Genomic DNA, 144,179 nt, shown 5'->3' with positions numbered 1-144,179 from the left:
AGGTTCTTAGAACCGATCAAGCTTATAAGGTAATAGAGAACATTCTTATATCTCTTTACCCATATAGATATTTCTTTTAGTATGTCCTTGCCCTCCTTTATTTATTTATTATTTACTCACTCCACCTCACTGCCACCCTTTCCCATTTTTAATATTGGTACCTAATTATATATATCTAAAAAAGAAGTTTGTTTGTTTGTTTGTTTATTTGTTTGTAGGCAAATTTATTTGCCACTCCTGCACTGATTCGAATGAAACCAATGCAAAGTGGTCCAGTTAGATCCCAGCCAGATTTTAAGGGGTTTAGGGACACAGTCAGACCTTCCGTTGGTATGCACTGGCCATAACTTTGACCCATGGAGCCTGTTCTGAGCCTTTTATTGGATGGATTTGGATGAAAACTTCACAGACTGGTAATATTGGATCCCAGAAGACATACCAGTGGGTGAAGGTCCCAGTCAGGCCTCCCATTGGTGTACGCTGGCCAGAACCTTTGACCAGGGGATTTGGTTTGATTGTCTGCCCGGTTATACATTCAGACATCCCTGCACCGATTGGCATGAAACCAATGGGAGGTGGTCCAGTTGGATCCTGGCCAGGTTTTAGTAGGTTTTTGGGTCCCGATCGCACCTTCCGTTGGTGTACGCTGGGCAGAACTTTGTCCTGGGGAACCTGTTCTGAGCCTTTCACTGGATGGATTTGGTTTGTTCATCTGTCCAGTTATGCATTCAGACACCCTTACACCAATTGTGATGAAACCAACGCAACATAGTCCAGTTGGATCCTGGCCAGATTTTAGGGGGGTTAGAGTCCCGGTCGGACCTCCCATTAGTGTACACTGGGCAGAACTTTTACCTGGGGAGCCTGTACTAAGCCTTCCTCTGGATGGATTTGGATGATAACTTCACAGACTGGTAACATTGGATCCCAGAAGACATACTAGGTTGTTGAGGTCTCGGTCACACCTCCCGTTGGTGTACCCTGGCCAGAACTTTGACCCGGGGAGCCTGTTCTTCGCCTTCCACTGAATGGATTTGGAAAACATCTATATATATATATATATATATATATATATATATATAAAAGAAGAAGTCTGTTTGTTTCTTTGCTTGTTTGTTGGCGAATATCTTCGAGTCAATCCTCAAGAGTCGAGTGGGCACACAAAAACCCACAAATTCTGACAAACTCCCAGCATTGATTAGGCAAGAATGGGTGGCCATCAGTCAGTATATATATATATCAGAAGCTGATTGACAGCATGCCAGGGCGACTTACAGAGGTCTTCAACACTGCAAATATTGACTCTTAGCATAAACTTAATGTAATTGTCAATAAAAGCCTTTAACACTTATGAAATGCTTGTAATTTTACTTCAGTATAACATAGCAACGTCTGACAAAAAGGTCTAAAAACACTGAAGCAGCAAACTTTATGAAAACCAATACTTGTGTCATTCTCAAAACTTTTGGCCATGACTGTACAATAAACCTTCAAATTAAACCTTAAAAACATACCTTAAAAAAAAAAACGATTAAACCTCATGCTTTATGTAGCATATATTCCTAGTGGCTTATCTTTTCCCAAATAACTTTTCATATACATTTCTATAGTGTTTATACATTTTATTTTCCCTTTTTGGTTAACATAGACGGTCCTATCTGCCCCTATCTTGTAATACCCAATTCACAAGCGTTACTTTAGGAAGTTTTTTCTTTTTCCCTAAAAAAAGGAAGTACATAAGTTAGGTTGTCACACATTTCTTAATTTATCTCACTTAATTACAGCATCTGAAATAGTGCCGTTTGTCCCTTACTGGATTTCTTAATTTTCAAAACATGCATTTCAAACATTTCAAAAAAGAATCCTTAAGTCACATTATACCAGCAACTTGTAATAGTACGAATGCTCAATGTATACAGCATAGTATTATATGGTACAACACATAAAACAAAATGTAAATATTATTTATATTAATCATATTACCGGAATAAACCACATTTCAAGCGAAAAATTTCCTGCTCTCCCAGGACTTTCAGTAGTCTAATGAAGTAGTTGTTCTGAGACCAGAGAGGAGACATTTAGGACAATGTCTGAAGCAAAACCCATAGGGAAATCATCTATTTTATGAGCTCTGGATTTGTCTCAGAACGGTCCAAAAGTACTGATCCTCCTCCCCTCCAGGTGTTTGCATGCCACTTCTAACACCAATTTATTCTGGTGAAAAAACACCAGAACACAATTTTGTAAGTGATCAGGACAACTCTTTAATTGTATAAAAACATAATATAAAAACCCCCAAAATAAATATATTTATTTTGGAGCCATCAAATACAGTCATTTTGTCAGTAACAATAAACAGCAATTTATTTGCCTTTGAAAATATTTCTTTACGTACATGTTACACACATTTGTGGTACCTTATACACTTTATCATAGGGTAACAATATTTTGTTATGAGAACATTTAGAACTAAAAACATTGTTCTGTACATTTTATTAGAAATCATTTGTCTGGAAATTTTCCCATGATACTACTTGTGTCTTTGTTTTGATATTAATAGCAAGCACGTAGGTTAAAGAGATATTTTAAATATTGTATACTAATACTTTTAAAGAGACACCCTTTTTCAGTTCTACATAATGGGCCTGAGTCATTAAGGAGAGCAAAGCATAAAAAAGGAGTAACATTTGCACCTGGGCAAAACCATGTTGCATTGGAGAGGGAGGTAAATTTAAAATGTGGGGACAGATTTATAGTTGGGGTAGGACATGTCCTAGATCAACTTTACATTTCAGTCTACTAATAAAGCTATCAAGTATTTTGTGCTAGATTAGAAAACAGCCAGTATTTAATTAATGTGCAAAATAATAAACTAATTTGCACCCCTTGCATTGTAACATGGTTTGTCCCAGAGAACATTTACTCCTTTTTTGCCTTAATGACTCAGGCCCAGTGAGTTTAAGTGCAAACATATATCTTTTCAGTTAGATCTTAACAGTGTATCTCTGGAAGTCTGTTCAGGTCTTTCAAGTCCCTTCCATATACTTTTATTGTAATAACCTATTTCTTTAAATTGTTTTACAAAAACTCTAGCTTGTTGTTGAAATAAGTCTGTAGAGCCTTGTAAGGCAAACAAATGTATTTATGGCAAATATCAATTTTAAAACTTGTGTAAAAATTTGTGTCCACCTAAATTTTGGCCAAAAAGTCATTATCTGTATGACAACAGATGGCTGTCAATTGAAAATTGATATGCATTGATTTAACATCAAAATTAGCAATTAATCTATCTAATCCAAGATGCATATTAGCCAATTTTTGTAGAACCTCACCTACATCCTTGCAATATAAAGTATCCACACATGGTTTTACTCAATAAAGCTCAATAAGCCAAAACACACAATACCTGAGAGTAAAAATTGGTTGCATTTTTGTGAAATTTATGGAGCGAAAAAAGTTAGTATTTTCGCATAATCAATGACTAAACCTTAATTGCCTCTAGCAAATTGATAATGCATGATGTAGACAGTAAAAGTTAAAGAAAAGTACAATAGTTCTAATGTAACAATATATGTTGCCATTTCTAATATCATTTACACACAAATAAAAGATTTAAAAACAGCCAGAAGTCTCGAGTTCCGTACATACCATTTTCAAACTAAACACAACTTCATTTTCTCATCCTGTCACTTCTATATACAAACGTCTATACAAGGGCTCTGCTCAGTTCAGTCAAAAATCTTGAAGTTGGGTTCCAGACCTGGGCGTAAATGTATCATCCTCCAATTTCTGCAAGTTTACAAGCCATCGCCGTTTTAAATTTTCACTGCACGGTCGCCGATTTCCAACGACTTGCAGAAACCGGAGGATGATACATTTACCCTCTGATCTCCTTGAAATCATTCTATTACAAATGCATGATAATTTTAACAATTCCTTAACTATTATACAGCACAATTTTTACTTTATCTTAGTAAAGTAAAAATATGGCAGCTCCCAGATAATTATCTAGATGCACAGGAAGGATTAGGAGAATATTCTGTAACGGAACCAAGTAACATTTATCTAAGATGCCTCATGTTCCTGTGTTCAAAATTCACACATATTTATGTTGAATTAATTTTACAATTTTTAAAAAAACAATCGCTTTTGTGAGTTGTACAATTTGTGAGGCATATACTAAACATGTGTTTGTCAGACCTGTCAACACTTTTACTATTACTGTTAACAGAGTATTCCCAATAAACATTTTTCTGTGTGTGCATATAATTGTATTAAGCCTTTCACTGCTGAGGCTTTTTTCACCCTTGTGCTAAGTCAATTTGGCCACTTTAAAGGCCAGTCTAGTGGTTCCCAAACTGTGTGCCGTGGCTCCCTGGGGTGCCATGGCAATCTCACGGGGTGCCGCATCCAGTACCGGGGGTAAGCAAGGCGAGGGGACTGCTTTGTAATTATTTTGGCTTAGGGGTGCTTTGAAAAAATTATGGAGACCCTAAGAGTGCCTCGAACTGAGAAATTTCGAAGTTTAGTCACACACCAACATCAATGTTAGTTATTTTTATGTGGAGTACCCACATAAAACATGATTTTGTCCTGTAAATATAAATGTTTTCTTTATAAACCAAGACTGAAATACAAAGTAGATTCCAGAGGATAGTAAAATAGGAGAAAAATCATGTTTTTATACATCTGCAAAATAAAAGTGTAAAACTACTTACATAACATGGATTACCAATACTGGCTGAATAGCTCAAGGTCTTCTGAAAAAATGCATTTTTCTTTTTATGGAACTTTTCATGGAGACATATTTGCTGTAATGAGCTGGTTATATTGTCTGCTGATAACAATTTGTCACAAGTCAATATCTACTAAGGGGCTCCACTGTTTGAAAGTGAGGGCCACCTCTTTCTAATAAGGGTACTCATGTGCCAATAGCAGTCATAATCGGAGAGACGGAATGTTTTTTAGAGACACCCCATCCATGGACTCTAAAGTAGCGCACTAGGTATATTGCCTGGAAGTCAAAATATCTGCTAAGGCGCCAGGGCCATCTTAACAACATTACGGGCCCCCGGGCAAAGCAGTGCATCGGAGCCCCTATAATATATATGTATATATATATATATGTATATATATATATATATATATATATATATATATATATATATATAGGCCCCGATGCACTGCTTTTTTTAAATGTACTCGCTCAGTGACCCTTGTAGTTTTTCTTTTGCAGGATTTTTCTTTTGCAGGATTATTTATTCTTATTAATAGCATTGCCTATGGGGCCCCCTTGCCCGTGGGGCCCCCGGGCACCTGCCCATCGTGCCCAATGGAAAAGATGTGAAATGTATATCTGCAGGGCAAGTGGGACTGAAGGGATTTAGAATATTTTTAACACTTTTTTTAAACAATACCACTACCTTCAGGAATAGTGCTGGGAAATTTCGAGGTGTTTCTATTTTCTTTAAAATGTGAGTGTGTCTGGGTGGTATAAGGTCATGATTGGACAAATAAAGGGCATGGTAATATGAATCATTGACATGGTCAAATATTATCCTGATATTCTGCAATGTTGGGAGGTATTATAGTAGTAATTAACCGATAAATGTAATCCATCAAATCAAAGATAGTGTAGAGTCTGCACTATATATCTATGAGACATTATACTTTTAATAGCACATATACAAAGAAAGTATACTGATTTATTTTAGGGTGTAAAAGTAGCACACAAGTCACTGCTCACAGCAGATACAAATAAAATGGGGCTGCTCATGGTACACACATATCTTAAAGCAGGGGATGAACATTTTGAACCAGCTAAAATATCTCATGTGTCATATGGGAAGATAATATCTCATAATAGGGATCTATTCCAATGACTGTAATATCTACCTGGGTCCATTTTAGATAACAGTACCTCCAGTTCAACTACAACTATGACATGCAAATCTCTGTTACACAGAAGAAAAAGAAGAAATAATTATATTAGAGAAAATCTATAGTTTGAAAAAGTCAGGGAGGATTAGCAGCATTGTTGCAGCTAAGAAGCCCGGCAAACTATGACTATGTACGGATTCTAAGGCTTTGAATGCAGAATTATTAATGCTTACCATTAAATAAGACGTCACTTCACGCTTGGCAAAAGTGGTCTTAGTATTGGATGCCAAGACTGGGTTCTGGCAAGTTAATCTAGACAGAACTACCCAGTGGAAAGAGAATAAGTGTACCTCAACAAAACCACTTGCCCTGAAGTTGCCGTTGGGTGGTAATAGGCCGACTGGGCTAGGAGCAGGAGAGGGAGAGGAAATTTTCGGTGTGCATCAAAAGGGGGCAGAATTCCTATGACCAGTACCATATTTATTGTACATCTAGTGACCCCCAAGGCTTGCACTCAGTTCCAAACAACTTAAGATCCATTCTATATATGCTCAAGAAAGATATTCTACGGGCTGTTCAGAGACTATTAGGATTTACAAACTATTTAGCATTTTCTGACCACACTGGTCAGTTCTGTATTAAGAAAACTGGTAGACAGACATCATTTGGATATAGCAATGTATCCGTTACTAATGCAAATAAAAAGCAAACTTGTAACAGCACTTCCAGTCCTGAGAGACTACATGGTCAATGAGGAAGTTACATTCAGTTAAATCTGTATTGCAGTTTTTTAGCCAAGAGCTGCATATGACTCCACAGATATTTAATGGTTTCATTCAAGCAAAACAAAGCTTCCACAAAGAGCTAGAATTGATTATATTTTTGGAATATTTAGGAGACCAGCATTCACAGCAAATTCAATCACAAACCGATGAAGATTAAGGGCTAGATTTACTAAGCTGTGGGTTTGAAAAAGTGGGGATGTTGCCTATAGCAACCAATCAGATTCTAGCTTTCATTTATTTAGTACTTTCTACAAAATGACAGCTAGAATCTGATTGGTTGCTATAGGCAACATCCCCACTTTTTCAAACCCGCAGCTTAGTAAATCTAGCCCTAAGTCTTACAGACAATAACCATAACTGTGATATCAAGATCACTGGATCAGGGAGAAAGAAGCACACAAAGTATGTGTCAGGGGTTACTGGAATTTTGGAGATGAAACCCCCTTACATAATGGAATTTTGTACAAACAACACATAGAGACTGATGTAGAGTGGGCACCGTGCCAGTTTGCATAGAGGATCATGCGTAAACTCACTATGCGCATCCCCAGAAAGTTGGCTCACTTGTATGCGCCAATGAAGATTTGCTTGATTCTGTCACTTATAACTACTTGCGCCTGGAGAGACGTTAAGGAGCCTTCTAACGTAGACTGAGTACATTGTGCCATTGTGAACAGAGACAAGGCAAGAAAATGACGCATATACACTTGAGAAAGCCATACTATTTATGTGTGGCCAGGGAGAGGTGTAAATGACATATGATGTTGAATACTATCCCCAGCACTAGCGAACCAGGGAAGTGAAGAGAAGAGTTTCACAAAACACATAGGAAATGGTTAGCAACATGGAACTCTGCTGTTCTACATATAGGACATTATTCCACCATCCATTTAATGGATATATGCTTTTGAAACCTGAACGCATTGTGAGTGCAATGACTATTTTTATATAAATGTACTGATGATTTTACACTATATTAGCAATCAATGTTTTAGACAATAAAACTGTTGAACTGGTATATGACAATCACCACAACGTGATCTTAAAGTCTCTTTCTCATCTATTATAAGTGAGCAGAATATTTATATTTATTATGTGGCTGATACAATTATTGCTACACTCTGCACTATATATATTATTTTTTTCCATATAGTGAAAAACAGGAGAAAATTTTAAAGATTTTATAAAGGACAACATTTATTTATACTATTATATTGAAATGAGGTGAGCGGCATAACTGTAACTGTTGTTACGAATATTATTGGTTAAAGATGTTACACACTATGGGCCTGATTCATCAATGCACGTATCTGCCCAGTTTGACTGTATCATCCACAAAATCACTGCGCATGCCCACAACCAGCAGATATGGCTGTTAATGCAGCCCTGTTACATACGCCAGCGCATGAAAAGGACACTTACCTCAGTAAATGCAGCCCTGTTACATACGCCAGCGCATGAAAAGGACACTTACCTCAGTAAATGCAGCCCTGTTCCGTACGCCAGCTCATGCAAGGGACACTTACCACTGTGTCCAAGTTCAGGAAGTGGCCTAGGTGAGGAATGGGATTTTTGCCGTAGCCATTTTCCCGTAGGGAAATGTCAAACTTGAGCACATGCAGCCATGTCCAAATCAAGCTCTATGCAAATTCAAAGTTACTTGTTTTTCTGCCATATCTTGCACCAGCTATGGGGCTAGTCTAAGTTCAGCTGTAATTCAGACTATATACAGTGTTAAAAGATAGAATTAAAAAAACAACATTAACACTTGTGCCGTCCGCCTAGTACTGGCAGTCACAAAAGAAGGGGGAGGAGCGTGGAGTCCCCCCGATTGTATGATAGCCAGCACTAGGCAAGCCAGCTGGGTCTGGAGCAGGGCCGGACTGGCCATCTGGCACTTCTGGCAAATGCCAGAAGGGCCGATGGCCAGAAGGGCCGGTCCGCATGTCCACCGAGCAGCAGCACCCTGCGCGCTGCTCGGCGGATGGAGAGTCAGTGACTGCCGACTATGTGAGTAATCACATGGGACGGCACCACGTGACAGGCGCTGTCCCATGTGATTACTGCATAGTCGGCAGTCATTGATTCTCCGTTGGCTGACCAGCGCGCAGGGTGCTGCTGCTGCTGCTGGATGTAAAAAGGTAAGTGTCTGTGTGTGTTTGTAAGTAAGTAATAGTGTGGCAAACAGTGGGGCTGGCAAACTGGGGCAAAAAAACAAACAGTGGAGGAAAAACAGTGGGGCTAACAAACAAACAGTGGGGCTAACAAACAAACAGTGGGGCTAACAAATAAACAGTGGGGCTAACAAACAAACAGCGGGGCTAGCAAACAAACAGTGGAGGAAAGACAGTGGGGCTAACAAACAAACAGTGGGGCTAACAAACAAACAGTGGGGCTAACAAACAAACAAACAGTGGGGCTAACAAACAAACAAACAGTGGGGCTAACAAACAAACAGTGGGGCTAACAAACAAACAAACAGTGGGGCTAACAAACAAACAGTGGGGCTAACAAACAAACAGTGGGTCTAACAAACAAACAGTGGGGCTAACAAACAAACAGTGGGGCTAACAAACAAACAAACAGTGGGGCTAACAAACAAACAAACAGTGGGTCTAACAAACAAACAGTGGGTCTAACAAACAAACAGTGGGGCTAACAAACAAACAAACAAACAGTGGGGCTAACAAACAAACAAACAGTGGGGCTAACAAACAAACAAACAGTGGGGCTAACAAACAAACAAACAGTGGGCTAACAAACAAACAAACAGTGGGCTAACAAACAAACAAACAGTGGGCTAACAAACAAACAAACAAACAGTGGGGCTAACAAACAAACAAACAGTGGGGCTAACAAACAAACAGTGGGGCTAACAAACAAACAGTGGGGCTAACAAACAAACAGTGGGGCTAACAAACAGTGGTGCTAACAAACAGTGGAGGAAAAACAGTGGGGCTAACAACCAGACAGTGGGGCTAACAACCAGACAGTGGGGCTAACAACCAGACAGTGGGGCTAACAACCAGCGGGGCTAACAGTGTGGCTGTGGGGCTAATTTTGTGCATGTGTGGCCCCATGTTGCTATAGTGTACGTGCGTGATTGGCCATGTTCATATATTGTGCGCGAGCGCAGTATTTTAAATATAGCGTGTGTGTGCGTGCGCGCAGTATTTTAATATAATATGTGAGGGAAGGGAGGATCTTAATATAGTGTGGGAGGTAGGCTATTTAATGGTGGAGTGTAGGTGGGGGCTAATTATTTAAGGTGAGGTGAAAGAACCTTTGATTTAATGCTGGGGTGGTTTAGGGCTATCAATTGAATATGGGGCTGATTTTGGGGAGAAGGGCTATTTATTGAATGTGAATATGAATTATTTATTGTCGGGATTGGTTGTGGAAAATGGCTATATTTATTACATTTTAATGCTATTTAATTTATTGCTGGGACTGTTTGGAGGGAGGGAAATATGTCTTGAGTAAATGGGTATACTGTTAATTTAATGTTGGGGCTGGTTGGAGGGAAATAGGTCTACTTATTAAATGTGAATATTATTATTGTGGGGACTGGAGGGAGGCCTAATTATAAAACGTGAGTGCTATTGTTTTAACATTGGGGCTGGTTGGAGTTTTCTAAATCTCATGTACCCATTTTTTTTTTCAAAATAGGGCATCCAATATTCCAGGATCAAGACAAGAATGAACTGAGCTAAAGAAACCATCTGCTACAAGTGGTGAAAGTGACCAAGACAGGTAGGAGAGAGCAGGACAGTCTGCCAACTAACCTGAATCTGGTAGGGCAGTCCTGAATTTGGGTGACTGTCTCCCTTAGTCAGGATTTGGTCCGACTGCAAGGACAGTTGGGAGGTATGTCCCGCTTCACAACGTACTGCTTGTGAAGGCAAAGCTGTGTGCTTCTAACAGTAGGGCCTGTGTATTTGTCTAAAATGCTAAATGTAATGTATTATTATAATGTATGTATCAATGCCCCATGTTGGTCACACCCACAACACAATGAGGTCACGCCGTGTTCAGCGCCACCGCTACGCGGCGGCACATATTTTCATTCCTGCTGGAACTGAGGTGGGCCTGTGTACCTTAAATGCCAGGGCTGATTTTTAGTCCCAGTCCGGCCCTGGTCTGGAGGCACTATAGCAAGAACACCCAAAGCATGGGGTCCCCCTGCCATACTGACACAGAGCCCCAGGCTCTACAGCATGGAGCTGGATTCCATAGGGAGTGCAGTCCATAAAAATATTGTGCGGCCCTCCTCCCCCTCTAGCCCTGTGCTGAAAGCACAAAGGCTCTTCCTATAACCCTGTGTGGTGGCTGTGGGTGTAATTAAAGCGTTAATTACAAACCTTAGAGGTGCCATCTTAGGGTTGTTTGTGTGAAAATCAGGGGGACAAACAGCATGGGGTCCACCCAATTTTCCTCTAACCAGCACTAGGCAAGCCAGCCGGCTGCCATGATGCCTACCAGCCCCAGACTGTTCAGTACGGGGCTGGATCCCCTAGGAAGTTGGGATCTGCAAAAAATAAAGTGTGGGCCCTCCTCTATGGATGCCTAGCCCCATGCTGAAAGCATTAGGTCTTTTCCCACACCCCTGTGCGGTGGATGTGGGGTAATAAAAATGTAAAAAAAAAGTAAAAAATTATTTAAACACTATTTTAGTTTGTGGAATTGTGCCATTAGTAGCCTGGGTATGCTGGTGCTTGTAGAACTACAAGCACCAGCAAACCCACAGCATGCTGGCACTTGCCAGCATTCTCTGACACCCAGGGCCTGCTAAGCCATGTAGTACCACAAACTTAAATTTAAATAAAACACATCCCTCTTTTATACCACATCATTTAATAATAAAAAAATGTAACTAAATCACACATTTCTTTTATAACACATCATTTTATTAAAAATAATAAATCCCTAGATATACTTACCAACATCTGTTTTTTTTCATCAGCAATGTATCCAGTCGTATACAGAAGTGGAAGTTGTTTAATCAATTTATAGGCTCCTAGCAGGTGCTTGAAAGGGTGGGGTTATCCTGAAAGGAACAAACACACAGAAAATTCTCCCAGCACAGTGCTATAGCCAGCAAAGACCTGCCATTTCTACTGTAGATAAAAATGTAAAAGTCTTAGTTGCACACATTTGCAAATGTATGTTAAAGTCACCCACCACTCCATGGCGCTTTTGCTAATAGGGTGGTCCTAACTCTAAACAGTGATAGTGCCATACATTTGGGCCATACATATGTGTTTTAAAATTGAGAGCTAATTTCCCAAAGAGGTACCTCCTTGATGGTTTGACGCTGGTCAGATATACAATTTCTACATAGAGTATTAAGCACATTAACATTAGGGGAATTGGGGACTGTGAGGACACCGGGGTTAGAACCAAAGCTCACTAGATACCCTGTCCTCTAGGCTCACAGGTCACACAGGTAAGGAGACAGGAAAGAAATAATAATCCCTTTTATTAAACAAAGTGTACACACTTAGTAAAATACAACAGTGCTCCCCAAGGAGAAACTTGTTCCCCCACCAAATATATCAAGTGTCAGAAAATCACCAGTGCAAGTAAAAACTCCCCAACATAGTCCCCAGCAGGTTACCTCCAAGCACAGAGTCCTAGCAGGCCCAAACTCCTGGTAATAAAATCCACAGCTGACAATCCAAGTGGGCCACGGTTTCTGATCCTTAAGGTGGGTCTGTGTATCTTGCTGATCCCAGCCGCTCGGCCAACTCTCCACCAGCTTGGTGGGACCCTGGGTATAGTCTCCCTACCGATGTAGGCTCACCAATTCCCCAGAATCTGCGAGTGTCTCCCGATGGAGTGGTAACAGAATCAGTCCTAGAGGTACACTGTCCGATCTCTGTCAAGAAGCTCCTGCCTTAAGCATTCCTTTAAGGCCCTCCGAGAATACGGTTACTCTCCAACAGTCCAAGTCCTCACTGTCCCAAGATTCTCCAACAACTCCCCTTTTGTCCCTTCCACAACCCCCCACTCATTGTCCTCTTCTGATTGGTGGTGTGGAGAGTTTGGGTGGTAACAGGGGTGGAAATAGTGCATGACATCAGTGGTCTCCCCCCTGCGGTGATGGTGCCATTCGGACTGTGTTGCAGACTTGCTAGAACAATAGTTAGCAAACAGGGAGAGACCCCCTCCTGATTTTAGATAAGGTCCTGACCCTCCTCTTTTTAACCCGTTCCACTACTTTTTGATGTCACAGGGTCCACAGCTGATTCCCACTTCCTGTGAGCTGCCTCTCCCCTCCCTCTCTGGACACCACAGCAATAAGAGATCTGGTTGTTCAGTTGGCCCACTGAGGACAGACCGGGTTGGCAGGATATTCTCAATATAAGGCCCGGGTCTGTCACAGGGACAAATCCCACTCAAAGAGACCAGGCTCACCTGAAAAGCAACCATTTTGAATATACCTGATCAGGTCCAATGATACCATTAGGAAGTCGCCTAGAGAGCCATATTTTGGGGAGCCTAATTTTTACTTAATATACATGAGGGTCTGAAGCTGAGTTGGATACATGTTGGGCATAATTTGCTCTAATAAAGTCAACCTGTAAAATGAGTGAATTTACGTCCATATGCATCCAGATCTGCACCTGTAGCATATGCCAAGAATGTTGATTAAACTGCACTAGGTACTATTATATCACATCTCCTTTTGATTGTCCATTCGGATCCTTATGCTCCCGGGGACCTGAGTTATTAAGGAGAGCAAAGCATAAAAAAGGAGTAACTTTGCACCTGGGCAAAACCATGTTGCAATGGAGGGGGAGGTAAATTTAAAATGTGTGGTCAGATTTATAGTTGGGATAGGGCATGTCCTAGATCAACTTTCAGTGTAAAAATACAGCTATCAAGCATTTGTGTGCTACATGAAAAAAAAGTCAATATTTAACTTACGTGCAAAATAATAAACTAATCTGCACCCCTTACATTGTACCATGGTTTGTCCAGGAGCAAACTTACTCCTACTTTTTGCTTTACTCTCCTTAGTGACTAACAATTTAAAACCTGTGAGGTGCACCCATATACAGAATAATGTAGAGAGAAACAGAGAGGCAAATGAAGTGTACTAATTGGGGCACTCTGGGATGTTAGTTGGAAGTTTTAAAATTCAATTCTTTATTAATTAAATATTAAAACAACATATCCTGATCACTAAAACCTAGCAAAATAGGTTAAAAACTATAGTGATAACTTGTGGAGTGATAGAAACATACATGGAAAGGTGTGATTTAATAATTACAGTATCACCTGCAATAACCTTGTTACTCTATTTAATTATTTAATTACATAGAAACACTTATATTCGTGTATTAACTAATATTTTCATTGGTAATTTATTGCTGCTATAGAGAAATTACATTTCCCTAGGCTGAATCAGAAAATAGTACTTTCCTTTGTTTTATCAGTTGCGGTCAATTCTATTTGACCCTACAATAAAAGCAAATACAGAAAGACTGCCATAAAAATGCCCTATAGCAAAACAGGCTTTACTGAACATAACAACCTGGTAACTGGAACTGACCAACAAGTAGACATAAAAGGTTTCGATAGAACATACAAGAAAACATTAGGACTGAACTAAAGCTGTCTCCTATCAGAATATCAGAGATTCCTTCTCCTCTGAGTAGAATTTAATTTTGTAGACCTAGTATGCTGACCACACGCACAGTATTCTGTGACTTCTAAAGCCTTGTAGTGTTGGCAGACACACAGCAGGGAGCTGATTAAGTGGTAGATTAAGATGATGTGGGGCCCTGGGCTGTACGCAGACCATGGTCCTTACCCCACACTACATGTTAAACATACATCATGCTCACACAGCTTGCATTTGTCTCCAAATCTACTTTCCATTTTTATATATCCTAAAATATGACATGGGGAAAATATGTGACAAGGGGAAAAAAAATATGTGATAAGGGGTCCTATGTAGTAGAGGACCACCAGACATTGCTGAAGAGCAACAACAAAACCAAGAATAGGGCAGATGGCTGTCCGGATGCCCTGGCCCACAACGCATAGCACTTCAGTTCGTGGCCGTGGTGGGCCTCAGATGAGATGGCCCAGAGCAGCATGGGAACCAGTTACATATGGCCTAGTGGCTTAGGGACAAAATCAAGCTCATAAAGAACAATAGTCAGGAACAAAGAGATGGTAAATCCAAGAAAATAGCTCACAGGTAGCAAGCAAACAACTATAACAAGCAACTAAATGATGCCAAGCCTGGACTTATATAGAACCTAGTGCATGCACAGACCATGCAAAACTTTGTGCGGCCTTTAAGCAGTAAGGCATTTGCTGTGAGCTTGCCTAAAAAGAGGCAAGAAAAGTATATATCTCACATAATTACATCCCAGCAAATGAAATATCGTTATTGCATGTGGGTACATAACTAGGCACATTCACACACCTGGAAAGACCTGGAAACAAATGCTTCAATCTGCCCGGTTACCCTCATTAAAATCTGCAAAAATTCTGCACCCACGCTAACCTCTTATATGACCAGTTAATAAATATTTAGCAAGAAATTGCTCATACGGTGTTCCAGATGGCATACACTATGACCAATGTGATTATCTGAATATCTCACAGGCCTTGGGTTAATTGATGATTGTGCTTGCATGCCTCATGTTCAGCTGAGAAGCAAGCGGTCAGGACCAAGCATGTGAGCCCATAGTAAGAATCTGAATTCTAAACAGAACCAGTCTGAAAATGTGGGTCAGACCCAAACATATCTGCTGTTCAGAATAACAGCTACAGATCATCACCAAACATGGACAATATTCCGGCATTCCAGCTGACACAGGGCTTCTCCCAGTGTTCTTTTGAATTGCTGAGGCATACAGACACAAGGATCAATAACCCGAATGCCTGCACTTTATCTGTACATTGTTACATCTGGGACACCGTTTGGGCAAATCCTTACTAAATGATCATTAACCCCCCTTCTGAACCCCTTATAATATTGTCAGCGCTTATCCTTAACACTGCATATCTGTGTGTTTCTAGCAAAATGAAAACATGAGGTATTAGTTCATATATTGATCGAAACATTTAAGCCTGCATCCCGGTTTCAAAAGCACCTCATTATATGCAGGTCCTACACTGACCTATATGATTCAAATACCATTAAAGTGCAGTTAAAATCAGATGCACTCACCTCCCAGGTACAGGGGCTTAAATCTAGCAAGGGCTGGCCTATGGGCCATATCCAAATGAGCCTTAAATACGCCTGATAAACAGTTACTAAGACAACATAAAACAATATTTTGAGACAAAAACAGAGAAAATGTGCTCAGTTAATCCCATATTCTATATGGTACCAGCTGTATGGCAATATAAATGTCCTATATGTATACAAAACAAAAAGACAGTTGTTGTCAGCGCTTATCCTTAACACTGAATATTGTGTGTGTCTAGCAAAATGAAAACATGAAGTAATAGTTCATATTTTGATGAAAACATTTAAGCCTGCACCCCAGCATCAATAAACACCATTAAAATGCTGCTAAAATCAGATGCACTCACCTCCCAGGTATAGGGGCTTACATAATACATCATATTTTCATTTTGCTAGATACACAGAGATATGCTGACAAACATTGTCTTTTGGTTTTGTTTACATATAGGGTGTTTATATTGCCATGTAGCTGGTAGCATATATAAAATGGGATATACCGAGTATGGACTTATTTCTTCTCTGGTATGTCTCTTATAATATTTATTATTTATGAAGGATTTCCAATAGCAGGATATTTCCCTATTTTGTAGCAATCTGTACTTCTTACTAATTATATTATTAGTAGTACATTATTAGTATTATTATTATTGTTAAAATGTTGGCATTAATGACATTGACATATACAATTGCTAATAATATACTATATGATGTGTATAAATCACACAACTGTATATTCTATACTTTTTATTATTCTTCAACTTTTGCTGCTTGTAAAATTCCCTTTGTATGTTGAAAAGTATTGAAAAACTATCTGGTTCTATTTTTTTTTAATATAATGTTTTCTGAAGTGATACGATTACAAATACATGTTGCAACTGTGCACACACATAAATAATAAGTGTTTTTTTTCTTCTACATGTGCTTTGTGCTTTGGTTTAAAGGATCAGATACTATTCCAAAGACAAGGTCAAGTTGAATTTGTTTTCGCATAAAGACATTTTTATGCCCTGTAAATGCGAGGAAGGCTATTTGGGGGGAGGATTTGGGTTTCTATGGAGATTCCCATCCCCCTCATCCTTATTTTGTACAGCACAGATAAGGCACAAATGAGGCAAACAATGACAGCTCAGCATCAATTTCTGTTCATCTGGATCTCGTGTTCCACTAAATAATTACATTTGGAATGCATTCCCTATAGAGCTTGTATACCATAAATGTTTGGGAGTTAGTGTAGATAGCAGATATTTTTAATCTTTTTTTTCCATCTACTGTAATGCAGTGCAGATTCAGGAAGGTAAGCTGATTACTTTACAAAGTGTTTTACATGTATAAGATAATGGACTTGTAACTTATTCAGGCTGCAGTAGCAACAATAAAAACCATGTACATCATTTGTCCCACCTAACTTGCTCTTCATTCTTATCAGGTAAAGTATTAGGAAACATTCCTCCCTCTTTTTAAAATATAAATGTAAGCTATAATTAAGTGAATCTCTCTCTCTCTGTCTCTCGGGCAGAGTCAAGAAGAACATCGCGAAGGCGCTTTTTTACCGATATTACTGATATTATGGTAAAAAGTAACGCAGATTTTTGCAATCACCTCTATGGGGTGCGAGTAAAAATCATTGAGCCAATCGCCACACTCCCATAATAACATTGAGCCAATCGCCACACTCCCATAATAACATTGAGCCAATCGCCACACTCCCATAATAACATTGAGCCAATCGCCACACTCCCATAATAACATTGAGCCAATCGTCACACTCCCATAATAACATTGAGCCAATCGTCACACTCCCATAATAACATTGAGCCAATCGCCACACTCCCATAATAACATTGAGCCAATCGCCGCACTCTCATAATCACATTGAGCCAATCGCCACACTCTCATAATAACATTGAGCCAATCGCCGCACTTCCATAATAAAGTTGAGCCATTCGCCACACTCCCATAATAACAGTGAGCCAATCGCCACACTCCCACAATAACATTGATCCAATCACCACACTCACATAATAACATTGAGCCAATCGCCACACTCCCATGATAACATTGAGCCAATCGCCACACTCCAATAATAACATTGAGCCAATCGCCGCACTCCCATAATCACATTGAGCCAATCGCCACACTCTCATAATAACATTGAGCCAATCGCCGCACTTCCATAATAAAGTTGAGCCAATCGCCACACTCCCATAATAACAGTGAGCCAATCGCCACACTCCCACAATAACATTGATCCAATCACCACACTCACATAATAACATTGAGCCGATCGCCACACTCCCATGATAACATTGACATGGAGGAGCAGCAGGCAGCATTTTTACATATAGGAAGCTACTGTATGTCACACTCCATGTGGGGTTCCACAGGGGCATTAAAAACATTAAATCAGTGACATTATGTCACTCATTCAACGTTTTAGGTGTCCACTTGTCATTGGCACCCTAGGCAACCACCTAGGTTCGCCTAATGCTAGCTCCGCCCCAGCAGACCTCTCAGATTAAGCCATGCAACAGAGAATTTTGACATCTATTTAAAATGCGTATTATGTCTTCCCCATATATTGCTCTAGCTCAGTTATTCCTATTCAGTGTGTCAGGTTAGCAATCCTTCTCTTCAATGTGTTAATTCAGTACTGATATCTTTGATAGGAATAGAAGTGGGATGGTTAGAGGCAGAGGATTTTTAATTGCAATTTTAACAGTGATATATCATTAATTAAATCATCATATGGTATATGTTTTTCGGCAGAGGTGTCACAATGTTAAGGTCCTACCATTTCTATAATAACTCTAGTTATTACATATAGTTATTAATCATTTGGTAGTAAAGGTTACAGGTCAAAATAGCTTAAAAAGTGATATGGACCATTCACAAACAATATGATATTCTCAAATGTAGCTACTGGGATAAAGTTACACTAAAACAAGCATCATCAATATCAAAATCACTCAAAACAGCATATGCTTTCTCTTTGTATTTAAAATGTATATGTAGCAAGGGCTACACTGCAATGATAGTTACTTGGAACACATATGTTCAGTAATGCACAGGTGCAAACATCATTTTTCATTTCATTTTTTTTTTCGGGCAGCTGTGCCATAATTGGCTTGTCTGCCTGTATCATTTTGTAACATTGTCATCCATATACTTGACAGATATGTCCTTTGTATGCTCCAGATGCATTACTGTGATAACGACTTATTTTTTTGAACCCTGGCACTATTAAAGCATAGGTATCGTACAAATAATTGAACCAAATTCCCTTGTCACGACGTGATATACAGCAGAAGCTATGGACAAGAATCTTGCACTATTTCGATGTTCCATTGAAATTAAGAATATCTTTCTTTACTGGAAGAGCTTTCACACTGTCAAAGGTGATTGGCCTAAAGAATACTCTAAGCTGTGTGTTTCCATTTAAATCCAACTGAACTAGAATTCTGAATGATCTGCTGAGTGCTTTTCATCATTACGGCCTTCTTTGGTTTGGTATTAAACTGTATGCACCTGTGCGCACACACATATATCTCCTGCCTGGCAAGATGTCAGGCTCCTAAATTAATGATGTTTGAAAGATAGATTCTAGAAAGCATTAAATGAACTCTCAGGTCTCTGTGGATAATATGAATTCTGAAGACTGAAAAATTTGCACCATTTAAATAAAAATATACAAATTTAATTCTCTCCGTTGAACTATTTATACAAATATTTTAATACCTATTTTAAATAATTATATTTCCCTTATATACAAGTGTTACAATTTGTTTGCAGTGTATTTTTAAAAGGCACTCGCTCATGGTTCTGCAGGACTCATCTCTGAAATTGTGTCTTTTGTTTTAAATGTAATTTCCTTCAGGAAGCCAGAAGTACAATTCAGAAATTAAGTAAAACGTAGGTATAAAAAAAAAAAAACAAGTAGATCTGCATGTCCCTGATGACCTGCGGCCATCTGTTAACCTTGTGGCAAGGAAGAGGAAGGAAAATATTTGTTCTTTACATACAATTACCTTAGCAGTACTGGGTCCCAGGAGGGACTGGGTACTTTCATACAGAGAGCGTGAAACCCCAAAATAGCATTAATCTGAGAAACCAAACTGCACACGAGTGAGATAAATACATTTCAGGTATGTGTTTCCTCATTTATGCAAGCTGACATAGGGAACTTCAGTCAAGAAGTTTACAGGACAATGTATATATGAGAAACCGCCATCTTTATTCACTAAGCTCTTAAATCACTAAGTGAATTACCTTCTCAGTGATCTTGTTTTGCATAGGAAAACAGTGCTTCAAAACTGCAGGTGCGTAAAGCAGCGTGTGGCACTGTCCCCAAGCAATATGATGCAACACTTTCCTTTGCAACGTTCATTCCACCTGTACTCCAGCTCACTGCTTCCACTGTAAATCTTAATCTGTCATTGTTATTTTATATGTACCACCATGCTGAGCTCCATCAAGCACCCGTGAAGATTTGCTGAACGTGGTCTACACAAAGTAGAGGCATCCATATTGTGGGCTGTACCAGTGTGCAGCCTATCAATTTTCTAGGAACCAATGACATCACTGCGGCTCTCTCTGACTAAGGGACTTTACCTACTGGCGATGCATTTGCGTAAAAGAGCGCAAGTGCAAATTGCATGGGAAACCGCACATAAGTGCTATGCATTTCGCTAGCATTCAATAAGCTGATGTGCTTTTCACATGCGGTTGATATGATGGATCCATTTGGATAGATTTGTCTTTTCCCATCCCATTAGTTTTAACAGGGTTTCCAGGGTGTGCACTACATGTCAAACCCCCACTAAAATAAACATGAGAGCTCTGATTATAAATAAATATTTTTTTAAATCAAGCAGTATACTCCTCTCCAAATTCCTCAACCAGCCCTAGTGCCTGACAGCCTGGGCTGGTTCCCATTACGTCAGAGAGACAATGAGCCTGGGGTAACCACTGAGAAACACCCTCGAGCTGGACAGGGTGAAAACAACAGTAGGGGCCACCAGATATAGTGGACACCAGTTCCAGGATTTTTAGCACAGGCTGAAGCCTCTATAATGTTGGGGCCACAAAAAAGTGTCCCCTGCCAAAGAATACCAGTACTGTGCTGAAAAGCGATTGAGGTCGAGGTATGAGGATTATTGGGACCTCTGGAGTAACAACTTTTTCACCTGAGTGGTCCCAGTAAAATGAAAACAGGTTCTTAACATTAATGCCCACTATAGCAATATAGTATAGATACCTAAAAACACACATTTACAAAACACAATTAACTATATACCTCCTTGTTCACCAATATGTTCATTTAAAAATAGTATTATTATTTTTATTTATTAATATTATTAATATTTATTTGTAATCCAATGGGATTTTTCAAATCTTCTAGTTGTAATGCAATACCTTCTTAATTTGTTATCAATGGGAATATCTTCTAGTAAAATCCACAGGAAAATCTTAGCATACTACCCCACTGCAATGAATGGGCCATTGGAATGAATAGCTCATTAACATAGGAAAAATACAGCACAATGCCGGTGTAACTGCTGTTCCAAATGAGCCCAATATGCTCCAATACAGATAAATGGACTTTTTCAAGTGTGGTGACATGCTTTGAACACACTGAAATAGAGCATGCAGCATTAAAAAAATGCTTGCTGCAATGCAAACACACACAGGTGTAAATATGAATGCAAATGAGTATGGACACATGGCCCCTCCTGTAGAGTTGAATGTATCTTTTGCAAAATACACATTTCCGTCCCACACGTGCAAATCTTACGCTTCCATCCATATGCAGACTCGGTCACATCTTACATTCAGGACTCTTTACGCGTCGATGGTGGAAGGGAAAGGGCGTCTAAGCGTAGTCCAGGTGCAGTAGGGGCGTGTTCTCATAAATGCGAATAAGTCAGACCTGGACACAGATGCCTATATGTCTGACAGGAAACATATCGCTTGTAGCTGATAGAGAGCTGGTTCAAAATACGCTCTGATGAAGATGACATACAGCAACATTACATTAATGCTTCTTATTTTCTGGCTTCTGATTGGCTGGTTGCAGATTGATCTCTCCAGCTGTTGTGCTTAGTTAATTTATTTTGTATCTATATGATATGTCAAAAATACAACTGAATATAAATAGCGCATATAAAGAAAAATTTTAACAAATAAATAGCATAAGTCCAAACTGGATAAAAATCTCAAACAACAGATCTACTGATGAAACTTCTTGTCCCGCTCATATAATGTACTTACACCATTTTCTGGCTTGTGATTGGCTGATTGCCCTCTCCAGCTGTTGTGCTTAATTAAGTTGTTTTCTAGCTATATAATATGTGTCTGTTCGCATTTTAAACTTTTAAGCTGTCCAGTCACTGTGGCAAGCACGCAGTACAGAGTACAGGTGCACAAACTATTCAAATCTAGAGTACAGAAGAAATGAGTGCATAATTGTTTGTTTGATTGAAATAAGGTTTATATCATTAATTCATTGCAATTGCATCACACAAAGTACATAATCCTTGACCCGTGGAAAGTGGTCCTGCATGAAACAGTTAGCACACTATGTTAGCAGTGTGCTGGTGTAGCAATACCTTACTCATAAATGACAATAATGTATGAACTGTGGGCTAGTCTGTGTCTCCAAACAGTCGTATCTTGTGCTGGCCTCATATACAGAGTTGTATGTTTAATATACGTTTGACGACAACCTGGCGCACATGTGACCATTGAGATAGGTCAGACTCTACTGCATCTACAGTAACTGCGTTTTTTTCGGACGCATTTTACGTCTGCATTTTGCTACGTAAACTGCATCCAACTCTACAGACCCATAGAATATAATATATTTTAGTTTCATATGCAGTTGCATGCTTTGCACTTGCATTAAAAACATAATTCAGGTGTAAACTATAAATGTCAGTGGGCGAGGGCGCGAACATTCAAAAAACATGACTTAGATTCATGAGGTACCGGTTCCTAGTTGATTAATAAACTGCATGAATATTAGTTTAGCCCATAAACGGACTGTCTACACTGTGTATAGATGACCGGTCCATGTTAAAATCAAAACAAACATAGAATTTTCCAAATAACTCCATTGTCCTATGACCAGTAACCCTGCGATTAGAAATATATTCTTGTCAGTGCTGTAATGAACCATCTCCCAGATTGGTTGCTAGGGGTAACACCTCCAATTTTCCTTTTTAGAACGTTGGATAAATCTCCCCCAGGAACAGTGGATCTTTCGTATATGGGATTATCCTGTGCTCTGTTCACTCCCCATTGTGAACAATTTTAAACAGTACCATTGGGAACTTAGATTTATGAATTCAGTTTTGTGGTGAGTTGGAGGGGAAAGGTTCCTTTTTAGAGTATCAGCAGACACATTCCTGGAAGGTTAATACTGCCCACATCTCCAGCTAATGTTCCTGCTCTATCTAGATTGGTGAATAGGGGAGTTATGCATTATTAACCAGGCTCCATAGACTGTGTGCATTTTTAGCAAGGTCTGTTTGTGTTCATTATAGATGCATGAATGATCACAAAAACCGGTTATATGATATAAAATAATTTATGTTTGAAGCACTGTGAAAGTAAACCTGAAAATATTTCCTAAACGTCTAATTACAGTAGGGAATTAAAATGTTTTGCTGTATACAGTCTCTATTTCTCGTCATTGAGGAAAATGCCATAAGAGATTGCAGTGCTTGGAATGACTTCTTTTTTTTTCTTTTAGAATTGATTATATTTTAAATGATGCTGGTTCCTGCTGAGTTTCTTATCTGTGGGGTTTTTCATTGTGATTCTATAAGTAGGGATTTGTAAAACTGTACATAGCGTGTTGGGTGTCACTTCAGAAAAAATATAGTAGATTTTCTAGATAAAATAAGTATCAAGTGTCCAGTCTTCAATACATTAATTAATCAGAGTTCTGTATATGAAGTAAGCGGGCCTGATTCATTAGGGATCTTAAATGAAGAGGTATCTTATTTCAGTCTCCTGGACAAAACCATGTTACAATGCAAGGGGTGCAAACTACTTTTCTGTTTTGCACATAAGTTAAATACTGACTGTTTTTTCATGTAGCACACAAATATAAACTTTAAATTTCAGTGTACAAATAAGCTGTCAAGTATTTGTGTGCTACATGAAAAAATAGTCAGTATTTAACTTATGTGCAAAACAGAAAACTAGTTTGCACCCCTTGCATTGTAACATGGTTTTGTCCATGAGACAGAAATAAGGATCCTCTTCATTTAAGATCCTTAATGAATCAGGCCCAGCATTCTCCCGGTTTTCCCTGGAACCAGTTCTCAGTATTTCTTGTCTGCAGTAGTCCAAATGAAAGTTTGTTGGTGACAGAAGTACATTAATATGATTAATAATAGACATGCATCTACCTGGGCCTTTTTTTGCTAAGGAATCCCTGGTGAAATCATATTATGATGTCACATGACAGAACTTTAAACCTTGAGATGCACCCAGCATTTCTACATTCGGCACAATGGGTTGAGCAATAATCACAAAACTAAGAATTCACCAGCATCATCCCTGGCTCCACCACGAGACAAAAGTTTGTCACAGGAAAAGTTCACGGCCTCCATTTTTAATGCAGCGATTATAATTAACCTTAAAAGGTATTTATAAACATTACGCTGTTGGAAAAAGGTTGGGTCAGCATGGTGGCTAAGTGGTTAGCACTTCTGCCTTACAGCACTGGGGTCATGAGTTCAATTCCTGGCCATGGCCTTATCTGTGAGGAGTTTTTATGTTCTCCCCGTGTTTGCGTGGGTTTCCTCCGGGTGCTCCGGTTTCCCCCCACACTCCAAAAACATACTGGTAGGTTAATTGGCTGCTATCAAACTGACCCTAGTCTGTGTGTGTGTGTGTATATTAGGGAATTTAGACTGTAAGCCCCAATGGGGCAGGGACTGATGTGAGTGAGTTCTCTGTACAGCACTGCGGAATTAGTGGCGCTATATAAATAAGTGGTGATGATGATGAAGAAAGGTTAAGAGAAATGTACTAGGCCTCTGCAGGGACATACTTGGTTTATCTGGTACTATCCTTGTCAGATCAGGGGCTGGTTGGTAAATTTTAGCCAAGTCCCCCCCCCCCCCCCCCCCATTGCAGACAGCCCCTGTGTCAGCTATTATACTTTTTTCCTTTTTTTGTCATCAATCATATAAACAGATTGTGTCTTCTTCTTTTGCAATATGCTAAAACAGCTAAAATGCCTTCACTTTCATTATTACTATTATTGTGGGTAAGACTAACTCTAACATAAGGGAGCGGGGTGTAACCCTCGGGCTTTCAAATATATTTGTAGTATTATTTTCAAGACTCTTCCATGTCTTCTCAAGTCACTACTTAAAGACAGTATGCTATCACCTGTAGTAATAAATTGCCCATTAGCGGAAAAGGCATTTGATTTTACGCTCCTCCCATGCTTTAATAGATGCAAATATGCAGATAAATTATACATAATGACTTATGACAATACACTTATTTAATTTCCAGAAAAGTCATTCTTAGAAATATTATATATTTCTCTTTAAAGGCACCTGTTTCTACTTTTTTCAACTAATAACACATGTGTGTTTAAAGAGTATTATGACTTTTGGTGGTATAAATAAAATACAACCTAGTTTTTCCTTTGTAGTTTGGAATCTGTTAAATCTCTTGGACACTTGTGTTAAACAAAAGCGGCAGTCATATTGATTTTGCCACATTTTAGGCTCAGTTTATTAGTATCCAGTAAATCAGGGTTGTGAAATATAAGTAATAAAAATAAATTAGGGTTGCTTTGTTGGGTGGTAGAATACAAATGTTTTTTTTTTTCAATTAACAGGATCTGATGCACATACCTTGCTGAATATCGTACATATCGTTTTTATCGAGTGTCTATTTTATTTCCTGTGTTCTTTATTTGTGACAATGTCAAATCATCACATGATTAGTACACAGTAGAGAGACAAGACATGCACATAATAATTTGACATATATAGTGAAGGATATTAGTAATACAAATAATTGAATATAAAGGGGCAATTCAATTGGTCGAGTTACTGCCAAAAGTAACACAGCCTGCGCACTATTAACATTACTGGGGTAATAGTGCGCATTATTTAATGCTGATTTCTGCAAAATCCAGGTTAAAAATTACCGTATTAATGGTAATAGAGCAGAGGCAGTACTTTTGGCAGTAACGCAACCAATTGAGTTCTCTCCAAAGAGGTTTAAAATACATTTTAGGAAAAATGGAATAAAAGAAATTGTTTTTGTCTTGTAAAAGAAAGGAAACAGTCCTATGACAATCTATTGCATTATATATGGAATTATGCATATTCTACTGTTAATTATATGCATATTAGTCCTCAAGGAGTTGCCCATATAAAAGCAGACAGCCGAAGTTTTTTTTTATATAAGTAGCAGAAATGTAAGGTGACTTTTAATACCTGTGTCTAATTTAGAGTAGGGGGGGTGCATTATTCAAGAAAATAAATAAGTTTTCCTAATGAACAATGGATTGCATCAATATTTACTGTGTATATATATATATATATATATATATATATATATATATATATATATATTTATACGTATATATATATACTGTATTTATATGTAATTTTGGTATTATAACTGCATACCAGTTGGTTACTGGCCTTTCTGACCACTGTATTGTTAACGTTACATTCTCAGCAAACATTTTAAAGGTTCCCAGTACAAATGGGAAAAGGGCAGTACTCAATGTTCCAGTGTTGTTTGGAACATAATGGTTACTATGGACTTTTCTTGAAATTATGCAGCGATAAAGCCAAGTGTCTACAATGTCAAAGTATTTGATATGTGTTTTCGTATTGATCTGAATGTTTTTCTCTCATAATAATGCTGCTAATTTGCTGATCTCTGAACAGAAAACAGTAGCCTTTTCTCTTTAACCTTGGCCTATGGATCTTATGCCTATGGGCCACTGATGTTAAATGTGTCTTCTAATCACAGTGCTGTCCCTTGTGAAGTTATCAATTCAAGTAGAATAATTTAATATATAAACAAAACACTGGTCTCCTGATCATGTGATTAGGCTTTTAAAAAAAAACAGTTTTACAGCAGGAATTTTGTTTGAATTCAGCCATTCATGTAACATACAGGATATTGTCTGTTCTACCAAATAACGTTATTTTCTCTTTGCCATCTGTGGCAGCCGATCAATAAGAAGATTTTATTGCATCAAGGGAAATCGGTCTCTCACTGTTATAACATAACAGAACTGAAATACACTTTTTAAGAAGGAAGAGCTCAATCTATTGAAGCATACTTTAAAAATCAGATCATTATTTTACTTATGAGAGACTATATCTGAAAAGCAGTGCAGTGATCTGGGAATATATGACATATGGATAAATATACAACATGCTTATATTTGATCATTCCAAGTGCTCATGTTACACTACTGGTTGCCTCTTCTCCGTGGTTTTAACTACATAAATAGGTGCTTGCCGGCACAGAAAATTAGGTCCAATGTTGTTGCATGACAAAACACATCACATGACCCCACTAATTTCTTAATTTCTTATTTTACTTATAACCGTCCTACCCTCATATAGCAGAACTGTTGGGCTCCCATATCCAGCACACAAGAACAGGGTCTAGCTGGCATATGTTAGCCCCTAGGAATAATGACAGACGCCCCTTGACCCCCCCGCCCAGCCAGCCCCTACCGAAGAATTTCACCGACTTAATCAAACTCCAGGCTTTAGGCCCTGGAGCATTATGAAATGCAGATGCCAGCAAGGGAAAGTATCACCCAAACCACAAATGACACGCTAGTGTATGTGCCCTCTTGTCTATATGATCTCTTTCCTGGGAGAGTCCACAAGGGTGTGGGGAGAGGTTTTACCCAGAATATAACATGAAGCAGCAGTGCATCTACCTCAAGAGACTAAGTAGAATAAATACAGATAGGGAGAACAACAACGTAAAACAAATTAAAACTCTATAAATTATTATTATTATTATTATTATTATTATTATTATTATTAACAAATAATAACAATAATAAAAATAAAACATTATAGATGTCTAACAACAAGCATAAACACCATAAAACATGTTGCATACAATGATAACATCAAGGTCAATTTGCATTTTTGAAAAACCTCCAACTGTCACGCCCTTATATAGCCTGTGCCTTCACTACTAACTGTTCCTCTCTTGGAGTAGCACTGTGCTTTGCATAATTTACAAAATTGTGAAGACAAAACTTGCTATTGAACTTGTCATAAGTCTGGCACTTTATGTACCTCAACTATGTGGCAGGAACACCAAATATGTAGTGATTGTAGAGCAGCAAATTAACCAGATGCTTTCTCAGGTTCTGGTAGAGATGGACAGCACACAAGGGCCCTATAATACTGTGCACCAACTCTGTTATATATGGCCATTACTACTACTAGGGAGCCTTCATAAATGCAGGACTATTTCTTTGTATGTTCGTATCTCCAGGGCCACCAAGAAGAATTTTGAGCTCCTGTACAACTATATCTTGGGGCCCCTTTCATAGCTGTCAAAGGGGGTGTGGCCACAGCAGGTTGGTGGCTTCTCCCACTACACAGGCAGGACATGGCCCTCAGGTATTCCTGGGCCCCACTGCTTTGTACCTGCTTTCATCCTGGCACCCCTGCGTTCTCTAAATACAAACCCAGCCTGCACTATGACACACAGTTTGCCTTATATTAGGGCATCACCAATACACTAACCATACATCCAAGAGGTCAAATCATTACTTGATCATCTACAGCTGCCTCCATTCCCTAAGATAGCTGCCATGCTCATCTCTACTGACCCACATAGCTGTAAAAAAGTAGGCAGTTCTGCAGACCATATTACAGAAAGTAAACTACTTCAGCAAACTGGGAATGAGTGTGAAGGGCATGCAGAAAAGACAGAGCACGGCGCTGCTGACTGCCAGGAATAGTGTCTGCTCCAGAGTGATGCAAGCTAGAGAAGCGTTTTCCTTCTTTCACTTCTTTTCATCTATTACCAGATTCCTCTGAAAGTCATGTAGTGCGCTGCCTTATGCTCTCTGCTCCAGGCCTTCCCAAAGTGTGAGGGATTGATCGGAACAGCTTCAACAGAATTTTGTATATTGATGAGAGTGTTGGGGAGCAGTACACAGGACCTTGAATGGAGTCCGGTAATGCGCCAGCAAGTGGTAACTCAGTTTGAGACCAGTGTTTGAGGTGTGAGTGTGACCAGCCCAGTGGTAAGTCTGTGTTATACTGAGAAAGTGTGAGACAAGCTATTTATGTAGCTATTTTCCCGACTAGTCTACAATGCTTCCAGCAATGTAATGTAAGGAATTCATAGTCTTGAGCATGTGTGAGAGGTGTGGTCCTGGGAGCTATTCTTTTGGAAGGCCTAAAACAGGCCTGGCTAAACTGTGACTCTCCAGGTGTTGCAAAACTACAAGCCTCAGCATGCTTTGCCAGCAAATAGCCAGCTGATAGCTGGCATGGTATGCTAGGACTTGTAGTTTCATAAACATCTGGAGAGCCACAAGTTGACCAAACCTGGCCTAAAATGTCTACCCAAGGCTTCTACCCTATGCATTGAGTTCATTATAATACCTGTTGAGTAACACAGCTATATAGTAGTTAGTGACAGATGCAGTAAAGGTGTTGTCTTTAAATTGGGAGTTCCTGTCCCACACAATATCTCAGATTATCTTTTAAAAGTCAGTAAGGAATTTGGGTTGGGGGCACATGGATTGTGAGTTTTTGTAATAGATACAGGTTTCTTGGCTGTACATTAATATTTATTAAGATTGTCCAGGGAACCGGGGAAATCCCTGGTGGGCCCTACCCCCCGGGGAGACTGGGTGGCGGCAATCTGTATTGAGCAAAACCCTAATCAAGAAGACAGGTGCCTGTATTGGGACAATCCCGAGCGAGAAGACTGTGCCTGTATTGGGTCAATCCCCAGCGAGAAGACAGGAGCCTTTAGCCAATCAGCAATCGGTGCAGAGGTCTCTTAGATGGTGCTATGTTTAAACCCCGTTTCTACTGCTGTCGAGACTAGATAAGCTGGAGGATGCTGTTGAAAGTCCCTGGTGGAGAATTACAATGTAATGTACCGCGGTGGTGGTGGGGAGAACCGGAGGGGGTGGTTCTTCTATTTGATGATGGGTGTTTTATTGCAAAAATAAATGTATTTCACAGAATTCTTATTTGATCATTGTATTAGGCACTGGCATACCATCTCTCACATTTCTATTCACATACTGTGTTTCATGATTTTTTATACATACTTCTTGTCTCTCTTACATGTATTTGTCTCTCATATTTATGAAAGCATAGTGTCTCTTACATTTATGAATATATACTGCCTCTCACATTTCTAAATGTATACTGTTTCATATTTATGGAGGAATACTGGGTTTCCAGTGTTAAATCATATATAGGAGCCAGGTGTGTCACTGGACTAAAGTCATATTATGTTATTAGGTAAATAACACTTGGCGTATAATAATTTTATTCATCTAGTGTACTCTACAGCTACATAAAACTGCACTTAACATTTAAAATAATAATGGGCCAAATTCTGAGTAAGTTAAGTCTGACCAAAGACTCTGAGGCCATTTGTTCAGCAGACCAGCTATAAAAGGCCTAAAACTGACAGGAAGACTATGCTTTACATAGGTAATTATATTTTTATGAGCTGAAAAAAAAAACTTTTTTTAAAAAATGTAACTTGCAGTAAACCCCCACCAGAAATGTGTTACACATCTAATTAATAATTACGATGTATTGTGTCTGAAAAAAAGGTGCTGGTGTAAACAATGTACAGGTGGGGGCAGTTTAATAGATGGCGTGAGGGAATTTAATTTAATGGGGGGTCATGGTTGAGCATATTAATTAGGGTGGGGTGGTGTGGTGGCTATTAAATTAATGTGGGGCTGAGTTTTGATAGAAGGAAGACTATTTATTAAGTGTGAAAACTAATTATTTAATGTCAGGGCTGCTTTGGGTTGGGGGGATAGGTTTATCAAACGTGAATGCTATTAATTTAATGTCAGAGCATGTTGTGGGGAAATACTTCTATTTATTAAATGTGCATACTATTAATTTATTGCCGAGGCTGGTTTCAGGTATAGAGGCCAATTTATTAAGTATGGGTGTTATTGATTTAATGTCTGAGATGGTTTGGGGGGAGGGAGACCAAAGGATTCACTCATTGCTGGACTTTCCAAATTTTATGCACCTGTCCTTTTTCCAAACAGGACCCCAACATACCGGGATCCTGACAAGTAGCAACTGAGCTTTAGACAAGAACAGCAGCAGGTAGTTAAAGCTTCAAGAACAGATAGAAGACATCAGGGCAGTCTGCCAATTGTCCTGAACCTGGTGGGACAGTCCCAATTTCAGGACTTTGACCCCACTGCAAGAACAGTTGGGAGGTATGTACTACTTCACACTACTCTGCATGTGAAGGGAGAGCTGCGTGCACCTAACAGTACATGTAGAATTCCCCGTATATTTGACGTGGATCGGAATGGGAAGGAGAGTGATAATGCACTGGCTAAAATGATATGACCACATATACAACCCCCCCTCTAGAAATCCTGCATTTGTCCTATCCTACACTCACACTACCCACCATGCGTCCCATGAGCTATGTTGAAAGGAAAGAATAATCACTGCCCGAATCACCTGAATAGCTCTTCTTTCCTCTTGACAGAAGGAAAGACGAACTGTTCAGGTGAGATGACCAGGTCAATGATTCTGCTTTTATCCTGCCCTCTCTAGCAGCCATAAAGCTTCACGGCACAGCGCTGCTTCTGACACTGTCCAGGACGTTAGGTCTCTAAACAGAGTAGGGGTAGGAACTTTAGTGATATAGTGACAAATTATCTTCGGATAATATGGTTCCCAGATATTTCAGATAGGATGGGTGACAGGCAAAGGAGAAGGTTTTCTGGATAACCTGAGCTGACTCCTCTGGCAAGTTTAGATTGGGAACCACAGATTTAGAATAATTAATTTTGAAGTTATATAGGGAGCTGAATTCCTTAAATTTGACCAAATTAGGGAGTGAGATTACAGGGTTTGAGAGATAAGCAAGGAGAACAGCCACAAATAAGGAAACTTTGTGCCAGGGTTTATACAACCTGATACCCCTTATGTCTGGATTTCATTTTATAGCTAATGTTAGTGCTTCCAAACAGACTATAAAGAGGTGTGCAGACAGTGGGCTCCCTTGTCTAGAACCATTTGAGATGGACAATGATTCTGATAAGGAACCATGGCTTCTTGTATTATCGGAAGGGTTTTTGAACTGTCTGTAGAGGCACTGGAGGCCTAAACCTAATTGTCTCAGCATAGCTAACATTAAGTCCATTCTGCTAAACAATTTTTCTGAATCCAATGACAGTATATTGCTGGTGTCTTGGATTTTGAAATAAAATAGATCAGGCTGGCAGTTTTAGTAGTGTTGTCACTAGCATCTCAACCAGGGATAAAGCCTGCTTGGCCTGCATGCATTGGGCCTGGGAGCAGAAACCTCTGGTATTTTAAGAGATTCCATGCTCAGACTTTATTTTTAAGTAGCTCCTATTTTATTGTGTACATTCAAGTGATTTTTGTTGCATTAAAAAGGGTGAATTGGTGCAATATTAAGTTCTTTGGACTTAACAAATGTCTAGGGTCATGTTCTCGTACGTTAAGTAAATGATTTACTTCTGCCTATGCTCTGTTACTGCAGTGCCCCAGGGACTGATTAAGATTGTTTGGGGCCCCAGGCAAGTAATGTATATGGGCCTCTGCCACTAAAACTTAAATGTGTTTGTTTGACCTCGGAATGTTCTGGTATTCAGCCCATGGGGCAGGCAACTGCTGCGCTCACTACGACAGATAATGCCTTGCCAAAGCACTGGGCGGCGGGTACACATAGCCCTCTGTAAACCTGAGAAGCACAGAGCATGCCAGCAGGGGGATGTTACCACGCCCTTTTATATGTGGCCAAGCACCCTTCCAATTCACCAACTTAAAAATTTGGGGAGAAAACTTGGGGAGGCGTATGTCTTGCAGGTGCTTAAGGGCTGGTCATTCATATGCATTATTTCTGCTTCTGATTCATACTATATGAAGTTGTGGGTGTCTATTTGCAATACTTATTAACATTTACATTTAAAAAATGTTTTTGAAAGGGGAAAACAATATATATATATATATATATATATATATATATATATATATATATTGATTGGTATATCCTGTTTGGTGTTTATACTTAATCACATCTCACTATCAAAACATGCAACGTTTGCATTTACTAATAACATGTCAAGACAAAATTCTCTCTTGTGTATGTGACACTAAATTATTATATTGTGTACACATAGGGTAATGTGACTTTATGTTATTACTCTGTCAAGCCACGTTACTACGCTATGTTTATTCTCTCTCTATACCATCTCTACACTATCGTGGGACGTAAGTGTGCACATATGATTGTACGCCTGGTGCAACTGCTACTGGGTTTAAGCAGGTTACATCATCCACCTAAACCTATGCACATAAATACGCGTTTGTTTACGCGCGTCTCTTTCCCTACGTACATTCCGTGTGCAAAGGTATCCACCTCTAAATGAGCCCCTACATTTTCGCCACATTTGAAACCCTTCATACAATCTATTCCTATTCTCTGGGCTTTAGAAGTTAACATTTATTGAAAGAGTATTTAACATGCACCAAAAATGACATTCAATAAACAGATATAATGGTTATTGTAGAGCTACAAATCGTGTAACCAGGGCCATAACTAGGGCTGTGCGACAGGGGCGACCGCCCATTGCGCAATGCTGAAGGGGGGGCGCAATTTAGGAATATTTTAGGTTAATTTGGTTAAAATTGAGGGCTAGGGGGGCGGCATTTGTCCTTCTCGCCCCAGGCGCTAGAATTCTAAGTTATGGCTCTGCGTGTAACCTTCATACATGCATAGTAAGCAGCAGGGTCTCCCTAGAAACCTCTTTAAAATGTTTAAAATTATAGACTGTGTATAATAAATATTTTAACAGCTGTATGTATATCTTAACATTAAGTAATTTGCTGCCACATATTTTCCTGCATCTGCACACTTGAACGTGGGCAGTATTCTAACTGTAAAACAGCTATCATAAGCAACACTTAAATAAAAAATAACTATAATAATGACAATACTACGACTAACAACAGAGTTTCAGGCGGGGACTACCTGGTGGTCACTGACAGCTCGAGCTGCCAATCTGGCCTGTCCCCGCCCACTCAGCGATGCGTCCCTCAGAGCGCCTGTCAATCATCGCGGAGGCCCCGCCCCCTCCGTGAGCCTGAGTGAGTGAGTTGTAAGTGACGAGCAGTGACGTCAGACGCAGATGGAAAAAGGGAACCGAGAGAATGGCTGCCCAGTGCCGGAGCCCTCGGTGCACGGCGGAGAGGAAGGGATTCCGGCGGGAACTCGACTCCTGGCGGCACCGGCTCATCCACTGTGTAGGTGAGGGATACGTGCTGGCTGTCAGGGCAGCGGTGACAGGAGAGGGGGAGGAGTGGGTGCTCATTAGGGAGAGAGGAGCTGACACCAGGGGAGCAAAACAAACACAACAATGTCCTGTATTGTGGCCGGGCTCCCTGTGTGCCGGGGACACCGCCGGAGAGCGGCCATTGCTGTGTGACAGGGATGTGGCTGTCCGGTCAGGAGAGCGCCGCTATGATGGGGAGATAATCTCCTGTCCGGTATCCGGGTGTGGGGTGAGGAGTGCGGCGGCTCTGCCACCGGGGAGCCCGGACCTGGCGGACCGTTACCGGACTGAGGTTCAAACTTCCTCAGCTCGCGCTGCTTCCTGCTCTGTAACTTCTCTGTCTCTGCAAGTTGTGTAACACGAGGTCCTACCTAGTATTGTGTACATCTGTCATTGTTATGTACCTGGCCACAGCCTTGTGTACATCTGTGTCATTAGTATGTACCTGATCACAGCCTTGTGTACATCTGACATTATTAGTATGTACCTGGGCACAGCCTTGTGTACATCTGTGTCTTTAGTATGTACCTGATCACAGCCTTGTGTACATCTGTCATTGTTATGTACCTGGCCACAGCCTTGTGTACATCTGTGTCACTAGTATGTACCTGATCACAGCCTTGTGTACTTCTGTGACATTATTAGTATGTACCTGGGCACAGCCTTGTGTACATCTGTGTCTTTAGTATGTACCTGGGCACAGCCTTGTGTACATCTGTGTCATTAGTATGTACCTGATCACAGCCTTGTGTACATCTGTGTCATTATTAGTATGTACCCGGGCACAGCCTTGTGTACCATATGTGCTGTATATAGACTGCATTAATAAATTTCTGATCACAGTATCCTCTGTACTAGATATAAAGATTGTCATTATTTTTTACCTGGTAACTGTAACCTTGGTGTCATTATTTGAGGTGTACTGTGGCCATTTATATAATAATGACAGAGGGTACTGTGACCTCATATATGTGTCATCATATATCTGGTCACAGTATCCTCTGTACTACTGATAGAGCCTATCACTATATACCTGATCACTGTACCCGCTGTACTATAAAGTGTGTACTGTTGTACACCTGATCACTGTACACTTTGTACTGTATATACAGTGTGCCATTGTTATATATCAGAGCGATTATAGTACCCTGTGTACTGTGTGTAGACTGTCATTTATTGTATACCTGATCACAACCCTCATAAGGTGTCTATTGATTATCTGTTTATGACAATTTCCAGGGATGGCTCCAGGTTTTCAAGACTTGTGCCTGCAAGCTACCCTGTTTTTCAGGACTGATCAGTATAGCACTTATTTTTCCTCAATTTTTGTGGAATTCTTGCTATCTATTCATATTCACTGGGTTTCATATTTTAACATCTATTGAGTAAGAGGTATAGAAGAAACAAAGAATGTATATTACAATCAAATTCTCTAAACATGACATCATGGGAGTTGTAGTACTCCAAGGTCTGCTTAGACAGTATTCCATGTGATCTGCTCTGATATACAGGCTCAGCAATTAAATGTACCTGGAAATCATTTTAAAATGTTGGCAGCGATGATATATAAATGGAATCCCCATCTCTTTATTTGTATACAGTATATTTAATTATGCTATCTGATCATAGTAGTTACCCTCTGTATAAATAGGCTTATCCTATACCTGATGCATGGGCATAAGGATCTTTTATATAGGATTAATATACTTGATAAGCGTGAGCTTTAGGTGCACAGGTCCACTTTTGTGTGTGTATAATATATATATGTGTGTATGTGTATATATATGTGTGTGTATATATATATATGTGTGTGTGTATATATATATATATATATATATAATTTATTTCACACAGGTGTTCTGACAGACCATTGACCTCCGCTGTCAGCTGCCATTTCTCCTGCACACTCTAAGGGAATGGGGAGTGTGTGATTGTCTCGCAGTCAGTGTAAAGTGTGCAGTAGAAATGGTGGCATGCCGGCGTGTTGGGTAGTAGTGGAGATCATAGGATGGCACCAACTAACGGTCTATGGTAAGTGCATTTGGGAGTTAAATATTTTAAAAGTAAGACTGGTTGCTAGGTTTGGGATTAGTGCACAACAGGAAATAAGAAATATGCATGTTTATATGTACCTATATAATATAATTTATTAAAATGTGTATTCTAAAAATGATATACCCTCTCCAGTAAGTTATTATAAATATTGGTAGTCACTTTTGAACTCCATGACCTATAAAAAATAGTAATGGATGTCCTCACTCACATCTAATATTCTTATAATCTACAGTGGGATTATATTATTCCATATAAGGCTTATTGTATGTGACGTCAGAGTCCAGTGATTTTACTGTCCATGTGACATTAGAACTCCGCAACTATGCGTATAGAAATATTTTGTCTCATAAAAGAGCTCTTTTTATATAGTTAAATAGGCTTTTTTGACTACCCATTTTGCTGTGTATATGATGGTGTGCATATTACAGACCTGTACTTATTTGCAGTTATGTATGGTACATGTTTTGTTGAATGTGAGCATTATAGGCTGTACTTGGATACATTTGTGTACATCTACTGAGAACAATCCCAGCCACGTAGATTCTATTCATTTGGGTAGAGCACATTTATATGTACATAAGAGAATCTTAAACACACGCCCTTGTAACCTCACTCCCTTGACTTGTGATTTTTTTTTTTTGTCTTATCCAAGCCTGTCAGATGTGACCTGTGCCCCGGATCTTCAAATATTCAAACCCCACCCCATATAATAGCAGTGAGATGTTTCGTTATGCTCTGAATAGAACATGTAGATTTTGTAAATAGCTGCTGGGCTGCTTATTTTGTGTAATAGTGTTTTTATTTTGTTTGTTTTTTTTTTCTCATTTGTTTCTGAACACATTAACTTATTATTAGAAGTAGTTTTACTTATTTACTGGGGGAGCAGGAGTTGTTATGGGGATTTCATAAGTGGTATGGATCGGCTCTGAAGAATTGCATCATCTGGATTTGTCTCCTCATTCTCTTATCCTAGCTTAAATAGAGATGCACTTTAAGTATACAGAAGACACACCTCCTTTTTAAGACTGCATATACTGCAGCTACAGCTACTAGCAAATGCTCTCTATTGCATCTGCAGTAGGAGGGGGTATAGGTCAGGGACCCCCTCTGGCAACTGAACTGTACTTAACTCCTTGATTGCTGCTTCAGAAGCGTCACCTAAAGTAAAGCTTTGGTTTTAGGCTAGAATCCTGCTTTAATAGTCCATAAAGGTAGGTATCTATTACATACTGTTAGAGGAAAAGGAATAATCTAGCATGTCCAACATGTGTGTAAGGAGCAGTATACTGCCACCCTCCTTAGCTTAGTTTTCTGTTTGTGGTATAAAAGGAAATTTCATGGTTACAGGACACAATCTATAGTGTGTATTTTTCTAAATTTGCGTACCTTGGGGCTGCTGAAGAAATCCCTTGTCAGCAGGATGACTTAATTATAATTAAACATTGGAGAATCCATTTCTTTCTTTCTTTTTTTGGATGGGGGGAGGGAGTCCCATTGTTTAATTTCCTTTATACCAACGCTAACACAGATAATGTGGTGGACAAAAGGTTAATGCATGAGGATGAAAGCTGCATGGTTGATTTTTTTTTTTTTTAATATTTTTAATTTGTTGCTGTTAAGGAATCATTTAAAGCCATAGTGTTTGTTTTGTGTTTCACATAAAACCATCCTCCTTTCACCACTATGGGTTTTATTTAAAAAATAAATAAAAACAGAAATATATGTGTATATGCGTTTTGATTGAAAACATGCGTTTTGAATAAAAAAAATAAGATGCTTGCCGAGTCCACTATCCAATTCATGTTCTGTGATGCATTTTTCTGAATGAAGTCTATTCTATTTTTTAATGGAATCCACAAACCGCAAGGGACTAGACATTTTTTTCGTGTGTTCACTACAACACACCAAAATATGAATGTGGCAATATATGCTAAAAGTGCATGTCATTTTATCCCTAATATACACATTTAACAGTAAATGAAATAAGAATAAAGAAATTGCTTTAAAGAATTTCAAAGTGTTAATCGTTCAAGGATAATACAAAGTCCTCAATTCACCTTCTAAGGACACTAATCATCTTTTAGAGGACTAAAATAGTTTTCCTACAGCCTAGTCTGTCTTTAAGTAAATAGTGTATAGTACATTACATATAATAGTACAATATTGTCTATTGTCCAGTTTCAATTTAAGCTCATTCAGACATATGCACTGGAAAATGGGTAAAAATGCATTAAAATTAATGCCCACTTTAGACACTTTTTTGTTATTCATTGCTAGTGTTTCTCACGCGCTTTTCATGCCGTTACTTAACACGTGCTACCAGTACTGTAGATTGTATTGGCAGCATGCATTAACATGAGAAATAGTTTGCACCACGTATAATGTTAATGTGACGTTTTAGAACACATTGGTGGAAATGAGCCTGTAAGAAACCATCCATCCTATTTCTAATGTATTTTTCCGATATTAGTAAATGAAAAGCACACTGGCTAGATGGGAACAAGACCTGAAGATCTGTGTTTTTTTTCTACACCTTTGTGAGAACATGGCAGTGATCAGCATACTGTATATACCACGTTCGCCTCTATTCTCCCAGAAAACCTTTATAACAAATTTCAATTTCTGCCTTTGCGTGCAAGAAAGGAACTTGAACGTGTCTTTGTAGATCTTTGATTACGTAAAACAAGCTTGTGCCTGTGTCTTGAGAGCAGTGTTTCTTTAATATAGTGTAAAATTAAATTTTCAGTGATCCCTCTTTATAACTCTGCCTCACATACCACTAGGTGTATTCTCTTTACAAAATGTATTCCATTATTTTCTCATTGTTTACATAGCGCCAGCATATTACGGAACACTGTACAGAGAATATTTAATTATTTACATCAGTCCCTGATCCATTCGAGCTTACAGTCTACATTCTCTACCACACATATACACGCACAAGTCCAGTTTAGTCAGCAGCATATTAGCCGGCCATTATATTTTTGGGTTGCGGGAGAAAATTAGAGGACCTATAGGGAACCCACTCAAACATGGAGAGAGCATACAAACGCCAAATGTTTCATCACAGGCAAAGCAAAAGGAAGCCCTGTAATTTAACACTGCATTGTATTTCATTAAGGGAAAGAACTCGCTTAGTTGAATTATACTGTTTAGCGTTGCATTGTATTGCTCCTCCCCTTTAATATGTTGCTATATGTGGAGAGAATCCAGTCTCAGAAGTGTAACAAACACCTGACACCTTCACAACCAAAAATCTAAAGCAGAGGAGCATGATCATAAAACAATACAGTAACTCCGTAAGGAATAGAGTAGGATTTTCTTATTGTAAAATATTGGAATCCTTTTTATTTTTTTCTCACCCGTACAAGGGACAAATAGTCAAATGTAATAGAAAGATTTTTCTGCAAAATTTTGCTTTTGTAAATTATACACAGTTAGACACTTTTCTTAATAATTTACCAAAAGATTGCAATTTGCATTCTCTCCTGAGTATATAGGTGTATGATAAGTCTCAATTACTGACTGTGCTGCAACCAAGATATATATTTTACTTCTGGTTTTTATTTATTTTTTTCCCTTAATTATTTTTACAAAGGAAGATCCTAAATAGTTTCAAGTGTCTCCCCTTTAGCTAATTCAAATAATTTTTTAAAAACTGGGTCTAAACCTGGTCACATATTTGTGGCGTCAATATTTCCAGTACAACCAAATGTACATCTAAAATTAATGGATTGCATATTAATGGATTGCATATTATGTACAGGTTTGTGATATTATTTAGGATTCCTCGTTCTTGGCTACTTCCAGGTAAGGGATTTTTCTGTAAATTAGAGCACCATGCATAAAATATACTAAATTACATTTAAATGTCACATTTATTTTTCCTCAAACAGTTTCTGAGATCATCCTCTACCCCCACCTTACATTTTTTTATTTGCGATGCTCTTCTCAGCTGTAGGACAGAGAGGTCCTAGTGGACCATGTCTGTGCGTGTGATATCATTTTTGTATCTGCTGAATAACAGGTTTCCAGATGGTGGATCTCCTCCCTATATTGATTGTAATTGTAAGTTTACCAATCCTACCCTACAGTGACTTTCTGACCTAAGTTCTAATCTATGTGAAGCAATTACTCATTTTTTGACTTGTGATCTGATTGAATCATTTTGTGCCCCATTTGTGTATTATGTAATTGCACAGAAGCGCAATAGTTTGCTTGATTAATATATGCTTGAGTGGCCAGCATTATATGGATGTTTTCATAGATTTAGTGGTGATAACTCTATCAGGTCGTCACTGCCTGTTTTCTCCTGCTCTGCCTTTGGACTGTGCTCAGACAATGCCCAATGTTGTCACTGCAGTGACATCACATGATTACCCTCCAATTGAAGAAGCTCTAAGTGCTTTGTCATTCTGCCTTTGAGTGCTGTGTGCGCTGCATTGTGGATCCTATGAGCTGAATGCCATGGCTTCTGGCATCCTCTCTGAACCTGCTGGCTGTGTCCCAGCAGAGTTTGGGCTCGAAAGCACTGATATTGAAAAATGCCTATTAAAAGCGTGGACAAAATCTTGTACTTTGTCCTAGCTATTAAGTGTGCTCCGATGTAGGAGAGTATTTATTAGACTTTGCTGAGGCTCGTTAAGGCCAGAGTGCTCTCCAGCATGTTTTTGCTAAAGAAGTATTCTTTAACTACATAGTTGCATTACCGTTATGTTTTCCTAAACATTTACTTAAATGATTGTGGAACTGAAACATTTAACGCTTTATGTAGCCTGAAGACAAAATGTGCTGCTAAGCTTTCCCCCCATTTTCACAGCTGCTTTTTTGTTTGTTAAATGTGTTTGGAGTGTTTCTTTTTAACTCCCATAACGTCATAAATAGCTTTAAGGCTTCTTAGCTCTTACCCACTGGTGTTAATTTCATGTTTTTAACCAGCATTTACCAGCGTTTTTATTGCTAGTACAATCCATTTAAGAACACCTTTTTTCCAATGACACCTGAAAAAAAAGGGCTTATAGCAAGGCATTATGACCATTTAATAACTAATCTCATTAATTAACCACACATAAGGGCAGTTTCCAGTTTACCCAAGCAATACTATGCCTTTAATGCTCTGGCTCATCTCCTTGGGGAATTAAATTCTCTGCGTTGTGCCGCAAGAATGATTCTTAAGGCATTCCGTGGCAATGTATATTCACAATTTGTTTTTCGCACCCCATAAAGGTGCGCAGGAAAAGGAGCAATGTTTGGGCAGTGTTGTACCCAGAAATTAGCACAGCTGGACATCGCAGGGTTTGAATTCTCCCCTTTGCATTGGACGAATATATCATTTCCATGCACACCTTTTAGCAGACATCCTAGATGTGGAACTTAAAATCATATACATGGTTCATATAAATTCCTTCCAGCCACTTAAACACAGATTCTGCTATACATTTATACAGTACGAAGAGATAAGCAAATATGTTTAGATACAGGAACAATGATACTTATGTCAGGAAAGATTGTATGCAGGTGCAGAACTTCATTATGATTATTCTATTATTATTTATCATATTCTAAATTCTCATTAACATAATCTTCAATAACAATCTTCCACATAAAACAGTTTAGCATAGATGGTAATATACATTATCAAGTTTTGTTTTAAAAAGAAGCGTGAGTAAATTCCTCTTGTATATCTGTATCGCAGATTCCAATACAACTCCCATTCTTAACACACAGTATGTATTACAACTCTCATTCTGCTCCACTGTTCCTGGTAGGTGTCCCATATGCTTTCATAGACAGACATATGTGCTCCATTTGCATCACAACACTGTAAACTCAAAGTATAAATGCAGAGTACCACTAAAAGTGCTCCAAGTACAAATGCATCAGTCAAACTCCATATAAACCTCCTTTACAAGTAAAAGACATATGAATCCTATAGTCTCCAGCATTAGCTATATAGTGTACTGTATATAATATTCTCTGTGGGGAAGAAGGGAGGGGGAGAAAAGTGAGGCTTGCTTGGCTGTGTCTGTGGGAGGAGTCCTGTGCAGGAAATGGTCATCAATCTCTTGTAATTTTCTTGCAGCCCTTGTGCAGGAAATAGTGGTCGATCCATCAATGTTTAATTTGGTTGGAACCCTCACAGTCTGATCAAAGCACCTACCATTGACCTAACCATTTCCTTGTCATGTGAGATGGGGGGTGTGAAATGGAGCTGAAGACTCCTGCTAGCATGTGCGTAAAAGCATCTTGTTTCATTCAGTGCATTTACTCTGTTAAATGCATTCAGAAAGCCTGTAGGCACCTGCATTTACACTCCATGCCCTGCGTGAATCGGCACATTATGTTTTTCTTCTCCTATGAGCTCAGCTCTGTGACGTTGTGTTCCAGGAGAACGTTTTGGGATATGTAGCTGAAAAGGCCTATGTAATAAGCTCTCTGCCCTGACTGCTAGAATCTTACATACCAGAGTGCCTTGCATGTGAAGTGCCAAGTTTAAATGTGCTCAAAGGAGAGCGGATCACAAATCAGTTCCTCTCTGATCAAGTGGGTTTAGGCTCTGTGGTTGCACGAAAGTACTCTGAGGAGGACTGATGAGCAATCCGGCGGAGTGAAGGATAGGATGGCGGGTTACTCGAATAGTTAATATTGTGCAAAATGCAGGGGTTTATTATGATTCAGGAAAAATTAATTAATGATGATTGAAAGAGTTAATGATGACTGGCTTGTATTTAATTTTGCAATTAAATACGAATTGTGTAATTGTGTGATTCCCGCAATTGGGAGAAAAGTAAGTTCTAGGCTGACTCGATGGTGTTTTTTTTTTTTAAAACATTATTGTAATATACCCCCTAATCCAGGACTGGCCAACCTGTGGTTCTCCAGGTATTGTGAAATTGCAAGTCCCAGCAGGCTTTGCCAGTAGATGGCCATCTGAAAGATGGCAGGGCATGCTGAAACTTGTAGTTTCACAACACCTGATGAGCCACAGGTTGGCCAGGCCTGCCCTAAACTACTTAACCTATTTTAAGATTTGTAACTGGTTGTCCCACACAACCAGACACTCATATACCATTGATATCATTACTCTGATGACTTGAAGCTACAAGTTGAAAGTTTCATTCCCATGACGTCTGGATCTGAGATATATATATATATATATATATATATTTATTTTTTTACACTATATGGGCAAAAGTATTTGGCCACACCTGTTAATTATTGAATTGAGGTGTTTCAATCAGACCCATTGCCAGAGGTGTATAAAATAAGCACCTAGCCATGCAGTCACCATTTGCAAACATTTGTGATAATAAATGGGTCGTTCTGAAGAGCTCAGTGACTTCAAGCGTGGTACTGTGATAGGATGCCACATGTGCAATGAGATGGTTTGAAATTTCATTCCTGCTGGATATTTCACAGTCAACTGTAAGTGATATTAGAAAGTAGGAACAACAGTGACTCAGCCATGAAGCGGAAAACCACGTAAAATCACAGAGCGAGGTCAACGAACGCTAAGGCACATGGTGCGTAAAAGTCACCAACGTACTGCTGATTCCATAGCTGAAGAGTTCCAAACTTCTACTGACAATAATGTAAGCACAAAAAATGTGCGGCTGGAGCTTAATGGAATGGGTTTCCATGGTCGAGCAACTGCATGCAAGCCTCGCGTCCCCAAGACCAATGCCAAGCGTGGGTTGGAGTGGTGTAAAGCACACAGACACTGGACTGTGGAGCAATGGAACCATGTTTTGTGGAATGACTAATAGCGCTTCTCTGTTTGGCGGATGCCGGCAGAACGTTACCTGCCTAACTGCACTATGCTAACTGTGAAGTTTGTTGGAGGAGGGATAATACCAGTGAAAGGCAATATTAATGCTTCAGCATACCAAGTAATTTTGAACAATGCTATGCTTCCAACTTTGTGGCAACAGTTTGGTGAAGACCCTTTTCTAGTCCAACATGACTGTGCCCCAGAGCACAAAGCAAGGACTACAAAGACATGGTTTGAGTTGGGCGTGGAAGAACTTGACTGGCCCGTACAGAGCCCTGACCTCAACCACATTGAACACCTTTTGGGTGAACTGGAACGGAGATTTCAAGCCAGGCCTTCTCGTCCAACATCAGTGCCTGCCCTCATAAATGTTCTACAGACTTAATGGGCACAAGTTCCCACAAAAACATTGTAAGCTCTTGTGGAAAGCCTTCAAAGAAGAGTGGAAGCTGTTACCACTGCAAAAGGGGGTCCATCTCCATGTGTAATGGTCAAGTGTTTGAATACTTTGGTCCATATAGTGTGTATATATAATCTGTTTTTATTGAAAAAAAAAAAATAATACAGATTTGAGGAACAGCACAAATACCACTAATAAAGTCCGATTACTACAGCAACAAGTCGACATAAATGATGTAGGATATGACATAAAATGTAGTAGCGAAGAGCCACCAGAGTGGGTTCAGAGCTCAAACCAGCAGCCTAGCCCAGACTTGTCACAGAGGCCAGATAAGATTCTTTTTCTATTTTGGACTCCTGTCTCAAACGGTACAGAACTGGTAGGAGTCTTTGAATTCCAACGAGCTAGCCCAGGTGGAGACATATAATCTGTATAGCTGTCAGTACTGGATAAGGAGAGATCATGTGCCTCCATGTAGAAATTAATTCTACCCACTCATTAAGGGAGGACAGGGCAGGGGATCTCTAGTGAACAGGTATCACAGATTTGGCTGCATTATTAAGATGTCTGAGAAATGATTTCTTGTATTGGGATATTGGAATACTCGTAAGGTTAAGCAACTAGAATCGTGAGCCTGAGGTCTCTGGGCTTTTTCAGAAGCTTCTTTAACCTTAAGCCAAAAAGGGGAAAGTCTAGGACAGTTCCACCAAATATGTAAAATTCACCCAAACTTTGTTCCACACCTCCAGCACTTAACTGAGACCCCAGGATGCATTTTAGATAAATGCATCCTTGGATGAATTTTAGAGAGGCAGCTGTACCACCTAGAGTACTTTCAACTGGGTCTCCAGGACTGAAATGCTAGAAGAGCGTACCTAGGAGTACGGGAAGATCTTAGGCCAAATCTCGTCAGAATTGGATCTGATTGAGTCTTGCTTCCACAATTTGGTATGCGTCAGATGAGGTCCATGAAGGTTTGCCATCAGAAGTACATAATTAGTAGAAATTGTGTGTGTGTGTATATATATATATATATGTATATATATGTGTGTGTGTGTATATGTATATGTATATGTATATATATGTGTATATATATATATATATATATATATATATATATATATATATATATATATATATATATATATATATATATATATATATATAAATGCTTAGTGGCGTGTGTTAGTCTGTGTGTGTGTGTGTGTGTGTGGAAAAAATAAAACCAAGCTGCAGCGCCACCTGCTGGGCGGAGTTATACACTGACCTACTAAATTCTTAGTGTGTGGAAAAAAAAATTCAGAAAGGGCTGAAATTTGGTATACTAAGATGTTTTTAATTTGTTAATTTAATTTGTTAATTGTTAAAAGTGTTTATAAAAATTTTAAAAAAATATAGATATATTTCTTGATGGAGAAGTGACAGTTGGGAGTGATTGGTGGTTGCCGGGGGTGACAGTGGGGAGTGGTTGGTGGTTGCCAGGGGTGACAGAGTGAGAGGAGTGTGATACTCAGGACCGCTGAGAGAGATTCCTGTGTCTGGATAGACATCTGGATAGATGTGGCGATGAAAATGAATGATGAGGTGGTGACATGTGGACAAAACTACGTTAAAAAAGGGCGCTTACGTCGGGAAGTAACGCTCTTCCCCTGAGGAGGCCTGGGCTATGGCCCAAATGCATGACAAGAACCTTTTTAACACCTTAAGTAGCCTGATTTGACTAGAATGCATGAGTATCATGCACAGGTTAACGTGTGTGTGTGTGTGTGTGTATATATATGTATGTGTGTGTATATATATATATATATATATATATATATATATATATATATATATATATATATATATATATATGTGTATATATATGTATGTGTGTATATGAGAGAGAGAGATCTCTATCTTTTTTTTTTTTTTTTCCTTTTGTTTGTGCTTCTGTATTGTTTAAAAGAGGCTACCATCTTGATAGCTTATTTCTTTGTTTCCCTATTTCTCCCAATTTGTTTTACCGTGTTTGGCTATATTATTTACAAAATGAGAATCTGACACCCTCTGAATATCTTGGAAGATTGAACACTGAGCTTTAATGGTGCTTCACTAGAATGTATAGAGCATGCCACTAAAATCTCCCTTTACTACAGAGTGAAAGCTGGAGATCTGCGCATGAAAAATAAAGTTCCTGGAAAGGAGACAATGTGTGGTTATTTATATATCTGATCTGTGTCCTTGAACACCAAGGGTTATCGGCATTTTCAATCCTGACCTATTAAAATATTGTTAATTTATTATGTTGATGATTTTCTGTATGTGAGGGATGGGGGTGTATGATTTAAATAAATGATTTTCTTCAAAGCAAATCCTGTGCATATAACATACGATAGAGATGTGTGTACAGATATATGGCTGTATAATATCCATCTCATCTATACACAGAAAGGAGTATTGCACTGTGCTAAAAGCATAGGGTATTACAGTGTGTTCTCTGCATTTAGTACAGCACTATCACCACATGGTTACATTAGGATTTCAAAGGAGGTGAGTGGCCGAGAGATGGGGGGGGAGGAAGAAGATAATTGTATGGAAACGAGGACAGATGAAGATGTTGCTCCTGGTTAATCCAAACCAGCAGATGGTGCTGTGTTCTAGTGTCCTTTCCTATTATGCTCTCTTGATAGGCCTATTTTACTAGCTACAAATCTGTTCATAAGAGATCTTTGTCTTTTTTTCTTTAAAAAAGATCTATGGAAAGATTCAACCTGTCTGGCCGATAAGTGGCAAACTTTATTTTGCTTCACCCTGTGTGTAAGTTAGGTTCATTTTCTTTCTAAGTTGTAAAACAAAATTGCTTCACCTAACAGATCTTTCTAAACTGTGCTGCCCAGTGCTCAGAATTAAAAAGGAACCACATGCAAGAATTGCGTATATGCAGTAAACATATCCTTAGGTAGCACAACTGTGGAGGTTTCATGACGGGGTTTACGTTGAAATACTAGGCTGTGACTCTTCAATAATCGCTGGCATGTAAGCAGCAGCAGAGTGAGTTTCTGCACTGGGGGAGGGTGACCGGACTCCAGGATCCCTGTGGTTTTGCAAGGGAGAGGATGTTGCATTACGTACTTCTGTGTTTTTTTAAAAAAAAATTCTACCAGCTTACAATACTGGAGGCTTCAATCCATCCAGTATCTTCAGCAGGTCTCTATTAAGGGGCTGGATGGATTGTAATACTTTGCTTGACCAATGGTGTCATTCAGCTGCAGGTAAAGGGCAATCATCTTTGTCTAAAAGTGGATAACACATCTTAATGGTTATTTAGTATTTGTCAATTCCTGCCTATGAAACAGTAAAGCAAATCTTTAATGTTTAGAATATTTTTCATTAAGTTATATTTTGATTTCACTGTGACGGTATTTTAGCTGTTTGCTATCTAGCAAACTCTATTGTCGTCCAGTTAAATTATACTATAGCCTGACAGGATATAAAGAAACGTCCTTAATGTAAACGTTTTATAAAAGTTGAGCAACATCTTTATACTTATTGTGCAGAAAGAATGTCTTCTAAAGATGGTCTTCTAAAGATAGACTTTCTGCCCAGCCCTGGCTTTATAAATGTGCTCCAATATGAATGCAGTGTTTTCTAAAGCATAAGCACAGCGTCTGGAGGGAGTTCTAGGAAAGCTTGGTAGTGTTGGTTTGATAATGCCAGGGGGTATGCTTCCAGTTAGAATAGGCTGTATTAGAACAGGGAAAGCCCACACTAAAAACTATGCATCCATCAGCATGCCATTAGGGGGAGGGGTATTTAAACTGAAAATCATACGATTGCTTCTGTGTCTTTGAATAAAGCATTTGGTCTGATAACTATACTCGGACTTACACTCTTAAATTCAGTTTTTATAGGAAAAATATGTGTTTTATTTTCTACTGTATATATGTGTATATATGCACACATATATATATATATATATATAATTTATATTCATATTCAATTTTTCATATTTAATTTCTGGAGCTTCAAGTTCTTCCTCTACTGCTGCATAAAATACGACGATTACTATGTTAGGAACTTGTATAATTGCATAGCGAGTGGGTAGGGATCTGCCTTGAAAAGTTTACAATATAAGTAGTATATGGGCAGTGAGACACAAAAAGGAAGATTACTATTACCACAACAAGGTTGGTCTCCATGAAAAATCCGTTTGTGTAGGATTTGAGTTTTGGATTTAATGTGGTGATTATTCAGACTGATAACATGTTGCCTGGAAACATGATGAAACCTTTGTTGTATGAGAGTATTGTATATACATTCATAGAGGTGAGTTTTGAGACTACATTTAAGGTAGTTTGTTCCATATGTGATCTGCAGCCTAGTAAAAGTCTTGTAATTAAGAAACGCCTTCACAGTGAAATTGGTCTGTATTGACTGAGAATAAAAAGACTTTACATGCACAATTTGAACATAGTATGCAATTAAATAATTGGCAAAATGGCTCCACAGCATTTGCCTGTTACAGCTATGTAATAAACATGGCAAATGGAAATGCTGTTGCAGTACAATGGTTGTTACCCAATAATATATTTTATTTTGCAACATCAACAGAGCCACAAGAATGATCTGTGTTTTTTTGTTCTCCTCTGAACAGATAAGCAGGGCTTATCTGTTGACTAAATGTGCTTAACTCCTGCCCTCCCTGCGTGCTCCTCATTACTTTGCTAATAGTGCTTTGTAGCAAAACAAAAGTAAATTTACCAGTGCTTTGTTTTTTTTTTTTTTTTTCCCCCCATAGAGTGTGTTATAACCAGTTGTAGTTATAAGCACTAGGGGCATATTCAAATAGCCGCGGTGTGCCTCCAGAATGGGTGTGAAGGCACTCCACTGCCATGTAACATTGTGGGTTTCTCTTTGCCCCCCATAGAGGTGCGAGGAGAAATCTGTGATGTTGAGGTACCATAGTACCTGAAAATGTTCAAAGGAACTTTGCTTCTAATTGAATATACCCCTAAATGTCTTAAAACAATTGATTAACCACACTGTGTCATGAGCCTACAGATTCCATTCAACATTTTATATACTTTAAATCAAATCCAACACACTGGTCCTTTGTTGAAAAGCCTCTCCTTTGTTGCATCAGTATTTCCTGGGGAAGATACTGCTGTGCATCTTGGGACTGAAAACTTTAGTTTCCCAAGACTTGGCACATAACATCAATAGATCACTGGCCAGGAAGTTTGACCAGGACTAGAATGATAAATGAACCGATAGAACATCAGCAATTTCATTTCACATTTTGAATAGCTCATCATAATTGCAGTAACGGGCCCATGACGTTCTTAATCAAGCACTGTGCCCCATGTTGCCTTGACCTCATCCAGTGTTCCCATAGCCAGTCCAGAATGAACATTGCATACTAGGATGTAGTGTTTTGCCAAATGATTATAAATCTCTTACTTTGGATATTTTATACGTATTGGGGTGTACAAGTTGTTCTTATTGTAAAAGAGCTTTAATGTATCTCCGTGTTTTTATTTATTTTAAAGACATTTCCTTGAGTGCACTTGCTTATTAACTGCATAGTCACTACCCTTAATAGCTCTCTGAATAAACATGAGCTTTGGCCAGGTTTGCTTTTGTTATTTGGGGCAAGCTCCAGAAATTACCTTTAAGTAACACATTAACTAATCTATTGTTGAGTTGCGTAAGCTGAACAAAATCAATGTTTTGTAACTGAAAATAAGAATCAATGTTGAGCTTCCAGGGTCTGAATAACACACACACACACACACACTGCTCCTTGAGTGGAAACACACATACAAAGTCTGTAGCTGGGTATTCAGATAAAGTGGTGGCACTCCCAGATTAATGTTTAAATGTTGCCCCAAATCCATCTTTTTAAAACTGTAGATATCTTTCTCCACCAGTTCTACTTCTGAAAAAGGAATCTAGCGCTAGGTTTTTAACTGCATTCGTTTCCGTGCGAATCGGTAATGTTTATGAATATGGAGCTGTCAACCGTTAAGTTGGGGGGATTGTTGGCTTACTTATCATTCTGCATAGTCACTGGAGTCCTGTCTTGTGCTGAACTCTGCTCCACGGGTGAAAGTCATATCAAAGTAAAAGAGGAGGTTGGGAGAGCCTACATAATTAGACAAAGTTAAAAGCCTTCTCTACTTGGTTTGTCTTGCCTCCTAGTGTATTTATTGTGCAATTACATTTTTATTACGTGGTTTATAGAGGTCTAGCCTTTTTTTCTTTTAATTATGAAATCTTAAAAATGTTCCTTTTCTAAAATGGCTGCAGCAGGGCTGTTTCAGGCAAAGGAGGCCTGTGATTGTATGCTGCCAACACTGACACAACCTCATTTCCTCTGAAATGTATGTTGGAAATTCGACAGTGCTGTTAATAGCGCTGGGGTGGTCAATCCCTTTGTAATAGTTAAGGTTTTTTGTCTGGATTTATTGAGTTGGGATTGGGAATGAGTGTTTGTTTATTTGTAATTGGCATGTTCGGACCCGAGATTGTTTTCCGATTCAAGTGGATGGTTTGTAAACCCCACTAAGTCACTTGTTGTTAATTGATGACAGTGTTTAATAGAAAGTTAGAGATATATATGGGACAAATATCCCAGGGCAAAAATAAGCAGTTCTGGTGATTCTGCTACCTGTAGAAGTAACGGAATTATGTCCTTTTCATCCCTTACAGGAATGACCATAAATATTTGTAGGAGTGTAACTTGCACCATAAAAAAACAAATATAATGTTGGTCATTAATTAGATTTACCTACAAGGTAGAAACCAGTAATTTAGACATGTTGCCTGAGATGCATCATTAGTAGTACGCCCCCCATCTCCCCAGTGAAAAAAATATCAAATACTCAAGCGTACATATGTTTCCAGTGTTCTCCTTGCATGCATTTAGGAAAATGCTTCGGTAGCCATGGACCAGATTTAGAAGAGAAATAGATGAGGTTATCTCTGTTTCTGTAGGCTCATCCCTTCAGGCACCTCAGTGCACATTTCGCCTTTACTGGGTATAGGGCTTCAGTAGAGCCAAAGTTTTTAGTCTGGTTTAAAAATAAAATAAAAAAAATGGGCCTGATCAGACTGGGGGGTGCCAGGTACTCTGTCCTGGTGTATAGCATTCTGGCATCAATAAGAACACATATCTACCAAGTTACCAATTATTATACCAAGTTTTGTCTCATCTGGGTTCCATATATGTGTCTCTTGCAGTCGCTGCTGATTTTGACTATTTATCATATGTTGTTGTTGGATTTATATTGTGGTGTTATGTATTGTTTTGACTGTATGCTGACTGTCAATATTAATCAGGTAGATCTTTCTAATAACAAGTTACTCCCTCATTTGTCTTCACTACAGCCTGAATTTGTCGGGGCATGCAATCAACATGGTATAGAAAGTGGCCCAAGGATGCTGGCCCATTATGATTCAAATATGTCCTATAGCTATTGCAAACTAGCTGGTGGTGGCGAATGGCTTGTTCCATTTCATCCCACAGATTGTCATTTGGATTGAGGTCTGAGGAGAACACTGGATTAGGCTGAATTCACTGTCTTGTTGCCTATTCACAGATGTGGACACTACAGCCATGAAGTGATGCACCTGACATTCAGATATTCTGTGACATCCAAATGTTACTCTACTTATTTCAAGGGACCCATTATGTACTATGAAAACACACCCAACACTATTACACCTCCACCACCAACCTACATTGCTGACATTTCGCAGGATAAGTCATGGACTCAGTACGGTCCTTGTCGTACTTTGGTCCTCACATCCACATGAAACATCAGGAACTGGGATTTAGGAAACAAAGCAGTGTTTTTCCAATTCTCCTGTGCTTGTGCTCTTTGGCCTCTGCAACCGTGCTGAGCTATTATTTGGTGTCTGCCGGTCCTTTCATCACTGGTCTGCTTCTGATCACAGGATTGCCTTTGGCTGGGTGGCCCATTCTTGTTACACTTGCCTATAAACTTAGCATCTAACACTTAGTACCATTCAGTATTTTTATTAACTTAAATCTTGCCCTTTCTGCCTCTTGCACTCACACATGCTCACACTCTTATTAGTGTCTGGTGCCCTTTTTTTAAATAACATTGGTTGATCATATGTTGCTTCCGCTGACAGGCCTTTTAATTACATAGGCACGATGGCCACATGTGTTCTAACCAATAAAATAAAAAGTACATAAAAATTAGAAAGGAAATAAGTATAGTAGTATTGTAAAATAAAATGTAACTTTATTTGTATGTAATAGTCACTGATTCTTTAACATATCAGTGTTGCTTCTGATATGCTAAGAACTCTGTCAGTGTTAAAGAACACCAATTTTGCACAAAGCAAGTGTCGTCTGACAATCATTAGACTGTCCACTTTGACACTGTAAATGACAAGTCACAAAATATTTGTAGTGTCCTTTTTATATAATTTTGATGTGTTGGTTCCACTTGTCCTACATATAATTTTTTTTTTTAAGTTGAAACAAACACTATTGTATTTTCTGTTTGCAGGACAGGTGTGGCATATTCTTTCAATTTCTTTGATTGACAGTTCTCCAGGGATATTAAGTCTTTTTATACCCTTTTGCTAATTGGTTCTTTTAAGTAATCTAATTTTTTGGGATTTGCTTTGAATGTTCTTTGAACTTAATGATGAAGCTCTTGTTTGTCTGTCATTGCCATAAATTGTACAAGTGCAAATCTAGTTTTATATCTGAGTAGAAGTATTTTATATTGGGTTCTATAAGGTAACTGCAACCAATGTAGGAACTGGCAGAGGGGAGCAGCAGTAAAGGAACATTTAGCAAGGGAAATTCTAGCATGAAAGATTGTAAGGGTTAAAGTCTGGTTAAGGAGAGGGTCAGTAAGAAGGGGAATGCAATTGTCAGTGCAGGAGGTAATGAGTTTGCAGGGTCTTGTCTCAGGGATGTGCATATTCTGGAGATGTTAGATGCATGTAATAGGATTTGAAGACAGAATGGAGAGACAGGTTTGTGGTTTGATGGATTTCTATAGTGTGCAGAATCCGTACGAAGGGTATGGGAGGAACCTGGAATTGGTGATATGTTGCTGGCTGCTAGGAGCGAAAGGATTGAGAGATGATTGTAAGATATTTAAAATGTCGTACTATGTGCTGATAGGTTGAGGCTATGTACTGTGTGCTGATTGGTTGAGACTATTACAGTTAAAGAAGGAAGACTTGGAAAGGTGAAAGTTGTTTTAATGCCATAGAGGCAAAGGTGTAATATCATAGTAGGTGATGCAGATGTTTTTTTTTTTTTTTTTTTAAATCCATTGAGCCCTTACACAATTTTGCTATGGGACCGACACTTGCCTGGTTATTCCCCTGCAGAGAGGGATAGGAAGAAAGGCAGTTTATTAAATATTGAGGGATTTTATAGGGGTAGTGATATGGTTTAATGCAGTTTCTGGATGTAGATGATGAAGATTGTTTGTGGTCATTCATCCCTTAGACTCTCAGGAGCAGGGCCCTCTTCCCTCTTGTTCTCCTTCTCATCATTTAAACCATCAGCTCGCCTGTGTCTTCCCTTCTATCCTCTCCCAGCGGCTCTGCTCCTATTTAGCTGTACTTGCATTCCTGGGTACAGCCTCAGATTGTGCTAACTTGCTCCCCCACCTCTACTCCCCGTAAGGGAATATTCTCGCCTCACACTTTTTTCTGCTTGTTTGGCTATTTGTTTGCTGTGTATTCTATTGTTTTGCCTATTTTGTAGTGCATTGTTTTTGCCTTTTATAAATAAAAATAATAATCCATGTTCAGTGCTTGTTAAATTGTGTTTTTAGTTAGAAAGTGAAAATTAATTTAATTACTTAGAAAGGGAATCACAGATGCATGCACCCTCATCAATTACATCCCGCTTGTGAGTTATAGTCAACCTGACACATGCCAACTATTATGGTAGGGTATCTCCGCTCTTTTTTTCTGCACATCTTTATGGGGAGCAAGGATTATTGCCTGACACCACATTGCTGTGTCTCCTCTGACTGTCCCGGAGAGACATTATGGAGGATATTTAATTCAGCACAGTGTGGCTTATTAACAATAAAATAATGTGAAACTTGGCAAGGGGTGAATGTTTTATAGCCACTGTATATTGTATTTCTCTCATCGACATATCTTGACAAATGTCTAAACTTGGAACATTTTGTATAAAGTTGTACTTTTTGGTGTGACTCGATTCCATGCGAGCCAATTTCTCTGCTGTGGGGACCTCTAATGAAATCTGTCACCTACAGTGGAGGGCTCACTCTGTAAAGCAAGCTAGTTGAGTGTCATGACATTACGGCCTCCTTCCACCACGTCAAGCTGCATCATTCGGCTACCTTAATAACATGTTTAGCACGGCTGGGTTTATTTGTCAATTTGTGTCTTGCTTATTTCTGTACAAAGTATATTGTAACTTCATGAAGGCAAGCTTGCCTCATATAAAGCTTCAGTATTCATTCTTTTGTCTAAGTAAACATAGAAATTGGCAACCTAAAGGCAGAACATCTTTTTGCAGCACCTTTTTTTTTTTCTCTCGCTCACATTCTACAAGTTGAAACTCTCACATTCCTTATGTGTTGCACAGGGATCTCTGTTTGAATCAGTGTTCTTTAGTTATTTGGAAAAGTACAGCCATAAGTGATGTTTAGGATCATTCTAAGGGAGGGGGGGATTCAGTGATAACCGTGATGTATGATGTGCTCCTGCTTCCGGTTGTTGTGTTAGAGGAATCTCTGCTCATTTTTGCTCGCACCTAAGGCCAGACATTGCCATAGTACACCTACTGAAGAACATTTGGACCACTTATGGTGTGGAGTTAACACAGATGTTTTGAGTTCCATATAAGTATTCAGATGCAGAGTACATATTGAAGAATGCAATTAAAGGTTATAATGCAAATGCCATTTTGACAGTTTGGGCATACATTCCACACTGTCGAGTTACCAGCTTTGTTATGGAGTTATGCTATCAACCAGCAACCTGCTTTTACTGGTAACTCGCACTGGTGTCAACTTGGGAACAGTTGCACCAATGTAGTGTCCCTTGTATCGCTTCCACCACTAGGCTTCTTCACCAGCACCTGGAAACTCTTGCACTTCTCAGCGGCATGTCTTTGCGAAAACCCCCTGACTTACTTTGGATCAGGACTGCTGGATATTACTCAGCACTGTACATTGAGAATCATGATGTAAACAAATCATGAATTCTGAAACAGCAGATAAACATGGCCCTGTCCTAATGAGTTTACAATCTGAGAGGTGTGAGGAACACTTGATACATAGGGTATCAGAATAACAATCTGTTGGTAGGGAAAGTGTGTGTGGCCATTGTAAAGCAGGACCATCATCAGCCACCAATATTAAAGCAGTCATTGACAACTGGCATTTTTGATAGTATGGTTGCAAGGTGGTTTCATGAAAGATGGTCAGCTGCTGTCAACTGTGACTGTACTTAACTATTAATGTTAAAATCTAGTTCTGGAGCCGGCTTTAACTTTTGTGCTACTTTGGCACAATTGCACTTATCTGTCGGCTCCGAGTAGCTGTGTGCCCAGTATGTTTGTTTAGCATTCGCTGTATACAAAGCCAGGACACGTGTTCTTTGTGTTCGTAGAAGTTGTGGCGACAGCTTCTGCCACAAGGAGGCTGCAGAGATCACCACAATAGACCGCTGAACTCACTGTGTCAGCACCTGAACTGAGTAGTTCCAGTTCATCTTCGAAAGATGTCTGTCCTTGGTGCGATAACACTCAGTACTACTCTGTAATTTTCCACTGTCTTCACCAATAATAAATGGTTTTATATTTGTCAGAAGATATTATTTTGAGGGAGGTAGGGCGCAGAGCTGATCAAACTGCAGTCCTTTCTAACTGCAGTCCGTATGACGTGACCCCCCTCGTCCCCTTCACTCACCCGGTGCCTCTAAGTCTGGGCTGAATCAACCAGCCAGACTGACCTCCAGAACTTGCTTGGGTTGGCTCCAATAGACTGGATGCCATGACCTGGGAGGACAGTCGCTCTGTTGTCTCTAGTGATGCTCCCAGATCTTCGCAATTCAACCTTCATCGGTGACCACAAAAAAACCACTGCCAAGCCCTTTCTGCATACATCACTCTTGAAGGGTTCACAGGGACTATGGCTGCTTCCGGTGGTCTGCAGTGCTGCTTGCTACCTGCACTTGGAACGGATGGTGACAGCCTCATTCCATTTGGGCCCCTGGAGCACCACAGGGCCATCAGAATAAATGGTTTTCATTTGAAACATATTTGTATTTTTCCTCTATAGTACACGGGTCAAATACATGATGTGTGTACAGGGAAAAGTGGAATCTGGCCACATTCATTACTTTATATTGTGGTGTGTGTTTTTTATTTTATTTTATTCTCTATTTACCAGGTGCTATATGAGATATAATTGTCATCTTAACATTTTTGCATTATGATTTAGTAAACATCCACAAACCCAGTGCTTTACTGTTCATTTTTATTCCATGGATTTGCTTCCCTGCATGTGTAAATTAATTTTAATTTGTAAAATGTATTATGCTTCACATATCATCTTTCCATTACCTTTCTAAATGAATTATCTTAGACCCTCAAATTGCATGCAGTAGAGCCTGACAGGTTTAGTTTATGTAGCTGATATCATTTTACAGCGTACTCTAGTATTAGGTATATTTTAGACGCATAAATTAGAGTAAATGCTTTTTAAATCCAAGCTAGCATTTCCTCATCCTGGCTTTGAACTCATCTATCACTATATTTTGTAGTATGCAAAATGTTCTTAGATTTTACATACTACATAACATTTTCAGTGGAGGAAGAGTTGAAGGAATAACTAAGAAATGGAATCGTGAGAAATGTAGTTTTCATATTTAACTGTGCAGCACGTACCCACAGTGCCCAGTTTCAGCAGCACCCAACACTCAGCCCCCCCCCCCCCCCAGAGTGTAGTAGCAGTGCCTCACACATTTGCCCAACGGTGCCCAATATGTAGCAGCAATGCCTTTTGCACATTTAACGAGCATGTACCTGTAGCATACAGAACAATTTCCTGCTTATGCTGCCTGTTAAGTCCAACGACTCTGCCCAACATTTGCCTTTACTGGTCATCACATACTGGCAGATGTCTGTTATATCTCTCCCTGCTCTATTGCAGGATGCAGAAGCCAGTAACTGTGATTGCTGTATTTTTATCTTTTGTATACTTCAGTAGGATAAATTAATCTCTTCGGAAAGTGTTGTAAATTCAAAATTGGTTGTGCCCGGAGTATAAAAATGTATTATTCCTATAAATTGTCAGCAGGTTCCTCTTACCACCTAGGTTTGTTTCTACCCAGTCTTGCTGTATTACTGTGCTCCCAATTATATAGCACTGTGGTGTATGCTGGGGCCATACAAATGTTAGTACATAAATATTCCAGCAATTTGATGAATCTTTTTGTTAAACAAAACAAATCAATTTAAAATGCCAAGCTATTGATAATTCTCTGCATGTAGTCTTAACTGATTAACTCTACATTGGTTGCCTGTTTTTCAACAAATCCAATATAAAATTCTTCAAGGCCATCAACAAAACTGCACTGACATACATCTCCTCAATTGTCTCAAAATATCTCTCAACTTGACACCTGCATTCTGCACGAGATCTGTGTCTCTTCCACTCTCATCAAATCCTCCCACTCCTGGTTGTAAGACACTTTTCGGGCTGTACCCACTCTGGAATCCCCCCCCCCCCCCCCCCCCTCACCTAATAAGACTTTCCTCTAGTCTTCAAGCCTTCAAGCATTCTCTGAAAACCCACCTCTTCTGGGACCTCAACCACCATCTTAATCTCCCTAGGTTACCCTATTACCACCCTCTACACAGCTAACACAAATCAACAACCCTTTGACTAACATTACTTTGTAACTGGTCATATGGCCCACTCATTACTTTTTACCCTTGCATTCTAGCTGGACCAATATATAGTATGATGTAGCATGTGCCCTTGCGTATCAGACTTCCATTGCCCCATAGATTGTAAGCTTCCAAGCAGGGAGCTCTTACCTCTGTTTTATCCAGTATTGTTTTATTACTGTTTGTTCTCAATTGTAAAGCGCTATGGAATTTGCTGGCGCTATATAAATAAATGTTGTTGATGATAACTTACTACTAACACTCTTATTTGGGAAAGGGCCATCATTGTGTTGCAGAAGGGCTTGAGCAGCACGTAGGAAAAGACTGATTATAAATGCTTTATATGTTGGGATGACTGGTTCTTCCTTTGATAAAGATATGTGGGGTGTAGAGAGGAGAATATTTAAGGTTCTTTTGACTAAAGTCTGAGCACTATTTTGTTAACTTTTGTTTCCTGCTTGTCCTTGTATCTCTATTTTTAAAGTGGGTATGGATAGAACAACCTTTTGGATGATGGAAAAGTTCACAGTATAGAGCATTTCTGAATGTGTGTGGCCCTTGTAGGGTGCTGTGACCTGTCCAGTGGTGTGATTAGTCCTGTTGGGGCTCTGACAAGTGTCATGGTGTGAGGGGAGGATGGGTAAGTAGGAAGACAAACTGAGATTTTGATAGTGGAAAGATCAGGCCCCTAATACAAGAAGAGTAAGGTGTTGAATGCACATCTATATGAGAAATCATTCATACATCAAACTGCTTGGACCTAGTGACATCTTTCTTGCTTTTTCAATTTTGTGTATGTACAATAGCAAAAACCTACCTGCCTATCTTCAAGATGAACTGGGGTCATGAGTAAAATTCCCGACCATGGCCTTATCTGTGTGGAGTTTGTATGTTCTCCCCGTGTTTTGCGTGGGTTCCTCCGGGTGCTCCGGTTTCCTCCCGCACTTCAAAAACATACTAGTAGGTTAAGTGGCTGCTATCAAAAATGACCCTAGTGTCTCTCTCCCTCTCCCCCCCCCCCCCCCTCCTATAAGCTTCAATGGGGCAGGGACTGATGTGAATGTGTTTTCTGTACAGTGCTGTGGAATCAGTGGCGCTATATAAATAAATGGTGATGATATGTACTCCTTCTTGCACACTTGCATAGTTTCTGGTCCCAAAACAATTGTTTTGCCCACCTTCAAGAATTGACAGTGATTTAAGTCAGGTGTATTCTGGGAGTTGCTCCTGTGTTTTATGTGGAATCCTTTTGGAAGTAGGTAAGCGAGGTGCAATAAGAATCAGAAAAACAATAAATACAGACTTGTCTTTTGGTCATCTAACATATCAGGCGATGAGATAAGATGATAAATAAAAACTAGTAGGCAAAAATGTGACAGGCAAAACATGGTGGGCTATTATCTACAATTTCATCATTCTGATTTCCATTCTGCAAATCCTTAATTTTGTTACCGACCATTATTTAACAAAGTTTGCTGGTAACCCAATAACATAACAAGAGTCTTAACGTTTCCATAAATCTATGCTTTAATAATTTACCTTCTTTCTTTAATCTACACATTGATAACCCTTGGCCTTGATGACCCTCTCTCGATACTTTCATCTAACCTGGACTAATTCCTATTTCTTACTCTAGTAATCGGCTAACCCAGTGCTAGATAAATTACAGTACAGTTTGTATAGATCGCCCTTTTCATGACATGACTCCTTAAAAGGATTAGCTGGATCCTATATGTGTGTCATTAGCTCCTAAAAGAAATATTTTGTCAAACACTGGGTTGAACAGCTTCCCTTTCCAGAAGGGAAGGGGAAGCTGGAATACACTTTCTATCCTCATATTTTAGTAAATTGTCAAATTGCTGTATTTTCCCATATTAGATCAGGTTATATAACTTTCTGGTTTAACCCTTTCTTACGATTGTGTCATACTTTCTGCTTTGTTTAATTTTTTAGCTACAAATAATTTATCAAGCTGCAAGTTTGAAAAGTGGAGATGTTGTCTATAGTAACCAATCAGATTCTAGTTATTTAGTACATTCTACAAAATAACAGCTATTATTATTATTATCATTTATTTGTTAGGCGCCACAAGGTATCCGCAGCGCCGCACACAGTACTAACAGTAGACTATACAGGGTGAAACCATACAGAACAATGAACAAAAAGTACCAATACTTCAGAAATTCCGGCCAGTCATATGCAGTAAAGACGGAGCGGAAGATTAGGTATGGAGACAGGAGGGGAGGGGGCCCTGCTCATACGAGCTTACATCCTAAGGGAGGGTAAACAGACCAGGCACAAGAGGAGCCAGTTGAGGCAAGAGGAGAGAAGGCAGGACGAGCTAAAGGGAGGAGATGGGGGTTAAGTAGATGGTTGGTAGCTAGAATCGGATTGGTTGCTATAGGCAAAATCTCCACTTATTGAAACCTGCAGCTTGATAAATTTAACCCTAAATGTTTGTTCTTTTTAAGTATTCTGCAGTGGACTACTAAACACTGCTCTTAAAACACTGTCCAAGGGTAGAACAAACTGACATTAAAAGTGAGAATTCACATTTATTACATCCAGACATACTTTTTATCTTTCCCTAAAACTACTCCCTTCCATTTCTTTGTTCACATTCTTGCTTCCCAAAATTGCCCTTAAGTTATGGTGATGCAGTGAATGGAGTTGGTTTAATACACATTCTAACATGAACTTAAATTGGTGTAGACCTCAATTAGTTTGATTGCATTATTTTTTTTTTTTTTGTGCTGTATTCTGCATGGTAACTTACCCGTGGCAAGTCATTTTATTGGTTCATACAGATGGTGCTGGTAAAGAAAAATAAATGCTAGTTAAAGTGTGACAAGTTTTCCTTGCGTTCAGAAAACTTATAATAATACACTCAAAGCTTCCGTAAGGCTTCGCTGCAGCATTGTATGCTAAAAATAAAACCTACACATACATCCGTTTAAGGACATGCTTTCTACAAAACAGGAAGTGGAATCGAGGGTATCTAAGCGTTTGGTATAACAAGTGTTTTTTTTTCTTGGTTTTTTTTGATGCTCAATTAAAGATGAATTTTTACGCTATTATGAGGTTTCTGCCATAGTTTGTTGCTCAGCAGGTGGTGATGGGACAGAAGGAGGAATCTGAGAAAGAGTACAGATGCCCCAGCAAGGGACACTTCACTCTTATCTTTGTGGAATTCCAGATGTACTCACCAAAACATTCATGATTAGACCTGGAAAGAAATGTCCACCGTTTTTTAGCTGGATATTTTAAAGCCAAACCTCAAGAAGACATCAACGTGTGGATCAGTATAGCTGCAGGGCAGAGGCTGCTCATCTGAAGATAATTTTTATAACCTGTTCCCCAATAATATATTATGTATGTAGTAGTGAAGGTAAAAAGGTTATTAGCAGCCAATGGGGTGTTGTATGGCCTGTATAAAAGAATCCCATAATAAGTGCTTTAAACAAGTCTTTATGCTTTTCTAGTTGTTTGTTGTTTTTTTTCATTTATTTTAGTTCATTATTCCTTGTATAATACAGTAGATTCAGTTTAAAATTAGAGACTATTATCAGCAGTTTGTCCTGGTTGTGTGGTGTTTGCTGTTATTACACAATATTAAACTTGCATGCAAATTATATTTACATTTGCTTACAGTTGAGTGGAAATCTGCACCTATGCACCAGTGATGGATGTTGAGAGATTTCACACCTTCCAAATTTCCTTGGTTCAAAGTTTCGCAATAAATGTTTTTTTTTTTAACTGCATTTGTTTGTTGTTTATTTTACTGCTATTCATGTGAGTCTGACCAGTGGGTCAGAAATGAATGGAAGGAATGTTCAACATTCTAAAGTCATTTGTGAAAGATTGGAACCATTCCCTCATTTATATGTGACCGGCAAGGCTTTTTGTTTGGCAACAAATATAATAAAGTCACATGATAAAAAAGAGGACCTGTATTTGTACCCAGGAAGGTTTTCAATAACCAGATCCTGTCGAAGACTTCACCTTAAATTGAGAAAGGCACAGCATGGACAGCTGTTAAGAATATAGGGCACGCACTTGAAAACCTGTGGCCAGTGTATATATATATATATATATATATATATATATATATATATAAATATTTTTTTTTTTTTTTTTTTGCAGGAGTTTTCTTCTACTTGCCACTTAGGAAGAACAGTGGCTTTGTTCAGAGGATGATGGTTAATGTATCAGTCTCTCTATCCAATGTTGTTGAGATTTAAAGGCCGCTGTGATGAAAGTGGAATGTGAGGGCTTAGTGTGTGGTATGTTCATGTTGTGGAGTATACATATTTTTTGGCGGGAGCTGTAGGTGTATGTCTGATATGCAGCTGAGGAAATTTATGGTGGACCAAGTGTAAGTGTTGTGTGATGCAGCGGTAGATTGGGAACAGTCTCCCATTAATATTTTCCCCATTGACTGGAGTTGTGGAGCACTGTAGTGCTTTAGTAATAAACAATGATGATAATGTCTTGTAAAATGTTCAGTTCTAGGAACAAGTAAAACCAGTATATTACGTGTATTATACAATTGAATAGTATAAATGAAATAACTGAAAATTAGTATAACTATGTCCATCATGCTCACCTTCCCTCTTGTACAGAGCCAGTTGCATTGCTAGGAGGGAGTAGCTTCTAAAGCTAACCATGCATACTGTCACCGACAGCTTGGCAGGCATCGCTCTGGATTGATGTAGTCATGTGTAAGGGTGCCACAGCAATTCAAACTCTTGTCACAACAGCTTTTTGTCCTTTTAGAAGTGGGACTTTGGCTGTCTGGAGCATTAGGGTAATATACTTTTTAACAGAGCTACAGTAGAATGTCAAATTAATGCTAAATAACTTGCTCCATGTTACTTATCTATAAACTTATATATTTTGGGATTTCGTTGTCCTTTAATACAAGAGGAGTTTGGGCAGAAATTTTTGCAAGTCAACCCTGCCTGCAGGTTTCACAAGTGTTAGCGTTTGGTGTAGCGGAGTACTGTGGTAATGCTCACTTATTATATAATACACTATGCAAAAGGGATGCTAAAAGAACACATTGCCAATGCTTTGTTAAAAATAAAGTGTTGGGTTTTTTTTCGGTTTTTTTTTTTTTTAATACCTGCATTTAGACGTCCACACCGGTGTTTAAGGTTTACTGCCTAATCTTGTCTTATGGGCCTTTATAGTTTGTTCTAAAGAAGTTTCCTTTAATAGTGTAAGTGTTTTCCTCAAAGACAGATCATAGAAAAAAGTTGCAGTAGATGAAATGGTCTGTACATTGAGTGGATCTTGTGGCTTCATCATGGCTATAATTATTTTGTTTATGACGCTAACATTAATACATTTTGTAGATATGCAATATTTTCTTAGAATGAGAATAGCCACCTATGGTATTACATGGTAAAGACATCTAATGTGTGTACATATGAATGGAAATGTTTATCATGGTAGGAAAGAAATTGTAAAGGCATATAATGTTTTTAATTGAATTTTTTTAAATCTGATTCAAACATCCACTTGCTTTAAGGTTGTATTTTATGCATTACGGAACTTTTATTGTTCTGTATTTAAGTGTAACAAAATGTAAGTTTAAAATAAAACCTCTAGTCTACAGTAACATGTTCATGCATGTTATTCCCTCTTGTATTCTATTTCATAAATTAACACAAGGTAATTTTACCTACTGTATGTAGGTATTAAGAAATTTCTTGATTCCATGGAAACTGTATTTGTGTCATATACATTATTCATCAGTTCCTATGGAAACACGAGTGATAAGTGGTCAGTTGCTTACAGAGTTAATGGAGCAGTGCATCTAATCAAATATATATCAGGAGGAACTATTTTTTTTTTTTTTTTTGTCACCATAAATTTAAATTTTTAAATGTAAATCCATATGTTAGTATACTTTGGTTTAAAAGTAATATAAAATCATTAAGCATAGTCCAATTTGTACTTACAAGGGAAAGTTTCTTCCAGACTCCATACTGGAAATAGTGACACTAAATGGATCAATACCCTATATATATGTATTAATGGCAAAGTACTGTATTTTCTGTTTTTCAGTATCTTCTCGCATCATTCCTGTCCTTATTGTAAGGGACCCTTTTCACATTTAGAGATTAAGACAACGGACACATTGGTGCTTTTCGTACAGTTTCCCTGCACATACCAGACAATCTATATGCGAAGTTCCTGGCATTACTGACCTGCCCTCTCGATGCTGCTGGCATTGTAACACATTCACAATGCTTGTGCCTACCTATTTCTGTATCATTTTGCAGCAAATTACAGGATAATTCCTTCCTAAAGGCATATTTCACCAAAATGTCTACCATCCCTCTCGACAGCTCTTGCTAGGTCCTATTTGTTTGAATGATCTATACACACATCTCTTTATATCACAAATCTTGTTTTGGACTTGTACATATCTGCATCAGTTAATTATGGAAATGCTTTTGTGCCTCTGTATTAATTGACTTGCTTCTGGCAATACATAAACACTTCAACTTGACTCCGATGTTAGCAGGATTGAGAATTATGAAAGCTCCGTTAAAGTGGAACTAAATACAAAGCTTGTTCTATCTCATGCGAAATGCATCTTTTCATACATCATACAAATCTTAACACAGCCATTGTTGGGACTTTTGGCCGTATTATTTAGTTTCTTTTTTTTGCATGGTCTTGAGGTGTCCATTCAGGCATACACACCTACTTTTGTAAAAAACAAATCTATGCCACAAGTGTGCTTTTTGTAAAGTCTCAAAGTAGAAGCACCCTAATTCTTTATTTTCAACTGTTATTCAAAACCTTTAGTATAGATAGTTTATTTTTTTCATTGTCTTTCCTAAATCCCTCTATGTAATTTAATTAATAGGTGCTATATGTGTTGAATGATCTGTGTCTACAATTATATAAAATAATAGTGACTTTCAGACAGTAAATTGCAGGAACGCTGCATGTTACGTTCTGCAGGATCTGGCCACTTTCCCACCTATTACATACATCTCTGCATGCCCACATCTGATTTTTAGAGGTGCCTCCATGAAAACAGGTTGCAATTGAGAGGGGCCCCATGCAAGATAAAAGTAAAAATGTCACAAAGTCCCATCTACCAATCAGCCTTTAAATAATAAAAATATATATATATATATATATATATATATATATATATATATATATATATAGATATATATATAGATATATAGATATATATATAGATATATATATATATATATATATATATACTCTATATCTACTGTATAAATGCCTAGTATGTATATATATATATATATATATATATATATATATATATATATATATATATATATATGTATATATATATATATGTGTGTATGTATATATATATATATATATGTGTGTATGTGTATATATATATATATATATATATATATATATATATATATATATATATATATATATATATATATATATATATATATATATATATATAGAATAAAATCTGCTAAAATACTGCTGGTTCAAGCCTCATAGGTGAAACCCAATTTTGTTTTTTACTTTTACAATTACATATGTATCATTTGCAGTGTTTAATATAAAATTGATGGGACTAAACCTATAAAAGTGCTTTTACATTTATGAGGTGCACTTGATTGGTGCAATAAGTGTCCCATTACATGTGTAAATGTAAGAACGTTTTGTAGTGGAAAGTGGGGAACCACTCAGCATTGGATGCCCCTTTATTCATTATTGTTGTATTATGCACACACTGAAGTGGAAGGACCTCAAACTGCCCTCTCCAATTCATTGAAAAACTTTTAAATTTGTCTTTCCATCTCTTGAGGCTGACCTGACAAATCACTTGTGATTTTGGATTGCTGACTGCTGTCACATCTAATGTATGCTGTGAATTGATAATGTCTTGTTTCTGTCAAGCTAGTCCTCCAGCCCACACACCCCACTGAAACATTACACAGCCTTGATTTTTGTCAAGGGCTATGAAACGTACCACAGACCCTCATGAAGAAAAAAGGGTGCATGGAGCCGCCCCCTGCGGCACTGGGAGGGAAATTACAATGATGATAATGATGATGCAACTTTTAAGACATACATAGTAACATAGTTGATGAGGTTGAAAAAAGACACCAGTCCATCAAGTTCAACCTATTTTGGATCTCCTACGATCCTGCACTTATATTTGAAATTGATCCAGAGTAAGCAACTGACAATCTGTTTCAATTGTGAAAATCCCCCCTCCTATTTTTACCCTATATCCACTACTATCCTTCATTTTAATTAACGGTCTTATCCCTGGATACACCTTTCCGCTAAAAATTTGTCTAACCCTTTCTTAAACATATCTATTGAATCTGCCATCACAACCTTCCCTGGCAATGAATTCCATATCTTGACTGCCCTTACTGTAAAGAACCCCTTTCTTTGCTGGTTGTGAAATTTCCTCTCCTCTAACCTTAGGGGGTGACCACGTGTGCTGTGTTTAGTCCTTGGGGTAAAAAGTTCCCATGAAAGTTCTCTGTATTGACCCCTAATGTATTTGTACATAGTTATCATATCTCCCCCCTAGACGCTTCTTTTCTAAAGTAAACATGCCTAAACTGGCTAACCTTTCCTCATAACTTACTGACTCCATACCCTTTATCAATTTTGTCGCCCCTTCTCTGAACCCTTTCTAGTTCCAAATTATCTTTTTTATAGAGTGCTGCCCAGAACTTTACTGCATATTCAAGATGAGGTCTTGACAGATGAATGTAATTATTTTTCTTGACAGTATGAGGCCACCTTTACCAATGCAGGTGCCCTGATCATCCCTAATATAAAACATTTACAATACTGTAATCTGTAGTATCTGAATAAAATAAGTACCGTAAGATTTAAGCGTATACTAAATATAAATCATGTATTTGTATTATATGTTTTATAGTGCAGTTTACTTCTTCGTGTAATGATGTTTAATATTTATACAAATACAATCGGGTGGCCTAAGACTCCAGGATAAGATTATAGTGTTTTGTTTTTTTTTGTTTTTTTTTACTTCTGTCTGCATTATTATCATTCATTTGTGTTGCGCAGCTTTGAACAGTCACATCCACAGTATAGTGTCACTCTCTGATTAGTGAAAGGCACTCTCAATGGTTACAGGAATCTGTATTCCAGATGTGATGAAGGTCTACAATGGTTTAACTTGGCCTTCCCTTACCATAGGAATAAGTTCAAGGACTGGAATGTGTACTCTTTAACGTGGTTCCCAGTCAGCAAGGACAACTTTGTGCTGACCTAAAATGAGCCCTGGGTCTGTTGGGTTTTTATCTCTGCATAACTCTGAAATAGTTTTCAGACAAACATTTTCATTCTACCCAGCATATAGCAAATGTGTGCATAACAATAAAACATATACAATAAACCTGAGCAAAGCATAACTGATATTCTTTTGATAATTTTGATTATATAGAAAGAAATAAGTTACTTATTAAGTCGTGCATTTTGTAGTTAGATTGCTTGATAACAATTCCCTTTTTTTTTTTCCTTTCTTTTTGTTCTTGCAGGTTTCGAGAGCATTTTAGAAGGGCTGTATGGACCAGGATTACGTAGAGACCTCAGTTTGTTTGATGGTATTTTATTATTAACTTTATACACTCTTTTACTTTGTTTAAGCAATGTTGCTGCGCTCTGTGCTGTATTTATCAGTCGGTACTGCAGATAATGTGAATGGCGGTTGCTTTAAATGCTATGTTTTCCCAGATAGAAAAGCGGCAGTGCTCTTAGTGTTCCAACTGCCCTGAATGGACTAGGGCAGTGTTTCCCGAGTCTAGTCCTCAGGAAGCCTTAACATGCATGTTTTACATATATCCTTGCTGGAGCACAGGTGTATTCATTTTCAAAAATCCACAGGTAGTGTCCATTGTTTCACTTCTGATCTGGAAAACCTGCACTGTGCTCCCTGAGGAGTGGATTTGGGAATCACTGGACTAGGGAACACTTCTCCCTAGGCAGACAGAAGCAATTCAACTGTGAAGATACTCCATATTTTCTGAGCCTAACTGCTATCATGTGATGAGCATTCCCAATTCACTTCAGTGTGTCGGCACGGAAAGCTTTGAGCACTTTTCTAGCTAGAAAAGTACTAGTGCTCAAAGTGCCCATGTGATACCAAACGAAGTGTGTTTTTTTTTTTTTTTTTGTTTTTTGTTCAGGCAGCGAAAAATAGAAATCATGATTTTTATTGATTTTAATCGGTTTTCTTGAATTTGGTTTTGGGATAAAGTGATTTTCCTTTGCTCTCTGTTCAGTTTGTAAGGTTACTACACTTTAATTGCAATTGCCCACCAAGGTTGCAACCAAATTTTTTCAAATGCACACCCTCTTTTTCTTTTAGACTGTGAACCAGAAGAACTAGATGATTGGTGTGTGGATGATAAATGTTCATTATGTAGCCTTCGCAAGGATACAGTTGTAAGTATTTCTATTAAATCATTTCAAAGCATTGAAAATACTGGACCATTGATATAAATGGAATATTTGATGGAAAATTGAAATATGGTGTTTGTTTCTCCTTTTAAAAGGATTGCTCATCGTCAGGTGGTTCTGCACAGTCCACACCTACAGTCGAACTGATATCTCAGGGCCAGTTCAATACAGAAAAAATTGAATGCCAAGCTGAAAGTTACTTAAATGCACTCTTTCAAAAGAAAGGTATGTGTTTTAATTAAATAGGTTATAACTACAATACATATTACATCTCTATGGTGTTTATTTGGGTTTTAATGGGACTTTGGCCTAGAAGGTAGTTGCAGAAAAACTATATCTGCGAATGAGTAATAGTGATTTAAATTTCATTACATACAGCATTTTTGAGTCTCGCCATGGTGCTCCATGGAGGTTGCTAACCATACCTAGGTCACCAGATAACCTACTTCTGGAACTATGTAGGGTCATAAGCACCAGGGGCGGATTTTAGCTCTCCCGCTTAGGAGTATCGTCTCAGGTTACTGTTAAACAGTTTTTATAATTCCACCTATAGTATGGGATATGTTTATAATGCTTACCTAACACTGGTACCTCCTCCTCTTTGGATCACACAGAGGGGTATGTTCATAGGCTATCTACCATATCTAGAAGGAGCTGTGGTAGAGCTCATATCACCATGACCCATGTTGAAGGGCAAAATGAAGTATCCAGACATGAATGAATGGCCAGTATTTCTTCTTCTGGACTGTAGCCCTGAGCACCTTTCCCCCTTCCCCCCCTGACCGAACACCACAGCCTAGGGATACCATCCAATACACCAGTAATGCCCCTCTGCTACAATTCAAAGCAAATAAGTGACAATTTTGCTACTTTTTTCTCTTTCCTGCCATTGGGGGACACTGCGAGACATTGGGGTATAGTAGTGGGCTCAGGAGTCTTGTCACTTTAACTGCTAAGTCTTTAGACTCCTCCCCTGCTATGCCCCTCTTCTCCCGAGAGATCCTCAGTTTTTTTGAAGTGACTTGGAGTTAGGTCACTGGGGTATAGGCTCCTCTGTTTAGTTATAGGTTTTCATGTTTTTGTTTTCTTCCTTAAACAGATGCAGCGCAGGGTTCATTTCAAGACCCAGGAAAACAGTGAGTAAGACCTAGCTCTGCTCTCTGGGGACCCCAGCGTAGGTATCAGAAGCCTAGTGCTCTGTTACCTTGTACCTACTGCCGGCATTTCCATAGATAGGAGAGTGGCTGTGTAATCTAATAGATAAGTGTTTGGTGCAGACAGTTAGCGGATATATCCGCGACAGTTAAGATGCCTCCATAGCGGTCAGAGGGAGCGATGCTGTAACAGCCTCTCCTACCCCGCCGCCATCCATACCGGCAGTTTTCCCCGCTCGCCTCTAGACAACGAGCTTTCAATTAAGGGGATTCAGCGGCGCTCACACTCGTGGCAGGTGAGTTGGACCGCTTGAAAGAATAAGCGCTTCTGGGCATATTTATTGTATTTGTATTTCAGTGCGTCCAGCGCTGCTGGGTTGTCATTTTGCCAGGTCTTTATGGGACCCAGACAGCGGAGGCCAGCAGGGCGGGCAGAAACAGAAGGAAGGGGAGGAGTTGATACTCGATATCCCCCTTCCTCCCAGGCTGTTTTCCCGCGCGCAGCTCTGTTGGTTGGTGAGGAGAAACTGAAGAGACAGCGTGTCAACGGTTCTCAAGCCTCTGCTGTGCCTTTCCTCTGCGGACGGACTTTTTGATACAGGCTTGTATTATAATAGTCATAGTTAGACCAAATATGGCTGTAGCCTGGGCTAACAAAGCTGTACAATTATGGATGGAGGCTTTGATTAAAGGTCTTAGAGATAACACTCCGCGTACAGAGCTCGTTAATCTAGCTGAGCACGTACTAGAAACTTCGGAGTATGTAGCGAACGCTGCCATGGATGCAGTATCAGTGAATGCTAAGGCCTCTGCTCTTATTGTAGCAGCTCGTCGTAACCTATGGTTGCGGACTTGGTCAGTGGATGCAGACTCTAAAAGAGCTTTAGAGAATTTACCCTTTGACGGATTAACTCTATTTGGGGCGGAGCTCGAAAGGGTTATTCAGGAGACTACGGGGGGAAGGGCACTTCTCTACCCACTGTCTCAAACAGGCCCCGTCCGGGTAGGTTTTGCTCCTTTCTGAATTTTTCCCGAGGTGGAGGTTCTTTTAGTAGAGGACAGTTCTCAGCTTTTAGGGCATCCGCTAATAGAAGCAGAGGAGGTAGAGGTGCAGCGAGGAGAGGTTCTGCTCGTCCAGCAGACAAGCCCGCCACGTGACATAGTTCTTCGGGGGGAGCATCAGGTGGGGGCACGACTTCTTCAATTCAGGGATCAGTGGTGGATGTCCACGACGGATCTCTGGGTTCGAGGAATTGTGTCCTGGCGTTATGTCATAGATCTAGCCCACTCCCCCCGTCACAGATTCTTCATCACTCCTCTCCCCTCTTGTCCCCTCAGACGTGTTGCACTTCAGGAAGCAATTCAAAAGATTCTTACTGTGCAGGTAATGGTTCAGGTTCCTCCTCTAGAAAGGGGTCAAGGATTTTATTCAAACCTCTTCCTGGTGCCAAAGCCAGATGCATTCTTCGGTCACTAAACAAGCAGCTGAAAATTCAGAAATTTCGCATGGAATCCCTACGCTCTGTGATAGCAGGGATAGAAAAAGGGGAGTTTTTGGCATCGTTGGACATCAATGATGCCTACCTGCATGTACCGATTTGGGAGGGACACCAGAGTCTCCTTCGGTTCGCAGTAGGAGAGGGGCATTTTCAGTTCAGGGCTCCCCCCTTCGGCCTGGCTGCCGCCCCCAGAGTCTTTACCAAGATCATGGCAGTCATGGCCAGTTTATTGCGTCAGAAGGGTATAACACTTATCCCTTATCTAAACGACCTCTTGTTGAAGGCACCGTCTGCGATTCTTTTATCCCAACAGATTCAGACTGTTATGCAGTTTCTTTCGAGTCACGGCTGGGTGTTCCATTTACCCAAGTCATCGCTAGTGCCAACTCAACAGATGCGCTTCTTGGGTCTGCTTTTTGATACTCAGTCTCTGAGAGTTTTTCTTCCAGCAGAAAAAGTCTTAGCTCTGCAGAAAAGGACCAGGGCCATGCTATTGAAAAAGAGAGTCTCGGTACTCAGTTGCATGAAGCTTCTGGGGACAATGGTCTCCATATTCGAGGCAGTTCCTTTTGCGCAGTTTCACTCCCGTCCACTTCAGGCAGAGATCTTGCGAAAGTGGTCAGGGTCTCAGCTTTTTGGGCGTAGACAGATGAACAATCTGTTTGTCTAAATTCTTCTATCTCTTGTCTGATGGACGTCCCGATCCAACTTGGAGAGAGGCCAATCCTTACAGACCTGGTCTTGGACTCTATTCACAACAGATGCCAGTCTGTTGGGGTGGGGGGGGGGAGAGAAACAGGAACCCTGAGGCTTCAGGGTCTCTGGTCCCCTCAGGAATCCATTCTTCTGATAAATATTCTAGAGCTCAGAGTAGTGTACAATACTCTGATAGGAGCCCAGGAATTTCTAAGAGGAAAACCTCTTCAGATTCAGTCCGACAACGCCACCACGGTAGCGTACATAAATCATCAGGGGGGCGCTCGCAGCGCGGCTGCCATGCGAGATGCCAGACGCATATTAGCGTGGGCAGCATATCAGGTCCCCAAGATTTCAGCCATTCACATTCCGGGGGTGAGGAATTGGGAAGCAGACTTCCTCAGCAGACATACTCTTCATCCCGGGGAATGGGCTCTAAACAGTCAGGTATTCTCCCTACTGGTAGAGCGTTGGGACCGTCCGAAAATAGACCTGATGGCGTCCAGTCTGAACCATCAGGTTCCGCGCTACGGTGCAAGAGCTTGAGACCCAACGGCGGAAATAGTAGATGCCATGTCGGCCCATTGGCAATACCGGATGGTGTACATTTTCCAGCCCATTCCAATGATTGCGCGGGTGCTAAAGAAGGTGAAGAGGGAAAGAGTTCCCGCTATTCTAATGGCTCCATTTTGGCCACGCAGAGCGTGGTTCTCAGGTCTGCTATTGTTAGCAGGGGCTCCTCCATTTAGGCTTCCCATTCAGGCAGATCTTCTGGTTCAGGGTCCATTCCTTTACCAAGGTTTAGATCAGCTGGCTTTGACGGCCTGGCTATTGAAACCCTAATACTTAAAGCTAAGGGTTTCTCTCAGGATGTTATAACCATCATGATTAGGGCCAGAAAGCCTTCTTCATCTTCCATATATTAGAGTGTGGAAGACATATATTGCGTGGTGTGAGTCTAATACCCCATTCATACTGCACCAAAATCCCGGGTTTTTGCCGGGGCGAGCTCAAACGACCCGGGTTATTGGTGCAGTATGAATGGTACAAGTCAAAAATCCCAGGTCTTCAACCTGGGATTTATCGAGGGGTAATTCCCGGGTCGGACCCGGGTTGCCTGCACTATGAATGGTGCAACCTGGGTTTTTCAACCCGGGTTGCACAGAAAACAAGCTGATTGGCTGTCTGCCTGTCTCTGGAGGATGATGTCATCGGTGGGAGCCCGTGGAAGATTCGAGAAGGAGTTTAGGAGAGATGGTGGAGTGCAGATCAAGCTGAAGCAGAATTGGAGTTTGTTGGAGAAAATTGCTTTATTTCACTGAAAAAGTGTGTATTAACACAATTATGACACACTGGATGGAGGAAGAGGTGCGTGAGCTGCTGAATGTCAGAGGGGAGGAAGAAATTCGAAGGCAAGTGACGCCACAGTGTACTGCAACATCGCCAAAATACTCACACAACGTGGCATAAAGAGGACACCGCAACAAGTCCTGAACAAATTGAAGTCCCTGAGGAAGCAGTACACTAAAGTCCATGACCACAACAGGCGCAAAAGTGGCGCTGCAAGAATGGACTGGCCCTTTTATGACCAGTGCAAATATGGTCTTTGGACATTCTCCTCTGACAAATCCAATTGCACTGTCATCTTCTAGCAATGTGGATGCGGCTATTCCAACACCACCAGAGAGCACACAGACAAGCGAGGCCCCAACGGTAATAATAGAACATTCTATAGAAGACACAACAGATGACACCAACATTTCTTGGGACGAACTGAACGATTCACAGCCATTCCCTGCTGCGCAAGTCGTTACAGATACTTCGCAAGAAACGCAGCCAGAACCAGTGCCGGTGTCAGTCTACGCCAGGTCCCAGTTTACGCTCCAACAGTAAGTATCTTTAATAATCTCACATAATAACCAACTATATATACATACCAATATATCTACATAATTGGTAAAAAAAAAATTAACTGTATAAACATAACTGCCAAAAACAGAGAAGTATATCAACATAAATGCAAACCAAATACCAATATATCTACATAACTTAAAAAAGAGAACTATATCAACAAAAAGCCCAAAAGACAAATATAATACACTCCAAAGTATTAAAACATTAACACGCATATGTTGCAGTGCAAAACTACTGGGCAAGAGGGAGGAGGCCTCAAGCACATATCAGCTTACAACACTGCTTTTTTTGTTCTGCCACATTATATATTCAAATGTATGTTTTACTGTGTTTTTTTTCTACGTACAGTTTACAACGTTCCTAAAAAAGGCAAAAGGTCCAACAAAATGGAGCAAGCAACTAAAACAATGACAACTGTCATGATGGATCAACTGCGGGAGATGGACAGCACCATGAGGGAACACGAGAATACACAACTGAAGCGTTTCATGGACAATGAGCGGGATCTCCAGGACTCTTTCCTCATGCAATTCATGAACATGCAGGAACGCGTGTTACGCGAAAATCGTGACTGTATGATGGGATTCATGGACAGACTCCTCTCACGGGTGCAGGCACCTCCTCCAAGTCCTTACTATTATGACGGACATTATCCTATGTACCAGCGGGGGCAACCCATGTTAGGCAACAATAACCCTCCAAACCCGGTACAGAATACACAACATGCTCAACCTATGGGTAACCCCAACATAGAATACCCACCTGGTAACCAAACCACTCCACAACCAGAAATGCCACAATATCGGCAATTGTAGTAATCATGTTTTATGGACAAATGTTTAACAGTTAATTGTTATCATGTATGTTACGTGTGATCTGGAAACACGCCGTTAGCTTCACATATTACGTGAAAAGCAAATTTGCACTTACTGTTTAAGCACATTTGTGTCTTCTGTTTACTACTTGTGTATATATTTTTTTTTCTCTACATGCAAGTAAGCACTTTTGTATTGTCATTTTATATTTTTGTGAAGAGACATATGAGGAAATATGTACAAAACAAAATACAATATGTGAAATAAACACTTTTTTTTTTACTTTTACATTTGTGTGGTACATTCAAACAAGTGAGGTCAAATTGGCAGTGAGGGTGGTCCTAATAAGTTCAGCAGAGGTATTGGTGCGCTCTCCTTTAAAAGTACTGGAGTCCACTGACAGCACTGGCATTTCAGATTCCTGCACATTCCACTCAGGTAGAAATTGCTCTTTTTGTATTTCGCAAATGTTATGTAAAATACAGCAAGCAGCAACCACGTGGGGCACAAGCTTGGTGTCAATGTCATTGCGCTTCAATAGACAGCGCCAACGTCCTTTCAAGCGCCCAAAAGCATTTTCCACCACCAGCCGAGCCGAGCTGAGGGTATGTGTAAAACGGATCTGTTCCTGAGACAGGTGATGTTGCTGAGTGAACCCCTTCATCAGCCAGCGCCTCAAAGGGTAAGCAGCATCCCCAATGATGTGTACCGCGGTATCTCCACACCATCAACAAACGTAGATTTCTGTAAATTAAAAACATGCAGTTTCACGTCACCATGTTAAAAATATTGGTCACATAACGCAGTACACTTGGTACTATATGGTGAAAATGCATTTTGCAAGTGGTACATCTATATATAAAAAGGGGCAGTAAATACATACAATATTGAAAGCAAATAATGGTATATAAGCTTCAATTACAAAAACATCATACAACATTACACCTATATTTACCTCTCTAGGGAACAGCCAGCCATCTTGTCTTTCCTCAGCAATTTGGTAAAGGTCTGAATTTGCTAGAACGCTGGCGTCATGGGAAGGTCCAGGCCAGCCGATGAAAACATCTGTGAAACTGACATAAAAAAATACATATAGAAATGTTTTACAATATGCATTACACATGGCACAGTCACATAAAAAAAACCCATAACAAATGCTTACCAATAGTTGTGGTCAACCACAGCCTGCAGAATGATGGAATACCAGCCTTTGCGGTTGTAGTAATCCGCATGGTTGTCTGTGGGGGCAATGATGGGGATGTGTGTCCTGTCTATGGCTCCAGCACACTGTGGAAACCCACGCTTCAGGAATCCTGCAATTGTATCATCCAGGCGCTGACCTTGCGGTAAGGAGATGAAGCGATGATACAGGGCTTCCAGCAATGCCGTGGTGACTTCATGCACTAGAGTGCACACCGTGGATATCCCCACTCCAAACAAGCAGGAGATTGTCTCGTGTTCTCCAGGGGTAGCATACCACCACAACACAATAGAAAGGCGCCTACATGGTGGAATAGGTTTCCCAAAGTTAGTGGCCTTCCTGGAAAGTGCTGGGGTAATAAGGTCCACCACATAGTTAAATGTCCCACGTGACATTCTGAAGTGTTGCATCCACTGCTGATCCTCAAACGCTTCCACAGTAGACCAGAAAGCTTCTCCGTGGCTACACTCTCTGGCACGCATGGTTCGGTTACTGGCAGCACTGAATCTCGAAATTGAGGCAATGCTGGCCCTGAGAAAAGCTCTCCTCCTGCGCATATACAGACACCGAGTTTTCTTCTGTTGTGCCATAAACTTCGCCTTCCTCCTCCTGAACTGGGACTGTGCAAGAGTGCACAGTGTCAGCAGCTGCAGCAAACTCTCATTTGCTGCATAAAACAGCAAAAACACACTAGTAAACATGAGCTCTGGGCTACACAAAAGTGAGTCGTCGGCCATGATGAAAAGTAATGTGGTAAACAATGACCACCCACTTTTGCATCATCTTTATGCGTCAAAAAACCAGTCACCTTTCAATGACATAACCATTTTTCAGCCAATGAAAACTGCTCTGGTGATGACTCCCACAAATTGCCAGGGCACAGACTTGTGCAGTATGAATGGGGTCAACCCAGGAAATTCCCGGGTCCGAGGTGCAGTATGAATGGTGTTTCTGAGCTGGGACGCTCCGAGCCCCGGCAAAAACCCGGCTTGAAAAACCCGGGATATTGCCGGGGCGGCAGTATGAAAGCGGTATTAGGGATTTCATTCTTCAAGATTTAAGATTTCCCACGTTCTGGATTTTCTTCAGGAAGGTGTTCAGAAGGGTTTACGTCTGGGTTCCCTCAAGGGTCAGATATCCGCCCTTTCTGTCTACTTTCAGAAAAAGATTGCTGATTATTCAGATATCAAGACATTTTTACAGGGGGTATTACGTATACAACCTCCTTTTTGCCATCCTGTCGAGCCCTTAGACCTCAATCTGGTTCTTTTTGCTCTTTCTAGGCCTCCGTTTGAACCTTTAGAGTCTATTGACTTACGGTATCTTACGTGGAAGACGGTATTTTTGCTGGCTATAGCTTCAGCTCGTAGAGTGTCTGAGCTCGGAGCTCTTCGCTGTGACCCTCCCTTTCTTATTTTTCATGCTGATAGGGCGGTCCTTCGTACCAAGCCATCTTTTGTTCCTCAGGTGGTTTCCAGGTTCCACCTAAATCAGGAAATTGTTGTCCCTGCGTTCCAACCAAAGAAAGACTCTTCAGAAGGGTCTATGCAGTACTTTGATGTGGTACGAGCTCTACAGCGTTATGTAGACTGTACATCTCAGGTCAGAAAGACCAGAGATCTTTTTATGTTATATGACGCCAATAAAAGAGACTGGCCTGCTTCAAAGCAGTCAATTGCCCGGTGAATTACGTCCATGATTCGTGAGGCTTACATTTCGGCTTCTCTAGCCGTTCCGCAGAACTTAAGGGCACATTCTACTAGGGCAGTGGGGGCCTCCTGGGCGGCTAGACATGGGGCGTCAGCGGAACAGTTGTGTAGAGCGGCGACTTGGTCTTCCGTCCACACATTTATTAAATTTTATAGATTTCAAGGCTTTGCATCGGCTGATGCAAGCTTTGGTCGCAGGATTATGCGTGCAGCTGGTCCAGAGCATTCCCACCCTTGAGGAAACTTTGGTATATCCCCAATGTCTCGCAGTGTCCCCCAATGGCAGGAAAGAGAAAATAAGATTTTTACTCACTGTAAAATCCATTTCTCTGACTCCATTGGTGGACACTGCGCACCCTCCCTTGCTCTGTATATAGTTCTGTGTGTAAAAACTTTGGTTATGGTTCTTTATAATTTAAGACCTGTCCAGGTTATATTGCCTCCTTTACGTTCACTCTTGGTTATTCAAAACTGAGGATCTCTCAGGAGAGGAGGGGCATAGCAGGGGAGGAGTCTAAAGACTTACCAGTTAAAGTGACAAGACTCCTGAGCCCACTACTATACCCCAATGTCTCGCAGTGTCCCCCAATGGAGTCAGAGAAATGGATTTTACGGTGAGTAAAAATCTTATTTTTTCCTTCCTGACCCAGTCCCGCTTCTCCCGTTTTCTAACAAATTCTGCTTTCAGTGTTTGACAGTCTCCAGGGAAACCTATGGAGCACCAGTGATACACGGACTTGAAATTTACTGTAAACCGCTTACTTAACAGGGTGTTTCAAATCGTGCAGAATTGAATGTCACCCAGAGTGTGTTTAATCATGCTGAAAATTGACAAACCTTTTGTTTTAAGAACTAGTACAATACTGGCATTCTGGTTTCCTCTAAATCAAATGGGAGTTTAGAGATATACAAGTTTTTTGTAGAATTCTGTATACCTATTGATGCACCATAAAAAAAGTATGACTGTTGGATAATATAGAAATATATTTTGTTCATATCTTAGCTGCAAGATATTTTCCATTTTTTCTATTGTCAGATCTTCCTCAGAACTGTGATCCCAACATTCCACTTGTAGCTCAGGAATTAATGAAGAAAATGATACGTCAGTTTGCTATTGACTATGTTTCGAAAAATCGAAAAATGCGCCCAGATAGTAATGGAACGATAGCAGAATCTCCTCTCGGTTGTAATGGCATCCATCTGAACCAAACGGAAAGCTTACTTCAGGAAGAGCAGGACAGTCCCCTAGACCTCACTGTCACTCGGGTTCCAGAACATTCATTTCAGAATGGTAAGATTTCTGCATGAATATTTAAAAAAAAAAAAAAAAAAAAAAATGAATAAGATATAGATATTATCCAATATCATTTTTTAAAAAGTTGAAATGTATTAAACTTTTCTGAAAATTATTATTTAAACATCAATATTTAATCATCTTTCAAAATGTGAATAAGAGAAAATAATATAAAGTGCTAAAAAACATACAATATGATCACAAGCCCCCAAAATGGAAATGGATAACTCATTTAAAAAGACTACTAAAAAAAGTTTCATAGAAAAAGTTCAAAGAACGAACTGGAAAAAAATAAATAAAATCCATGATTATGGGGCGTATTCAATTGTTAGGGAGTTTTTTATTTTTTTTATTTCTCCTCCCCCCCCCCCCCCCCCCTCATGAGCTAAAAAATAAAAAAAAATAAAAATCTCCCGCGGGTTTTTTACGGCAATGGCTGCCGTTTTGAGTTAGCGCAGTGGGAAAACTCGTGAAATTCAATTGAAAAAGAGGGAACGCTGCCCCCGCGCGTTAAAAATAGTTTGCAAGATTTTAGGGGAGTGAAGGGGAGTTTTAACCCGGTCATGTATAACACAAAAAAAAGTTTTGCATACATTTCCATAGATTACATTACACAATAATATATCTACATTACAGTACTTTTTTTAATTGAACAATTTTTTATTATACAATCATCTATACCATGTCAAAACACATTACTGCATTCATAGTTGTACCAAAACATACATAAATATAATTAGTGATTTTATTTTTTAAAAGTTTTTTTTATTTCATTTTTTCACAAGAAAATCAGCTTACACGAGTTAGGCATTAGTGATAAAAGTTTAACTTTTTTTCCACATTTTACATGATTTCAAATACTTTTCAGAGTTTTTTTTATTTTTAACCCACCCCAAAGAGGTGCGAGATAAAACAGCACATTTTCCTGTTTTACCCGCCACGTTAAACAATTGAATAGCTTTTAACGCGGCTGCCCCTCGCACACCCTATACTTTCAGTTGACCTTGTACTGGAGCGCGAGCGGACCGTTTGATGAAAAAAACAAAAACGTACAGTTAAAAATGGAATTGAATTGCGGGTAAAGTTAACCCGCTCGAAAATTAAAATAAACAGCGTTAAAATGATTTAAAACTCAACAAAAAAAACTCTGACAATTGAATACCTCCCTATAAGTCTAAGTTACTACAGTGTCAATTTTTTTTTTCTTTTTTATATTGAAATAATACATTGTCTTCTGTTTGACTTCTTTTTTTATGAAATACTTTTGAAAATATTTTAAAAAAAAAACGAAAAAAATAACAAACTGTAAAGTGAATTGTAACATTGACTGATTTCACAGTTTGCTTGTTAAAGAGAGGACAAAATTGCCTATAGTGCTTTTTTTTTGCTTTTTTTAATCAATCCACCAGTCCTTTGTGTTCCCTTGTTTTAAAAATAATTTGAAAGTTATTGAAAAAAAGTAAAATCTATAACTTTTAAATAAATTTGTTAAGAACCCACTTTATTATATATGCAGAAACAGTTCATACATACATAAATGAATGAAGTACTTATATGGAGCAATTGCCATAAAAGGATTTATGAAATTTTAGCACTAGCAAAGTATAGAAGAGCAGCAGAGGTCAGTTCATCACAAGAACACCTTAAGAATCCCAAACATCCTCATGACGTGAGCAGAGTGGCTACAATGCTATTTAAACAATTGTAGCCAGCATTGTGACTTCCTTTATACTATTTTTATCCTGGTCCGAAGAAATTCCTGGGCAATTTTATGGTCATTATACAATTGTCATGGCTTTCGAAAGTGTGACCTAAACTTTTTTTTGTCTGTCTTGTAGGTGATGGAATTTTGGATCTTTCTGTAAAAAGTAAAAGTAATGGACTAGAAGAGATTTCCAAAATAAAAAACTCCAAAGTTGGGTGAGTTAAGCCAACAATTATTTATATAAAAATTCATTGAGATTAGGTGTATATTAAAATGTTTCCACAGTTGAGCTGTATTCTAAATTCACCTCTCCTATTCTGCCTGCTAACAATAATGTTGTAGGTTATACCAAAACTTGCCACGTGTCATTTAGTTTATAGTGAGTGAAAGTGTAGTAGTAAGGAGATTTATGTAATTATTTCATCTTTTGGAAAAAAGTTTGACACAATTTTAGTGTGCTCGTTATCTAAAAAATAGTTTAGATAATATATCTCGGGACAAAAGTAGCCCAAAATATTTAACATATTATGATATCATGATATGTACGTAAAAGAGAAGAAATGTCTTATTACTGGATTCGTTGCTCAGTCTTTTTTTTTTTTTTTTTTTTTTTTTACAGTTCAGAAAAAGTACTATTATTATTTTGGTTTTGTTAAGTACTCTAGTTTAGACAACACCCTAGACGCTATATATGTGGTGTTCATGTCTGTATTTTAGCACTTTAATGCCATATTGAATATACTGTAGGTGAAAATTGATATTACATTCAACACTTTTTCAGGATATAATGTTCACCACCATATATTCACAAGAAACTGTATAATTTATTACTGTAGATCATTTTTGTATTTAATCCATCAAGTCCGTACAGTATATTTTGAATGTAAATTGAAATCTCTCCATATTTTGTGTGCGTCGTTTGCTACAGTTCAGAGAGCTTCTCTAATTGTGCTGTGCGTGAGTTTGTGTTTCTGGTGAAAATCTTGTGCAAGGGGGGTTTACTCTTTTATTACTTGTTTAGCGGTAACGTCACGTTTCTACTAACAAAAGTTAAATATTGAGGGCTTACTAATTGCTTAAGTTAAAATAATAACAGTTTGGCTCTGCAAGCAACTGTCAGATGGAGTAGCATGTATTAAAGAAATCCTTACAAAATAAGCAAATATTTACCAAATGGTTTTCAATTTTTGACTGGGTTGCTATAGAAGCCATCGTATGATTCACAGATTGTCCAAGCAGAAGTATAAAGTTTTCTATAACTTCTAACTTCCACCTTTGAATAAAAAAACTTTGTCAGAATGGGTGATGTTACCTAAGCAAGGAGTTTAATAAAGGAGTGGACCATCCCCTTCCATACCTGTGTGCACGTCTCATACATCCGTTGACCATCGTTTCATTCCATCCATCCAGGAGACTTCAGAGAGACAGAGAGGACTATTTGGATCGAAGTCCCGAGTTTGCAGACGGTTTGCTTTCAAAAGCATTAAAAGATATTCAGCTGGGAACATTGGATGTTAACAAAGCTGCCATACTTTATGGCATACCTCAGAAAACTTTGCTACTTCACTTAAAAGCCTTATCAGCAGGCAAGCCTGCGTATTTTAAAAACACAGCTCAAAATTGTAATGATGGGTATTTATACAAAGACAGTACAGAGACACGTGCTGTTCTTCAAAAAGTAGCCCTATGGGCACGGTCCCAGGCAGAGCATTCAGAAAAAAACAAACTCAGTCTACTTGAAACTACGGAACTGAAACTCCCAACAGCTTCCAATTACCTCCATCAATTAACTCTGCAGAGAATGGTTGCTCAGTTCAAAGAAAAAAAGGAAGGTTTGCATTGTGAATCTTCAGTTCCCACTGTACAATTAAAAATTCCTCAGGTACGAGTGAGCTCTTTGCCCAAACCACAGCCCGATTCCTCTGGTCTTCTGGATGTTATGTATCAAGCTAGAAACTCTGCAATCATGGAAAGTTCATCTCTTCAAAAACTGAAAAACATACTTCCTAAGCAAAGCAAAGTTGAATGTTCTGGAAGTATAACCCGTTCAAATGTCGATTCCTACGTTTTTCATGGGGACCTTTCTCCTTTGTGTCTTAATACAAAGAATGGAGTTGGTGATGCATCTTCTGATAACCCAGATGATGACCGGAAGGATAAGCAGCCAAGGAAAAAACGGGGGCGATACAGACAATATGATCATGAAATTATGGAAGAGGCTATAGGAATGGTAATGACCGGGAAAATGAGTGTTTCTAAAGCACAAGGAATCTATGGCGTACCTCACAGCACTTTAGAATACAAAGTTAAAGAGAGAACTGGAACATTGAAGAACCCTCCGAAGAAAAAGCTTCGTCTGGCTGACGCTAATATATACAATGTTGTTAATTCAGGGACTGGTAACTCCAGAAATAGTAGCAAGTCTATGTAGATTATTTGTGAATTTATTATGCGTGTGTATTACTACACACTTCTACTGTACACGCAACTGAGTGTGGCATAGCATGCTCTGTAGAAATGATACAGTTCTTAACCACATACATGCCTTTAAAATAGATTATTCAGGGTTTTCACTGTGGACAGAATTATTTTGTTGCGCACTTAATTCTGATACTATGTACTGAGCATACCGATTGCTTAAATAGATGAAATTCAGGGTTTTTGGTTCATAGTTAACATCATAAAACTATAACACTCCTTATTACAGAACTGATGTTTAAATCAAAACTTCCAATCCTTAGGTTTGACAGTTGTAGAATATTTCATACTCTAGCTAATGGTTTTCTACTTATGGTATTAAAGTCTTACTGGACCACTTATAGATGCAGATAGATCATGAGACGTGCAATGTCCGGATGCATGCAGTATTACTTCAATGCAGAATAACAGCACTCGTCAGCATCCACATGTACTATGGTTTAAAAAAAGAAAAAGAAAAAAAAAAGTTTGATAAAATGTTTAATATTTCAAGTGTATAATACTAATTATAATGTAAAAATTAAAATATTCAGTTTTAATTACAGCATTTGTCAATGGGACTTTTACCCTAATGAAACAATGTCCCATTCCAGTGGTTGTAAAAAGTCTCAATTAATGTGACTTAAAATGAACTATAAAGGATAAGAATTTAACTTTATGAAAATAATTTATTAAAGACTTTTTTTGAAAAAAAGACTTTTACACTATGACGAAAATCCTGGCATGCAGGTTAGAGCATGTTCATAGTGTGCACAAGATGAGCTTAAGACTTGTATTCAATGTTCTGGTTATTAGATTTTACCTTTTTTGATATATATTTTTTCAAGGGTTGTCACACTCCTGCTATTGATGGACCTCAATGTAACTGTTTATGTATTTGCTGCTGACGCATTTCAGAAAGTTAATTTTCACAGACCAATTTTATTAACTTTTTTGCTAACAACCAAACTTGCAATTTGTTCAGGGTTTTGAAAAATGTACAACAACACTTCACTTATCAAGATTCCCCTCCCCCTCCTATAGAATACTTGATGATTTTTACTATTAGTAGTAGTAGGATGTAGACTTGTTTCTGATAAATTCTAAATTTACCTTCACGGAACACTCCCTTGTTGTGGGTCGTCAGGCAATTACACTGGTTTATTTACCTCCTGAAATGTAGAAGACTATTTTCATACATCAAATTTTTATTGCTGTAGCTCTTAGAAGTTTAATGTACTCTGAGCAGACAACATTTCCTTTGCACATATGCACTTAAATTTAGTTTAGGACATTTTTACCTGCATGGGTTTTGTTTGCTTAAAAAACCTTGCTTCTCCTTTTTTTGTTACACAATTTCCTTTCTTCTGAAAAACAGTTGATCCCTTACACCCAATCTCTTGATTTTATTTAAGTATTTATAAATAAGGACTCTCATTCAGTTTAGGCAATATCAACCTCACTTTGATGTGAAATATACATTATTTTGTCAAGCAAGCAGCTTCTCAGTGTAATTAGTAAATAACAATAATCCTACAGTCAGGGACAGTCTATTATTTACATCTTTCACTACTTTTCTATCCTTACATTTTGTACTACTATTTTTTGTTTTTGTAGGGATATCTTATCTATTTTAGATTCCAGAAACACACAACGTAAATGTTTGTCTATATTTTTGATCCTTTGCATACGATACTATTTATTTTCTTGTTTTAATTTAATCAATGCCTTTCAGTAAAACAATCAAACTGAATTTACATCTCACTACTCTTAAATAGTACTGAAGGCAAAAGTAAGCCCTTCAAATTATTTGAATGTTTCTGAAATATTTTATAATGAAAAAGGAGAGAAAAAAAACAAAACAAAGCTGTGCCTCTGTTTTTAAGACTACTGATCGATGAAATTGTTTAAACCATTTCTTGTCGTTTCTGACCATTTTATATAACATTGTATATTAACCTACTGAAAATTATTAGTTGTTTACAGTAATACCGGTTTGTGTATTTTGTTATTATTATTTTTAACTTGCAACATTTCCATTGTCACTTCCATTTCACAGTAATTTGGTTATAACTACAGTTTGTGGCTGCCTTGATTTTCAAAAGATTTTTGTTTAATATAAACGTATTTTAGGCAGTGAGTTCTATTTATGCATAAATCAATTGCACTATAATTCATGAATTATTTATTACAATATTTTCTAATGAATTTCCTGTATCTGTCATGTGATGTAAATGTACTGTAATACTGTTTTCTTTGTGCTATAAAGCTAAATCTGATTGTACGGAGTAAATAGTTTGACTGATGTATTCCTAAATTGTAGTTTACAGTACAGCACGCTACAGCTTTTTCAATTGTAAAGATATAAAAAAAAACAAAAAAAACCCAAACTTTAATGTAATCTGACGCTAGACCTCACAGCATAAAAAACAAAGGTTTTTACAAAGTGTGCAAGGTTTATCCATAATATTTGTGGTATTGCCAACAAGGATATACAGGTTTAGTATTTCCTGATGTGCATGTCCCCTCCCATATAGAAGTTTTCATTTTTTAATTTTCTTACACTGCAGATTTTTTTTTTTTAACATGAATCTACAGTTGTAAATCACAACTGTATCTTTATTCAAAGTTGAATAATATCGTTCATGAAGCTTGTATTCTTCCGAGGCATAACGTAGCAGAATACAACAGGCACTTCAGCGTGAAGTCATCATACAAGTTGGTTGATTGAATTAATAATACATTTAAATTAACTTTTAATGAGTCTATCTCTGCAAATCTCCACACTCACTGTGGTGTGGTATGATAAGTAATTATTTCTAACATTGTACAAGCCTTGAGCAATTATCTGCAAGTTGATTGCATGTTTGCTCATTTTGCGAGTTTTTATGGAATCCTTAATCTGTTTATTCTTTAATTCAATAGACTATTTGTTCCATTTATTTTACGATCACAAACAACTCCTGTCTCCTCTAAATTCCCACACCTATACAATACACCTAGAAACACTCTTATAAATCTTGTTACAAACATTCTACTGACTTAATAAAAAAAAAAAAGGGGTCCATTCTGTAACATTTTACCAATTTTAGACTTTTGAAGCATCTAATTTCTACAATAACATCGCTTAGAGTTTGGCAAACACATTTGAAAAATGTGATCGAGTGCAAGCCATCATAGCTACACAAAGAAAAATTCCAAACAGTATTTGATGACCAACAGATCTAAGCCAAGAAAACCACCAAGGATCAGGAGGTCTGCGCTAGTTTTCCTGTTCTTTCGTAATTTTACATAGATTAGCAATAAGGGAATGGCACTCTTGTATAATTAAAGCACATGCTCCACCCTGACTTGCTATGACAAAATCCAAAGCCATACTATTTTTGAAGAATAGTTTTTCTTATCTGTTTGGTCTCTTAATTTAAAGAAAAGTAGTCTCCACTATTTTACCTAAAACATTAGCTTTAAAGTATTACGTTTGTAAAATAACATAGTTTCACCATAATAACCTCTAACATTCTAGTTGCAGGAACTAAGAAACCCCAGTAATAGCAATACACTCCTCCAACATGCAGGGGAATCCAAGCATACGCTTTCCTACCACAAATATTGTAATACATTTTTAGGTAGGATCTGAATCTTATTAAAAAGAAAATATCTTAGTGAGGAATGACACATCTGCAGATTACCTAAATGTTTTTCTGTTCTATCTTCCCTGGACTTTGTGAAGTTTACAAAAGTCTTAAGAGTTGTAAAGTATATAATTGCTCACAGCTCTAAAATCACAACCTTTATTTCATTTTTGTTTGTCACATTTTATCATAATCAGAAACAATTGATGCCCCTATTTTTCTCAGTAATTACAATTTCTAATGTACAACAATTAAAATCATAAAATTGTGTTTTAACAGCACCACATAATTTAACCAAACAGTAAGAACAATAGAAAACAAAATACATGTTCCCTTCCACCATCATACCCCCCCCTTCCTTGCATTCTTTTTGGAAGCACTTGAAATGATGACACATCTGCAATTGATCCTAAATCAAAGCAGTTCAATGTCTCATGAGTGCTCCGAAACATGGATTTTAAATACCCAGAATGCATTTTTTTTTTATTCACTTGGCATACAATTTCACATTCAACTGTGTCATCACATACTGCAATAACAAATGGCAGCATCAATTCCCATTAAACAAAACACATGTTTAATATGTTCATATTAATCAACGTGTGCAGTCTTTTGTTTTCCACTCATTGTACTTACGCCAAAGTCTCCAGAATGACAGATGATTTTCTCAATTAGTATACAATCCCCCCTCCCCTCCCCCATTCTGTTTTTAAATATCCAGTTTATGTAGTCTACCATTCTAGCAGATTAAGGGTGATGGGGCACATGCAATCTTAAATTCCTAATAACTCATTAATGCTTCTTAACAGGTTTCAGAATAGGTTCCATATTCAGATCCAATCATTTCAAGCAACCCCATTTGGGAAAACACACATTTCCATATTAACTGATCTGTTTATATTTAAATGTTTTAATAAGGTTTAATTTTTTACATTTTTCTCGTAATAAAACAGATTTTAAACCATTTTTTTTCCCCCATTGACATGGTCCTATAATATACATTTTATCAAATTTATAATACATATTTTGAAAGGGTTAATATTTCAAGTGACTTATACACACCTGTGTGACCCATAGTCACATAAATATAACTATAGATCCAGAACCTAAAATACCTTCACACCATCTGATTACATTTAATATCCCTGTATCATTTTGTAGCACAATATCGGTTAACAACAATCATCTATCATTTATGGCTAAAACCACAAAACTAGGATATGTTAGAAATTGGCCACTCTGTCACCATAGCCATTATTTATATTATCTGTATGCTCTTCAACTTAATTCAGGATATGTGTTGTCTGTAAACTAAAGAAAGCCAGTAATGTGACTGTCCAGTGTGTACATGCAATTCTCATGTGACTCCATCAATTGAACCTTGTTCCATCAATTGAACCTTGTCGATGTTCATTTTTAAAACTACATTTAATGCTTGACAAACATAATCTAAACTGCTCTCGTGTTCTTAAATGGTTTCAGTTTATCTCACGATAATACCCACATATTGAAACATTTTTTTTTGTCTCATTTGGACTATATGGCAGCCATAACTGTTTAGTAGCTTCCTTTCTCTTTGTAGATAGAGACAAGTAACAAAATATCCATTCCGATGGTATCTAAGGTAGCTCCTCCTTCTACCGTTTCTTTTCCTTTCTCTAGCATAGGTAATGTTTATTTTCTGTAGGTAGGCTTACCTTCTTTGTACGTTCCAGCGATGCACCAGTAATGCTGCAAGCCGCTGAGGGTCTGGCTCCCTGTGGAACATCAGACTGCTACCTAAAGAGTAGTGGTCATGCACTCTTTTTCACAGATGGAGCCAGAGTTGGATCCCAGACAGCTGAAAAGCACCCGCATTATGTAAGTACCTAAGTATAAAGGGTACTTTTTGTTTTTTAGTAATTTAGTTCTCTTACTAGTTCTCTGTACTTGTGTGCAGCCTGGGGAGAGGGAAGACTGCAAGATTCAAAGAGTATTTGGAGTAGATGGAATGTTTTATGCAGCATGGAACTCTCAAACAAAGGTGACAGTGCAGCCACCAGTACAGTATAAAGATCTCCTAGATTGTGTGAGGGGAGGCATTTGTCACTAAAGATGATTTGTGTGCTCTGCAAGAGTTAAAAAGGTAAGGGCATAGTTATGCAAAATATTGCCGGATACCATTGTTTTCTTAGCCATTGGCCTCAACACCTAGTGGCTAGAAGAACCCTCTGGCAGTAGATGTTCAATCAGAAAAAATAGCCTGAATAGTCTTCTCTTTGCTGGAGCTCTGCTCTTTAGAGATAAATTGGACATTGTTGTTCTCGAATTGAGAATGGTCTTCTTTTAAACGTCTTTGTAATGAGAGCTTTATGGAAAGCTGTTCAACACTTTCGTTTCCATCTGAAAGGAAAGTATCTCAGAATTTTCGCAGACAATGGAATAGTGGTAGTATAATAAACCAGCAAGGGAGCACCAAAATTCAAGGCTCGATGATAGAAATGACAGAATCTCATGGGCAGAAAAAAAAATTGATACCGCTTTTAGCATTAATTTATAGTAGAACAGTATGATGTAGCAGATTACCTCAGCTGAAGTGGTCTCTCCACCACGAAGTGTTCCAGGTACTAGTGGATAGGTATGACCTTTCTCAACTGGCTGTCATGTAGGTGAGAAAAAATGCAAAGGTTCCCAGGTGTTTCATTCAAACAGAGATCCAAATGCAGAAGTCACAGATACTCTGACAATTCCATGAGCATTCCAGATGTGGGGTTATGTCTTCCCTCTGTTTCCACTGATCACTTGCATTCTAAGAAAGGTCAGAAAGGAAAAGGCAAAAGTAATGGCATTTCTTCCATTCTGGCCTCACTGTCCATGTTTTCAAGTGCCCTGGGAAATACTTGGAGAACAGCTGTGGCATCTATTGCCAGGGTCAATTCTCTGTCCAGATCCAGAGACGCTAGCTTCGATGACATGGAGATTGAGCCAGAACCAGCTCAGAACACAATGGATGTCAGAACAGGTGATCAATACCTTTATTACAGACAAGAAAGTTGAAATCTTCAGATATCTATTATAGGATCTGGAAGAATGTTGTCTCCTGGTGTGACTCCAGATTGAATCCAGTAGTAGCCACCATTCCACACAGGCTGGAATTCCTCAAAGATGGGTTCAGAAATAGCCTTGCAGTATCCACTCTTAAGATACAAGTGTCAGCTTTGAGTGTGTTCTTGGACAGAGAGTTAGCCTTGTAAGATTTTATTATGAGATAATTCTAGGCAGTAAGCGGATTCCTCCGTCCGTAGTCACATGGTACTTTTTTATTTGGTTAAAATGCTCTAATGTCTGATTCTTTTGAGCCTTTGCAGAAAGTCTCCTTGAGGTGCATGGCATTAAAAATTGTTTTCTTTATAGCTTTCACATCTGCTCGCAGAGTGAGTTGCAAGCACTATAGTGTAAGGAACCTTTTCTCAATATCTACTTTGATAAATTGGTACTGGGAGTCTATGCAACATCTTTGCTGAAGGCAATATCTAGACTCCATATTAATCTGAAAGTCGTGCTGCCTTCCTTTCATCAACATCCAAATTATGATAGTGAGCCAAAAATCAATTTGCTGGATGTAGTGAGAGCATTTTCCAAATATCTGTGTAGAACAGAGGGACTCTGACAGAACAGCTTCTTGTGCTTATGACTGGGCCCAAAAGAGGGCATACTTCCGCCAAGCAAATATCTCCAACTGGACAAGAGAAGCTATTAAACGGACCTACAAGATTAATGGGTGCAAGGTGCCAGAGATCCTCAGGGCTACTCAACTTGAGCAATGGTAACATCTTGGGCAAGCAAAGCTCGGGTTTTGGTGAAGCAGCTAGATGGTCTATCTATTCATACTTTTACAAGTCATTACCTGCTGGATATCCTTTCCACCTCAGAAGCATGGTTTAGAAGAGATGTTCTTAGGCAATTAACTATTTATTTGGAAGCAGAGTTTGCCTATTGTCCGGCCCTCCCTTTTGTATAGCTTTGGTACATCCCATAGTTATGACTGCCATGGAGTCAAAAGGAGTAAAGAACAGATTAATTGCTTTTCTTCAAGAGACTACGTGGCAGCCCAATTTCCCACCCATTCAACACCCTTCGTATAATGTTTATATTTTTCAGACGTAAGCTTGGGAAGTCACTCAAAGACACAGGGTAAGAGTAGGCGCCATCTTACACCATTTGGGGCATGTTTTTTTTACCTGTCTCTATCTAACCAGGAAAAGGAAGCTACCTATAGTTTATAGTTGTCATGGAGCCTTTTAAAGAAAAGAATAGTGTTAGAAAAAGCGAGAGCTTCAAACACTCCCAAGTGCTAGATTCAAAAGATCCAACATGGACATAGAAGTGTAAACAATAACTGAGCTATACTTCTTTCAGTGCTCAAAAAGAATACTGCCCAATTACCAGAAAACTATTGCGACACTTAAAAATCAAATATACAACAAAAATGTAGATAAACAATAGCACTTTCTCTGAATAAACATGTATAAAACAGAGTTAAGTAAAATAAAAATGCAACTATTCCTAAATCGCCAAACACCTATGTGAATGGAGTCTTGCCACAATCTTCTCCCAGTGAAATCTTTCTCCAAGGAATAGATCACATCTGCTCCAATTTAAGTGTGTGTGTGTGTGTGTGTGTCTATATGTGTGTGTATTTTAGTATTACACAAAAAATATACAACTAAGATTTCTTTCCTTCGCCTCTTCCCACTCTGGACATTTTCATCTCAAGTTAACAAGACCGCTCAGTTTTGCTTCAGACTATAACCCATCAATTGCAATCAAAGTGACTTGACTTTGAGGTGAGTGAAAAGCCTGTTTTGTGATGGATACAGTTGTGCCTCTATCTATTAACTTATACTCCCAGTGACTGCCTCCATCCTCTCTGCAACGTGCTGTATGATCGCTCATCCTTACCTAAGTAAATTATATCAAGGTGAAGGGGTCGGTGGTTACCAATTAGTCATCAAACTCTCGCGTCCTTTTATACACTATCCTGCATGTGTTCCTTGTAAATTTTAACTACGCTATTAAGTAAATCCCTAGCTTCACAATATACTGTTTGAATCAGTCTCTTGGGGACTAAGATTAAGATCTCCAATGCCAATAGTATGGATCAGTACTTCAGTCCACTTTTTTTTATTTTTTTTTATGTAAACTTTTTCAGCAAGAAACAGACTTCTGACAGCGAGATACCTTCTGTGACAGTCAGTTGGAAAATCTCCATACACAATCCATAGCTAGCAGCCCAAAGCAAACGGCCTCTAGCTTTCTGTAAAATAACTTTACTGTGATTAGAAATCTGAGACTAACAAAGATGGTTGTGAAGAGAGAAACTTAACAAATAAATTTCTACTGGTCAAATTTTCTCAATCTTGTATTTCTCAAGTGTAAAAATATTAAACTAACATTTTGTATAAATACTTGTACTTTTACTTTAAATTTTTCAAATACAAAACAAACTTTTTTTTCTCTTCCCCCAGGTTTAATAACAAGTTTTCAATAATGTTCTCTTGTAACCAATGCTCTAAATCATTATACTTTTTGCTTTTTTTTTTTTGCTAATATCACTAGTTTGTTAATGTCAAAAGTAATCATCAATTTACAAAGAACTACTGTTTAATCTCGTCTGATTTTGTCCATTTTACCAGTTTAGGGAATAACTTGTATCTTGCAAAGAAATGCCTTCCTTGTTTCTTACAGCCTATTTCATTATCCAGTTTCAAAAACCCTTTATAATGAAAGATTTATATAGTGCTCTCAGACAGATCACTCTATTTTAACTTTGTTTTAAAGTAAACTTTTTTTTTTTCCTAAAGCTGATTATCAAGTATATTGGGCGCAATTTTACTTGACGGTGAAGGTTCCTTACGTTAATTAGGAGAGTTGCCCTTGTTGCATCCGTATATATTATGTATGCAATAAAGATTCTTTGATGCAATCGCTCTGGTTGAAAAGCACACAGGTTTTATTTGCTAGATTTTAGAAGTCAAGCTTTGGCATACATACGCTTGCTCTATTGGCACGAAGACAAGCTTCAATTAGAACACTCTGGTTTCCAAAGCCAGAGGTGAACAACTTATACAATGTACAGTTGTAAAAAGCATTGACATCACAAAGATAGTTACAGTATTAAGGTCCACATTCATAGATTGATGAGTCATGACCTCCCAAGAACTCTAAGTACCTTTTTGTTGGTTCTCTGGTCATTGTTCCTTGAAATGGCCAGGTGTCCTTCCTCAGGCTCCTGCCTCTAGACCTGTATAAACCGGTTCTTTTATAAAATCTCTGGACTTGCTATGTGGTGTATGTATGAAAAGTGATATTTATAACTAGTATTCGCAATGTGTGAATGCTACATAAATAATACCGTGCAATACTCATGCAAGTGCGAACAGAATGATGCCAAACTTGATGCAATTTAATTATTTAATTAGCCTCTTCACTACATTTTGTATAGTAAAATATAGAAAATGCGTTAAACATATCTAAATGTTGCTATAATTGCATTGCATATTAACCGCATTGCAACTGTGTAGTGTACAAAAATGAATTATTAATATATACTTCAACACCCTTTAAAAAAATATTTAGATATATTATGTATACTTCCACTTCAGAAGTTCCAGTGACTTTCAGAAGATATGCACTCTTTTTGGCTCCGACTACATCAATGCAGTTTAAATGCTTACTATGTTTTGCCCAGTTCGCAAATGCTCTCTCCTGGCTGGCTCGCCAAACTGTTTTAGAGACTGGAACTGTATCTGTATTCAAATTTGAATAATACCTTTCATGAAACTTATATATTTCCGTGTCATAACACAATAGAATATAACAGGCACTGCATGATGAAGTCATCATACACCTTGGTTGATGTATTGAACTCTGAATAATATATTTCTTTTAGCTCCTTAGAAGTGAAAATAAGTCTTTCTTTGCAAATCTCAAAAGTCTCTGTAGTGTGATATGATTGGTTAAGTATAGTATGATTGAACTGTATAAGTTGGTATCGCTAACATTTTACAAGCCTTATGCAGTTATCTGCAAGTTTCTTGCATGTTTGCTAAATTTGCAAGTTTGTATGGTATCCTAGCTCTGTTTATCCTTCAATTCAATGGACTGTGCTTTCCATTTCTTTATCAAAAACTACACTAGCATCTCCTGCTCTAAATCCTGTAACACACAAACATATGACCCTCTTGTTACAACATTGAGCTTAATATAAAAATTAATTATAAAATAAAACGAAGATTCCTTCTGTAATATTTATAGGGGAGATTTTTATGGCTGCCACTGCCAGAAATTTTTTTAAATAAACAATGGAGCATTGTTTTATGCTCAAGCACAAGTGTAACTTTTTCAAAGGCAAAAAACAACTCTCTGGTGAGGAAATTGAAATTCATGAACGATAAAGAAGTTATTCTTGAATAAAAATAAATACAACTGAAAACTGTATCAGGTAATGTCAATAGGTCCTGATATAATATAGTTAAATTAATATCTGTTAATTTATATATTAGAGTTAATCCCACTGCAGCTCGTTTTAGGGCCTATTGCTCACCCTAATCACAAAAACATGGACACACAAAGAAAAACAGCGCTGTACAGAATAACTGCTCAGATGTTGAAAAATTCACACAGTCTGCATTAATAATATAAGAGAGGGTCTCTATATTAAAAACATGTATTTAATCGACATACAAAACATATACATGCTACTAAGCATATAACAGTGCATAAAATAGAATGTAAAATATAAAAGGCTGCAACGTTCAGCAATATAATTCAAATATATCCAACACAATCCATAAGAAACCTTAATATAAACGTGGTCTCCTGAGGAATCTCAGGAACACTCTTATTAGGGAAAAAAACAAAACTTTATTCGATGTTATGTGCTCAAATACAGATCCCACTTGTTAAAAGTTCAATGGAGAAAGTAAGGTCCTTAGTGTCGAAAACAATCCAGATCAGGTAGTGCAAATTATGTCTTTCCTTTCCACTCCTTGATACAATAACATTCCCAATATAAATAAGAGACAGATACATCTTACCAGGGTCAAAATAGAAGCCGATCGGGCCTGAGACATTAAGGAGAGCAATGCAAAAAATGGAGTAACTTTGCACCTTGGCAAAACCATGTTGCATTGGAGAGGGAGGTAAATTTAAGAAGTGGGGACAGATTAATAGTTTGGGTAGCGCATGTCCTAGATCAACTTTGAATTTCACTGTAAAAATACAGCTATCAATTATTTGTGTGCTACGTGAAAAAGCAGCCAGTATATAACTTATGTGCAAAATAATAAACTACTGTGCACCCCTTGCATTGTAACATGATTTGTCCAGTTTCGTCTTGCACCATCAAGACTTTTTCAAAGCTGATTCTAATCAGTAGGTGGTCCGTATATAAGGACTTGAAAGAATGACATCCTACTAATTAGTCAGACCACCAGGTGTCAATTAGTTAATCAAAGTTAGTTGAGCAAATATATTACTAATATTACAGGCACAGCTCGTCACATAGCACACTCTACAATCATGTACAAAATAAAATAAAAAATTAAAAATAGTGTAATATGCCATCTATATTGTAAGAGACCATCTATCTATATGAATAAATACATTATATTATTTAGAATACCATATGCCAGAGATGAGCCTTTCATTTATTTCATCGATTAGATAATTTAAAAGAAGTAAACTAACCTCATCACATCTTGAAAAGGACAATATAACTACTGGAATGAATATCGCACATTCACAAAATTTCAAACAATACAAAAAAACCAAAAAATAATAAACAAATACGCATGCAATTAGTAAAATAATAGTTCCTCAAAGATTGTATGTCTGTTTTAAGCAATTGTGATCCAAGGCCTCATTGAGTCCCATAGGACAAAGAGTACCAAGAATCCAAGACTATTTGATGACATAATTTGGTAATCCTGTCTCCCCTCCTGATCGTGTTACCTATAAATTCTACTACTACTGATGTTAAGCCTTCAGAATTACCTCTATGTACAGGAGAAAAATGCCTAGACACACTATAGCAATACATTGTTCAATATATTCCTCCAGTCCTCCCGAAACCGGGTCTTAAGGGATCTAGAGGTTCTACCTACGTATTGTAGTTTACAACTACATTTGAGAACATAAACGATGTCAGCGGTATCACAATTAATGAAGCCCTTAATTGGAAATTCTACCCACTGTGAACTAGATTTGATTCCTTTAGACCTGTTCAAAATGCGTTTTCAAGTAATAGAATGATTTGTTACAACAAAAGCAACCATTGGGCCTTATTATAAACCCAGAATCACCAGGAGTTGTTTTTTTTCCGATTTCAATGTACTGGGGGATAGAACTCTTTTATGATCTAGGTTCTTTTTAAAAATAACAGTGGGTCTCTCGTACTAAGGGACCTAAGCATGTACATTATCCTATTTCAAAATATCAAAATTCCTATTGATGATACCTCTAATTTGACGGGATTTTGTGGTGTAGGTAGAAATAAGCAAAGGCTTGTCTTCCATACCTTTTATATTTATCTTTTCTCCCTCATTCAAAATTTTTTTGCGATCTAGAGTCAGGACAAAAGCTTCAGCTTCTTTTATCAACTATTCTAGATATCCCATGTTCTTAAATTTATCCAACATTGTCCTGGTCTGTTCTAAAAAAATCTACATCGGTCGAACAGTTGCGTCTCAATCTTCTTGATTGGCCCTTAGGAATATTATTGATCCATGGGATATAGTGACCACTCCTATAGTGTAAAAAATTACACATATCCACCGGTACACTGGATTAGATGTTGTTATTTGATTATCACAAATAGAGATGGGGATATCCAAGAAGTTAAAATGTGAAAATCAAAAATATGTGTAAATTTAAGATTTGAGTATGTGTTCAAAAATGAAACAAAATCAAGTGCTAACTCCACACCCCCATTCCAAATCGTAAAAAGGTCATCAATGAAACGGCCGTACAGGACTAGGTTTTCACCGAAAGGACCATTCCAAATGTATTGATCTTCAAATAGGGCAATGTAAAGATTTATGAAACTTGGTGCAAACCTGTCCCCATCACCATTCCAAGGACCTGTAAATAAAATGTATTTTCAAATAAGAAATAATTATGGGTCAAAATAAAAAGTATCGATTTTAAGAATAAAATCACATCTCCCGTCCAAGATATTTATCTTTTTCCAGGAACGTTTGGGTAGCTTTCACTTCTCCTTCATGAGGAATATTTGTATATAATGCCTGCATGTCTAGCATATTAAGAAACCATATCCTTCCTTCCATTCTACTGTCTCCAAAAGTTTTAATATATGTAATGTATCCTTAATATATGATCTCAAATGGGAGACATGACCCTGCAAATGATCCATAAAAAAAAAGAGAGATTCAAAGTCAAAGATCCCACTTTCAAAATAATGGGACGCCCAGGTGGTGCAACTAATGATTTGTGTATTTTTGGGAGGTGATAGAAAATGGCAACAATAGGGTGCTCTGTGTGCAAAAAACAAAATTCCTCCCTGGATATCGCCCCCTCCAACAATTCGTTCTCAAGAAGTCCTTTGAGCTCCATTTGTAAGTTTTATCACTTTCCAGAGAATCGTAAAAGACTGTCTCCCACTTGAGACAAAGCTTCATTAATATATGCATCTCTATCCATTACCACCCCACCTCTCATATCTGCTTGTTTGATAACCAATGCTGAATTAGCCTGCAAATCCCCGAAGGACTCCCTTTCTATTGTGTTAGGGTTACACTTACCCCAAGTTGGAGTCCTCCCTGTCCCTAGACCTAATATGAATACTGTGTCCCTTCTTCTTAGTACCACTTAGTCTCATAAAATCATCCAAGGTCTTATTATAGAATATGGATATTGCTGGCTCTTAACGGGAATAAAAGGTTTAGGTTTAAACACCTCCCTTATGATCCTCATCAGACCTACTGTAAATTCCATCACCCTTGATATCAAACAATATTTTATGGGCATCTTCAAGGGTGTTTATTCTCATCCCAAAGATTTTCCATGATATTTAGACTTTCAAAGTCTTTACTGTCTAAGATAATTGGGAACGCTGAATTATCTAAATTCCTAAGTTTCTTTGAAGCGAAATACCTTTTCCTACATAAGTTCCGAATATAATTATTCAGCTCCAAATATAAATCAAATAGATTAGGCTCTTTACTTAGGGCAAAATTCAAGCCTCTAGATAAGTCTCAATTGGCTCGCACCAAGTTCCTGGCTAGAGATGTTAAAAACACCTTTATGGTCTATCCTAGTTTCATTCTCCTGTAGGCTGCTTCCCTCATCCTCTTTCCTCTGAATTTGTTAATCTTTTCGGGGTTGTGGGGTATAAACTCTTGAACGGGTTCTTGTCTTACTGGGTCCCGAACCGGTTTCCTCCCCAAAAATCATTCTTATTCAAATGGTCAACCTCATAATGTTTAGATGTATCTCCTTTAGACTGAAATTCGTCCTTATCCCTATGAGTATAATCTACTTTTTTACTCTTAGCCAACCGTTTACAAGGAGATGGAGACCTCTTTTTCTAGAAAAATCCTCTTTAGGTCTATATTCTCCTATAGATCTACTGGTCCTAGATCTATTAAGGGAGGGAGGCTCTATCAAAGGTCCTTCTTCTAGAAATATTCATTGTATCACTTCTCAACATGGGTGTCCCTTTTTATTATATGTTTTCTCTCTATCTAGGGCATAGTCCTTCTTATTTCTCTCAAACATATCTGATTTGTTTTCTAACTAATTTCTGTTCGAATCTTTTAACCCTTTTATTGATTTGCGTGATCCCGCTTCCTAAAATTCTTTAAAGGTTTCCAGCTCCTTCTTAACGGACTCTATTTCTGCCATGGTTTAACCTTACCATCGTGATATCCAATTAATAATCTCATCAGTGACATGGATCAACAATCTAAGATTTTTTTCACTTAACAAGGAATCCAGGGTTATCAATAATAGAAAGTGATTACTGAATTTTTAGGCCTCTTGGTATTCGGTTAGACTCAATGTACTTCTGGGGAGAGACACTGTCCCACCAGTGCCGCATTTCAATTTTCAAGAGGTCCTCTAATTTTATAAATAATCTCAATATATCTTGCTTGTCTGAGGTTCAATAGAGCGACCCTGCTTAAATGATTGCCAATAGGTATCCCTTTTATTCAATCTTTCGTTAAAACATACAAAATACCCCACGCAGACAGGAGGAACAATAGAAACAAACAGAAAATGCTCTGGCGCTTGTGTGGAAATTGAAATTTATGAACAATAAAGAAATTATTCTTGAATAAAAATAAATACAACTAAAATCTGTATCAGGTAATGTCATTAGGTCCTGATATTATAGTTAAATAATTAGCTGTTAATTTATATATACACGAGTAAACAATCCCACTGCAGCTAGTTCTTAGGGTCTAGTGCTTATCACAAAAACATGGACACAAAGAAAAAGAACAGCGCTGTGCAGATTGATAACTCCTTAGATGTTGAAAAATTCACATATGCATTCTGCATTAATAATAATAATATGAGAGGGTCTCTATAAGCACAAGTTGTGTAACCGGATCTGAGTGAGAGCCAGACAGTTCCATATTTTCTCTGTGGACACATGTTTGCAGAGGACGAAATGGAGGGTGAGGGGGGTTGGCGGGCACACCTGCTGAGGGAGGCATTCCAAAGCCCCTCTCATTATATTGTGTAATTGCCATGGCAATCTCATGATTGAGCTAATATGTAAATCGTTAATAGGAGATTGAATCACAACTCAAATGAAAAATGAACAAAACAATAACTCTTCTTAAAGGTAACCAGCGGGATTTGTGTTTGCAATACACCCCATTTTTGCAATTTTAAGAGTCTGTTCTGGATATTCTCATACTAAACCAATAACAGAGCACTGAACTCATTGATCAATATTATAAAGTATATTATGACAGTCTTTTACATTTTTTTTTTCTTCAGTTGAAGACACTTTTTTTTTTTTTAACTACAAAACATCCAAGCTCACAATTTTATATAAAATACATTTTATTTAAATACTGCTAATGTATTTCACCCATTCAGTGCTAAGGATGAATGGGACCTGTCCTCCTCTTGTAGCCATAAAGTTCTTGGCCTGAGTCCCATTTGTCCTTAGCCCACCAGTATTTCTTGTCAACAGGGTCCAAGAGAAGTGCTGGGGATTGATGACATCATTCATCATCATCTATTTATATAGCTCCACTAATTCCTCAGCGCTGCACAGAGAACTCATACACATCAGTAATTGGATGAACTGCCAATGTACTACTGAAAAAATATGTAGTGCAGGGGAGGGTGGGCACTTTTAGTGCCCCATTTTAGCACCTACAATCTCAGGGGCACACTGAGAGAGCAAAATCCCTTTAGTACAGGAATCATTAAGCAGTCCAGGTATGGAGGAGGATCTTCCCCATCTGGACTTCAATGAACTCTGCTCTTTCAAATGATGTGACCCCTTAGTTGTTATTGTTTGTTAATTGCACTATTACTCCTGACACAATATACAGCTCCTTTGTTTTCTCTTTTCTTTCTTTCACCGACGCTACAGTCTTGCTGTGTCCTATTGCTTTTCGTCCCCCTGCACTATTCCATTCCGTAAACCTTCTCTCTCTTAAATGACTCCTCTCCGCATTTGGTTTCTCTTTATTTCCTGTCATGCTGGTAACTGATGCATCTACTTTATTTTCCTGTTACCACAGAGACTTACTCTCCCACCATTCTCTCTGACAACTGTCACTAAATGATCATGGGATGTTACCATAGCAACTCACACCCAGATAATGCTACAGATTACTGCAGTAATATCAAGACAAACAATTTTCATTTTGAACATTCAACATGTCTACAACGATCAACATCAATTATTATTACATCACTGAACCGTTCCTCCATAACATTTTATCATGTTTTATTAAAATACCTTTGTACATCAAAATGCATTACAGTTGTTGGAGGCCATTTTTAGCCACTTGCATCTTGTCCTTCTAAAAACGCAAAGTGGTTCCTTTACAGTCTTTCCTTTATAGTAGGTTATTTGTAAAGTCTCTTTGCATACACCTTTAATGTTCCTATCGCTATGATCCGAGCATCTCAGCACATTGAAAATGTTTGGAAGGCAGTCCAAAAGTACTACTTTCACAATATCTTCTGCGGTCTGTTCACTTGGCTGGCCGTCACTTGTACCAGGTCCATTCTTGATTTGATTTGCAGTGAAGTCATCTGGTCTGTTCAAGTCAATCTCCCCACTGGGTTATCCTCTCATGGAGAACTCTCAACTGGTGCACACCACCTATATAACAGAGGTGCAGGAGCTGGACTTTCGTTGGTAATTATTCAGATGTTTAATATCCAAAGCACAACCTTGGCAAATGGACGATTAGCTTAATCAGTGCTTCATATAATTACAAAGGGGTGTTCAAAAAGCCAACCTCCTTTTGTATGCTTGCAGATTTTTAAAAATGACATGTGTTGGTCTCATTGTGTGGAATAGGTTTCCTTAAGATCACAAATCCTGCAAGATATAGGTGGCACAAAAAATGTCGATGATATATCAAAGCTTAATAAGGGTTAGTCTTAGCTGACAACATACATTAGCAGACAATTCTGTAGTGTTAGTGTACCTTCTCTCTGAGTCACCCATAACAAGCATTCAGTAATTTTCAGCCACAGTCCATCAAAGGGTCATCCCATCCCCAAATCAGTCTGCAGCAGCCAACCCTGCAGTTTAAACAAGTGGTTTCTCCGGGTCACACGGCAAACACTTGATCCTTCACAAATAACTGCTCCAGTTTATTAGAAGGAGGTCTATGTAGGCAATCAAGCTGACATTTACAAGTTTCTCGGCCTTGTCTCCTGAATCAATGGTTGCAAAATAATGCTCTCCAATCACAGTATGTTCAAGCATAATTGCCTGATGCGTTTCTTCAGTATGTAGTGATTTCCACAAAGACACAGACAACAGTGAATTATGATGTAAAGTACACTTATGTCTTACCCCTTGTTCTGGCCTTACTACATATACAGGTGAATATGGGTGTGGCTGTAATATAATATAGGGTATGGTCTTCCACTAATTCTTTAACTTCACTCTATTTCACTTCCTGTGGTCGAAGACTAATATCCTTTCTCCCTTACAAAAAGTGATAGGCCTGAGATAGATCCCATGGCGCTCCCCACCACTCTTCAGACCATGCCTCCCCTCACTCCTATAGAATTCTCCTCTTGTACTCATCACAGTCTATCATAATAGTAATCAACCCAGGTATTAGGGGTTCTTCGTTGCTGCATTTCTGATGACTGTAAATAAGATCTACTGGCAGTTGGGTACTTCTTCCAAACATGTAGAAGAAAGTGGTGTATCCTCTTGTACATGTTCTGAACAGTTTCTCCTCTTGGTCTTCTCCACTGACCTCAATATGTTTAACAGGGTGTGATTAAATGGTTCCCAAGTATGACTTCATTGGGGGTGATCAGACTGTGCAGGATTTTATATAATTTACATAGCTCAGTAATGATTCAAAGTTGCCTCCATGTTTTGTTTTATTATGTTTTTAAATGCTGTTTATTGGGGTTGGGTACTGAACCCGATTCTGGAAACCCCGACAAGAGTCACCACGACATCTTCATTGCAAATTCTCAGCAGCCCGACATATTATTAATCACGACTGTTTGCCAAACTGACTTGGAGTAAATTAGATGAATTAACAGGCCGGCAGCACAGAATGACGTGGATGTGCACACCAACACTAATCTTTCTACCCTTAAGGGGGTTAATTGAAAGAGGCGCCGCCTCTACATTGGTTTTTAATAAGCCTTACATAATGTAGCCGTAAACTATTCTATAACTGCCCCCTTAACTGTAGAAAGATTAGTGTCTGCGTGCACATCTACATCATTCTGTGCTGCCGGGCTGTTAATTCATCGCATTCACTACAAGTCAGTTTGGTAAACAGTCGTGATTAAGAATATGTAGGGCTGCTGAGGATTCTCAGTGAAGATGTCACGGTGAGTCTTGTCGGGGTTTCCATCATCGGGAATAAGATTACCACCGGTTTATTGGTAACATTGCATAAGGAATAAGGTGACGAATATGTTCAGAAATGGTTGTGAACAGTCTAACAAAGGACAAGTCATGTCGTACAGAGCTTCAGACAGAGTCCACAATGGTCGTGCCCTAGGAGTGCACATACATAAAATGATAGCAATATTCTGGAGATCACCGGCAGCGATGCGCTTTTTATCACTTATCGGGGAGAGAAGGAGAAGAAGGGAAGAAATACTTGTGTGCAGGTGTGGGCAGCAGATATCTCTATAGTCTGGAACCCAGAATGTTCAGTCCTTCTAGTTGCTGTTCATCCATACCTTCTGGAAGGCCAGTAGGCTGTCTAGACAAGGAGGTCACATTAGCATGAGTTCTTACTGAGCGATATCAGATTGTAATTATAAATTGAGCTAAATGAGCAATCCACCTTTGCTATGATAAGCTATGATAAGCTGATTCCACGTGGGTTGTTATCGGTCACAAATTCAAAAGTAGCAGCCGTCGGGTATTCAGCAAACTTAAGTCACTGCCTAAACAAGAGCTATCCACTCCAACTTGAAGGAGCTGTTATTCTCTCAATTCCTGTCATTGGGTCACAATGGCATATTCGCTTAGCTTACTTCCATCAGTATAAACAATAACTGGTTTCGTATAGTCTGCGTAAGCTAAGACAGGAATATTAACCAGAGCCTGTTTCAGATGATTAAAAGTCTTTTGTTGAGGTTCTTCCCATTTTCACTGTGTTTGTTACTGGATATTCTCTTTCCTATCATGCTGGTTGTCTCTCTAATAGTTGCTGTAAGGGTTCTGCAATTTTTGAATAGAAGGACCTCAAGTTTGTAACGGTATTGAGGATCTTCCAATCTAATACTGCTCTTGTCTTTTCCGGGTCTGGTGTTACATTTTCAGCTCTCACAATTAGTTCCAGATAACGGACTCAATTTTGTAGGATGACATTTACTGGCTGCAATTCCAATTGTTGTCGGAAGCTATCAAAAAGTAACTCAAGGTGCCTCTGATAAATGGCTGTCAATGTTTTGAAAACACATCAATATGGTCTTTGAATTCTCATCCCCCGCACCCCCCCCCAACACTGTTCCATCAACTGCTGGACTCTTCCTGGTGCATTGGTGACATCAAATAGCATTTGGTTATACTCATATGGCCGAATGAGTGTCATAAAGGTGTTTTAGGCCTGTCGTGAGGATAAATCATCACCTGCCAGAACTGCTGACGAAATACAAAGATTTGAAGAGCAGCTAGGGATCCTCAATCCTTGACAATTGCATTACAGTAGTTGCAAGCATTCAGTTTGTGGTAATCTACGCAAAATTAACTAGCATTCTTCAACATCTGTTGTAACATTTCCTTGACTTATTGGTATAAGCTTGGTGGGATACATCAGTATCTCTTAGGACTGTGACCTGTGAGGATTTGTTGTTGAGTGCTCTCTATACCTCCGTAGTCGTCTTAATGGTTTGAGAAAACAAATTGATCCTTTCGTAAAAAGGCCTGAAATTTTTTTTCGTGCTTGACCGAAAGACTCAATCCTTCCAGATGCATGTTTTGGACCATTCCAGCCACCTTCTTGAGCTCTTCCATCCACCAGATATGTGGTTATGCTCCCTTTTATGTTGTTTGGACTAGCCTTTTTAGGATCTAGATATTTGTTGGAGATCTGCTCCGGTTCCACTTAACATGACAGGGTATTCCAAGGGATTCGCATTGGCCGATCCCCTAAATTAGCTTACTGGCATCCATCCATTGATCACTTTTCCCAATGAGTAGCATACCAGCACCTCTTCTCGGATTCAGCTAATTTTCAGGGTTTCTGCTAACACAATTTTTCTTTTTGGGATACCTCTTGTTCCCACTATCTCCTGCTGGGCTGTTGGCTATAGACTGCTCTGGTGTTAGGTTCCTGCTATCCCCAATCCCTCTCCCTCTGCTTCAATTTTCTTTCTTTTACAGACTCTGAAAACCCTCTACATCAACTTCTGTTCAGACTGGGTACATGGTAATTTTTCCTAATACTTAAAACCCCATATTTTTGAACAATAGGTTATCTACTTCTTGCAGAACATACATGCCAGTGATCACCGATTTTGTTTCTTGGGCTTGTTTCTTTTCATCAATTGCGATCCTTTTTTTTCTCACAGATATCTTCTAATAGTTAGTTTGGCATAAACGTAGAATGGGATCTCCAGATTGTTTGCAGCAGTGAAGGGCAAGCAGTCTTTAGCATCCTTTAACGCAGCACCATGAGCCATAATGTTGAAAATAATCTTTGATCATAGTGATCACCAAGAAGTTTGTGTTGAGGAAGCAAACCATGGCTCTTCTGTCAATCCGTGTCCACATGTCGGGATATGTCCCAATGAGATTGGTCAATTTCATCTCTGGACCTAGTCTGATTTTCTAGTCCTGGGGTGGACATTTGAGCATCTGACATATTTGACCAGTGGTTTCTTGTGAAAATGTTCAGGCTTCCCACATTTTATACACAGCAAGGAATCCATTGTTGGCCACCACCTGAAATTTTATCTGGAGGGATATCCTTCATCTCTCCATTCTCAGGTCTTCAGATGTGCTTCAGTTCAAACCTGTTGGAGCTCTCTTCGGATTTCTGCCTCTTATTTTAGAGATGTCGCCAACGCTCTTATTTCTTTTTTCGTGTTCACAAATGCATTACTTGAAGCCTTAAAGCTGCTGAAAGTGTTGAAAAGTGATTTAGCTGCATAATCCTCATCATCTCTCTCAATCGCTTCTTTTACCAGGTCCATGAAAAGAATAACTAGTTGAGTTTGAATATGTTCTTTCAAAGATTGTCACATGGGAGTATGCTGTAACAAAAAAAACAACCCCAGACAGGTCATTGTGGGGATAGTCATAAAAACTGTGTGCACCCCTGGGGGTAAATGTATCAAGCTGAGAGTTTTCTGGCGGGTTTGAAAAACCAATCAGATTCTAGCTATCATTTATTGAGTACAGTCTACAAAATGATAGCTAGAATGTGATTGGTTGCTATAGGCAACATCTCCACTTTGCAAACCCGCTGGAAAATTCTCAGTTTGATACATTTACCTTTTACATTTACCCCCTGGTGTGCATGCCCATTATATCAAAAGTATAAAAAAATAAAACTCTGTGTGTTTCTTTCTTTGTATAATTTGCTCTTTCTTTGTGTTAAGCCTCTCTTTGTGTATCTCTTGTGTGTTTTCTTCCTTTCTCTCAATCTCTCTCTCTCTCTCTCTCTCTCTCTCTCTCTCTCTCACTCTCTCTGTCACTCTCTCTGTCACTCTCTCAATTCAATAATATCAGTGAGGGTTTGGTACAAGGAGGGGGCAAGACAAAAGGATAGATGATTGTGGAGGTATTGGTCTTGTAGCACCCATCCCTTTGCCAAACCTGCCCTTCTCTCTTTTTGTGCATGTTTCTTTCTCCGAGTAGCTGTCTTTCTGTACATTACGGTTTCTCTTTGACTGTATTTGTCTCTGCTGCTCTGTGTTTCTGTTTCTCATTCTTTGTATCTAGCTATGTCGGTTTCTGTGTTTCTCTTTGATGTGTCCTTCCATCTGCATGTCTCTCTCTCCTTTGTGTCTCACTTTCCTGTGTGTGTCTTTTTTTGTATGTCTGTCTCTGTACCGCTAACTCTCTATGTATTTCTCACTCTTTCTCTATGTATTACTTTTGGGTGCATGTGTCTGCCTCTCTCTTCTGTGTCTCTCTCTTTCTTTATATGACTCTCTACCATACTCTTATTTGTGTGTCTCCTGTTTGCTTTCTCTCTCATATGTTTGTGTATCTGTTTCTTTGTGTATCACCATCTGTCTGTGTATGTCTCTGTATCTCAAACGTGTGTCTACCTTTCTTATGCCTCGGTCTCAAGTGCATCTTTCTGATATATGTGTCTCTCTGTGTGCGTCTCCTTATCTATCTCTCCTGCGAGTCTTAATTTTTTTTTTGTATAATACTTTCTGTTTGTTTGTCTTTGTCCTATGTATCCTTATATCTGTATATATCTTTATTATATCTCACACTTTTATGTGTTTCTCTCTTGCACGCATGTTTCACTTTCTAGTGCACATCTGTTTCTCTTGTATTCATCTATTTTTCTTTTGCGCACATCTGTCTTGTGTGTCTCTGATTCTCATATGCTCCTGTCACTTTTTCTTGTGCACCTCTTTTTCTCATGTACATCTGTTTCTCTCTCATGTGCGCCTCTATCTCTTGCGCGCACATATGCGCCTATGTCTCTATATTTCTCATGTCTTTGTCTCTTCCTTTTCTCTCTCATGTATTTCTTTTTTCTCACCAGTGTTTCTCTTTGTTTTGTGCACGTGTCTCAGTCTCTCACTTGTGCGCCTCTGTCTCTCAAATTCTTGTGTAACGGTCCCCCTTTTATGCGCTTGAATCCCCATTTTTCACTTGTATTCCTCTCTTGCATGGATTTTTATTCCTCTCATATGTATCCCTCTTGCATATGCACTTGAACTTCTCTTGCGCTCTTGTATCCTTTGCTCATACTCTTGTATCTATCTGCTGCGCTCTTGTATCTTTTGTACTCTGATGCATGGTTGAATCCCTCTCACGCTTGCATTCCTCTTGCACAATTGTTTCTCTCACTCTTATGCTTATATCACTCTCTCTCGCTTCTATCACTTCCTCTTTTGCTCACTTGTATCGTGCACTTGTATCCCTTGTATATTTTCGCTTGCTTGTATCCCTCACTCTCAGGCGCATATGTTCCTCTTACGCTCTTGTATTTCAATGTCTCTCTCTCTCTCGCACACTTTGCTGTCTGTGCTCGTGTACCTTGATCTCTCTGTATACCTTCTCTTACACTTGTGTCCTTGTTTTCTCTCGAGATTGTATTTCTCGCTCTCATGGGGTGGTAAATTTCAGTCTTGTATCCCTAGCTCTCTCCTGCATGTTTAACCCTCGCTCTCTTATGCGATTGTATCCATTCCTTTCACTTGCTTGTATTCCCTTGCTTTCACTCTTGTGGTTGTATCCCTCACTCTCGCACATGAGCTTGGATCCCTCTCTCTGACGTGCTTGGATCCCTTTCTTCCAATTGTATCTGTCGCTCTCTTGCACATTTGTATGTTTTCGCTTGCTTATATCCCTTGCTTTTATGCACTTGTATTGCTCTTGCACGCTTGTATTTCCTATTTTTTGTGCGCGATTGAGCTTGTATTTTCCATCTTTCGTGCTTGTATCATCTCTCTTGCACTTGTAGCCCTCTCTCGCATGTAGCTTGTAACCTTATTTTCGTCAAGGTACTGGTCTCTTGCTCGCTTGCATGCACTTGTCTCTCGCTCTCCTTATTTACCATCTCTTGGGCGAATGCACTTGTATTCCCCATCACTTGCACGCAAGTATTTCCAGTGTCTAGTTTGCTTTTATTTCCCTTCTCTTGCATGCGATCCAACTTGAGTTTACGCCTCTCTCGGAAGAGCATCCCTCTCTCACTTTCGTGCCTTGCATCCCACACACACTGGAATCCCACACACACTTTTATCACTCTCGCACATTTGTATCTCTTGCGTGCTTGTATCCCTTGTGTGTTTGTCTCCCTCGCTACGTCTTGCGCTTATCGCTTGCCAATTTTTGCGGTTTTATCCCCCCCTCTCTCTCTAGCGCTTGTATCCCTCTATATTGTGCTTCTATCCTTCGCTTGCTCTCGTACTTGTATTTCTTGTTGTGGTCTTGTATCCCTTGCACACACTTGTAGCATATGCGCACTCTCATGCTTGATCTCTGTTTTGTCTTATTGCTTGTATCCCTCTCTGGCGCATGCTTGTATCCTCTGCATGTTTGTGTCATCTGTCTCTCGCATGTGTTTGTGTCCCTCTCTTGCATTCTTGTAACCCTTGCTCTCTTGCATGCACTTATGTCTCCTTCTCACAGGCACACATGTTTGTCTCACATTGATGCATCTCATGTGAGGACATGCTTTATCAGTCTCTAGAGCGCATGACTGTCTTGCGTGCTCAGGTGTGCTTGTATTCCTATCTTGCACAGGGGGTGTGCTTGTATGCCTCTCTTGCACAGGGGCGTGCATGTGTCTCCCCCTCTCCTACGTTTGTTTCTCCCACTCTACTTTCTTGCATGTTTGCTTTCCTCTCTCTTGCCCCTTCCCCTCTATTTGTAAGAAATACACAGTGGACGTAGCTGATTTGGTTTTATTATAGCAAGGGTGTTAACATTTCTTTATCCCCTTTCTTTGGGAGACCCAGTTGAGTGAGAGGGGAATATTCTGATGGATCTTCACTGCACACAACACTTTTAGACCTATGGCCTGATTCATTAAGGAACTTAATTTAAGAAATTTCTTATTTAAGTCTCCTGGACAAAACCGTGTTACAATGCAAGGGGTGCAAATTAGTATTCTGTTTTGCACATAAGTTAAATACTGACTGTTTTTTCATGTAGCACACAAATACTTGATAGCTTATTTGTACACTGAAATTTAAAATTGATATTTGTTTGCTACATGAAAAATACAGACAGTATTTAACTTATGTGTAAAATAGAAAACTATTTTTCACCCCTTGCATTTTAACATGGTTTTGTCCAGTAGACTTAAATAAGAAACGTCTTAATTTAAGTTCCTTAATGGATCGGGCACTAAATTAAATAGTGTTGATGTCGGAAGAGATCCGGACTGGACTTCTACACTTTTAAATGACCATCCATATTATCCATATTTCAAGTAATCCAAGTGATGTTAGCAGGGCCCTGTCTATCTGTTGCCACCCATCTATACCTCCTTTGTCAACCTTGTGTGTACTTGTTATGTTTTTATGTAGTATTTGTCATTATGACTGTCCAGTGCTGCAGAGTTTTGTAGCGCCTTACAGAAAAATGATGATAATGATGTTGACGTCACAAGATTTCCTAGCGACATACCTGCAGTGAATTCGGTAGTGCTCATATCCACCCGCCTTTTGAACACAGCACTCACTAAATGCTTGGGCTGTAACTGACATTACAGCCTGCTGTTTTAACCATGTCCTGACTGCGCCAACGTAGATACACTGCGGATGATCACATATTTTGGGTAAGAACATTTTTGGATTCCTTCACTTCTATAGAAAAAAGTGAAGCTAGATAAACACTACAACTCTTCTATGATTGTATGTTAGTCAGGACTAAATTTGGCAGTAGGCACAGGCCTATCAAGGCTCAGTCATGTCTTTCTCTGCACAGTGCTCTTATCAAGGTCCTTTTAATAAGCCGACCTGATGTGAGTTTAAAAGGGATCCTGTTAGTTCCAATATAGTCTTCTCTGTGACGGAGTTGGCAGTGATGAATGCTTGTGAAAAAGAGGTGTGGTTATTAGATGGAGTGGCACTTATATCACAAAGGGTTGGTACCTACATGCTGTAGTTATGTTTATCCCCCCTGATGTTAGTGAACGGTATATTCAAAGCTTGCCATATAAGCTTCTCAATGCCTGACGCTTTGGTAATTCTTTCTCCCAGTAATGTTTGTACTCTAAATTTAATACGACAGTATTTTATTTGTTCTGGTGAGTTGTGATTTTGAGAAATGATTAATGTTGAAAACCAGAAGCATATACAATATGTCTAATTGAAAATATGTTCTCCTGGATTGAAGCAATTTGATAGTGTCCTTAATGCTTTTTTCACAGTTTAGGTGAGGTTGTTTTTGTAGCTTTGCTTTCTTGAGCAGAAAAGACTCCTCTGCACTGATGAGCCTAGCCAGGGTGATAGTCTCAGCACTGGCCCATGTAATGCTCTGAAAATTCAGTAGGTATCTTTCTAGATGTTGGTTCTCCTAAGTACTTTTTCTTTAAACATTTAATTTAAATTCATTTTAAATCCTAGAAGTATATAATCTGCAAATAATCACCAAGCATGAAGCTAAAACAGGGTGGATCAGGGAATAACAGAAAATGAGGTTAGCACATATTATTTAAAAAGCTCATAGATTGAGGAAGAGGTCACCCAGGTAGCTCTGAATTTGTAGAACTGTCTTTTTAGATACCACCAATTTTCTCTACAACACAATTTATTTATTCAAGTCATCAGCATAAATTATGGCAGAACATCTGTTTTTCCATCTAAAGGCAATTGCCAAGTTGGTCGCAGTGGTAATACACTTAGGGGTATATTTACCAAACTGTGGGTTTGAAAAAGTGAGAAAGTACAAGAGTTTCTCACTCCCTTGAGAAAGTCCGGTTGGATGAAACACCTTGACCACATGTACCGGAAACACAGCGCTGTCAGGTGTGCGTTCCAAGATTGAACGCATGCGATACTCTCTGCCGCCCGTCTGCACCACTAAGAGCTCTCTACATATGCGCATTGGATACCCAACCTTGAATTCCCCACAAACGCAAGTATTTTCTATACCTTATATGCCGCCACTTTGGCAACAATATTGATTATTCGTCTCCCATTATCTGGACTATTGGAACTATTTTCATATACCAGCTGCCAGCATTACCTACCTATGCATTGGAATACAGTACAACTCAACGGCGATCACTAAAAATACAGTTCCAATACCCTTAGCATGCATTTGTTTTCATTCTCCAAGTACATGGAGGGACCTTTTCACTGAACATTGTTTAACTCTGTTTTATGGTTATTTACAATACCATCTGTTTAATATAAAAATTATAGCTATCTTAATTAAGATAACTATCTTGGTTATCTTAATTTGGACTGAGACCTATTATCAGTCACCACTAGTTTTAATTTATACCAATTGCATCTGTGCTTGCATTATATTATTTGTTTTTAATTTGTTTTTTATTTCTTTATATTGTCATGATATATCTAATTTATTAAATTTGTTTATTACAAAATGCACCTTTTTCATAACCTTTACACATTCTAATTAGGATAAATCCTGATATAATAGTCCATACATATTACATCTAGTGAGTCAATGAGCGCCCAACTGTCAATTTTTGAAAAAGTGGAAATTTTGCCTAGCAACCAATCGGATTCTAGCTTTATTTGTAGAATGTACTAAATAACTGATAACTAGAATCTGATTGGTTGTTATAGGCAACATCTCCACTTTTTCAAACCCGCAGTTTAGTAAATAAACCCCTTAGAGTGGACACAAAATGTGGAGGACACTAGATGAATAAAGGACTTCAATAGGTCAAGTGCTTATACATTTATTGAGCACAAATAGAAATAAAACTTATTTCCAGGAGTCATCTGACATTAGAGCATTTACTGGGCTGTTCTACGCCACACTAGGCAATGGTCCCCATCGATCAGGTATTAATGTTATGCATATCAAGAATTTGATCTCTTCTACTGGCTTTAAGGGGGTGTGTATAATGGTGTGGTGGAGAGGCCAATAAATAGTGGTCACAAGATCTCAAGACTTAATATATAATTGCAATAAGCAAAACAAAAATGACCAGATAAAAAACAATTTACTGGGGGGAAAAAAAAGCAAATAAAGCAATTCTTAAAAATAGACATAGACAAAATGTACAAATGATATAAAATATACTGATAACCATCATTACAACCTTTGCAAAAGGAAATTAAATTATCTAGGGTATAAATCTATTAGGATTTTTATTTTTCTAGTTTTTTGCCTTCACTAGGACACTGTGTAAATAATAAATGTCACAAAGAGGAGAGTTTGTTCCCTTTGTGTTTAGTGATGTGTATAAATACCATGGCTTTTTCTATTTAATTTATTTTGGTGCTGATGATCATAACATTGGTTGAATATTCTAGATGTTCATCCAATATTTCGAAGGCCACATGGATAAGATAAATAATGAAGCTCAATGAAAATGTGATGTTTCCTTTTAATTCTATGGTTATGTCCTATAATGCCATGTAATTTATCAGCAAACCGCTTGCTTAAATTATCAGCCTGCTCTTTATATTGTCTATCAATAACGCAGTTTTGTTTTCGACTGTATAAATTGGGTCTTTTGAACTATGTTTTTGTGGCCACTTTTAGTATTGAGCTATGTTTTTTGTGGCCACTTTTAGCATTGAGCTATGTTTTTGTGGCCACTTTTAGCCTATAAAAACAATGTACAGTCCACAGTTTTAAAGTGTTTGCTAGTAGTCTGCTTCTTAAGAGTAGAAGGCACTGTAATGTTTAAATCTAGAAGAGATAGGTAAAGAACTAACTGATTCATTTCCAAGTTTAAAGAACTTTTCATATAGGATATAAACCTATTTATATGATCTAATGTATAATTGAAAACAAACATGGTAACACTATATATATATATATATATATATATGTGTGTGTGTATGTGTATATATGTATGTGTGTGTGTATATATATATATATATATATATATATATATATATATATATGTGTGTGTGTATATATATATATAGCAAGAGATTGTATGATTGCTTCTGATGTTAGTTTCCAAAGTTCCTATAAATTATTTGGCTCTACTGGTAGCCACAGTAGTTCTCATAGCTACTCCTTCTATCTTATGGTGAACTATTTTGATGATTTTAAAATAATTGTGCGATAAAACACATTTGAATTTTGAAAAATAAAGAAAAGATAATATTTATCTACAGAAGCACAGTGTTTATGGTCAATTACCTTGTTTGGTGGCTGAACATTGCAACTCGTAAGATAAAAGCTAGATTTCTAGTTAGTGTGCTCACAAATTAAAATAACCACTTACATTTGTCAGAAATGATTGAAGATTGGATATAATGGGCTTATGAAAGAAATTGCAGTACTTGGACAAACAAGAAGTTACAGTTAATACCAGAGGTGACGCAGGTGGGGTTTATGAATTTTGGGCAAGTAATGAAAAGGGGACATTTGTGGATCATCAATATAAGTATAACCAAATTCTTGTTTTGTGATCTAGTTATTCAATATTGTTTGTTTTAGTATATTGTTAACCAACATATTTAAAGCCTCAGTTGGATCTCTTGATTAGTTCATAATATTTCTCATTTAGTAATCTATAACATTGTCCTTTCTATCTTTTCTTGATAATAAGATCAGAATTGTTCCTTAAAGCATTTAATATTTGTCTTTCTGCCTGATTAATATAGTCATTTTTTGAGTATTAGTCATCTCCAATTTATTAAAAAAAAATTGTGTAAGAACCCTTGGCTTGGGATTTATAGAAAGTTGAGTTTTTATTTTTTAGATCAGTATGTATAGGGTGTTTCTGATCCCTACAGTAACGAGTTTAGATTGATAACCATTGCAAAAAAAGGTTGGGAGTATTCCATTTATTTTAACAGCAGAAAGTATTCATTAATGATGCCAAATTTAAGGATTATTATTATAATATATTATTATAATCATTCTGTATAAACACATTAACATTTGTGTGATATGATTACTTGATGTGTCCTATGAAAAAGTGAAATAACTGTCTACTATGGCTCTGCATCTTGGAATATTTTATAAAGTGGCTGATTTAAAGTGTTTTAACCAGTATGAATAAAATTAATTTTAGTTACCTTTTCTACCATATTTAAATAAACACCCATTTATGTCTACTATGCCTTTGGTCAATACAAGGCATTTCCCATGGACTGTTTTTAGAACAGCCCCTGCATTCAATGCAAAAATTGTCTCTTTGTGTTGTCCAGCTTTTGAAGTCCATACCATGAGTGTTGACAGTGCGGCCATTATAATGATCAATAAATCACCATTTTGAGGTTAATCCTACATTTACCTTGTGGTGAATGTTGGGTAACATAACGTGGGCTACTCTATGTAATCAGTATATGCTGGAAACGTATTAGTAAGCTGTTTGGTTGTAGCTACCAAAGGTCACTGAGCCCAATGTTTGGCAAGCTCCATTACCTCCTCACACCTCAAAACTGTTGATCTAAGCAGGAGGAACTCTTCCCACTTTAAAATACCTCAGATTTTTTTGGCGTTCTTTTACATGCTCTCTCAACTTTATTATTAACTTTTTTCTCCTGGACTATGTCTCTTCTCTACAACCTGCATCCTTTTTATTCCAACTCCTCTTTCCATTTGCCTAGGGTCTTATCTGCACATGCTTTTGATGTCCTTTACTTGTGTTATATGTTTTTCAATTAAAATTCATTTAACAATTGTCATTGATCTCTATTATCAGTCTCATGTTTTGTACTGTGGGATTTTTTTCCCGTCACACCGACCCTATTTTTTAATACTCAGTACCCCTTTTTCTGATTTTGTAGGATGTATGTCTCAGGATCTTTTCTTATTTTCATATTTATTACACTTGCACTACCAGTTGGGGGACACTGCTCACCTTGGGGTATAAAGGGCGCTGTTTGGAGTAAGGCACTAAAGATCTGTTTAGGCTGCTCCTCTCCCCTCTATGCCCCCTCCAGCCACCATCTTCAGTTTTTTTTAACAGTGCCTACAGGGTAGGGTATAGTTTGTTTATTTTTTTTTATTTTACTATTTTGATTAGAATTGGTTGTTTTGAATTTGTTTGAGAAGAACAGCGTTCAATGGGTGAACGCCGTGACTATCAGTGAGGGAGTGCGTCTAAGGTGCTTTAGTGACGCCCCCCCCCCCTCACAAGTGCTGGTCCCCAGGAAAGGCTCAGTCAGCACTAAAAATGTGTCATGGAACCCATTTGCTGTCCAGGGCAGCATGGCAGGCCACCCTGGGGACCGCGGCTGTAGTAGCTGTCCCCCAGGCAGACGGTATGTCGGCGCTGCCTGCGGTCTGTGTGTGGAGGGATGCTCCGACGACGAGGTGGCCGAGAGGGAGGCGCCGGAGGGAGCTACTCACCAGTCCAGCGGTGAGTATTCTTTTCCCTTTGCAGGTTCCGATGGCAGCGGGTGCGTGAGCCAATCACGGCTCACCTTCCGCTGCTGGCCAATCAGCGGCCGGATCGGCAGGCCAGTCCTGGCTTGCCCCCGGCCATTCAAACGAATGGCGCCGCCGCCGAAAGCCAATCAGGGCTCGCGGCAACGGCTGATGACGTCAGTGCGCCGACGGCTTTATAAGCCGCAGGGCGCCGACACGAGGGGAGTCCGGCGGCGGAGGAGAGGAAGAAGGACGTCGCGTCCGTCGGTCCAGCGGAAGAAGCGGCAGGGAGCCCTTGTAAGGGCTGTGAGCTACCCTGCTGCCCGAAGACTTCAATCAAGACGCCGGAGCAGCGATCGCCGGCGGAGAACCTGGAAGACCAGAAGACGGCGGGTCCAGCGGAGCAGGTGAGTATCAATTACTCTTTTAGGTCGGGCACAAGATCCGGGGCACCCTCAGGCACTAGGCCTGTGGCGCAGGTAGGGGCGGCCATCGTAGGTGTTGAAAAGGGCACAAGGCCCTAGTTCGTTAAAAGGGCACAAGGCCCTAGTTCGGTAGAAGGGCACAAGGCCCTAGTTCGGTAGAAGGGCACAAGGCCCTAGTTCGGTAGAAGGGCACAAGGTCCTAGTTCGTTAGACGGGCACCAGGCCCTGGTCTTTATAGGGCACAAGGCCCTAGTTGTTGCAGGGCAGGAGGCCCTTAGGTAGGAGCGCGGCTCCCCGCAGGGCACACGGCCCTTAGGTGGGTACAGGGCAGGAGGCCCTCAGATAGGAGCGCGGCTCCCCCCCACAGGGCACAAGGCTCTTAAGTAGCTTCTGGCTGTAGGCCAGAGTAGGTAGGAGCTCGGCTCCTTCACAGGGCGCTCGGACATCCCCCCACCCCTCCCCCCGTGGGCACCTCACATGTGCCTGGTCAGTCTCCTGCTCAATGGTTTGGCTGTGGATCAGGAACATTGTCTAAACACCCAGCGGTGAAGGTCAAGTACCAGGAGCATGTTACCGGAGTGAGGCTGTGATGGAGAGTGCAATCCTCATCTTGTTCTTTATGGGCAAGCAATAATGAAAATAAAAGCGGCCATTTAGCATGGGAGTAGATGGCAGTTGGGAACGCCCCCATACTTTCCGGGGCATTCTGTTCCGCAGCCTGCAGTCACACACACACAGTGCTCCCTTTCTGGATACAGATTGTTCTGCTGTGTTTGTCTCATATCTGTTACTCTTTCCTTCAACCATGTCAGAGAGAGAGAGACAGGTTCTATGTCCAAAGCTGTCGCTCTCCTGTATTTCACCTGTTCTAGGTGCCAACCAAAATTTTCAAATGGACGGTCTGAACCAGACAGCTTGTGCAGTGACTATGAGACTGAGTACCTGTGTCAGCGCTCATCTGGAGGAGCAGCTGAGGTGGCGCCAGTTCCCTGGCATGGGCCAGGGAACTGGCGAGGTCCATTGCGTAATTAAAGAGAGACAACCCACTTGGGAATGGTAGGTGCCGACACCTGTACTGCTTCCCGGGGTACGCAGTCCTCTGATGCCCTCCACCCTGGACAGGCATCTTAGCTGCTACCCAATTAAGTGGGGTGCTCCCAAAATCCTGCTTGGATGCTGAATTAGGAGAGATTAGTCCAAAGACTGACACGAGTATCTGCTTCTCTTGAAAGGGTGTTGCAGACCGCTTCAGCTTCTAGGCTGCGCAAGCACCTAGGCTAATCAGTGGCTCAGTATGTTGAGGACTCAAAGACTGAGCTGTCCTTACAGGAGGAAGTTTGACTGTGAAGATTTGTCGGGGTGGGAGGACAATTATTCTGGCAGACAAAGTATTGAGGACCTGATCCTAGCAATGAGGTGGGTGCTCAATATTGCTGATTCTGTCCAAGAAGTGGGCAAGAGGTCTAAGAAAATAACTATTTTTTTTCCCCATCTCCTCAATTGTTGGAAATTTGGGGAGAGTGCAGAAATAGACCAGGTGGCAAATTCTTAATTCCCAGGCGGTACCATATTTATCCTTTTCCTGAGGTGGAAATTGGATCCTAGGACAGTGTTGGCTAACCTGTGACACTCCAGGTGCTGTGAAACTACAAGTCCCAGCATGCTTTGCCATTATATCGCAGCTTATTGCTGGAAGAGTATCCTGGGACATGTAGTTTCACAACACCTGGACTGTCACAACCGTTTTCTATTTCCCATTCCCACTATTAGGTGGTATTTCCCCCAAGGTTACCATTCATGCCCCCCTTTACATATTCAAAACATCTTTGAGATATCTTATTCATGTGTGATAGATATTATTGGAGTATAAATCGAGCATAACATAATCATGATAATATAGAGTTACTCCACATCGCACGAATCCCTTATGCTATATAATCCCACCGGCTCTTACTTCCTTAAGGTCTGAACTATTTTGGACACATTTTTTTATTCTTTATCTTTCAATTGTTATTCTTTATTTTTTAGAATTTGTTTTTAATCGCCTATATGTGATCCAAATAATAAAGGCTTATTGCACCATGATTGGAATCTATATAGTTAGTCATTGATCACTATATAAACATATGTAACAATTACTTAACAATTTGTTGATCATTAGAGAACTGGAGTGCCTTTTGCACATATACTTATACCGCTCTTCGGTTGTTTGTTCAAGATTTCTATGATCTATATTGAAAGAGCACCCTCTCAAAAACTCTATCTAGCATATATTTATGTGTATGATGCAATGAGGATGGTTCTATACCTTGTGCGATGACCACCTTATTGTTTTTTGTACCTGTCACAGGTTAGCCAACACTGTCCTTAGGAGATACATCCCGGTGTGGATGCTCCCATCGTACACATGACTAAGAATAACCTACTCCCGGTGCCCAATGCTGCTTCTTTAAAAGACTCCACTGATAAACGATGCAAGGGTATTCTTAAATCCATTTATTTAGCATCTGCAGCCTCGGTACACCCCATTATGACAGCAGCCTGGGTGATTAAAGCAATTGAGAAATGATCTTTCTCTCTAAGTGAAGGTATAGAGACGGGGCTTCCCAGAAATGATTTTTCCCTTTGGCAGACCATGTAAAGGAGGCTGCAAAATTTGCGGTTATAGATGCGGGTCAGGGATTGTCACATATATCTTAGCTATTGCGGCGAGACGTACGCTTTGGCTGAGATCTTGGGTGGCGGACCCTGAATCCAAGAGAGCTCTGGAAACTGTCCCATAGGATGGCCTCTCTCTGTTTGGTCAGCCATTAGAGAAGTTTATTGCTCAGTCCACTGGGGGAAAGAGCTCTTCCTTCCAGTGGCCGCTTCCAAACCTAAAGGAAGACTGTTTTAGTCCTCTCGGCAGGTGGGAAGAGCCAAGGGAGTGCCTCCACGTGGTCAGCCTTCCGCCCCTTGGCTGGAGGTACACAGAGAGTTAGGCAGGCTTGGTTGGGACAGCGTCCCATGAACAGTCCTGCAGAGAAGCCCTCTGCATGACTCGCTAGCCCTGTCTCCGGGGTCTACTGTGGTGGAAGCTCGCTTGCTAAACTTTTGGGACCAGTGACTTTGCTCAACCACAGACATCTGGATGAAGGGGGTGGTTTCAAGGGAGTACATTTTGGATCTGGTAGGTCCAAGCCCCAGAAGGTACAGGTCAACTCCCCTGCCCAGAGAAGAGGTCTGGAGGTTTCTCAACGCATGTTGCTTCTAGAGCTCCTGTTCGACATCAGGTGTCAGGGTATTTTTACCACCAGGGAAGATTCTAGCCTTGCAGATCCAAGTGAATAAATTGCTGGCTCTCAAGAAAGTGTCATTGCTTAAGAGTATGAAGCTAATAGGCTGCATGGTGTCTTGTTACGAGGCGGTGCAATGCGGCTGATTTCATTCTTGGCCTTTTCAAATGGCAGTTCTGTCTCATTGGAAAAGGTCACACCCGGTTGGCAGCCCAATTGTTCTGTTTGTCAGCTTCTGTTTGGCTATCCCTGCTAATGGTGGTTGAACACCAACAACCTGTTTTCGGTTCCTCATTGGACTGTGGTGACAATGGATGTCAGCCTCTTTGGTTGGGGAGTGGTTCTCCTAAATCTGAGATTACGGGGGACTTGGACCCCGGAGGAAGCATGTTTACCCATCAATGTACTCGAACTACAGGTAGTGTTCAATGCCCTAGTCCAGGCACAGTCTCCACTCCGGAACAGATCAGTATGGATCCAGTCAGACAATGCCACGGCTGTGGCTTAAATAAACCAGGGCACCAGAAGCTCCCCGGCTATGAAAGAATTCTCACATCATGAAGTGGGCAGAATGGTGGGTTCAGGCAATTTCGGAGGTCTTTTTCCCAGAAGTGGAGAATTGCAAATCAGATTATCTGAGTCGTCATACAATTCACCCAGGGGAATAGTCGCTTTACCTGGATGTGTTTACCCAACTTGTCAACAGGTGGGGCCAGCCAGAAATAGCTTGATGGCTTCCAGATGGAACAACAAAGTGGCCAGATATGGTGCGCGGGCACTGGATATGCAGGCTTTTCTGTCTAATGCCATGACCGTTCCTTGGGACTTTCGATTGGTGTACATCTTTACCCCAATCCCAACGTTACCTCTAGTGTTAAAAGGTAAGGCGTGAAAATGTTCCTGCGATTCTTTTGGCCTCGGGTTGGCCAAGAAGGTCTTGGTACGAGGACCTTCTCGCAATGTCTGTGGATCCTCCTTGGTGGCTGCCACGCAGGGTGGATCTTCCAGGTTTCTGCCTTATCCATATATTTTCAGAAATGTTTAGCTCTTTTGCCAGATGTCCAAACTTTTTCACAGGGTGTTTTACATGTCCATTCTTTGTTTAGCTCTCTGGTAGCTCTGTGGGAACTCAATTTAGTTATTCTGGCTTTGAACCCTTATAGTCGGTTTCTTTGAAACTTCTGACTTGGAAAGTAGCTTTTTTGTTGGCTATTTCGTCTGCTCGGAGGGTCTCAGAATTAACTGCTCTTTCTTGTTGCTCTCCCTTTCTGTTTTTTTATGACGATAGGGCGGTTTTACGTACTTTCCCATCATTTTAGCCTAAAGTAGTGGCTAAGTTTCACATTAACCAGGATATTGTCATTACTGCCTTCACTTGTGACAGATCTTTAGACCAGCAGAGTTCTAGATGTCTGATGTGGTTTTGGCCTTACAGGTTTATGTAGAACGTTCATCTTCTGTACGTAAGATGGCTGGCGCTTTTTGATATTCAAAAGCGTGGCTGGCTGGCCACAAAACAGAAGGTTGCCAGATGGATTATGGAGTCTACCTGTCGGGCTTACATTTCGAGTGGATGTTCCGGACAGTCTCATGGGCCATTCTACCAAATTGGTTAGCACTTCTTGGGTGGCGAGACATTGGGGCTTCGGTGTAACAGTTGTGCAGGGCTGCTACCTGGTCTAACGTCCATACTTTCACCAGATTTTACAGGTTCCATGTTTTTGCGTCCAAAGACGCCAGTTTCGGCCGTAAGGTTTTACGTGCCGCTCATCATGAGCATTCCCATCCAAAGGGACAGCTTTGGGACGACCCAAAGATGAGCAGTGTCCCCCAACTGGCAGTGCAAGTGAAAATGTTTTTTTTTACTTACCGTGAAATCTTTCATTTAGCCCAGTTGGGTGTCACTGCACACCCACCCTTTGTTCTGACAGTTCTGTTGGTTGTGTTTCGCCCTCTTGTGATTTTGTTAGTAAACAAACTGAAAATGTTGGCTGGAGGGGGCATAGAGGGGAGGTGGAGCAGGCTAGAAAGATATTTTTAGTGCCTTACTCCACACAGCGCCCTCTATACCCCACGGTGATCAGTGTCCCCCAAATGTGCTAAGTGAGAGATTTTACGGTAAGTACAAAAATCCCATTTTACCACCATACCCTATGGCCTAGCACTGAACTGTTTAGGTCCATTTCAATCTCTTATGAATTCTGCAGCCAGATATACTATACATTCCTGGAAACTTTCACGATTAGAACCAATTTTTTGGTAAATCTCGGCCTTTCAGCTCAGAGGTTCTTTCTTCATGTTTTTCATTCTTCTTTTATTCCTTCAATTTCTGTGGATGAAAAACAATCTCCATGTTGGTGTTTTTTCTACCTAGGAGTTATGAAGAAAATATCTTTACTTTTTAATTCTGATATTAAGACAATAAAATGTAGATTTTTGTAACAGGATCAATATACTGCTATTGGAGGCTTCATATTACAGAGCATCTTAACTGCCTCTCAGTAGCTTTCCTACCCTGACCTGTTTCCCACCTAAAATTGCAAACTGCCTTACACTGCACACTCAATGCATGTCACATCACAGGGTGTCTATAATTTGTATCCCTCTACATAAAGTAAGTTCTTGAGTTTTCATCTGTGTTTCCATTTTGTGTGAATGTTAAAGTCTATGGGGTGATGTATGTGGGGTATGTTCAATTTCTGCTATTCTGAACTTCATTAATTTGTGTATCTCATCCCTGCAACTGTGTATTTAAAAAGTATGTAATAGGAATTTGTTATCTATTGTTGGCCGAGTCTTTTATTGATGCCTAATTTATGATAGATATCTGGCCTCCTCTAGCCTATTCGACATATGTTTTTCTTTTCCTTTGATTAGCTGAGCAATTAGCACGCTGTAGTGTATTCCTAAATTAGCCTGACTACATATTAGCTTCAGTCTATGGGGTGACGTATGTGGGGTGAGACGTATGTTTGTTTTCTGCACTAAGTGAGTTTTCTCACAAAGTGTGTGAAAACGCACAGTTAGACAAACATTGGACAACATTTGATTACTTCCAGGAATAACCTATATCTGCCACAGCCTATTTCTGCATTACTTGACTATCTACACGGAACACTGCAAATAGGTAATTCTTTTAAATCCCCTTACTTTGTGGCTGTCACTCTTGAATCATAATGTTTATCAAATTGCTTTTCTTGGTCTCCTTCCATGGCATTATCCTTAGGACTGTATCATCTTTCACCCCTCCACCAACACAAACATTTGTCCACATTGCACTTTCATTACTCCACTCACCTCTAGTTAGCACCCATAAACTGTTGTTCTATTATCTCTAACAAGTACAACCTCCTCCTGTCACCAGAAAGTAAAAGGTCAAACATCTTACAATCCCCTTACCGATCTTTCTCTCTCTCTCTCTGCTTCTATTAGCCGGTGATATATCACCTAATCCAGGTCCCCCACACTCCTCACACACATACATCAGAACACTACCGCTCTATAGCAAACATCAAACACATCACCTGTCTCCCCTCTCTTCCAAAGTCCTTTAAATGTGCCCTTTGGAATGCACGCTCTGTTTGTAACAAACTTACCTCCTTCATGGCCTCTTCCTCTCAACAAACCTCAACCTTCTGGCAATTACAGAAACATGGCTCACGCAATCAGACACTGCCTCAACTGCAGCCCTTTCACATGGTGGCCTCCATCTCGCCCACACCTCCAGACCTGAAGGCAGACAAGGAGGTGGGGTTGCACTACTTCTCTCCCCACAGTGCACATTCACAGTTCTACCAAATGTCCCATCACTCGCGTTCACATCTTTTGAAGTACATGCTATTCACATTTTTAATCCATTCTCTCTGTGTTGCGGTTATCTATCGCCCCCCTGGAGCACACCAACAATTTGAGGATTTCTCTGCTTGGCCCCCTTACTTATCTTCAGACATCCCCACCCTCATCTTGGGTGATTTCAACATCCCCATTGATAACCCACCTTCCAAAGCTGCTTCCAAAACTACTCTCTCTAACCTCTCCCATTGGATTGAATCATCTATTCACCAGGATGTCTATTGCCTTGATCTTATTTTCTCTAGACTATGCTCAGCTTCTAATTTCCTTCACACCCTTCCTCCTCTCGGATCATCACCTTATCAGCTACATGCTCACCCCCACTGCACTAACCTCTCTACTGTCTAACTCTACCAAGCCTCCTCATACCCGCAGAAATCTTAATTCTATTAATCTTCAACAATTTTCCACCTCTCTCAAACACCATCTCTCCCCTATCTCTACATTGTCCTCCCCTGAGATGGCAGTACCTCATTTTCACCAAACCTTAGCAACAGCCCTTGATCTAGTGGCTCCAGCGACTCTTCAGACTACATGTCGACTTTGATGACAGTCATAGCACATTACAGCAACACAAAATCTTCAAAAACTTTCCCGTAAAGCAGAGCGTCACTGGCGTAAATCTCGTACCGCTAATGACTTCTTCACATATACTTCTAACTACCGCTCCTATCGAAATGCTCTGGACAATGCAAAACAAACATCTTCCAATCTCTCATCTATGCTCAGGCTTCTAACTCCAAACGCCTTTTTAACACATTTAAATCTCTTCTCAATCCTCCCATCCAAAACCCTCCGTCTACTATCAGTGCACAGGATCTTGCTTCCTACTTCAAGGGCAAGATTGATAAGATCAGACTAGAAATGGTATTCTCTTCCTCGACAAGCAATAAGCTGAATTCCTTCCCACCACCCTCTGACACCCTCTCTTCATTTGACCCCACAAATGAAGAGGAAATTTCTACTCTCATCTTCCTACTCTACCTCATGTCCTCTTGATCCTATTTCCTTGATCCTATTGGTAGATCTCTGTGTCCTGTGCTCATTTCACCTCTAACTAAAATCTGTAATCTCTCACTCTCTACGGGCATCTTTCCACTATACAAGCACGCAGTGATCACTCCTATTCTGAAAAAACAAGATTCGGACCCAGACTCTCTCAAATTATCATCCAATCTCTCAGCTCCCGTGCCTCTCCAAGCTTCTAGAGAGACTTACCTACACTCGCCTAACACCCTTTCTTTCTGCAAACAACCTGTTGGATCCTCTTCAGTCTGGCTTTCGTTCTCAACACTCCAGAGACTGCGTTGACTAAGGTTGTCAATGATCTGATCACTGCTAAAACTAAACACCATTACTCTCTCCTAATTCTCCTGGATCTCTCGGCTGCATTTGACACCGTTGACCACTCTCTTCTCATACTAACACTGCAATCCCTAGGTCTTCAAGACACTGTCCTATTTTGGTTCTTATCCTACCTTTTCTAATTGCACTTTCACTGTTAATTTCTCTGGGGCCACCTCTGCTCCGCTTCCTTCATCAGTTGGAGTACCGCAAGGCTCAGTGCTAGGTCATTTGCTGTTCTCTATCTATACCGCTCCTCTTGGAAATCTAATAAGCTCCTTTCCAGTGTCATCTCTATGCGGATGATACCCAAATTTATCGATCCTTTACTGATCTCTCGACATCTGTGTTGTCCCGTGTAACTGACTGTTTCTGCCATTTCATCTTGGATGAACTCTCGCCAACTCAAGCTAAATCTTTCGAAGACAGTTAATAATATTACCACCCACCAACAGGAGCATACCTGACATTTCTATCTTTGTTGATAACATGACCTTAAACCCCACCTCTCAAGCTCGCTGCCTAGGTGTGATCTTTGACTCAGAACTATCCTTTGTTTCTCACATCGACTCTATCTAAATCATGTTATATACACACAAGACACTGCAAAAACCTTAATTCATGCACTTATCTCCCACATTGACTATTGCAATTCCTTCCTTACTGGTCTTCCCCAAAACAGACTCAAACCCCTACAACCTATTTTGCACGCAGCGGCCAGATTGATTTTCCATGCAAATTGCTATTCCTCTGCTGAATCACTCTGTCTCTACACTGGTTGCCTGTTTTCTACCAAATCCAATATAATATACTTTTACTAACCTACAATGCCATCAACAAAGCTGCACCAACATACATCTCATCTCTTGTCTCAAAATATCTCCTAACTCCGCAAGTCCGTTCTGCACAAGATCTGCGTCTCTTATCCACCCTCATTAGATCCTCCCATTCCCGGTTACAGGACTTTTTTCGGGCTGCACCCAATCTATGGAATTCACTCCCTCGCACAAGAAGACTCTCCTCTGGTCTACAAACTTTCAAGCGTTCTCTGAAAACCCACCTCTTCAGACAAGCTTATAATATTCCTCAACCACCATCTTAACCTCACTACATTACCCTATTACCACCCGTTTCACAATTTCACACAATACAACTACCCCCTGACCAACATTGTTGTGTGACGGGATCATTTAGTTTACAAATCACTTTTACCTTTGCAGTCTAGCTGGACCGAAATGCAAAATGTAGACTTAACCTCACGTATCAAGCTCCCATTGTCCCATAGATTGTAAGCTACTGTATTTGTCCCCAATTGTAAAGTGCTACGTAATATGTTGGCGCTATATAAATAAATAATGATGAATGTTAAAATGATGAAATGATGTCATTGTTATAATGCCCTATAAGCACTGCGTTCTCTGAATGACAGACTGTGCTTGTTAAATTAATAATAATGACACTACTTAATTTAAAGTGTGATATAATTGTATTCTAGTCATGTCCTGTAGTCAAGTTGACAGTGTAGTAACCTATCTGTAGATAGATATAGATGTAGATAGATAAATATATAGATAGATAGAGATGTCTTTGTTCAGATAAGATAATTTTTATACTCTTTGGTGTGCACTTAATAGTTGACGACGGATATATCACTAAACACACATCACGGTCTGATACGTTTTGGTATTTCTGTCTTGCATATGCTATGAGACTGGATTAAATATTTACAGTGTTGGAGACCAACCCAGAAACTTGGACACACACTCATCTGGAAACTATACCTTGATCCTATACCCACTGTGTTCAGATTATTTATTCTGATAATACCACCATTGTGCGCCTATCCTCTGTTGTACCTATTAGACTCATTATTTTTGACTTACCAACTGAATTTTTAAGGAACTGAACTTGTTTATATTCATACAATACTGTATTGAGTGTCATTGTTTATCTCTTGTATGATATTCCATTGTTATTGGTTTTTGTTGTAAACAGGCAGCTAATCATATTGTATTTCTCCACATATTTATTAGTGTGGAAGAATTTAGACAGGATTACTAACAGGTCAGATTGGTGCAAATTTTTTTTTTAATGTAAATGTATTAGAATCACCATAAGATCTAGACAGTCTCTTTTGGGACATAGAAAAATTATTAATTAAAGAAACACGCATCTGGTGGGATTTTTAAGGTCTTGAACAATATATAGTTGTTGACAGTATCCCTAACGGATTACGTATCATCAAATTCCCCTACTTTTGGAACAGATAATTTGGAGTTCATGAAAGACTGGGATCAGGCCTTACATGAATGCTTCTTAGTCTAATGACTCATTATTCGTAAGAAAACCAAATCATTTCACAAAATTGAGGAAGAAATGAAAACAAAATATGTATTACTAGAACCATAGAAGACACAAGAGGATTATGCTATTAATGAACGGGTCCTCAATAAAAAAAACTCAAAAGGGTAGAGATGGAAGTCGTAAAGATCAAAGAAAAAAAGTTCATTAGGGACAAACAAGATTTAGTGATATGTTACCACAAAAGTTCTTCCTGATAGTCCCAATAAAGTACTTGTGCGATCGCGAGTGGCCTGCGCATGCGCAATGACTGCCGCATAAAGCGCGTGTGCAAGATGGCCGTCCCATATTATTTAAACATCCCCTCGTTATAGGGATGCCGATTTTGCTCCTGAAGAAGTCTATCCAGACGAAACGCGTTGAGGTGGAGGCAGGGGGACATGTAGTACCCTTCTGCATCCTTGTCTGTATCACTGTTAGCGGTATCCTGATAGCTGTTACACACACTGAAATTACTTATTTTTAATTTAACCACTAGGAACAACCCATTCCTTTAACTAGACACCAGTAAGGTATACTTTGATGTATGTAATGGGAGGAGGGAATTTTTGGCAGTTGGGGGACACCTTTTAGTCATTTGGGCTGTGCGTCACGAAAGTTAGCGAACTGACTAATATTGTCACTTTACTATAGAACCATTGGGACTAGGCTTTGCTTCCACAAACTTGGCAGCTATGAAGTGGATGACACAGAAATTTGTCGTAAAATAGAGGTTGATTAAAGTGATAGGATATGAAAAGGATATAAAAGGTAAGGATTAAGTGGATTGAAGGTAAAATAATTAAATGACAGGTAAGTATAATGGCAATATATTGCCAACCACCTTGCATCATTTCTTGTGATCTTGAATTGAATGATTTGAAGGTGTAGAATCACGTTGCTAAAATATACCCATCACTGTTATGCACAAGAGTATGCCATCAGTTCACTAGGAAATGGTCACCTATCTGGGGTGTGGCACACAGTCGTGTAGTTTCTGTGGGCTAATTCTTCAGCGTCGTCACTAGTTTCTAGTAAGATTATTGATTGTATTCTCATAAATATTAGCTACCTTCATTATGCAGAGTGTCAGGTACAAATGTGTTTTAATGTCCTCGGTCTTAATACAGATTAGTCAAACTTTTAGATAGTGTATCTATACTAAGACGTTTTCTCACACTTTTGTTTTTCGCAGTGTCATCAAAGGCTATTTTTTACGACAAATGAACAAATCAACAAAGCTGCTAAAGGAAAACACAGCATTAGCTAAAGTCTTAGCTTCATGGTGCCTATATCACAGACAGCAATTAATGCTTATGCTAAAATTCTTAAAAGAGGAGCAGAAAAACTGTTCGCGAAGCTGCCATCACAAGATACAAATAAATTCACCAGCAAAGATATCAAACAGGACAAAAAATACAGCTGCTACTTTTTGCACTTGCACAAAGCGAAAATGTACTAAATGCAACAAACTAAATAAGCAAACACCATATGGTGATCTACCCTATCTTTCTGTTTCTCTAGAAGATTTACGACTTAGGTGGCCTAATTTAAATTTAGGAACTGTTCCATTGAATCCCAATAGATATGAAGACTTGCACCTTGCACCCAGTGATCAGGATTTGCACTGTGTAAATACACGTTCAAAAAAGAAGAAAAAAACGTTAATTGTTGACTGTTCCAGTTTGTACCGTTCCTCAAATCAAAGGAAATTATGCCCTGCTCATTTGGATGGGATTTGTAGCTGTAATAAACCCGTAAGTGATTTGCCCATTACAAATAAATGCTGCCAAACTAAAGCTGATTTCTCACCTGGAAACCATATGACTGTGATCAAAAATACAACCTTTAAAGATCCATTGTGTATTGAGGAGGAAAATAACTTGAAGCCTACTGGAAAGCACGCACAATCAATCTCTCCTGACAATTCAACAATTGGCTGTGTACATTTTGGAAGCTTAATTAAACACATTAAGTCTGAACCAAATGATTTTACAGAGTTTCTTAACCAAAATGGAAGTAGCATGAAAACTAGAATGATTCAAACAAGGTTTCGCAAAAATAAGGAAAAGATGATGTTATTTGATAGTTCTTTATCTAGTAGTCAGGATTTAGAGTTTGCAAGGGAACTTACCGACCTCACAGATACTTTTCCTAAGGAAAAGACCAATTTCAGGAACAATTCATGGAATTCTACAGAAAACATGGCCAAAACAACAGCCTCTGCAAAAGGGCAAGCGCATGACGTTTTAGTCTTACAAGATTGTGAAAACACTGAACCAGAGAGTGGATATCGGGAGAATGTAACAGAACTACCTCATACTAAATTGAGAATACATTCTAAGAATGTTAGCTATGTAAAATATAGTCACCTTTGTTTACCTGACCGCTTAACGCTTTCTGCAACTCGAACACACGTAAGTGAGAGAAATAAAAGGCGTACTCATCCAGATGCCCTTGTTGAAAGCGGTATACCTCCCAAGCGTAATTCTAGAAATATTTTGGGAAAATGTAAATTATGTGATGTGTCACATGGACCATGTTCTGTTAAGAGCTACAGTAATTTATTTTGTAACTGCACCATCAAACAAAACTCAGGGATTCTAAAGAACTTTAAAGCTGAAGGACTGCGGAACAGAAATACTTCTGATAAAGCTAGAAACACCCACTTGAGGGTAGTGGTAGAAAAACTGGAAGATTCCATTCATTCAGATAACAATATATTAAAGAGAAGGGATGTTTGTAAAAGAAAAAAAGGGACCATATGCAACTGTAATGATAAACCCACTTCATGTCTATTAAATCAGAACCACAAATATGTTTTGCGCTCTAAGCAGTTGTCACAAAAAACACTCACCAGCATGATGCAAAGCAACTGCCGCAATACAAAATTGGTAACCCCCACAAACTGTGTAGATTTAGCTGCGAGTCAAGAATCTTTAAACATAACAACTGCACCATTCGCAACATCAGGGCATGCATACTTTAGCCCAATAAAGCTTATGTTTGTCTCTAAAGTTGAAAGCGAAGATGGAGTGAAGTACTCTTTAAGCTCTCAGTATACTCCTTTCAATAAAAACAGAGATGACCAACCATTGGAAGAGGTGGTTACACATTCTGATGATGTAGTAAAGAAAAGTGAAACTTCTGACTGTTGCAGTCAATCTAGCAATCCAGACAGCATTCAGGATGAACTTTGCAAGAACATCACATCTCCAAGTACTTCAGCAACTAAAGCCACTGCACAAAATGTTCCTGCAGAAACAAGGAGTTGTTTAGATGACTGTTTACTTGAAAGAAAATCTAAAAGACCCCAAAAGCTGAATCATCAGGTTCTGAAGACCACCAGAAGCTCTGTAGTTAGACCATCAAAGTCAAAGAACCTTGCAAAGAAAAAAACTGTTGGAACAAATAGTAAAATACTAATATTTCCTGATAACACAACCAATAGTGTAAAACACTCTAAAATTACAGCTCATTTGGGAAGGTCACACATTACAGAAAAGTATGTTGTTAAAAATATGTCCAGCACTCAGATGAAAATTAGAAAAATGCAACAATTACAGGAATCTTCTGAAAGGAAGCTACGTAACCGTCACTTTGAATATGCAGGACCCGAGGCAAACCATACTGCTTCACTTAATTCACGTGACAGTATTGTGTCACCAAGATTTTCCAAACGTCTCCAGAAGCTGGGAAAGCTTTCTAATGTCTCGGGTGTGTATGTGACCTCTGATTGCATTTCAGAGCAGAGAAGACAGAGGAACATAACCAACTCTCTACCACCTTTCTTCCAAGGAACGCCAAAAAAAGTAGTCAAATCAGAAAGTTCCAGAGTAGAAAAAAAAGTAAACCAACCAACCAAGATAAAGAGTAAAATGCGAAGATCTTCACAGATAAATGAAATACAATGCTCAAATCATGCAACCAGATCTAGGAAGCCATTGTTAATTGCACTTTGTTCTGTTCCACCATCGAAATTTTCTGCTGAAAGTGCCTTACAGCATAAATCCCAAAAGTTACAATTTGACAAATATAAAATGTACAGGAAAAAATTAAGAAGTTATAATCAACATTGTAACTTGCCTTTAATATGCTTAAACAGGGTCAGCAATGAAGATCAAAGTCCACCTCGTACTGCAGATCCTGATTTCCAGCCCAACACTGTTCTTAGATGGTGGTCTGCATCCACTTCAAATGAGGCTTTGTTAAAAGATCTAGCAAGCAAGTATGATAATATAGCAAATACGTGGCTTAGTGCGAACGACTTGGAAATAGATAATGAAACGCAATCTTTGACAACCTTAAAATTCCGCAGCTCAGAAGCTAGGTCCCCTGTTCAAATGCTGTTTCATAAAAAATGTGAAATTAGTAACCTCAGAAGCTGGTTCATGCAAACAACAGAAACACAATCCATTACGATAGTGAGAAAAGATAACGCTCGCAACCCTCTTCATATAAATAGGAAGGGGGGGTCTAGGACAAGAACAAAACAACCCAGTATTGGTTTTCATAAATATAAAAAACAATTTAAAGAATGTACACAGCTGGCTTCATCAGATACCTTAAAAGAGTTGCACAGTTTTTCCAAATTATTTCAACCTGAAGCCTTTAATTTAAAAATCAATAAAAGAAAATGCAGAAATGACCAGAATCCAAACAATTTACAAAGTGGGGATGATGGAATTGAAGAAGTTTGTGTAAAGTTTGCATGTCCTGGAAACATTTTGGATGTGACCAAAGTTTGTGCAGCCTCTCCTTATGAAACTGCAAAAACCAAAGAAAGTGTCCAATCGGCCCAAAATGATCTAGAAGATGATGCTCGTCATGGAACTGTACTAATACCAAAGTTCATAAGTAACATGAACTCAATGGGTGATATTTCTGCTAAAAAATATAAAAAGTTATTGGAAATTGAGCCCTCCAAGTCGGAATCGAAAAACGCCACCAAATGTCATAGTAGCAATCGGAGCATTAAAGATTGTAAAGTTTTCCTAACAAAACTTGGTGACATTGAAAGTAAGATGTCGCACACACATGGAGTGTCCAACACTGGAAATGCCACTGAAGTGATCAAATATACATTAAAGTCTGATTTGAATTTGAATGGTGGTTTTAGCACAAGGTATGATCTTCAGATGGACCAGTCTATTGTCAAACCACCATGTACGCTAAAAATAGTAACTAACTCCATCAGTAAAAAGTGCAGCTATGAAATGTGCCTAAGGAAGACCAGAAGAACAACGGTAACTTCCGATAATCGCTGCAAAGCATCAATACTTGAAGTAAGGAAAAAACGTTCTAAAGTTGCTTTATTCATAGAAACAAACAGAAAGAGACATAAGCAACAACTTACAATTACAGGGAAGAAGCAACCGAATTATCCAAAGTTACAATTTGGTAAGTCATTAATTTTATTGTAATTTGATGTGCAATGCAACATTCTTCTATGTACTGGAATAATGTTTTTATAAATAAGTAGTAGTATGGACCTCAACTTAAAAATGTGTGCAGACTGTTCCAATCCGTCTAAGTTATAGAGAGCTATAGAAATACCACATAATGCTAACTCTGCATTTAACATTACATGCATGTATGTGTATAATTGTGTGTAATATACTGTATATCCAAAGAGTCATGACCACAGACCTACACCAATAAAACTACTATTGTGCACAAGTGTCAGTTGACAAAGTGTGCGTTATGCATGAAGACGAATAATAGATTGCTGAATACACCTGAAAACTGTCATAGAACTTTTGGAAACAGTTGTACAAATAAAATATGTTACCAGATGAGGTCCTTTCATCTGAAGTACAAACCATTAGCATTCTACATTTACAACAAAATACTACTGGATTTGTAGGAATAAAAGTAATGAGGTGGAAGAGAAGGTTTCCTCCTTCTGACAACTTTTTCATGTCGATCATTTTGTGTAACCAACACTGTACTGTGGACCTATATCCGAACCTTTCAGCAGATCCTTCTAGTGACATGGGCGGTTCTCTATCTCTCGGTCCTTCAGATTTTACCTAGACTTCAACAGTTCCTGTTAACTGCAATTTCCTATTGATGTTTCTGATGGTGGAAATTCCAAGCTGGAAGTGTTTTATGGATCTTTTTTGCTTTTTAACAATAAGTAAACTTTACTTCCAAATCCTGGCTGTTAAAAATAGGCACAACATCCTGAGAGGTTAGAAGGGGCAGGGTACTTACTCAGGTGTGAAATTTTCTACATCTGGCTAGAATATATGCGCTAACAAGTCAATTGTGGTTTTGAGGTTTAAGAAATAAAATTATTCATGATTTTGGAAATCTATAGATAGATACATTCATGCACATCTAGTCTTCCGGTATACATCTCTTCTCAGTGGTGAGTATCCTAATGGGTAGAAAGCTATAGATATGTAGCATACAGTGTAGCAAAATAAAGTACTTTTAATAAACAATAGAGAATATTTGTACATAAGTTAAAATATAGAGAGCATATCTGGAATACTAAAGTCCAAGCTCATAATCCACTTCCAGGTATGGACTCTTACAGCGGTGTACAGGGTATTCCTAATAGGCAGAATTGTCCTTTGTTAGCTCCAACGTGTTTCGTCCTCAGAGACTTCCTCAAGAGAATATTAGGCAAAATTACCCCTCGGTTATATATACTACAGAAACACAAGTGTACAGTGTTCATCTACACTGCATGCATGTCACTTTGTAACCAGACATCAAGCATCCCCCATGTCATTGTCATATCCAGGCAGGAAACTTCCAAGAGATCTGTGCTCAAGGCAGACCATGTTTCCAAATGCAGATAACTGAGGTTTTAGGGTTACTGCACCTGCATCCACATTGAGCATTTTTGTTGTATATGATATATAATTACAAACAGAATATCACTAAAGGCCAATCCATAAATTACTTATGGTGAATATTAAGACAAGGTTGACATAATACAAATTATTGCAATTATATAAAAGTGTGTACATATGATAATTAACAAAACCCCATGAGTATTAATAATAGAATATTGTAAGATAAATGAATACAAGTAGATACCTTAGAGAAGGCCTGGCCAACCTTCGACTACAAGTCCCAGCATTCCCTGCCAGCTATTGACTGGCTAACTACTGGCAAAACATGTTGGGGTTTGTAGACAGAGAACTGGAGAGCCGCAGGTTGGCCAGGCCTGCCTTACTGACTTATAAAGACCATATATATATATATATATATATATATATATATATATATATATATATATATATATATATATATATATATATATATATATATATATATATATATATATATATATATATATGAGACTGCCATCTTATTATTACCGGTATATACATTTTGAATATTATGAAGCAATTAGATTTTACGAATGAATCATTATTAAGAAAGGGAAATAGGTATAATATAAAAAGAAATATTATTAATCATTACAGACCATATAAATCCATTATATTACAAAAGGCACAAAAACACAGGGACAACCTCAGAGTTAAGAGGTGACATTTTAAGCACGATCTTGGTGGTGCCATGTGTATGATGATAGCCTATTTTAGTGAGATTATGTAAGTGAAAATGCCAAGATTTGGTCAGTAAATTACATATTTGGAAGAACAATGAGGTTATCATGGATGGAGACCTGAGTGTGCCTGGACTTACTAACACCTTTGTGGAAAGAATATAACATTCTGAGAATTTACAATTTCATAAGATAACACAAATAGCTTAAAAAGTTGTTTCAAGTGCATTTAAAATGCTTTACTCTGATGTTGCAGAATATCTGTTTAAGCGGCTATGGTGTAATTTCTATGTCTCATTAAGCCTCAGAACATGACTTCTATAGATGTAGAGGGGGTGACTGAACCTAACATTTTGTATGGCTACTATTGATTAATAGCATGAATAAAACCAATTTTGTTTCTTAGCTATTTGCTTTTATTGCCATGTTTAAGTGCGTATACGTGTATAGTTTTTATATTGTGTATCAAATTCATGTTCTTTTTTATTTTTTCCAGGATCTCTTAGGCCGGTTGGAATTCCTGCAATTCGAGGGCTTTCAAGTAAAGATGGCACCTATTCCTTTACTCCAATCCGTATCCCATTCCAGTAAAGCGCAACGGTAAGACATAATTACCAAATTATATGCTATACAGAAATTCTTACACGTTACATACACATATGTATATCATTTTTTGTTGCCAGACTCATGCAGATGAGAACATAAAAAATGAACAAGTTTAGTTTGGTTCTTTAACACTTTCTTCTAATTTTGAGTTTTCAGATATGAGAGAGATTATCTGTACTTGAGACCATTACTTTATTCTCATCTCTTGTATTCGGCAGCCAGTTAGGATACAGATCTCTGTTTGTATGGTCACAAAAAGTCTTCTGTTCCTAATCTACATCTGATTGCCATCAGATGTTGAACAGGACGGATCAAAAAGACAGTTGTCAGTGCTTATCCTTTACACTGCGTATCTGTGTGTGTCTAGCAAAATGAAAACATGAGGTATTAGTTCATATAGTTTGATCAAAACATCTAAGCCTGCATCCCAGCGGCAAGGGAACCTCATTATATGCAGGTCCTACACTGACCTATATGCTTTAAACACCATTAGAATGCAGTTAAAATCAGATGCACTCACCTCCCAGGTATAGGGGTTTACATCTAGCAAAGGCTGGCTTGTGAGCCAGACCCAAATGTGCCTTATTGTTATAGCAGCTGTCCATCAAGCCAATATTTTGAAACAAAACCAGAGAAAAAACAAGCTCGCGCTCTGCATATCCCACATTATATATAGTACCAGCTGCTTGGCAATAAGCCCACGCTCGGTATATCCCATATTGTATGTGGTACCAGCTGCGTGGCAATATAAATGCCTATATATGTATACAAAACAAAAAGTCAGATGTTGAACAGGGCGGATGGCTGATTTAAATGTACAATGATCACACCGACCACCGCTGGAGCGGGACACTTCCAGATTTGTCCTTACAAGTCGTACATGTACAGACAAATATATAACGAAACTCCAGCTGCCTGATGTATGGCCAGATTCAGAGACATTTTCTTCAAAACACATATTGTTCTATAGCTATATCCAAGAGACAGACCTGTAGGGTACACCAGCTCCAAGTACAGTATATTTGACTGAATATGTTGTTAAAAGTCTAAGTAGGACAAAAGCAGCATTTACTAAATTTTTTGTGACATTTATTAAGACTGGTGCAGATACAAAATAGTGGACTTAGCAACCATTCAGATACTTGCTGAAAATTAGAACAATGTGGGAAACACCACCTTTGTCCATTGCACCAGTTTTAATAAATGTTTCCCATTATGTTTTTTACATCTGGAATTGAAGCTTATAATTTACATATAAAACAGTGGTTGAAGCGGAAAATTAGAAGCGGCGGTATGGAAAATATAAGTGAATGTAATTTGATAGTTTTACAATGAACGGTAGGAGAAGTGGCATATGGCATATCACCATACACCAGCCCACTTCAACCCCTGGTTGTAATGAATATTATTATTATTTTTGTCACTTGATCTTGCAAAAAGTATTCATAGATAGCAATCTGCATAGTACAAGCCCTGCAGCTTGTAAGAACAGAACACATTACCCTTGTCAAAAAGGCAGTACACACATAAAACATTTATATGCAGACAGCTCTATGTTTTGTTTGTGCCATAGTGATGTATATTGATGTGTGCTGGCAAATTTTAGCCCGGGGGCAAGACTTGGTTCAGTAGCCTATTAGGAACATTTTAATGGAAAAAAATAAAATGCAGGTGACCCATCCCAAGGAAGCCCACTATGGGGACCGGCCCCTAGCTAAGCCTTCCCCTGCATGCTCCATATTTATGGAACACCAACAAAAGTTTCTGTGGTTGGGGGGAAACAATATTAGTTATTAGTGTGCAGATTTGGTTACCAAAGTCCGCAACAAGCCGCTCACAACTGTTAGGGAAATGCAATTAAGTCAAATTGCCAGTAAACTAGATTTGTGTTTAGTTTACAATGGTATATGGTGATCCAGTGCATACTATTCTTAGCATAAAAGGGAATATCTATATTCACTTGCACACTTCTCGCAAGCAAATATTTACACCATAGGTTTCATCCCACAAAAAACGATATAAAATTAAATATATAACAAAATATTGCAAATTGCGCTTTTGAAGACAATCAATACTAAAACATTTATATCCAAAAATAAAACATTTTCTGATTACAGTGTCCAGTGCTGCAGAACAAGTGGTCCTTTCATAAGTGATGCTTTTCTTTTAATTTGAATGATATTTATCTTTTTATCCTCGATGTGACGTGAAAAAATTAAACAATACGAAACATCATAGTGTACTCGGCATGTACCACTTCTATTTTCTCTTTATATCTATGAGATTTATAATGACAAACTCCAAAGAATCAGAAAACCTTTTTGTTGTTATCTCTCTCTCTTTATATTATAACATATGAATTTATAGATTTCGTTGGAATTAGTTATACTGATGTAACACAGGTTTAGTATTATCATTTGACCAACACTGGATAACAACAATGCTCACATGTATTGATCGCATACCGTTTTGGTCTTTTACCCAAAGAATGTGTGTACCCAAATTAATTTGAAAACACATAAATTCCTATATTGAAGGGGTAAATAAACACAGGTGAAGCACAATGTAATTACCTTCTTTCTAATCATAAAAGTATCCAATCCACATCAAATGGTAATGAAGATCCTCCATTATATACAATAATAATACTTGACAAAATAAAAACCTATTCTTTATTAGCAGACTAACGCTGGATATTACACTAAACAAGCTATACATCCAATTTATTGTGTAATCGCCGGCACTTGTGTAGGTGTACTCTTACCGACCGTAGATGGAATATGGGCATGTAGCATAAATGATTCTCTGCAGAATGGGATAGCAGAACCCCCAGCAACTTCTGCCACAGCCCCCGGGTCATCAGAGTACCTTTCACTGGGTGTCTGATCCCCACTGACCCAACGCGTTTTGAATAAAATCTTTATCAAGGCTCTGGAGGAAGTTGCCGGCGTTCTGTTATCCCATTCTCCAGGGAATCGTTTATTCTCTGCAGAAAATGGGTTTCCATCTTTAGTGAGTACTTGTATTAACTATAACATTATGCAGTGCCATGTCATATGTTAAATCTATCTTTGTTCTCTTTCAGCTCTCTGCCAATGATGATTTATGGGTATGCGGAGGAGAGACCACCAGTGTGCCTTCTATTGCTGTTCCGTCCATTATGGTGCTTTACTGAAATCTGTTCTTGGATGATGCTGCACTGATACCTTGCACTATTTGTATGATACCTTACTTTTAATACATCTCAAAATGCAGCATCCTCAATGTTCCTGTGTCTGAAATTCAGTATATGCCTATGAGAAACTATTAGTATAAAAATGTGATGTTACAGAAGTAGGTGTGGGTACTGCAGCTACAGTCTTATGATAGAAAATAGTGATTCAAGGGTGAGGGTGGTGGGATAAACCTTATATACAGGCAGATTTATGCCAGAATCTTTGTTTCTTTACCTTTATTTTTGTCCTTTGTTGCCTAATGTTGCAGGCATGATAATTGTTTATATGATGAAGGGTACATAAATATGTAGCGCTGGGAGAAGTGTGTAATGGGGATATTAAGTCTTTGGTGAAATATGAGATCACTGTTTGGCTCGTGCTCTGTGTTGACCAGATAGCTTTTACTTTGCATGAAAGTACAATTTTGAAACGGAAAATTGCAACTGTTTTATGTTACCTGGAGTACAGGGAAATCCAGTTACTGCTTGTAGTTGTGCACTGTAGGACTACACAGCATGTGGGAGATGGTGAAGCTGTATAAATAAAGTATCCTATGTGCTTTGTGACACTGCCTTGTACTTCTTGGCTGCTGTAGGGGAAGTATCACCAATATGCACCCATTCTATTGTACAGTGATGCAGCATTCTGTGCCAGTCTGAATGTAAAGCAGTTTAAAAGAACAGTTTCTGTGCCAAGGGGACCACTAAAGAAATTGGGCTTCAACAAAGGTGGAAACCTGAGAGCAAAGTTTTCTATTGGATCCACGCTGTCCTGTTGCTGGTTAATATCTGCATGCCAGTGAAGCCTCACCTCTAATATACAGGAGGTCAAGGATTATGTCATCTTAATACACCTGTAGCTGCAGTTTATCTAGGGTCAAGTGACTGAAGCCATGATGTCATCTTACTAGAGGATGCAATAACCTCTCTCTCCACTACACCACTTCCAGCAACAGGTTGTTCAGCTACAGAAACGCCAAGACCGAAAGAGAAGAAATATCATTTGCCTTTTCAGCCTTACAGAGAGCCCAGTGTGCCAAAAACCTGCTGCCTTCCTAGAGAGATTGCTGGTGTGAAGTTGGTTGAGACCTTTCATAATCTCTCCAAAGACCCCCTGCCCCATCCAGGAGCCCCCCCTCAAAGATGTGTTGCAGAGATGCTGAATTACTGTGATTAGACTTATTGCTCTTTGTTCCTTAGTTTGACTTTGTTCCACATGGGAGTGTTTTAAAAACTTTCAAATTTTAAGTTTCATTTTTTTTCGTACTTTGGAATTATTATATATGTTATAATTATCTGTTCATTTCATTGATTTAATCTATGGCTGCAGACACCACTGGGTTAGTCCTCCGGTCAGCTGAAGGCCAGATAATAAAGCAATGTTGCACCAGAATTATGTAAGCTCAGGTCCTCTCTTCCTCCAGTGTCTTCTGAATATTCCTGAGAACAAACTACAACATCACATACGAATAATACAATTTTAAGGGGCAGGAACTAAGCTGCCATGGAGGGAATCGAGGAAACGTAATGGGTCTGTACCCAAACCGTTGAATAATTTCTGGGTTGGGATAACTACAGTCCACAGTACTTTCTGCTTCTGCTAAGGCTGTTACATCAAATCTATAATGTTTTGTAAAGGGGTGTAAGGTGTTCCGAACCTTGTGGCTGCACTTCCTCTATCCATGAAGTGGATATGGGTTTTTATAATGTTCTCAGGCTTCTTTCCCTTCTTGTATGCCCCGATTATACAGTCACTCAGCCACATTGTGTAAGTATCCTTAGTTGGTGCTTGCCGTTTCTGAGTTCCCTCAGGCAAAACAAAGTCTTTTGGTCTAAATATAGTATAAGGCCTAGAGCAGCAGTCTGCAAAGCAGAGAATTGGGGCAAAAAGAGGGAAGGACAAGTTCCTTATTGATGTGAAACTTTGAAATAGCCTGAGGTTTGATGTGCTTGACAGTATATAAGAATCGTGCTGTGAACCTGACATTGAGAAAGAGGCTAATCCTTCATCTAATTTGTCCTGTAGAAGTTTCAAAAACAGTGTCTTGTGTGCTCTTCTTGTCCATCCAAAGGCACAAGGGAATATTTTTTTCAAACCCTATTGTAGTATTCTGCTGTATTATGTCTCCAGGCTTTAATTGCATTTTTAATCTGCTCTCTTTCTGGTGGTTTAACCTCTCTGTGACCTCACCTTCATACACAGATTCTGAGATCTTAGGTGTGGCATATTGGACCTCGTCACAGCAAGTTCATACTGTTTGGTATGGACCAAGGTACTTCCTTTGCCAATGCGTGCCTGAAGCCAGAATTGGAAGTCTACTATTGTTAGCACCTCCTCCTTTTCCTGCTTGCTCTTCCTTATTAATTTTGGTACTAATTGTAAAGGAGGGAATACATAGCCTAGACTTAAAGTCCATGGTCCTGTTACTGTGTCTATTTTTTTCTGCCACTTGACACTTCCTCCTTGTGAAGAATCCCATTACATTCATATTCTCTTGTTACCGTGATTTTGTTCTATGGATTTTTATCTTTGACTACTATTAATTGGAATGTTTCCTTATGCAGTTCCCATTCTCCCAGGTGTACTCTTTAACCATATAGGCAATCCACTGTAACATTGTCTTTGGCCACATGAATTGCAGAGACTGAAGGTAATTTATACTTTGCCCAATAAAGAAACGTCCTTGCTTCTCTCATTCTCCAAACTCATTGTGTACCCCTGATGGTTGAGGAAAATACTACTATTCTGTTTGTCTGACCACACTTGAAGGTGCTTTTTATCCAAGCAGCCTCTGGCTAGATTATCAGAGTTCTGGCTTGGAATATAACATGGTTGTAGGCTCATTTCCTGGTCTCTCCATGTTCCTTGAGCCCTTACACTAGGTGTGTGCCCCAAGCTAGTTAATAATCTAGTTGCTCTAGCCTGCTTGTATGTTGCTGGGTATTGTCACCATATCCCGTTATTTTCTTGCTGCTGTTTAAGTGACTTTAGCTGCCCAGTTGTTCATTTCAATTCTTCTGCATGTCTCATATGAAACTGGGTCCATGGTAATGCATCCAATGTTGAGGAAAACCTCTCTAGAACCATCAGACTTTACCTCACTGAGGGATGATTTTTATTGGATAGGTCTTTAGTTGTCATTTTCCCTTTTTTTTCAGGGTAGGGAACCTGACCCTTGACTTGAGTTACCACCCAAGAGATCTCCTTATTGTAGATTTATACCAGTTCTCACAATTGATTTGGCTGTGTTCTCAGACTTGATTTTCACAAGGATATCATCCAAATAAAGCTATAATTCAATCCTGTGTAATCTTAATTGTGCCTCAAATGTACAGGCAGCTGTAGACAGCAAGAAAATATATAAATTGGGGTCATTTGTGACTTTCCCAACTATCATTCACCCCTGGCACTCAAGGCTTACCTCAGACCGAAGTTCCAGGAATGTACTTAGCAAGAAACGGGGGGAAAAAAACTCAACCTGCTACCTTCATAGAAATGAGGACACTGGGCTTATATATTTCTGGTGCAGTTTCTTTATTTTCTAGTTTGCTGCTGACCCAAGGATTGGTCCATTAATGTCTACCTGGGAGGGAAGGAATGAATTCTATGTGCAAATATACATACTGCCACAAAAGGACAAGTATATAAAGGTTTCTTCACTCATTGTTGTCAAGATATTAATATGCTAAAATACTAGTTTAATTATTCTGCACTGGTTTAAGCTGTGCTACCTTCCCAATTTCTGTTAAAATGTTCACCTCCATTTCCCTCTTTTTAATTATTGAAATTGGCTATTGCACTAACAGTTACTGTCCATGTTTATTATGAGTGTGCCCATGTACAACACTCATGGTTCTTACCTGCCTCACTATACATAGTACTACATCTGTAGTGCCTCAGAACGTTATAATGCAAGCTGGAATGTTATGAGACTGAATAATAAAATCTAGATTTTTAGTGCTAAATTGAGTAAAAAAAATTAATTCTGAAACTAAGTTTACAGGAGGCCTCCGACAAAGAGTAATCTCAGTGCATAGAGGTTAGGCTTATGCCCTTTTTCCTCAATATTTTAGATTCTGGTTAAACATACTATACATTTTAGTATGCCCTTATGCTGGATCCACAGGGCAAGTAAGATTTCTAACCAGTGCCATTTTTGCAAGCCCATTTCTGGTTTTTGTTTTCTTCCTCCATATGGTTGGGAGATTTGAATAACTAATGTGACATTTTTAGATAAGCATGATGCACATTGTTCTGGTCTGTTACCCACTTCATTTTCAGACCTTGTAACAGGATTGGGACTACACAATGTATGATGCTAACTGCATCCTCAGGTGCACCAATTCTAGTGCCAGTCAGTCTGTGTCTCATTCCTGCATCAGATGTTTCTTACTAGGCACCTCTACTCCATTATTGTTAGATTGAGAGCCCAACTGGGAAATAATTGGCTGACTCAAATATTTTAGCTTTGAGCTGCACATCTTTCACTTCCAACCCACCCCAACACAGATCTAGACTCTAAAAGGTGCCAAAACTTTACCATCAATACTATAGCCCAGTGGTTACCAAACTTTTTCAGTTCGCGGCACCCTTAGAGTCTCCAAATTTTTTCAAGGCACCCCTCCAAAATAATTACTGAGCAGTCCTGTTTTCAAAGTAGTTGGGTCAAAAAATTGTAATAAGTATTTAGGTCAGAAATACTTATTTAGTTGTATGCAAAAAATGCCCCTCTGCATCCAGGCACACTGCCCTCTGGCCCCCTCCTCTGCCCTGTCCCCCCCCTCCTCTACTACGATCCCTCTCACTCTGCCCCGCGCCAGGCACCAGCCATAGAAAGAAGAAAACAGGAACTTACCAATCCGCCGGGCGCCAGCAGCCTCCTCTCTCCCGCAGCTGTCGCTGACTTCGATATTCAGTGACAGCTGCAGGAGAGAGGAGTCTGCTGGGTCCCGGCGCCCGGCGGATTGGCAAGTTCGTTTTTTCTTTTTTCTAGGTCTGGCCCACGGCACCCCAGTGACAGCGCCGCAGCACCCCTGGGAGCCGCGGCGCACAGTTTGGGAACCGTCGCTATAGCCTATCCATTAGCAATTTGGGGGGATGCTTTTAAAGCCTGCACCAGGGCTTTCATTTCTAGGCATAGATATTCCATCAAGAGGATGGCTTACCCCAAAACTTAAGGAAATAAAGACTAATTTACAAGCATGGAAGATGAGTTTGAATATCAAATCTTCCCGATGCAAAAATCTAAAAGAAAGGGACCATGGTGCTACAACCACTTGTAATGATCAAGGTGATCTAGTCACACCTGCTGAAATAAACAAAATTATTGCACTGTCATCATATACTCTGCTCTGTAGTTGAAGATTATTGGAGACAGATCTCTAAGTTAAGATAAAAAAATCTGATGGGGTGTCCAGTCCTACTGAAAGTGAAGTTCTGTCTGAGGGATAATTGAATAGATGAGCCTTCCCAATCTTGACCTTGAACACCTTCTATGCAAGTTCTGAGTCTACTTGAATATCTTTCCTTCTGAAAATTCCCCTAACAAGCCCATGTTTGTGATATGCAAACA

The 144,179-nt window shown here is 39.0% G+C and overlaps 1 protein-coding gene across 5 annotated transcripts; it reads left to right on the top strand.

The window, feature by feature from the left end:
- The first annotated feature begins 34,248 nt into the window (after positions 1-34,248).
- LCORL (ligand dependent nuclear receptor corepressor like) lies at positions 34,249-142,572 on the top strand. 5 transcript variants are annotated; one of them, XM_075194711.1, is made up of 9 exons: positions 34,249-34,421; positions 68,146-68,211; positions 68,976-69,052; positions 69,163-69,292; positions 79,092-79,346; positions 81,188-81,269; positions 128,454-132,658; positions 135,283-135,386; positions 138,478-142,572. In XM_075194711.1, exons 1-8 carry the CDS (start codon positions 34,307-34,309, stop codon positions 135,375-135,377), a joined length of 5,025 nt encoding a protein of 1,674 aa, XP_075050812.1. In that variant the 5' UTR covers positions 34,249-34,306; the 3' UTR covers positions 135,378-135,386; positions 138,478-142,572. The 5 variants fall into 5 exon arrangements, with proteins under 5 accessions (XP_075050812.1, XP_075050814.1, XP_075050813.1 ...); XM_075194712.1 differs by having other exon boundaries at positions 34,270-34,425; XM_075194713.1 differs by lacking the exons at positions 128,454-132,658; positions 135,283-135,386; positions 138,478-142,572 and adding an exon at positions 82,465-85,793 and having other exon boundaries at positions 34,269-34,421.
- Positions 142,573-144,179: the final 1,607 nt, after the last annotated feature.

The sequence above is a fragment of the Mixophyes fleayi genome, chromosome 1 (genome assembly GCF_038048845.1).
Source record: "Mixophyes fleayi isolate aMixFle1 chromosome 1, aMixFle1.hap1, whole genome shotgun sequence".
Classification (NCBI taxonomy): domain Eukaryota; kingdom Metazoa; phylum Chordata; class Amphibia; order Anura; family Limnodynastidae; genus Mixophyes; species Mixophyes fleayi.
Note: the sequence above shows the minus strand (reverse complement) of the source record. Positions and strands in the feature narration are given on the sequence as shown.

Excerpts from the sequence above, each read along its gene's own strand:
- LCORL (XM_075194711.1), top strand. The coding sequence starts at position 34,307 with ATGGAAAAAGGGAACCGAGAGAATGGCTGCCCAGTGCCGGAGCCCTCG. Across the intron at positions 69,293-79,091 it reads TGCACTCTTTCAAAAGAAAG|ATCTTCCTCAGAACTGTGAT; the intron begins GTATGTGTTTTA and ends TTCTATTGTCAG. Across the intron at positions 81,270-128,453 it reads ATAAAAAACTCCAAAGTTGG|TGTCATCAAAGGCTATTTTT; the intron begins GTGAGTTAAGCC and ends TGTTTTTCGCAG.